This window comes from Hippoglossus hippoglossus, chromosome 4, assembly GCF_009819705.1.
Source record: "Hippoglossus hippoglossus isolate fHipHip1 chromosome 4, fHipHip1.pri, whole genome shotgun sequence".
Classification (NCBI taxonomy): domain Eukaryota; kingdom Metazoa; phylum Chordata; class Actinopteri; order Pleuronectiformes; family Pleuronectidae; genus Hippoglossus; species Hippoglossus hippoglossus.
In genome coordinates, this window is record NC_047154.1 from 11,127,149 (window position 1) to 11,248,906 (window position 121,758).

At 41.8% G+C, this 121,758-nt stretch overlaps 7 protein-coding genes across 14 annotated transcripts; 3 read left to right on the forward strand and 4 right to left on the reverse strand.

The window, feature by feature from the left end:
- Window positions 1-11,549: 11,549 nt before the first annotated feature.
- On the reverse strand, window positions 11,550-15,713 carry sec22bb (SEC22 homolog B, vesicle trafficking protein b). 2 transcript variants are annotated; one of them, XM_034582159.1, is made up of 6 exons: window positions 15,490-15,713; window positions 14,400-14,411; window positions 13,843-13,952; window positions 13,501-13,661; window positions 11,911-12,057; window positions 11,550-11,720 (listed from the first exon to the last, which is right to left on the reverse strand). In XM_034582159.1, the coding sequence occupies exons 1-6, from the start codon at window positions 15,562-15,564 to the stop codon at window positions 11,566-11,568; spliced, it is 660 nt and encodes a 219-aa protein (XP_034438050.1). In that variant the 5' UTR covers window positions 15,565-15,713; the 3' UTR covers window positions 11,550-11,565. The 2 variants fall into 2 exon arrangements, with proteins under 2 accessions (XP_034438050.1, XP_034438051.1); XM_034582160.1 differs by lacking the exon at window positions 14,400-14,411 and having other exon boundaries at window positions 15,490-15,710.
- A 4,814-nt stretch (window positions 15,714-20,527) lies between these two features.
- npl (N-acetylneuraminate pyruvate lyase (dihydrodipicolinate synthase)) lies at window positions 20,528-31,656 on the reverse strand. 4 transcript variants are annotated; one of them, XM_034582154.1, is made up of 12 exons: window positions 31,430-31,554; window positions 30,625-30,702; window positions 27,109-27,182; window positions 25,356-25,443; window positions 25,179-25,236; window positions 24,402-24,477; window positions 22,644-22,736; window positions 22,396-22,541; window positions 22,039-22,085; window positions 21,856-21,940; window positions 21,716-21,755; window positions 20,528-21,614 (listed from the first exon to the last, which is right to left on the reverse strand). In XM_034582154.1, exons 2-12 carry the CDS (start codon window positions 30,693-30,695, stop codon window positions 21,469-21,471), a joined length of 924 nt encoding a protein of 307 aa, XP_034438045.1. In that variant the 5' UTR covers window positions 30,696-30,702; window positions 31,430-31,554; the 3' UTR covers window positions 20,528-21,468. The 4 variants fall into 4 exon arrangements, with proteins under 4 accessions (XP_034438045.1, XP_034438044.1, XP_034438049.1 ...); XM_034582153.1 differs by lacking the exon at window positions 30,625-30,702 and having other exon boundaries at window positions 31,430-31,656; XM_034582158.1 differs by lacking the exon at window positions 27,109-27,182 and having other exon boundaries at window positions 31,430-31,489.
- A 2,294-nt stretch (window positions 31,657-33,950) lies between these two features.
- On the forward strand, window positions 33,951-47,723 carry edem3 (ER degradation enhancer, mannosidase alpha-like 3). Of its 4 annotated transcripts, none has more exons than XM_034582150.1 (21): window positions 34,253-35,553; window positions 35,646-35,691; window positions 36,179-36,279; window positions 36,446-36,485; window positions 36,753-36,865; window positions 36,976-37,129; window positions 37,734-37,868; window positions 39,088-39,193; window positions 39,458-39,555; window positions 40,204-40,329; window positions 40,418-40,501; window positions 40,746-40,829; window positions 41,104-41,228; window positions 41,409-41,574; window positions 41,673-41,818; window positions 41,941-42,085; window positions 42,790-42,981; window positions 43,270-43,435; window positions 44,427-44,612; window positions 45,023-45,072; window positions 46,508-47,723. In XM_034582150.1, the coding sequence occupies exons 1-21, from the start codon at window positions 35,465-35,467 to the stop codon at window positions 46,844-46,846; spliced, it is 2,691 nt and encodes an 896-aa protein (XP_034438041.1). In that variant the 5' UTR covers window positions 34,253-35,464; the 3' UTR covers window positions 46,847-47,723. The 4 variants fall into 4 exon arrangements, with proteins under 4 accessions (XP_034438042.1, XP_034438041.1, XP_034438040.1 ...); XM_034582149.1 differs by having other exon boundaries at window positions 45,023-45,070; window positions 46,488-47,723; XM_034582151.1 differs by lacking the exon at window positions 45,023-45,072 and having other exon boundaries at window positions 33,951-35,553; window positions 46,488-47,720.
- An 831-nt stretch (window positions 47,724-48,554) lies between these two features.
- Window positions 48,555-76,271, forward strand: zgc:92140 (uncharacterized protein LOC447854 homolog). The gene is made up of 6 exons (XM_034583326.1): window positions 48,555-48,777; window positions 63,304-63,433; window positions 71,475-71,560; window positions 73,541-73,608; window positions 74,293-74,353; window positions 76,112-76,271. The coding sequence occupies exons 2-6, from the start codon at window positions 63,343-63,345 to the stop codon at window positions 76,157-76,159; spliced, it is 354 nt and encodes a 117-aa protein (XP_034439217.1). The 5' UTR covers window positions 48,555-48,777; window positions 63,304-63,342; the 3' UTR covers window positions 76,160-76,271.
- Window positions 76,272-82,512: 6,241 nt separating this feature from the next.
- LOC117760559 (axonemal dynein light intermediate polypeptide 1-like) lies at window positions 82,513-84,388 on the reverse strand. Its single transcript, XM_034583682.1, has 6 exons — window positions 84,335-84,388; window positions 83,698-83,807; window positions 83,356-83,510; window positions 83,043-83,221; window positions 82,657-82,821; window positions 82,513-82,563 (listed from the first exon to the last, which is right to left on the reverse strand). Exons 1-6 carry the CDS (start codon window positions 84,386-84,388, stop codon window positions 82,513-82,515), a joined length of 714 nt encoding a protein of 237 aa, XP_034439573.1.
- A 1,218-nt stretch (window positions 84,389-85,606) lies between these two features.
- LOC117760102 (33 kDa inner dynein arm light chain, axonemal-like) lies at window positions 85,607-94,264 on the reverse strand. The gene is made up of 6 exons (XM_034582871.1): window positions 94,069-94,264; window positions 86,945-87,063; window positions 86,609-86,772; window positions 86,267-86,445; window positions 85,981-86,145; window positions 85,607-85,887 (listed from the first exon to the last, which is right to left on the reverse strand). The coding sequence occupies exons 1-6, from the start codon at window positions 94,129-94,131 to the stop codon at window positions 85,840-85,842; spliced, it is 738 nt and encodes a 245-aa protein (XP_034438762.1). The 5' UTR covers window positions 94,132-94,264; the 3' UTR covers window positions 85,607-85,839.
- Window positions 93,435-119,093, forward strand: colgalt2 (collagen beta(1-O)galactosyltransferase 2). Its single transcript, XM_034582853.1, has 12 exons — window positions 93,435-93,735; window positions 109,045-109,155; window positions 109,241-109,358; window positions 109,972-110,106; window positions 110,200-110,404; window positions 111,433-111,552; window positions 111,926-111,999; window positions 112,692-112,798; window positions 113,256-113,388; window positions 114,421-114,548; window positions 115,119-115,325; window positions 117,988-119,093. The coding sequence occupies exons 1-12, from the start codon at window positions 93,509-93,511 to the stop codon at window positions 118,259-118,261; spliced, it is 1,839 nt and encodes a 612-aa protein (XP_034438744.1). The 5' UTR covers window positions 93,435-93,508; the 3' UTR covers window positions 118,262-119,093.
- Window positions 119,094-121,758: the final 2,665 nt, after the last annotated feature.

Here is a 121,758-nt window from a genome sequence, read left to right on the forward strand (position 1 = left end):
TTCACTCATGGATGTTTTTGTCATGTTACAGACTCACAAAGAAAAGCAAAGGCCACACACAGGCGAGTAGATCACTGTGAGATTGATGCTGTTAGGTTAGTAGACACTTTCTCAGCTCAACGTCTGCAAAGTTAAAGGTTTTATTAGCTATTAATTTGGTCTTTGGGAGTCATATATTCTTTTTTTTAACGACGTTGCAGAAACATTGCAACTGTCCTAAAGTTAAAAACTTATAATGATCATCAATGACAAACATGACAATAGATAGATGCCTTAGAATTTAATTGTTTTCTTTTTTTTCATCAGACCTAAAATGATTGGTAATGTAAGCCAATAGTCATACGATCAATCAACTGCAATTCGGCAATTGATTAATGTTATTTTCATGCAAAAATGCAAAAAGAAAATTCCATATCCTAAAATGTGAGTAAAAAAAGTATCTGCTTTCTTTCTTTTTATACAATTGCATCTTTAATATTGTTTAAGTAAAAGTGTTGTTTTAAAAAAAAACAAGACATTTGAAAATGTCTTTTTTTCTTTTGTTTAATGTATTTTTTTTAATGACATGTCATATGATTAATCCAAAGCATCTCCAGTCATCTCACAGGTTAAATTTACTGCTCAGGTTGTCAGTACCATAATGAAACTTTTTTGTAGGCTCGAAGGAATGTAAATACTTTTTGGATCACATGATTGTATTTTTTTTTACTAGTGGAGAAACCTTTCCCTCATGCAACAGACAGACACACTCACACCAGCTTAATAAATAGTTATTGACCCCACTAATCCCAGACTAATTATCCCATATCAGCCTGAATGATCCTGATGTAAATCACAGGCTTATCACAATAACAAGCCCACGTCTCATCCCAGTGATTTGTTTGTCTTTACACCCTGTTAGAGAAACACTGCAGAGACTCCTGCTGCTGCGACTGGCCCTCTGTCCTCCATTCAACCCTGCTGAAAGGCTCGAAACAAGACCCCCCCCCCCCCCAGGGGTCCACACTGACAATTCTTTGTTGCTGCGGCCAATGTCAAGCTCTTGCTCTCCATGTGTGTGTGGTTGGATGTCAGGTGCTGGCACGACAACAAACGGCATCCAGGCATTTGGTCAGATGCTGTTTTTGTTGATGAACCCCGTCTCGTGTTTGCTTTTTTTACATTATCCATCACCAAAGCATATGAATTCATTCGCACAGATGGCAAAGACATTGCTCAAGTAAGCCAATAGTTAATCACATCAGAGGATCACTTTGTCTGCAGCACTGTTTTCCTGATGATGTCACTCCAGATGTGGGCGTCCATGGTTTGGGAGAGAAGGGCTGAGAGAGGGTGTGGATCTGCCTCGTGAGCATAAAACACTGATTAGTTCCTCCCTACCATGGCGCTGATGAAAGACCTTCACCACAGAAGTCTGACACAGTTTCAAAGAGGAGAAATAAAGCGTCTTTGGGAAAGCTCAATATCTTCGGTGCTTTAAATCCCTTTGAACCACTGTTTTAGTAAATGCATCAACAACCTCCGACCTCAAATCTCCTGTGAGAGATGACACTCAACCCTCCGGCTTATCAGGGAACAAAAGCAGATTAGATAATTACACTTTTGCTGCGTATTAAAATCCCATTTAAATGTATTTCATTAGCCGGGAAAACTGCAGGAACAAGTACAAAACAATGGGCGTGTCATGAGGTTTTTACAACCACTGCATGAATATTGTTTTTATGTTGAATTCCAGGTATAACGTGCAACAGAAAAAGTCATAAAAAGGCGGCCTGGATCACAGCCATGGGCCCGGCAGGAGAGCCGCTTTCATCAACGTTGGGGCTCTTCACACCGATTTGGAGCTCATCAGTCAGGGTGACTCCAGCTGTTGGCCTGTAGATTTATACCACAGGACACGGTGTTCAGGGGGCAGACACAGAATGACTGATTGCAGGCGAGGACGCGCCTGAGAGAGTACGAGTGTGTGTGTTCATGTGCACTCCTCTTAACCATAAACACGCCATCTTCCCCCAACGTGATAGCCATGGGAAACCGAATCAGGGCCTGTCATTCAAGAAGAACGGCACCCGGCCTTTACGTTCTAAGATGGCAGGCAGGAGAGTCAGTATGAAGAGTGTATATATGATTCCTTTCTATATTTAGTAGTGGCAGGGATTGATTCACCTCTCATTGCCCGGCTGTGGCAGCTGACTCGGTTGCATAAACAGTTGTACATAACTGAGACATGTCTCGTTCATTGGATCTGGGGCGCTTCTATATGCTCAAATGCAGTATATTAGTATTCCACTGTAGCAAACAGCACTGGTAAACGTTTGTGCGTGACAGATCAGGTTTAGTTAACACAAGTGTTGAACAGCAGGGGTTTTGTGCCGGCTTTGCTGAGATAAACGTTCATGCGGGAGCAATGGGTGTGAAGTTCTGACGCCATCTGTGTGCCCATCAAGACTTCTGCACATGTTGTGTGTTGATCCATAATCTATTGAATGTTGCCTTTGCCGTGTAAGCAGATCTAGTTGAGCAGAAGGCTACAGGGGGTATATTTAGGGTTGATTATCACCTCCTCCTCGCTGACCTGCCTCGACTGCTGCAAACCGAGCACTCCTCTTAGACAGCTTTACATACATTTGTGTAATGTGTGGCCCCTTCGGTAATAGGCTAAAAGACCATGATTATATTTAGGAGCAAAGGTTTGAGCAAAGGGGCGGAAGGCGACGTTCTGCTCTGCAGGTCTCTCTCTGTTAACAAGTGGCGTTCGAAAGAGCATATCAGATCAACTCAGTTTCACATCTGCGTGACGTCGTCTGGCCACTAGAGTGGGGTCATCAAGATGAGAAGCAACATGGTGTCTGATTTACAGAGAGATGCTGAGTTGACACAAGGGTTAGGGTTAATCACAGTAAATTATTTTCCTGTGTGAACTTGAGGTTATATGAGACAAATGTCAACATCGGGGCAGATAATGCGCAAAACATTTAAGAAAGCACACAGATCAGCACTAAATCTGTGTAATCATTTACTTGGTCAGACGTGGGACGGTGTCTAAGGAAAATAAAACCTGTGCAAGTTAAGATAAATAGCCTCGCGGAATAGCCATAGATAAAAAGTGTAATTTCATAGTGTAATCTAAGATTATGCCGAGGTTGTCATCTGAAGTCGTAACTATTTGATTGATTCTCGAGATGATGAAACACTTTGAAAAAACCCCATCACGTAGCCAACAGCGTCATGTTGCAGACAGCATGCAAATCAAGGGAAAAAAAACACCATATCCAGAAAATCTCATTAGTTGTTTATGTCCTGTGGCTTTGAAAACAGAATACATGTTACACCAGTGAAGCACACGAGAACCTTGTGTGACCAAGTGTTGTGTCGGAGATCTCAGCCAAGGGGTCCCTGTTCAGCACAAGGGGGGAGTTGGCAGGGAGGTGAGGAAACAGGTGATGAGGGAAAGGTGTGAGGAGGTGGAGGAAGGAGAGAGGGAGGGAAAGCATTTATGTAAACACGTCCTGTAAGGTGACCTGGGGCTGTGGAAGGGCCAGGTGGACAGGAATGTGCTGTTGTGTGTGGATGGGATCCTCCCTTGAGCGCCCCGGCCTGCCCACCGTCACCCCACACTAGCGGGCTATTTATATTGCACTGTGGGAAAATGACAGGCCGAGCTGTGTCATCTGGGTTCTGCATGGTTTATAATGCCCTACCATAACCCCTACACAAACACACACGCACACACATGCATGACACCAACAGGGTTCCAAACTCCCTTAGTCACAAACAACTTCAGGATAAACTACAGTATGAAAATGACGAGGAAACAGTTTTGGGACACTTCAATTTTAACATGAACACATGCACTCACGGACACACACATGGGGGGCATTATTCATATGTGCAGAATTGTTCCTCTGTCCTCTTAAACTGTCCCTCTGAGATGAACATTGAATATTGTCTGCTGCATACGCAAATAGGGAAAACAACAAAAATGAAAAAATAAAATATTCTATATTTAAACAGCACTATTCAAGTCTTGGTGACCACTTAAAGCGCTTTGCCGTACAGTTTATTTGCCGTTTGACGTTTTTTTCACCCGTCCACACACACATTCATGCAGTGCATCCAACCTAACCTCTGAACGAATAAGCCAGTCACCTCCCACCCCAAGGTCGTCTGAATCTTTCTCCCATACATTAACACACACAGGGATGCACATTTCAGCACAGACGTATGCACACACTTGTGCACGCACCAGCGCCAAAAAATAAACATGCAAAAATACTGACACGCACATTTGGACCCTCTTCCATCATGCCCAGGGGTCCCTGAGGCCCGAGGGTGCAGGAGGTCAAACTAATCCTCCACAGTCCGTGATGTTTACCACGCAGGCGGGTTGAGAACACAAGGGACAGGATAGAGAGGAGAACTGATAGTAAAACAGGAATAAAACATAATATTTAGGTTGAGGCTATGATTCATTCGGTTTTTTTCTGTCATGAAATAATATATAAACACACCTACCAAACAAAGATGCTACGCAAATCACAGATAGGTTCATCACAGTATAAAACGTGGCAATGCAAGGACAAAATTAAGTTATGTGATAGAAGGAAACAAGCTGTAACACTAACATATAATATGTTAAACTGACTTATGACGCAGAATAAAAGCACTAAGGGTTAACGTGACTTACTTCCATAGTTTTCACAGAAGTATCTAATTACATTCTGAGTATTTGATATCAACAACATCAACGTGAGTCATTTTTTCTGCATTTTCTTCATGCTCAAGTCGTAACGTGTGCGGGCCGTGTTTTTCTGCGTGTTTAAATCACATGCTGAAAGTTATAGAGTGTAAAGTGAGTGTGCCCGGGCGTATCTTTCCAGGGTTACGTGTATCATAAATTCACAAGCCGCCAAAAGACAGGCATGGCTGGAATTCACACTTCAGCCCTCACTTTCTCACAGGCTCTGTGCAGCATTGTGTGTGTGTGTGTGTGTGTGTGTGTGTGTGTGTGTGTGTGTGTGTGTGTGTGTGTGTGTGTGTGTGTGTGTGTGTGTGTGTGTGTGTGTGTGTGTGTGTGTGTGTGTGTGTGTGTGTGTCAGACACTATGAATAAATCAACAATGCTATCTGTTTGAAGAAATGTAGAAACAAATGAGAAAACCGGGCACTGGCTCACGGCTGTGAACACAGCATCTCTTTACTATTGTGACATACATTTATGTGTGTGAACGTCTGTTGTTCCTCCTCTCTGTTGCTTACCCTCACATTTCTCTCTTCCCACTCTATATCCGTTTTTTGTTTAGGGCATATTCTTACACATCTGACGGACACTTCTAGAACACAGCACAAGATGTGGGTAAATATGTGGTGCTGGGAAAAAAAGGTAATTTATTGCAAGGGTTTTACGACAGAGTTAAAGGTCTGCTCTTTTTTTTTTAATACACTCAACATTATGGCAGTAAGGTGTGAGGGGTCATCATTGGACAGTGATAAAGAATACACAGAGTGCAGAGCAGGTCTTGGGCTGTGGAACCGACTCTGTGCCCCTGTGAGAAGTTCCCTGTTCCCAGGACCCGGTGTGTACGTTCGGGGGGGCAATAACTCATCAGGTCCCTTGACTTCCTCTTTCGGCCTTCTGCGTTTTATGGCCCTCTCCGCTGCCATACAGCTGCTGTCTCCACAGCTTCCCTGTTCTCTGATTGGAGGAGACGGGAGTTTGATGGAAGAGGATGAAAGGGAAGGGACCAGGAAGCAGCTGGGATGAGGTGGGAAGCTGCTGTGATATGGGATGGAGCGAGTTTTTATCATAGTAATTACAGATGACTTGATTCCCTGGTGGTCCATATCTCTCTGCATCTTCCCACAACACGTGTGATGTGTGGCGTACAGTGGGAAACAGGGTGTTCCAGCCAAGTTACCATTTAGTTTTTACTTTGTTGTTAATAATTTATTTCTGCATGGAATTTTACTTTTAAAACCATGCTCTTTAAAATCTACAAGGAAGGACATTGTTTAAATGGTGTTTCTTTACTGCTGCCTACTAGGAGTTTACAGTAAATTATAATTGCACCATGGTAATAACAAGTTCACTTTACACAGTACAAACCACTCTAGAGAGATGTCAGTCTGTCCATTACTTTGAAAAATCTCGAAAGTCACTTGGTATAAACGTTCATGTTTCCCTGGGGATGAATTATAATAATTTTGTTTATGTCCTGCTGGTTTCATATTGTGCAATCTGCAATTCAACATTTTTGCTCAATGCACTCCAATCACGAGTCAGCCTCTATCACAACCTTTCACCCCATGTTTATGGCCTCACATAACTAAATACAACCAAACAAAAACTGAACACATGGACAAACATCAGAGGGATAAAACATCCGAGGGATAAGAACTACCAGAAATGAAAGAAACCATCTTTGAGTAAAATTGTATTTGACATCTGCTTTGACTTTTTAGTTTGTCTCACGTCCCATTCCACTAACATGGAGGAGGTGGGTTTATGACCTGCATTGCAGCCGGCCAGGTGGCAATCAAGGCGATTTTGGCTTCACTTTGGAAGAGCCGTCATGTCGTCCATCTTTAAGCACAGTCTGTGCTCTAACACTGTGGATAAACACAACCCCACAGAGGAGCTGTCATCTAGTCTCTTTTTGTGTTTGGTTACCCAATGAAACAAGTCAGATGGGTTGTTGTTTAAAAAAAAAGTGAACACTCTACAGCTCTACAGATATATGCATTTTACTACAATCCCGAATTCTTACCTTGGCCAGGAATCCACGTTCTTTAACATTGCATTTTTGAGATTTTCACAGGGAGAATTTCCCATGGAATAATTCTTAGATCTGGATAATAAAATCCGACATATTCCGGAGATGGATATCAATGAATATGTGAAATCTGGTACAGCTTGAGGGGACAGTTGAGGTATCTGCTCTACTTAGTACTATTCTAGCTTTTAGCAGAATTGAAAATTATTGCTTTCTGGAAATAAACGAGAGAATGGCTGTGCAGATGGTGACAAGATAATTTCTATAGTTATGCAGTTGCTGCTGTGGATTTGACAGATATATATGTGCACAGACACAGAAAAGATTATGAAAGAGTGTTAACTCTGATCACAACTGAGGCCAAACTCACAAATACCCACTTCCCTTGAGAGGTGAAAAGGTTAGGCTGTGCCCTGTGGTTGGTTTGTGATGTGCCAGCCATTGCTGCGTCTCTGGGGTTTTTGTCTGTGACATTTCCTGTGCGGAGGTGGGTTTATGACCTGCATTGCAGCCGGCCAGGTGGCAATCAAGGCGATTTTGGCTTCACTTTGGAAGAGCCGTCATGTCGTCCATCTTTAAGCACAGTCTGTGCTCTAACACTGTGGATAAACACAACCCCACAGAGGAGCTGTCATCTAGTCTCTTTTTGTGTTTGGTTACCCAATGAAACAAGTCAGATGGGTTGTTGTTTAAAAAAACACTCTACAGCTCTGAATGTTGTAAGTACGTCACATTGTGCAACCAATAACACATTTCAGATGGTTTGAGGATAAAACAAGTTGGGTTGAAGTTAACTGTGATCTCACCCAAACCCAGTGTTTTTTAGGATGTTGTGTAAAATAGTGTGGGGGATTTTCCCCTCCTGTTTTGTCACCGCCAGAGGTTGAGGTCTGCTCTCGCTCCAGGGAATAGATGGAGTTGTGAGTGTGCAGCAGGCCATCCGCCTCTAACATCTTCAGTGTGACCTTCCATTAATAATGTCATATCTGTGAGCTTCAGTGGGCCTGGGGCACACGGAGCAAGAATGAATTAGTTTTTGCAGCCGAGCGTGCAATCTGTCTGCAAGTCTGTTTCCCCTCAGGTGCTGAAACACAACTGAAGCTCTTTCACTGCGTCTGGAACCGCACGCTCGACTGTTCCAGTGATTTTGAGACGGAGTGGCTGCAGATCAAGGTTGAGGTCACGTTGTTTTAATGTCCTGTTTCTTTAAGATTGCACAAGTCTCAGGAGGAGTCTAGATGTGGGTGGACGGTCTTGTTGTTGCGTCTGTGTCTTTGACAGGAAATTTAATCAAGATAGGGTAATGTGAGTTGGCAGGAGGACACATCACAGGTTTTGTTTTTGAAAATAGATACAGTACATGTGTCGAAGGCACTACTCTACCAGTGTCAGAGTATGTGTAAGTGTGTGTGTGTGTGTGTGTTTAAATCAGTCTATGTGTGTTTAGTACATGCGCCGTATTCCTGACCCCTGATCACATAAAGTATTTTAATCCAATCAGCTTCGTTTTCACATGACTGTCACACACTCGCTGCTGCTATGGCAACCCCGCAGAGGAAGGAGAGAAAGTGCTGGAGCGCGAGAGAGGGGTTCGTTGTCCTCTCTTTAATCACTGTGACATTTGCACACATACAAACACGAACACACACAACTCACACATAACCCTTATGGATTTTACACTTATATGTAGGTGACACACTATCTTCATATTTAAAAAAATAAAAGTGTATATTTCTAACTTTACAAAAACACAGAGATAGAAAAGTCAAAAAGTCACGGAAAAGGATGAGAAGTCACAACTAAAATTAGCTTTAAATATCAATTGTAGTAAAATCATGAGAAATACACAACTGGTAATTCAAACGTTCTTAAGTTTTGTCTCGAAAGTCAAGATTTCAGAGAGGACTTTTTTTTACTTCAAATTTTCCATGGTCAGCATAATCAGATGTAAAGAATTTAACCCTGAAATGAAATTCTAAATTATAGATATATGCATTTTACTACAATCCCGGATTCTTACCTTGGCCAGGAATCCACGTTCTTTAACATTGCATTTTTGAGATTTTCACAGGGAGAATTTCCCATGGAATAATTCTTAGATCTGGATAATAAAATCCGACATATTCCGGAGATGGATATCAATGAATATGTGAAATCTGGTACAGCTTGAGGGGACAGTTGAGGTATCTGCTCTACTTAGTACTATTCTAGCTTTTAGCAGAATTGAAAATTATTGCTTTCTGGAAATAAACGAGAGAATGGCTGTGCAGATGGTGACAAGATAATTTCTATAGATTTGACAGATATATATGTGCACAGACACAGAAAAGATTATGAAAGAGTGTTAACTCTGATCACAACTGAGGCCAAACTCACAAATACCCACTTCCCTTGAGAGGTGAAAAGGTTAGGCTGTGCCCTGTGGTTGGTTTGTGACGTGCCAGCCATTGCTGCGTCTCTGGGGTTTTTGTCTGTGACATTTCCTGTTCTGCTTCAAGTTGAAGTGTCAGGCTGCTGCTGTTTCTGCTTACAGTGCTCGTCATTCTTACATTTACTGAATGTGTCGGAAACCTGCATCAGCAGCACTGTGTTTTTTTCTTACCTTTGACATGGAGCTCAGTTAACATGAGGTCACTGTCAGCAGCTGAAGTTTCCTGGTAGGGAGAGTCTGGGCCTCACTTTTCAGCAGTGTGCACAGCATGCCATCTTCTGGTCATTGATGGTACAAATATACACAAATGCTATTAAAATAAAGTATTAAAAAGTATTTTTAAATCAGTGTTGATATATTATTAATATATATATATATAAAAAAATATTTAGTGCTTATACAAAAACAGTTGTGTTTCTGAAAAAGGAGTAAATATATGGAATAATTATGATAAATAAAAATGTGTAGCTCACTTTACAGGTTTAAAAACAAATGCAAAACAGAATGTTTGTAGTCACATTTTTTTTAACTTTGTTTATTTCGGATTGATTTAATTGATTTTAGGGCCTAATTGGGATGCCATTCACATTCTTCTGGGTTTGAAGGGTAGGCATGATAAACATTTTCTTTTCTACTTTATTTATTTATTTGATATGATTTTTTGTAACAAAACCTTTGTTTATCCCTTGTATTATATTATATATAATACCTTTTATTTAAATTATATTATCCTAAATATTTAATACCACTATAATTCAAACACCATAACTATCTGTCTGTCTGCTGTGCGCACACACACACACACAACTGCTCAACTCTTATCATATTACAATAATCCTTTGTATCCTTTGTCCTGTCTGTATCTACTATGACTTTTTCTCTCCGTCTTTTTTTGTCACATATTTTCTACATATGTCTTCCACTGATTGACAAATTATATTATACCTGTATAATGAAACCACACTTAAATAACCTTGTGTTTCAATCAATAGATAATCTATGCATCTCAAGAGTTTGAGAAGAGGATCACATGAACTGGTGGCAATTCTTCCTGATTGTTTATGACCGAGTCAACAATGAGAATCTTATACAACTTTAAAATCACTTAAACTCAAGTTCATCTAACAAATGATTTTATTCATGGATAACAGACATAACAGAAAAAGTGAAGGTGTCCGTTCCAGCAGAGAGGAAACAGCAGTTTCAACACCCCCTCAGCCTGAAACCCCTTTAAAATCGAGTGGAGAGACGTGTGTAAACTTCATACAAAATAAAAGGACCCAACCAGACAGCAAATACATTTTTCCTTTTTTATGTCTGGTTACAGAAAGGTGCAGATCGACAGTCACGATGTAAGGGAACGTAAAGGGAGTGTGGTCACATACTGTGGACACAGGGTTCAGGGTGATCTGGGTAGGGACTCTGTGAAAATGACTGGAGCGGGGGAGGTGGGGGCTGAATGTTATATTTCACTCTTTAAAAAGAGCAACACCTCCACAGGATTATCTTTGGGTCCCCTCTGTGTCCATATGAGACAGGCATCTTAATGATCCACCGTGACACACACACACTAAACCATCATCTCCACCTACTTTATCCTTCTTTTAAAACAAAATCAATCAACTTACAAGGGAAGCCTGGAATATACATTTGTGCTGATTAAAACTTAAATGACCCTCCCCTGCTAACCAAATAACTCCTCTCACTTTACAAATAAACAGAAAACCTCACTCTCCTCCTTTTCTTAGCAACATCATTACCTTCCCCCCCCCACTAATAATGTTCGTACAGTCCTTATAGACACGGGTGAAATAGCTTTTGCAAGGCTTATACAGCATTTCTAATTAAGTCTATTTAACTTTTTGTATGTTGTCACTGGGCCTATTAAACTAACCGAGGATTTTGATTTCCAAATATCTGTATCTATAGCACATACTATATGTTATAGTACATATATTACTACTATGATATCCATGTTAAGAAATGGGTAAACCCATTTGTTTTGCTCAGGATAAAAACAATGTGGGTTGTTGTTTTCTCTTCACTGTATTATTAGGCAGTACACATGGTTTAATCAGTCACTCCTGGTACAGTACAGCTTTGGAATCTCACAAAACAATTTCCTTCGTTCCTGCACACAAACTCAATATAATTATGAATAATACAACTATGTATTATGAGATTATGTATATTCAGGTCACACATCCATGGACATGCGAGAAGAGGATGGATGAGGGTAGGTCTGTAAAGTCTTATTAAGAGCAGGGATCCTGTTTTTAGGCAAAGGTGACGGATTTTCTTAGCGTCTGGAGAAACTTCAACACCTCCTTCCGTCCTCTTCTTTAATTTCTCTTTCGTTCTCTCAGAGCCACCAGAAGCGTACATAGACGATGAGCATGATGAAAAAGACACCACCGGCCGCCAGCTTGGCATAGGTGGAGCGGGTGTTCAGGTACTTGGCGTCGCTCCTGTACTTCTTCGACAGGGAGGACAGGTTGCTGGCCTTGGAGTCGAGGGCTGCGTGGAGGAGAAAGCGGAGGAAAAGGATGAGGAGGAGGACAAAACAAAAAACAAAAGAGGAAAGACAAGAGTGAGAAAGGAAGGCGGGAGAGACACAGATAAGAACAAATAAAGAAACATACAAGCTTGTAGTTTCCAGTGTGAGAACAAACACGATGCGTCAGTTTAAGCCGAAGGGAAAACTCACCAGAGAGAGCCTCTCCTCTCTGCAGCACCTCCTCTATGTTCGCCACCATGATCCGCTGTACGTCCTGGAGCTCTGTGTTGATGTTGCCCAGATTCCTTCTCGCTCGACTGTCAATGTACGACTTCTTGGTTTTTTGGATGTACGTGTCTGATGAGGAAAAGCAGTTGAGGGCAGTGTAATGTGGTTTTTGCCACATTAGTTGTGAATAGGGCCCCTTCCACTAGTCATAAAACCAACAAACATAATAATAATAATAATAATAATAATAACCTAAATTTGTATAGCTCCTTTCAAGGGACACAAAGACGCTTTACATGTTTAAGGACATATTGAAGCTGACAGAGACAAAAATAAGAGCAGATTATTTGGCCTTTGTCTGCAATGGGGAATGGGGAATGGGGAATGGATACAATCAGCATTCACTCCCTGGTCAAATGACTCAGCAGAAGACAGGTTTTTCCGATCAGCAATGATGGAAACAAGACACCATGCAGAGTGCACTTAGTGGCAAGAGAGTGAGGTGAGGGTTTCTGTTTTCATTGCTTTTGTGACTGACTCACCGTTGGGGGGAAAAAAACCTTTTTTAGCAGATTTAACTTGGTTTAAAATACCTGCTTATACCTGCTAATTTTGGTGTAAAAGAGGTAAAACTGTTGACTCTTAGTTCCACTTTAACGGTGGACCGTTACATCTGTATGTCTGCATGTCTGAGAATGCTGATGAATTTTCTTTTCTGATAAACGTTTGTAGTGACATAATGACCACAGAACCACTTAATGCAGAGGGCGAGTTTGCTTCTTATGATTTCCGGTGTTGTGAGGGATCATCAGGGGATCATGATGCGTAACAGAGTGCTGAAAGTTTAAATGTAAATTTTTTGCAGTTGAGACAAAAAACTGGCCTCAAGACTCTGCAGTCATTTGACAAAACGTTGACATAAAAGTGATGCAGTGGTGAGTCAGAGAATTTTTGCCAATAGCAACAATAGTAGCGGAGAAGCTGAATCTCCAGCAGGTCTCTGTGGTAATGTGATTCCCAGGTTTTGAGGAAGAAGAAAGCATTGAATAAAAAAGAGGATACCTCTGGTTCTGCTGCATCAATTTTGATGCTTTATTTTAAATTGTCCATTCTGACAATAATAAGGTAATAAAGGTTACTACAGTGTGATGCTAAATCAACGGCGTTCTCTTTTTAGCAGGTCAGTCATACGCTAGATATAGTTTTTCCTTAATGGTGATATAATATTCACAGTTTCTGCTATTAGTTAACGTTATTAAGAGTTTTAACGCAGTTTTTTATGTAACCTGAGATGAAAATAATGCACACAATGTGCTATCAAGATTTTAAATTCATGTTTGTGCACAGGAAGAGAAAAAGTGGTCTGAGGATAGTGTTGACTGTTGATTTTTTTTACCCTAACACAACATGTATGCAACTACACTTATTTTGCCCCATGTTAGCTGACACCAGGTCATTTGAATCAAACAAGTTGAGATATCTAAATCCATAATTAACAGGACTACAGATCAGGTATTGATTTGACACCAGCAATGTGACCAAAAGTGCAACATACATCATTTTTGTTCTTACCAAATTCGATGAAGGAGTACGGCCGGGACACTGTGGGAACCTTCTTTCCATGTTGCTCATGAAACTCTGCCTGCAGGTCTTCTATGTAAGCAAAGGCCAGCTTCTTGGGGAAACTGGCTTCACAAAGCACAAGGTAGCAAACGCCTTTCTCTATAAAATAGCTGCAGGAAGGAACGAAGTAGAACACACACACACACAAGGTGCCATTTGTCATCTTGGATCTTAACTGTGACATAACAACTTCAAAACTATCTAGAAACCATTGCTGGGAAACCAGAGGTGTGTTGTTTGGATTTATTTTTCTGAACATGTCCTCCTCTTTTCCCACGACTTCATACTCACTGAAATGCCATGGCACCAGCCTCTAAAGTGCAGCGTGTGGGACTCTGGTCATTGAGCTTCCTGAAGAGCTGCTTAGCTTGACTCTGATACTGCTGGAGGTCCCGACCCAACTAAACAGAGAAAAAGAGCGATGACAGTCAGCACACATTTCACTCACATCTCACGCAGAAAATAAAAAGGGCAAGAAACCGACTTTTGTTAGCCTCGATGGGCAGGTCGAGTGACCAGGAGAGATATTAACTACAGGAATTTAAAATGTGGTGACCAGACAGACAAAAATCATTCTATTTTACATGACAGTGTCACTTTCTTGCCCTGTAATGTGTTGAAAATAAATACTGGGTAAAGACTCATTGTTGTGATGCTACATCTGAGACTGAAGGCATCAAATAGCCACTCCAACTTATGGTGAATTCTTTATATTCAGCATTTATCTTGGGTATGGGTACATTTTTGGGTGTCATCCCCTCTGCCGAATAACAGATTCTTCCCTGCAACATTTGTAGCATCACACAAAAATGCATGAAGTTGAAGCACAGAGCAGAGAAACTACGAACCTTTTCACTTCCCTTTTTGAAAGCAAAAAAAGAGAGTGAGGGGAAAAAGGTTAGACTTTTGAAAAGTCATGCGCAATAAATACCAATAAGGGTCAATAAAAACATTGGAACAAGTTACAAATGGCATCCATTTGAACATTTTACATGTTTCCATGTTAAAACATTAATCGGTGTCCACCATTCAGTGGATTAACCCTTGCAGCCCCATTTTCTTTTTGCAAAAGCTACAGCCGGCATCTCATTTGATGTGTCTTAAAAAGTCTTAATCACATGAACCATAAAATCACAAAGGATAAATATATATATATATGCAATATAGATGTCTTTTAAAGGACCATTATGTAGGATTTAGTGACATCTGGCGGTGAGGTTGTGTATTGCAATGTGTCTGTGATTAGCTACTGTTGGCTAATCAATTAATCAATATATCAAACTTTGCACACTATTATCAGCCGATTTATTAGTGTGGTTCTAATAGAGATAGTATCAATAAAAGTAGATAAAATACAAGTACAAAAACATATGGGAATTATAGCATTTGTATATGTTCAACCTAAGAAACATCTAAATAGACTAATGCACCTGAAACCTGGAGATAATCCTTTGTGGCCTTCTGTGTTTTTGCCTCAATCTATTGAACGCGTCTCAATGTGGACTGAAGGATTATCTGTAATTTCTAAGACTTGAATATTACCGAGTTTAGACTCAGCAAGAAGCTTGAAATGTCCACACGAGCTGTAAGATGCTCAGAGGGTTTGGATCAGCGAGTGTTCGGCGTCCAGGTGGAAACCGGGATCTCTGAGGAATGACTCAGTGTCACTGTGTAAACAGAAGTAGTCGGGCTCTGTGTGCAGACAGGCCTCCTCCACTTATCACCTCCACTCAGGGATCTCATTAAAGTTTCATACAGCAGCCCCTGGTCGAGACCTGGAGTCCACATCTGGAGTCCCCCCACCCCCCCCGGCTCAGCTGCGCACTGTTAGCTAACGTGTCACTGTACCATTTGTACATGAGTTGTGAGGCGTTTTACAGCTGGAGCCTGAACACTGACGCTAGAGTGACACAAAACAACAGCAGACAGCGATCGAACCTGCTCGTCCTCCTGCATGGAGGCGGCCAGCGGCAGACCGTCCGCCAGCCGGGCGATCATCGTCAGCAGAACCATGTCTCCGCCGTCCTCTGGTGTTCCTCCGCCGGCCGGTGAAAGGGCTGCAGGTGCCTGACTGGACCCGGAGCTGACGAGCTGGAAACTGACAACAGCGCAGGACTGACGCGCTGAGCTGGCCGGAAACGCTAGAGCTTTGTTGTGCCACTGCTGAAGGCGTCCGTGCTGCTGTCAGAAGGAACCAAAGGCGACCACAAATTGAATTCCGTCTCAGCTTCGTGTTTATGTAGTGACGATGATTTTCCTAAATCTATAATCTTCTTCGTTAGTTTCTTCGCCCCCCCCCCCCCATCGTGTTTACGCGTCATCATTTTCAAGTAAAGTCAATTTTATTCATATAGCACATTACATGTGACAAGCAGAGACGCATTATGCTTCAAGATAATCAGCAAAAATAAACTACAAACAAATTAGACGACTGAACACACGACATGACATTTATGACATGAAGATGCAAATAAATAAATGAATGAAAGGGAGTAAAAACATGACAAAAAATATGCGATGAAAATATAAAATATGCAGACACATCAAACAAAAAATAAATGAGTAAACAAATATTTGAATGAAAGGGAATAAAAAAATAATTACAAAAGTAAACATACGAGATGAATATATGAGAAAACGTAAAATAACAAATAAATAACAAATAAATTATTTGAATAAAAGTTAATTTAAAAAACAAACGAAACAACTAAACATATAATATGAATATACAAGGAACAGTCGAACTAAATAAGTGAAGAATAAAATAAATAAAGTGAATAGAAAATACATGGCTTGGCTAAACATATGAGATGGAAAGTAAAAAACTCAAAAACAAAAAATAAATATGTAAGAAATTAAAGAAATAAAAGCAAATTTAAATGACAAAACTTACCATATAAGATAAATATATATATATATATATATATATATATATATATATATATAATACGAGGACAGATACAAATAATTATGTAGAAACACAAACACATAAACACATATACATACACATAAAAGAGGATTCAAACTTGACAAGACTAAACATATAACATGAAAACGTATTGATAAAAATGAGGAATCATAGGACAAAATTAAAAATTAACAAAAATTTTAAAATGCCAATTAATTTCAAATAAGTGAAAGATAATAAAAGCAAATACGATAAAAGATAAAAACAAATAAGACAAAATAGAATCAAAGGTTAAAAGAATATATAACAAAAACTTCTTGTAAAGCCAGTGGGTGCTTTTACTGTGAAAATTAAGCCAAGCTGATCTGAGTCGTTACATAAGCCATTCTCCATTCTCTTCTTATTGCAGAGAGCGGTGTCATTATTGCGCCACGAAACAATGTATGTCCTTTGCACCGTGGAGCAACCAAAGACCAAGATGAGCCAGTGAGTTAATCTGATAGTGATAGCTCTGACTTGCAGGCATTAGGCGGCAGCATTGTTCACACCGAGGCAACAGGGGGCAGCATTGTTCAAATTGAAGCAGTGCAGTGAACTGAAAATGGGAATGTGGAATTTAAGACTTACCTGCATCATAAATGTCGAATATTACATACAAAATTTATTTTTTATCTCATGAGAGTAAAGATCAAGTCGAGGCATCACCCAGGATTTATCATTAAGTTCTTCTATGGTACACTTGATAACGATATGATTCAAAAACAGATTTTGTAGAATGGCACTCAATAGAGCGCGACCTTTGCCGAGGCCCAACAGTCCCCTTAAATTCAACCAAGCTGCACCAAATTACACACACTCATAGATACCAGCCCCGTAAATATGCCAGATTTTTCTTACAGTTACATCCATGGTTAACCAATGAAAATGTACAAAAAATGCCCAATCTTGCAATGTTAAAGAATGTCATGATCTAAACCAAAATGTTAATGGTTAATGATTCTACCCTAACAAGACCACATTCTACCCTACCAAGACCACATGCTACCCTACCAAGACCACATTCTTCTTTTAAGTTTTATGGTGTTCTGTCTAGTTGTCTTGCATAATCTTGCTTCGAAACTAAATGACTGCAGTAGAGTTTACAGGTACAAATACCAGTCTGAATCAACTCAGGATGGAAAGAGGAATTTGCCAACTCCTCTCAACACACCCCCACACACACACACACACATAAACACAGGGTTCGCCCTGGGCAGTGTCCTTTCAACCATCTTGTACATCTCGTACACTGACGACTGCAGAAACCCAACCAGGAAGACATATTCTGAAGTTTGCAGATGACACGGTCACAGTGTCCCTGTTACAGGGGAAGGACACAGCACCTGGCCCAGTGGTGGACGATGGGATAACTTTTTTTAATTAAATGTCAGTAAAACCAAAGACGTGCATAGATTTTAGAAGGAAGTCATATCCAGCAAATCAAACTGCTATCAATGGAGAGGTTGTGTCCAGAGTCATAAGTACCGGAGTTTTGTTATCGAAAACAAACAACTCAATAGTATAGTCTGTCCTCACCTTCGGCTTTATCACCTGGTTTGGTAATCTCTGTTTTGGGGACAAGTTGCAACACATCAATCGGGTCACCTGTAAGATCTTTGGTGTTAAGTTACCGGACCTGTTTCTCACCTAAGAGAGCTACAGCTCAGGCTCGAGACATCTTACAGTGTCCTCAACATCCTCTCTTTGCTGAATTTGAGCTACTGCCCTCAGATTATAAATCCAAATCCAACAGGTTAAACATTTTTTTATTTTTATAACAACTATAACTGTTGTTATTTGATGTAATGATGTATTTAAATGTTTTTCTTTATTGTGTCCGAGTCTATGTGCCTGTGTTTCCTGTGAGTTTATTTTTGTTGTGGTTTTTTTGTGTTGCAAAACAAATTTCCCCTTGAGGACAATAAAGTTGAAGTTGAACACACACACGCGCGCGCACGCGCACACACGCGCACACACACGCACACACGCACGCACACACACACACACGCACGCACGCACGCACGCACACACGCACGCACACGCACACGCACACACACGCACGCACACATCCTGAAACCACAGTGAAAATCTTCTTCTCCTCCAAACTCCATGGTGAGATGAGTAATGGAGGGATGCAGAGAGAAAGAAAGGAGACTCCAGATGGTGAAACAGTTCACCAGACCCCCAACGACCTCTGAGCCTTGTGACTTGTGATAATAGAGTGAGTCAGGTGGTGTGTCCACAGGGAGTCACTATCACAGGCTGCAGCCCCGACACCACAGGCCCAAGCCAAGTGACCCCTGGCTGCTTAAAGATCATGGCGGCAAGACATGGTGTGAGCTGAAGAGCAGACGTGTAAATCTCATCACTGGATATTTGATAGAAAATCTGTTCAAGGTGTCAAATTTTGTTTGTGCTTGCACTATTGACCAAGTTCAATTCAATTCACATTATTTTTAATATGTGATGTGCAGTGCAAGGAATGTTAAGATATTAGAAAAAAATTTGATTAACAAAGACATAAAACAATAATGAAAAGACTGATTTCATTTATGTTAATAAAATATACACAATAATATAGAAACTAATAAATTACAAAAAAATACAGCTCTGACAATCACACTTGACGTAGAGAAGTATTATTAGGAAAAAAAGTCAAAGTACTTGATGTGCGTAAGGGGCTCCTGTGACTGAAATCTTTTAACCCAAGCTTTAAAATCTCAAAATCTTTTTAGCCCAGGTTTTGATTAGGTATGGTTTATTTATTTTATTGTGTTAACAACTGTTTTAGTTCTTGACTCTGTGGGTAACATTTTCATAAGTTGACTATTTCTGTGTCATTTAATCACCATTCGGTCGGTAGTGTTCTCTGCAAACTGTGTCCTCGTGGTCATCATCACATCTTGTTTCCTCTCCCTGACTGGAAACACAGCTTCCACTTGTAGCTTCATAGAAACACGGCAGCGACACAGCCACTGAAGTCAACTGAGGACGATGCAAACACCTGAAATAGCATGAAGGAGATGAACCTGATAGTACTTGTTACTATGACTATTAACAACAACAACACAGGTAATATGTTGTTCTGATGCAAGCGACATTGAAGAAAAACACACCTTCAGGGTAGAACCTGACTTTACCACTATGAATGCCATGCTTTGCCTTTCTGAGCACGGTTCTTTTGAATCCAAATGTACTATTATAGAAATTTCCAGGACCTCATCATGAAAGATGGGTTTAACTGGGGATGAGTTAACACGTGCAACATGAAATGGAGGTGAAGCAGTTACAGCTGCTGAATACATAGATGCTGGTTAGGTCGACTTCAGTGGGTCATCTGCGAATAAACTGGCTAATTGTGAGGGGTGAAGCAATAGCTGCATTTCTACCTATCCCAAATCTAAACCTAACCTTAACCTCTATTTATCCTTAACCTGAGCCTAAACTTAACCTCAACCTAAATCTTTACTTAACCTTACCCTAAACCTAACCTAATCCTAACCTTAGACTATCCAAACCCTGACCCCTAACCCATTAAATCCTAACCTGACTTTAACATAAATCTATACTTAACCTAGCCTAAACCAAACCTTACCCTAAACCTATCTTTAACCTAATTCTTACCTTAACCTCTCCTAACCTTGACCCCTAACTCCCTACCCTAACCCCCTCAACTATTCAATCATAACCTAATCGTGTCCTAAACCTAATTTAAACCTATCCTTAACCTAATCATATCCCTTAAATTAAACCTAAACTTAACTTAAACCTAACCATAATCTTATCTTTCATACATGTGTTCACCTTCAAATTTAATGATTTACGTCAGACTTACTTTTAGTCCACATAAGGAAGACTAGTACCCACAATGTGACACGGTAAACAGATTTAGGTCCCAACAACATGAGTAATACTTGGACCACACACAGACGCACAAGCCACATGTACTAACCTGCATGTTTGAGCAGGTCTCAGACATTCCTTGGCCTTGTGATATTATCATTCAAGAATGAGTCATGACTCAGTGTGTACAAACAAACAGATCAGTGTATTTAACAGTTGCTCATTTGTGATGATTTCTCATAATACAAAGCAAAGCATCTACATGGAACACATTTCCCTTTAGAGAGTATACATTTAATAACAAACAAACAAGGGCTGAATCTCATTTATCAGCATTTGACGCTCCTTTGTAACTACTTATATTTATTTAGTCTCTGTTTGGAGTGTCAGACAGTTAATATATGAAACCAGGTTTATTGTGTATAAATGCTCCTTCTGTCTCCCTCAGCCTCCCCCTGATGAGGTCAACTCACGTTCGGGGGTTCCCATAACTGGGATTTTCAAGGCAAAAAAAAGTTTTCAACAAAAGGCTGCTTTGTGTGCTTAAATTCCCAAAATGAGATTCAGCGATATAGCACAGTACTGGAAAATAATACTGGTAATTTGTGACAGTCCTGGGTTCCATAAATTTCCCCAGGTAATGGAAGTTAGTTTTACTTCAAACCATGATCAATGATAAATGCTGTAATTACAGTACTTGTTAATCGAGAAGAAGTTTCCCAATCAAAAGAAAAATTACTCTTGAAAAAGGTATTGTCAACAGAGAATGCCCATAAAATAGTATAGGAGAAATAGGAGAATATTCAAAGAAGGACAAAAGTCCCATGAATGTTTTTTTATCGCAGCAGTAAAGTGTATATTATATATATATAAGTTTCAGGACCTTTAGAAGCTGTTAATTGTTGTATAATTCATAGATAATTTTGGATTGATTACAAATATACCCAACCCTGAATTGTTTTTTATTCTCACTGTGCTCCTAGAATTATTTGCATAGCACCACTTAAGTACAGCATTTAGCTGATGTAACGGAAAGGTTTGTAGCAAAGTGTGAACGTCTAATTCAGAGTTTCAGCTTTTGGACAGACGGTGAGGTGACAGCGGGATTTACAGGGTCAATCAACAAATCAGTATTTAGGGAAAAGACTGTGATATTTCTGCACAATGGACAGGGCTAGGCTAGGAAGACAAGGCATCACGGGGATTCGAGGAGGCCCCAGACACAGGCCTGACACCTCGATCATCAGCTGCTTGTTCACTCCCAGGTCGAAACCTGTCAATCACAATGAAGCAGCTTCAGTATACGTCCAAGAGCATTTGTGCAGTGTTATACTAAGTAACAAAAACATCATGATACACACAACCATCACTCACCAAGTTTCTTGGCATAACTGAGAAGCTCTTGCATCTTGAACTGTTCATGGAAAGGAAACAAAGATGTCAGACATCAACAAAGTCAATGTAAAAAATGTCAAATGAGAGGTTGTGACCAGCGACAGGGTGATGGATGGTACCTGTATTGTTCTTGCTTGGACAAGGTCGCCTTTCTCAAATGCTGCCATGAGCTCATTGACATGGCATCCCATGTAGTTATACGTGCTGTGGACAGAGATATTAATAAGAAGTTATATGTAAACAACTGGCACAGAGCGTGAAAGGATACAAAGCGTTGTGCAAATACCAGATCACAAACTGACCTGCCAACAGCTCCGTGTGCTCCCATAGCCAGGGCTGCAAGCAGTTGCTGTGGAATAATTAGATATAAATTATTTTATTTGGCTCTTGGTTAGAGTCAGTACAACATAGTTTTAGGGCCATATTAAAAGAATTGGAGATTTTGAGAATAAAGAGGTAATTGAATTAGAAAAAAGTCATAATAGGTATTATAACTCCTATAGAATTTCACGTAGCCAAAAATTATGACTTAATTCTTGAAAAATGCCAACTTTGTTCTCAAAATCTCCGTTTTTTCTTTTTCATTTAAGTGGCCCTAATACTCTGTCGTGGCGTCATAAAACTTCATTATAAACGAATTCAGCACAAAGCAGACTGACCTCGTCCACACCGTAGAGGCATGACCAGTGGGGCTGACTGTAGCTGACACACTGGCCAAAGTCCATCAGGTCACTGCCAGAGAACTTGACTCCACTGAAGGAGGGAATGAGTTCCTCGATACCTTCCAACACATCCCTCCCCAGCACTGAAACAAACAGACCATGTCCCAGTCAGTGAGGAGGCCGTCGGTCAAAACCTTTCACAAGCTTTTCACCAGAAAGCAAAATGAGTCATCAGTAGCACTGACCATCAACACCGGTGACAGATGGAATATGATAGTAATAGACAGGCATGGTTGGAGCAACTGAAGAGACTTCATGGAGAAACGTCCTCAGTACATCTGGAGCAAGGTGAGAAGGAACAAATACATCATAAAAAGCATTAAAAGTCAAAATGTTGTAAGTGCTTCCTGCAAAGGCATTTTAACAGTTAAAAAAGAGACCATCTTTCTGTAATAGGATTGAGGCGACTCTATAGCATCAAACTGAACTTTGTCGACTGTAAGAATTGGAGATGAAAATGTGTTTGTTACAAGTTGAGTTTAGATCTATAAGATTCTGTAAAGAAGTCTGGTCAGGTATTTCATTTTAGAGAGAAACAAACATCCACCGTCTCAGAGAATATTAAAGGGGTTTAAGTCAATGGTGTGTGTTCATTTAATGTTACTACAAAATAGGATCATATTAGGTCTGCACCCGTTTTCTCTAATTACCTCAGCCTAGGAGGTTATATCTCCATCCCTGTTTGTTGGTTTGTTTGTCAGCAGGTTTTGACATTTTCACAGATTTACCACGTTGATGGAAAAAAAGATCAGGCATATCGACAGGACTGATATCTGCTTGGTGCAGCTTAATAGAATTCTAGTTTAACCCTGAGGATATTCTCTGTTGTGTGTAAATTACTTTTAATATATTCTGCATGTGAATTTGCTTCTGTAGCAAGTTTTGCATTGATATATTCACCACAGGCCCTTAGTGTACATGCACAGATGACAGGTTGATCTCTGTTCATGATATTGTTTATCCGAGGGAAGAATAACTGAAGGTTTACTGTTAATAATCTCGTCACTATCACACTTACTGACCAAAATGTTGTTTTAGTGTTTATTTTATTGTTGTTTATTGTTAATTATAATGTACACTGCAGCTTCTCAATTCATTTCAGGGTTCAGGACTTCTATCAGCAGAAGGTCCTCAGAAGAGCCCGGAACACCATCAGAGATCCCACACACCCCCAGCCCCTCTTCACACTCCTTCCATCTGGCAGACGGTATAGGAGTGTGAAATGCAGGACCTCAAGGCTCAAGGAAAGTTTCTACCCCCAGGCCATAAGACTGACTAACATCTCCAAGCCACTGCCCCTGCCACCCTCCACACATAACCAACAAGGACTTAATGCAACTTTCTGCACATTGAACATTATGCACCTTGTTGTCTTTTTGGTATTCGTACAGGAGAAAATATATATCAAAAGATCAAAAGTACACAGGGCTGTGCTTTTGTGTGTGTGCGGGTTGGGCAAATGCGTCATACTGGACAAGTACCAGCAGGGGAGTGGCAGTCTTACTGAACAAACACCTCCACATCTACCAACTCTTAGAATAGAATGACACAAGGGACTTGACATTACTGACATCTGCTAAACCCAACAATGAATGATTACACATTGAATTCACACACACGAGGTATAATCCAGAAATGATTATTTCTTCATATCACACAGTATTGTCTCAAACTGTGTCATGAACTATAGGAAGCATCAAAATATCGTACTTTAATATTAGTCAAACAACACCATGCCCAATATAAAATGCTGTGGTAGATTTATTCAGCTAAAGAAAAAAAAAAACGATGGTCATGAAAAAAAGTGCAGTGGAGGTTTCTTGGATTATACAGTGCTGTCGTGTGAATACAATAAGTAAATGGTGGGACACGTTTGCAACACATTTGTGTATATGACCTTTCAGCCTAAATCATGAACATTTTCCTGTTTTCCCACAACGTACCTGCAGTTCTGGGTTTGAAGAAAGAGGGGGAAATGATTGCTATCCCATCAGCCCTGATCTGTGCAGCGTGACGAGTCTGGAGATGAACAAGAAGTGGAAGAGACATGAAATTTCCTCCATGGCATATACAATACCAACATTAGCCTTCTAGCACCTCTTAGGTTCATTGACCAACACATTATTTCTTGTTTGTTAAATCTAAAAGAATTTGGGATTCAAATCATACCATTTTACATTAGCTAGGCAAAAGCCAATGAAGAGGCAGAGTAATTTGTATACCAACAGAATAAAAGACCACAGAGCAACAAGATGTATTTATGGTTTATTCATAGGGTTCACATCTGACATGCTGTCTCTTTAATATTCTATCACTCTAGGTGTTTTTTTTATACATGTATACACTTGGACATGCTTTTATAACTAACTTACATTAAATGTGATGAAAACTAAATATCAACAAAACTTTTTTTTATTTGTTGATTTTTGTTTAACTGCAGTGCATCTACTTATTGAAACACAAAAAACTGTGTTTCAGAGCGGAGGATTATTCTTTAATCCTGGTTAAGGTAAAGCTATAAACTTGAAAACTAGCCTCATTTGGAGCGATACATTTCATTGTTAATAATAGACCTATATAATTACGCTCTATGAAACAGAAGTTCTTAGAAATAAGTCTGATTTACTATAATAAGCCTGGTTTATACCTAGTGATCTTGATTTATGAAGAACACATTATTTTTAGTCATGTGTCATTTTGATGTCTACATTACAACTCACCAGTTCTTGGGAATCTTTCAGACTCATGCAGCCAACATGCACAATCACCTGATCTATTCTGTGGAGACATGCGAGCACATGTACGAAAAAGGAATTTCACAATCAGCTTTACTTGGCCCTGCATTATTTTGCAGATATGGACAAATGTCCTGATGAAGAGGCCGTGTGATGACTTACTTGCCCTTGGCTTTTAGACACCACTCTTCAGCCAGGATCTTCCTCTCTGCAACACTGAGAGACATGCTCTCTCCGGTGGTGCCATTGACTGTAAACAAGCAAAGTCTTGTCTTATTTACTCATAGAAGTTTCAACATCACAAAAGCATAAAGTAAACTTTCTTTAAGGAAAAATAAAAGAAGACAAAAATCTGACCTGAATCTGCCTCTAATGAATCAGCACTCACAAAATAAAATTCTAGATTAAAGTAATACATAATCAATAAGAACAAGAGAGATAAAGCAAAGCAAAATACATGCATGTGCATGTTGTATATAGAAATAAGATGATAACCTAACCTACATATCCAAGCTTAGCCTACCTGGTCCCACCAGACCTTCAGGGAAGGAAAAGGTTTGGCCAAAATGGATGAAACCACCAGGCCTGAGTGTGCAATATTTACCAGGACAAAACAATTTCAAGTGGAATGAGCAGTGATGCAGACAATGACAGTGAGATTAGAAAGAACATATAAGACATGATGAGGGACAGAGAGAAACACAATCATCCTCTGCTGGTCACAAAGACAGGTCTTACAGGAAGGAATACGTGTTAGTACGAGGAGACAACTGGTCATAGAGTTTGAGCAGGGTGTGAAATTAACATTGGAACAGATTGATTACAAACAGACCTCGAGACAAAACAATATAATCCTGTTTGGCAAGAAAGGTCAGATAAAGCTGTGTTAGCGGAGGAGCAACACGCTACTATGAACAAAGGTGAGGTCAACATATCATAACAATGTTTTTTTATATATATATAATTTAATGAAAGTAAAAAATTATACGGACTGCAGCAATATTTTCTAATAACAGCTAAACTGAGTTTGGTATATTAACTAGTTAAATGTGAAGGTACCCTGTGCATTTTTTTGACCACTGGTGGCCCTATAGAGCTGCATTTGTTGATGTGGTGCCTGGTTGAATTTCTTTGGTAAAGCACACAACGTACTGCCACACAACACTGGCAATCAACAAGGAGTCACACAACTACCCATGATGTCTGTCAGATTTATCAGCTAATAATTTAATAATTACTGGTTTTGGCTTGAAAGTAAAATTTTAACTATTGCTGCTTTTAGATTTTAAAGAGATATTAAACCAAATATCTTTGGGTTTTGGACCCTTGGTCGGAGAAAACACGATATCTAATTAAGTAACTTTGGACCCTGGGGTAATATTGTAAAACTTTCAATTGAGATTCACTTATTCACCATTAACTAGTTGCTTACTATCATGCGTATAACAACAACATAATTATTCACTATCAATGAGCAGTAATTATTAGGTTAAAGTAAGCCTTTGTATAATGCAAAACATCAGACAAGCTGTGCTGCAGAATCATGTTTGTATCTCTTTCCTCCTCGAAAGGAAATGTGAATTAAATTTATTTATTTTTCAGAAAATGACTTCACAGGTACATTTATTACTATAGATTTTTTAAATAATTGCTGGTACAGTACGTGGAATCCAAAAGTACCAAAGTAACTAACTGACCAAGGTTTGGTATTTCCAACCTAAACTGACTATCCAACACTGCCTGTCACTAAATTTGTTCTTCTCTACCTAAAAATACAGGTTAATATGGTCGAAAGAGGGACAACACATGAACTATGTCTACAAACCAACAAGGCAAAACATGCGATATGAGGGATTCAGGTGGGAACACAGACAATGACAAGTATAAAAAAAAAAGAATCCACATGTAAACTTACCAAACAAGTTTTTTACACCTTGCTTCTCTTTCAAGTAGTCAATATAAGGTCCAATCTCTGATAGGTTGACTTCACTGTTTTGGGAAAATGTAAAAAATATAGGCCCACACATTTGGCAAAAAGAATACCAAACATGCTATAGTGCTCCAGATCTACACTGTAACAAATTGCTGTAGTTTCTACAGTAACATTTTACAGTAACTTCTTGTTCTGTCGTTGTACAATTTTTCCACAATAACACATTGTAAAATTACAGTTGTATTCTGACTGTAGATGGTGCATGTTACAGTTAAATACTGTTGATATCGATTGCGTTGCACGAGGCGGTTTGAAAGGGGACCTTGACATGAGAGCATGGGAGCAGAGGAGCAACAGCCGTGTCCAGCCACTACATAATAACTAAGTTGAATGTAAATTGCCTACAAAATTAATATGGGCTTCAACTTTGTTGGGATGTCATTGTAATAACATTGTTGAGATCTTAATTAAACCAATGCTATTGTTTTCAGTTACTAAAGTGACAACTTACTAAAGTGAATGACTTAAAGTGAATCAATGACATTTGAAATTGAAAAGCTAGTATGCAACCCTGCCAGGATGCTTTTTTATTTGAGGAGCAGTTAAGCTCAGTAACATCGCGCTAAAACTAGCATGCTAACGCTAGCGCGCTAAAACTAGCATGCTAACGCTAGCGCGCTAGCTGGGTGAAATGGGATTGGGCCTAAATTGAACAGTCAGTGACTGCAATTTTCCATTATTGTAGCTAAGTCGTGTTTTGAACATAGGGACATTTGGCATTCATCTTGTCTACTTTATGGTGGGGAGGCAGTTGGTTGTGGAACTTGCTGATTTGTAGTCCAGGGCTCAAACTACATGTGTGTTAAGCAAGAAGATCTCCTTGATTATTGTCCATTAATGGTGTACAAGCTGAATGGCACATCAGTGATTATATTTCACCACTCCCTCCCAGATATATACTGACATGTCAGTACTGGGGGAGGACATCAGACAAGCTGTGTTGGTGGTATTACCCAGCCTAACAGAGGGCAAACTACAGTCCCAAGCATCGGAGTGGAATCCAGATCTGACCTGCAGTTCATCAAAGAGGAGGATCTCCCTGCCAACATCACACCTATCCAGTGTCGGAGGCTTCTCAATGCTTGGCAAACCGAAGGTATGTCTTAGATTAATGTTTATAAAGCACTTAAAACAGAAAAGCTCATTTCATAAAATTAAAAGCTGTATATTGTGATCCACTATGCATGTTAATATGCATGTTAATTTGCTAATTTATGTAGGCTAATGAATGCACAACAAATTATTTTACTGAAGGTTTTGGTTTTCATTTTTTGTATTAGGGATGACCTGCGGTTTTTCCCACCGATCACTGATCATCTGTGAGCCAAGTCGGCTGATTTGCAATACCGTTTTTTTGTTTTGTTCTAGCAGGTATAACTTTTGCAAGCAGATGTAAGTTTGAAATTATTATACATTGAAGCTTTTGAAAATTATATTGGTATGATCTTGTTACCCTCAACAGTTAAGCTATTTTTTTTAATGTATTTTTTCTTGTAGGTGTTAGCAACAGCAGCTGACGTCTAGTAATTCAGTGATAGGAATAGTTGATTTTTTGTCTTAAGGGTTAGGCTTACCAACCAGCACTGACGTCGTTGCATGGACATAACCCTGGGCATAGAGTCCTTCAATTGAAGATCTCATGACTAGCCCAACAACAGTGGCAGCAAACTGGGACAACTACCAAACAACATTTTAAACCACAACAAACATGCCAAAAATATGTTTAGTAATCCACAACAGAATATATATTAACTGAATATTTAATGATTTTTCCTACCCATTTTATGGTGCCCTCAGACCACTCCTTACTTTGGAACAATTTTGTTTGTTACTGAATGGCAGTATTACTACACACTGGAGCCACAAAAGGCTCCAGTGTGTATCCAGGCTGTGTTTCACAAACAAAATAGTTCCAATACAATGAGTGGTATAGGAGCACCGTGAAGCAGCAAAATACGCTAAATATAGTTCTGTTGTGAATACTAAAAATGTTACTTCGGTATGTTTTGCGATGCGATTGTTGTCCTTGCAAGCTGGTCAGGAAATCTCAAACCAGAGGACCTGCTGCCTGAGGTTATGTTGATGCAACTATATCACTGCTGGTCAGCTCATGCAATCTTGTGAAGTTTTGCTTTTCATATTAAATGGGCAAGTGATTATCTTGTCTTGAACAACCTGATGGATTCGGCTCCCTCTTTTAAGAGGAGCTGCCGGCGCAGTTTTTTCATGAAGTTTCTTTTCGTGTGATTTTGTGATTTCAGATGTTTCGTTGGAATCAATCCAACCAAAGGCACCAAGACGGCAAAGCTGGTCAGCCAAAGAAGTGGGAAGGTGCGTGAAAACAAGAACAACTCTGTCAGTCCTCGTGTCTCTTCTCTCCTCAAGAGATTAATGGACTTTGAATGGCTTTGAGTGTAAGTCAAACATAAAGAATGAGGACTGTTCTCCTCCTCACTATGTGACTGGACATTGTTCTTCTCTTAACATTTTATTAGTATTTACATCTTTGGCTGATATATTAAGATTTCCAAACACACTGAATAAAGGTCATCTTTTTTAGCTAGTTAGCTAAAAGTTAAATTATACCAAAAATTTATACATTTCTACCTCAGGTCCTGGTTTCAGATTGGGCCTTTAAGCCGAGTATGTTCTCTGGTCAATGTGAATTCCACTGGGTGGCCAGTGTCCAAAGATATATAATTTACGTTTAAGAGCTTTTCTGAAAAAAAGAACACCATGTACTTAAAACGTTGTTAAACTGTATTGAGTATCAATAAAAGTTTTATTTTGTTGCAGCTCTGGCTCCGTTTTTATTTAACAGGTGAAGAGACTTTAGTGCAATGTAGATGAATTTTGGATAAACAGTATGCATGGTCTCATTCAAAATACCTCACAATATGCATAATTTGCAAAACTGCTAATGTAAAAATAAATAAAAATAAACTAAAAGAATTGTACAACATCATATTGTATTTTGAAGTATTAACAGCTATTTATTGGCAACTTTAGTTGCCAGGTGACTTCTGTAATTTGAATAGAATACAAGGTAATGTTGTAAACTAGATTACAAATAATTGCGGTTTTCTGTAAAAACAAACAAACAAGAAACTGTTGTAATTTATATACAACAAAAAACTGTAAAAGGTATCCTGTTATATACTGTAATTCTTTTTACAGTAATTAACAGTAATTTTACAGTACTTTATTGGCAACTTTTTTGCCAGGTATTTACTGTTAATTCTACAGTCAATTCTTTACAGTGTACTGGAATGTATTGCGGCTACAGTTTTCAAATGTCTTCACACTCACTCCTCACTTAGAATTTGTTTTTACAGGGGAACTGACTCAGAGAACACTTTCACACTAAATACATCAGTCAAAGCTGGATTTCTGGAAAAACAGCAGACAAAGGGGAAGTGGTGTTTAACGGCTGCTTACCCTTGAGCGGTGAATGGAGTGAATGTAGCTGCAACAAGTCCTGTCAGCTTTTTGTCCGCGACTGGAGCCATGACTCACCTAACAACACGAACATTAAATGTTATACACCAGTAAACAAAACATCTGGATGAAACTTGCAGAGGAGGATTTCATCGGCAGCACATGTACAGACAGTGTTGCAGACCCCTGTTTAGACCCCTGCTGTTTGAAGGATGAATATTGAGTTCTGTGGACAATCAGCCACAGACAGCACACTTCCCTTATAACCGGACACATCTGTGGCGCTAGACAATAAGTGGTCATCTGTGCAATTATCAGCATCTGGACATGTCCCATATTTTGATGTGGGTGGATGATCTCAACAAAGCAGAATATTTGAAACACACTTAAGAATAACATTTGTAAGAAATAAGACTTGGGAAAAGTCTGAAGTGACTAGAAGTGCTACTTGAGAAACAAAGACAGGAAGAAAGACAGGGAGAGGAAAGTCAGAAAGAAAGTCAGGTAGAAAGAAGGACAGACAGACACATAGATAGATAGATAACAGACAGACACATAGATAGATAGATAGAAAGAGAGACAGATAGACAGAGATATATTTCTCAGTCCTGTGTGAACATTTAAAGTCGGACTAACCTGACAGTAAAAGACAAACTTGCAGCACTGTTGCACCATGTACCTACAGGCTACACGGTCAGTTAACACGAACAGACGTGTGGAGTTACATCGACCGACCAATAAAGCGGAAATTTAAATAAACCGTCGACAACGATTAAACAAATGTACAATGTGAGCGACATCTTACCTGAGAGACGACTTTTCCTTCCGTGGGCTCAGGACATCAATGTTTTTACTTTGGGGGAAGTTGCATGTTACTGGTTTTAACTGGAGACAAGGATTTGTTGATGTCCTCGTCATGTGAAAACATCTGAAGAGTCAAGTGATGCCGCAATGCTTCATGGGAAATGTAGTCAATTGTTTAAAAAAGCACGAAAATGAGCCGATATAAAAATGCAATTCCTCTAGTTAAGAATAAGGAAGTAACCAACTCACTTCTGAACACATAGACTGTGTTTCCTATGGATTTGCAGCATGTTTGGAGGTTTAAATGAGTTTATCTGACAATGTGCTGACCAAACAACAACATGGAGGTTATGCTTGTAACCATTGTTCCCTGAGGGAGGGAATCGAGTTACAGTACTTCAGTGATTCTCAAACTGTGAGGCGCGCCCCACCTGTGGGGCGCGGAGGCATAACAGGTGGGGCTCGCGACCGGGTGGGGGGGAATGTGAGGCGGAACTAATGTTCTGACGTTCGCATCTCTGAGGTGGAACAGTAAAACAAATCGTTCTTTGGCCGTAGCCAGGGGTCGGCAGCCCGCGGCTCTGCAGCCACCTCTGCAGTGGCTCCCTGTACAGTGGTGTGCATGTTGTTAAGACTCAAATCTATGTTTTTCTTTGTGTGTGTGTCTGTGAAGATGGCAATGAAACTGAACTCTAAACAAATGCAGTATGTTAGACAGGGGTGGGGGCAGTTTGGGCTGAATATGTGGAGAATGTGTGGCCTTCACATAGTGACTTTTAGTAGCCGTTGCTGGCTGGTTTTAATCTTGAAGTTGGTTAGTGTGTGTGCATATTTTTCGCGAACGGGGAACTTTACGAATCAGTTTTCATATGTTGAACGTGAACGTGAGGGAACGTCACGTTAATTTGTTAAATCATCATCGTATCAGGCCAGCATGAAAAAGCGGGCGAATGTGTTTATGTGTGTGTGTGTGTGTGTGTGTGTGTGTGTGTGTGCGCTCCCAGACCGCCCCCACTCACACACTTTATTTTTTCTCTATTTTTTGAAAAAGCGACAAATGTCACAAAAAGTTGTTTGAAAAAGTTTTTTTATTTGCACATCAGAAATTCCTGAAAGTAATGTGAATTTAATGTTCATGTGTATGTTATGTAAATACACATGTTAAACTTGGCCCATTTTGTCATCATTTTGTTGGGGCAGGGGAGCGGGTGGGGCATGAAAAATATTCTAGCTCCAAAGTGGGGCATGACAGAAAAAGTTTGAGAACCACTGCAGTACTTCCATAGATAGTATAAAAAGATGGACGACATCTCTCCACTTCCTACCACTATCAAGAAATGAAGCCAAAATACGAGGGGTGCCATCTTGCTCTTTTGGAGTCTGCAAAGTAGCGATTGGAGGTGGGCTGGGGGTGCCACAGTAACATCCCCACCAAAGCAGACACTCGACCGATCGTGAGTTAGTCTCAGCTGTCAATCATGACATTTCCCTTGTTTTTATAGCATCAAAGATACACAATGGAGAGTAGTTAAACAGGTAGACAGTCTGGTACATCTGCGCCAGAGCGGACACCAACAAAAAAGATATCTAGTGTGTTTTGAAAACAGTAATTAACATTGAGCTGCCACCACAGGAGAATCTTTACACATCACTGAATGTGAGAGGACGGTTAAATAACATCATATAACACACCACACAACCTGATAACCTCTTTAAACTCCTCCCATCAGAGAAGTGCTGATTCATTCACACACGTATACACACACACGCGCGCACACACACGCACACACACACACACACACATACACACACACACACACACACACACACACACACACACACACACAGTTAACTTGACTGCCATCATGGGCAGGTATAAATATGAATTTAATACTGTCAATTTATGAACCGATCTGTCACTTTAATCCGCAGGTTGTGTGCAATATTTTTGCTCCTTTAACAAATATTTTGCTGCTGAATAGTTTGTTACTTTGTTAGTTTTTGTTGAATCAAACTTTTATCTTTACTGTCAAATGTACTTTACACTAATTACACAAAGAGTTTGTACTTTTATTATACTATCCAATAATGTATGCCTTATCCTTTAATTCTAATATTTAATACTTTACGCCCTATCAATTTCTTTGTAAATGTTTTTAGTGAGTCTAAAACACTTATGCACCACTGGAAATTACGCAATTGCAATAACGTTTGGTAAAAAAAGTTATTTCATCTTGAATTGTATTATTTACAAATGACTAAAGCTGCCATCATTGTTGTCAGTAACTTAAAAAGAAAATTGACGGAAAGCAGAACTTTTATTTTAAATGATATGTAACTCTGCATATTAATTACATCATTGACTTTGATGGCTGAAATAATAAACATAGGATTTGTTAATGTTGTATCACTTGAAAACAAATATAGTCTCAAAGTTGTTTTTCATAATAGATTTAATTTTGTTATTCACTACAAATGCAATGGCTTGGCTTCGCTAAAGACGCTGAATGGTATTTTTCCGAGCTTTCAGAGCCACCATGAAAGGCAACACTGGGGAGAATGCGCGGGACTGTTGTGTGCAGGGATTTTGTTTCTCCACGTGTATTCCTTCAGGCAACTCTTCCGCCTGGTTGTGTCTACACTTCTAAAGCCATAAAACAACAGTTTATTCTTAGAATTATATTAAATGTGCCTAATAAACAGCTTTCACTGCGGTTTGAGTTAAATCTGCGCATCTCAACGAAGCACAGGTTGTTTGATTATCAGCCTGCTAAGAAAATGATGCCTGACAAGCAAAACCTAGGGCGTCTTTGCTCCTCCAAACAGGAAGCGGATGTTGTGGACGTTTTCATCGGGACATCCGGAGTATCGCACTTGCTAGCTCGGCTAAACTACAGTTTACGGTTAAAATATTCTCTCCACACCCAAAGGACAGCGGAGACCGACCGAACAGGCCCGCGGCTCCACGATGGACGTAGTTTTTGTTGATTTGTGTTGTGTTGTCGGTCTGTCCGCGGAAGCCAGCTCGGCTAGTTAGCACAGCTAGCTAACTGGCTGATTACAAGTGCGGCTCTTGGCTGATTATGTGACGGAAGAAAACAATTCAAAGGAGGAAATCTTGAACTTTATTTCTAAAAGACAAAGGGGATACAACAGGAGCTGGAATGACCCGGAGGCTATAAGAGCTGTTAGCTGGACTTTTGGGTTTAATCTGCTGTAGACTGTAGATGAAGTAAACGACCCGAGGACCGGGCTCGTAAACAAATAAGACAAGGGAAGATAACACGGCGCTGCTCGCTTTGTTGGTTTGAACAACTAGTCTTAAAAGATGACGCTGTGTCTTGAATGCTGCTACGTTTTAATTTCCCCGATGACTGTCTAACAATCGCTGACAATACGGTCACTGTCATTTTCATACTCCGATCGCTGGATTCATGTTCACTAAACGGGTTTGCTCAGTGACGTGATGTTTGTGATGTTGGTCTTTGGCATGTCAACGTGTCACACAACGTGTCCCGTGTCGGCATAGGTCCGGGTTAGAGCGTGGCAAAGTAAACAGGTGTGACCGAGCAACCTGCTGGGAGTAGGACTGGGAACAACCTTGCACTTCGAGATAAGGTCAACATCAGTGACACTGTATTTTCTGGTCACTTTAAATAACATTCCTGCAAAGTTATTTCATAGCAATTGCGTGTGTAAGTGCACAGATTGTGCCACGGAGCTCCACTGATGTATACAAACACTCATCGGTCACAGTCCTGTTGCAGGTGACTGCAGAGAGAGAGAGACACAGATGGAGAGTAAGTGGCGAGGTTTCTACTTGAGTAAAAAACTAGGATTTATTTCAGATGCTGTATATTACTACTGAAGATGATGTATAACTCAAATGGGAGGCAGTAGGTTTACGTTTCTTCGTTGTCTTCGTTATTTGGTGCTGTTTGGTTAGGGCCGTGGTAATGACTAGATATTTGCTCAGTGACTGACTAACTGAGAGCCAAGCTGTTGTTGAGTGCTGTGGTCTTTCCCATCCACCACGATGGCGCCTGTACTGTTCCTCCTGATGCTGAGTGGAGCGTTGTGCAGCCTCGGACAGGCCATGTCCCGAGAGGAGAAGCTCAGGCTGAGGTGAGCTCAGAAAAACTTACAGCACTTTTGGAAATTAATTTGAGGAAAAACAATATGCTGACTGGTGTGTGTCTTCTGTCTCTTCACTAAAGGAACCAAGTGGTTGAGATGTTTGACCATGCATATCAGAATTACATGGTAAGTTCTTCAAAGAAAGAAAGAATTCCATACTTTGGTATTTGTTCTGCTGCCTAACCTAATTCAGGACAAATCTTGGACTGATTTATCTGTTGGTCGATATGAGCCTTTCACAGACATATCACTATCAGCGTGTGTTTGCCGATAATAAACAATACAGAGCAGATTTGCATTTATGTTTACATTTTACATAGAAATGGGTATATTACTTAAATTTAAGTACCATATACTTGATTATATTTGTGTTTTCTTTGTATTTATATCATGTTATATCTGGTAAAAGAGTAACTGTGGTGCAATGAAGAAAAATTGCTGATGTTTTAATGACACTCAATAAGTATTAAATGCGGCTTCGAAACTCCTTTCATGTCTCATATCGTGTGTATTTTAAGATGAATGAGGACTAATCAGACTGAGCTGAACACCTAGAGAAAAGAACTGAAGGTCCGATCAAGGCATTAAAAGCATGTTTGTTTGTGTTTGCCAGGACCACGCCTACCCAGCGGATGAGCTGATGCCTCTGACGTGTAGAGGAAGAGTACGAGGGCTTGAGCCCAGTCGAGGTGACGTAGACGACGCTCTGGGAAAGTGAGTACCGTACTGCACCAGCTCTATGTTTTTTCTTACTCCCAATAGTCGGGGAAGGTGGAGGCAGATTGCACTAATACATGCTGAATAACATTCATTCAGTTACAAATGTTTTAAGCATTTTCTTAAGCACCTTTGGTTAATAATTATTTTCTGTATATTTTAGGTTCTCTCTGACCCTCATAGATACTCTGGATACTCTGGTGGTGAGTATATAGTTTATTTGATTCTATATACAGTGAAGTAATGACGTACATTATATGGAAGAAAATCTTTAAATTTTTAATGATAGTGATATTATGTCTGCGAGAAATATAAATGTCACTGGTTAAAAATTAACAAGTTCCTTGGTTAAACATTTGATCATAAATTATTCTGAACATAATCCATTGTACTTTCTTCCACTTTTAGACTGTGAATAGGTTTATAATTCAGCCTAATTTTTATAATCATGTACTGTTTGTCATTGCCAGCTTCTAAATAAGACGACCGAGTTCGAGGTTGCAGTGAGGAGAGTCTTAAAAGATGTGAGGCTGGATAACGACATTGTGGTGTCGGTTTTTGAAACCAACATTCGAGTCCTCGGGTGAGATTGAAGTGAACTATCAACACATAATGACTGTTAGGAAATACACCACATAATTTACAGCAAAACGGAAGACAGAAGACATCAGTGGATTGTGTTATTGTGTCCAGTGGTCTATTAGGAGGACACTCCATGGCTGTGATGCTGAAGGAGGGAGGTCAGCACATGCAGTGGTACCAGGATGAGCTCTTATATATGGCCAAAGACATTGGTCTCCGACTGCTGCCGGCGTTCAACACCAGCAGTGGCCTGCCTTACCCCCGGGTGAGTCAGACCCACACACTAAATACACAGACTGATTCAGCTTGTTAAGGCCAGAAACAAATGCAAACATACTGCAAACCTTATAAAATGGGTTGTTTTATCAAGAATTTTATACATACAGGGCTTGTGTGTTATTTAGGTTCATGTTTTAAAATATGTAATGGATATGAATATAGTTTATTTTATAGGGTATTATTTCATGACAATGATTGTTCTGCTTGGAAGTGAAAACATTGACATTTGTGGTATTGACTTAGTAAGAAGATTCAATTTATCATGGATCCATTTCTGGACTCGGTCAAAGTCTGTATGTTGAAAAAAGTAGAAACAATATTTGGTTTAATTAAAGTAAATTTATATAATATCTATATATTTATAATTTATAAAATTTGAGTCAATACTCGCTCTCTGAGGGTGGTAATGTGACTAGTGGACATTTACAAACGCCGCCGGCATTTTTTCAGATCATTGCTACAAATTTACAATCTCTGCTCCACTGCTCTGCACGCAGATGGCTGATCAGTTTTCACACAGAATCCTTGTCAAAACAAATGTGTCTCCTAAAATAGGATATTTTTTAAATGTTTTTTTTCCCGCTCGACAGGTAAACTTGAGATATGGTGTCAGTGGTCCTGCGTCGAGAACGGGCACAGAAACGGACACTTGCACCGCGTGTGCAGGAACCATCATCCTGGAGTTTGCTGCCTTAAGTCGCTTCACTGGGGATCCTGTGTTTGAGGTATTACAGTTTCATCAGATAATGATCAAGCCCTCTCATACCCACATTAATATGTTGTAATTTATGTATTTCACTTATTACTTACTTATTTTAAATCTCTTTATATCGACTTGAATGGTGCACTGATATGAGTAACACAATGGAAATATCAACAATCACAATGTTGGTTTACCTCATTAAACTTCAATGGAAACAGATCTTTGCTGATGTTCAAATAAGTGTATATATTTATATACATGCATATATTATAATCTCTTGGCACCGCTGTCAAAGAGCTATTAGCTGTTTTAATTATTAGAATGCTTTAGAGAGACCCGTATCAGCTCTGACCTGCCACACCTCACAAATGGCTCATCTTTCTTTATGTGTCATCCAGGTTACACTTTGGGATTTTATTGTTTCTCCATGCTGACGACAGCCGTGGCAGTAGGCTTTGTGATTTCAGGTTATCCATCTTTCCATCTCATTCTCGTGAACATGATATCTCACGAATGCCTGGGGGGGTGGGGGGGATTTCTTCATTATTTGCACAAACACTCACTTGGACTCAGGGATGAAAACCGTACTCATGTACAGTACTCAGCGTAACACACTAGTGAAAACATCACAGGGATTATTATATATTAAATTTCTGCCAATAGATCACTTTCACCTAAATCTTACACACTGGACCTTTTTAAGCACAGATTTGAAATTGCTGCTCGTCACAGTTTCTTATTCTCTTCATATTTGTTTTCATTTCTCTTGTCCTTTATCATCCCTTTACTCTTGGGATCTTCAGGAATCGCTGAAAAATAAATGTTCCCTTGCTTTTCATGCATTTCTTATACGCTAGAGTTAGTAGTTACTCGAACAGACAAATTCAATTCAACCACCAATAATCATATTCACATCATGGTTTTCCTATGAGACTTGTCAAAATGCCTTCTGAAATAAAGGCCTCTTAATTTAAATCTCCTGAGGTGGAATAGAATAAACTATTTTTGGCTGTTTAAAAAAGTTAGAGCTTTGTTTTATCCTTGTGAATTTGATTCAAGCCAATATAATGAAAACTTGATCTATTAGTGAAAAAGTTCATTCTTTTTCCCAGCGTTACCATATTAGAGCCTGGGATTGCTGAGCAAGCACATAGTCAATCACTGTAATCACTACAACAGTGGACATTTACTGCAGAAAGACTTTTACTTTTAATCAATAGTGCACTTTCCCTCTCACACAGACCCATGCCAGGAGAGCTATGGACTTTCTGTGGGAGAAGAGACAGAGGAACAGCAATCTGGTGGGAACCACCATCAACATCCATTCTGGAGAGTGGGTCCGAAGAGGTGAGAGAAGAGAAGGAGTTGGAAGAGAGAGGAAGAATGACATGAGTGATTGACAGTTTGGAGGAGGGTGTGAATAAAGAACAGGGTTAAAGAAACAAGAGATAAGCCCCGATGAGGGGAAAGTGAAAATTAAGAACACAGCTATGAGTCTTTGGGTCTCAAGAGACGATTTGACTACAAGGAGTGGGATAATGAAAACCGAACATTAGTTTGTCATGTGATTTCTCTCGTCTTATGAGGTAAAGTATGATTGTGTGTCTCCAGACAGTGGAGTCGGAGCAGGAATTGACTCATACTATGAATACCTACTAAAGGCCTACATCCTCCTGGGAGATGACATGTTTCTGGAGCGGTTCAATATCGTAAGGACACACAAACACACACACACACACACACACACAGTTGAAAGAGTTATTTGATACCTCTCTGTGCATAATAGCATTTTGTCACAGGGGCATTTTCCATTTGTGCATTTCAGGGTTCTGTGTAGTTCCACACCTCACACATTTGAACATAAGCATTTACAGGGTCATCATTTTTTGGGGTCTAAATAAAATAGGCTTACATTCCGTTGTAATGTGATTGGTCAACCACTTAAAGTGTGTTGGAAATGCCATGCCCCTTAACTAGAGGCCTCCTGATCAAGTGTAAACAATGGCTACGGTAACAAAGGTGTTGTCTCGTCGAGCCAAACAAGCAGCTGGGTGATCATGTTGCATTTTACTTGGTGAGGTTGATGCTTCACCAAAACTGGCCATGAATGCAAACCGGTCGATTAACAGTGTTCAGGAGACATTTTTATTTGTGTAAAAGAAGGACTCCCTTTGTTGCAGACTTCAGCCTTTGTAACCTTTACATTAACAAACAGCAACATGACACTAAATGAAAGGGAAAAACCTGAAAAACATAGTATAGGCACTTGAAGATATTGCCTTTTCAAAACCTTACTCAGGTGACATTTTCTCAGCCTGTTTTAAAACCTCATCAATCTTTTTATTTCTCTTATTCAGCACTATGCATCTATAATGAAGTACATCAGCCAGCCTCCTCTGCTGCTGGACGTCCATATTCACAAACCTCTGCTTCCCGCTCGCACCTGGATGGACTCTCTGCTCGCCTTCTTCCCTGGACTGCAGGTTAAGACTGGATCCTGTGAAGTGATGATTGTACTGTACCCTTTGAGTTCTGTGTCTATTTCACATCACATAACTGTGTGTGTCCCAGGTGTTGAAAGGAGACATCCGTCCTGCTATCGAGACCCACGAGATGTTGTACCAAGTCACCAAGAAGCACAACTTCCTCCCAGAGGTAATCTGTCTCTCTGTATAGCTAACTACAAACAAAACACCTACATATCATGTTCTACCCGCTCGACAATAAACAACCTGGTGTCATTGAAGTAGAGTCAAATGACGAATTGGCTTAAACTGGTTCATAGGAAACCAACCTCCATTTTACATGACACTGCTGCATTTCCCGTTGCTCTGTCTGTTCTAGTTACAACGTTTGGGTTGGTGTCCTGACCCCTTCGTCCTTCTCCGTTTGTCCCCAGGCCTTCACAACTGATTTCAGGGTACACTGGGCCCAACATCCCCTGAGGCCGGAGTTTGCAGAGAGCACCTATTTTCTTTACAAGGTAATTTATCAAGGAAGCTCGACGTACTGCAGGCGTGCTCTTTTCATTGCCACAGTCCAGAGGTAAAGGTCTTTCATGCACCAGTTTATGTTAAATGTTCTCAACTTAATGATTGACCTTGAGTTTCTTTGCCTACACTCTCAAGGGGCATCAGGACTGTAAATACATCTTGTTTTAGGAATGAAAAGTCTTGCACCTGAAAAGATTTTACTCCTTTTATAGTTGTTGTACTATCCTCTGTAATGACCACATTACCGTCTCCTCGTTCTCCAAGGCCACAGGCGACCCCTACTACCTGGAGGCAGGTCGCACCATCCTGGACAACCTCAATCGCTTCGCCCGTGTTCCCTGCGGCTTCGCTGCCATGAAGGACGTGCGCACTGGAAGCCACGAGGACCGGTGAGAATATAAACACTCTATACCATAATTTACATACCATGAGATTATAGTATGTGAAGCATTGAACTGATAACAACTATTACTGAATTTCTTAGGCTAATATTGATATTTAAGAGTATAAAATCTGTTTCCTATTATGGCATTTAAAGATGTACGTCATACAGAACCTCTTTTTCTCAGAATGGACTCGTTCTTCCTCGCTGAGATGTTCAAATACCTGTTCCTCCTGTTTGCTGAAGTGGAGGACATACCCTTTGACGTGGAGGACTACATCTTTACAACCGAGGCCCACCTGCTTCCTCTGTCTCTCTCTGCAGCCCCTCACTCTTCCTCCTCAAACAGAACGGTAATCGACTCTATCCAGTTATAATTTCAAAGGAATAAAGATCTGAAAGTAATAATACAATTCGCTTTAACAATATCTTTCATATGCTCATACTTCAGTCACAGGAGGAGCTGGATGATTCTAACTTTGATTGGACCTGCCCGAACACCCGCCTCTTGTTTCCTGACCCCGCCTACCCTCGTAACCTGAGAGAACCAATCCGTACTGCTGTGGACAAGAGCTGCCCCCGTCCTGCTCCTTACCGGTAAGTGCATAAATACAAGTTAAACCAGGACATGTATTTGCACTTATTATATAACTATTTATTATATAACTTGTCCAACTTTTATAACTTCCTTGTCCATTTCCTCCTCACCCTCCTTTCAGGGAGCCCGGTATGGGCCGTCCTCCCCTGAGGGCTCAGGACTTCATGGCAAACAACCCTGAACACTTGGAGTTGCTGAGGCGCATGGGCGTCAGTCTCATCCACCTGAAAGATGGCAGGGTTCAACTGGTCCAACACGCTACACAGGTACAACAATGTAGCACCAAGGACAAACATGTGTAATAACATGTAATTACAGTATCATTAGTTTAAAGCCAGCCAATCCTTAAATATGTAAAATATTGCGAAACACTCATCTCTTAAAATGTATTATATCTGTGGAGCTTAAGTAGAAAAAAACTACCTTTTAAAATGTGAAGATAGTTATTTTCAAAAAGTGGGACACATTTTGAAAAACACATTTCCCAAGATATATCTGCAAATAGGCTAGAGAGATGATCTAAAGCTTATATTGATCAGAAAATGATTTCCCATCACTTGATAACCATATGATATAATTTTATAAATGATGCCCTGATGTCACAGTGAAGTCAGAAAATATTGTCATGCATAGTTCAAAAATTAATATGCATATGCATGTAGGGCTATAGACACAATCATACAAGAAATTCATGATCATATGGTTAGAATGCACTGTTGCAATCAGTAAGATAAGAGACCAATCATTCATTATCATATGGTATATACAACGTCATGGTGATGTTATTATAAAATACATCATTACAATACTTTTAAATTACTTATTACTGCTGCTTTTCATTTAGATGTGTCTATAGCCCTATAGGTACTGTGGCAGACGTATTCCAGTGTACCTCCCAACCTTTAAAACCATGGTATTCCTTCTGTCCTGAATTTAAAGTGATCTCTCTCTTTGTCTTGCCCACTCCTAGGCAGTGAGCGCAGTAGCGGCAGAGGACGGCGTGCGCTTCATGCAGGAAATGATGGAGCTGTCCAGCCAGCAGCAGAAAGAGCAGCTGCCTCCCAGAGCCATTCAGATCGTCTCACATCCGTTCTCTGGCAGGGTCGTGCTGACCGCCGGCCCAGCGCAGTTTGGCACAGACCTGTCCAAAAGTTCCACAGGGGTGAGTGGGATTTGTAGCTCCACTAAGCTGCCAGGTTTCAAATGGGCACTTGACTTGTCCTCCAGTTGGCTTTTCCTAAGAGCGCCACTTAGTTATCTTGTGTTTTGAATAGGGAACTTCCTCTTGCAGAATATATTCCTAATTCCAACAGAAGAAACGTTGACTTCTCTGTTTCAGCACCAGAAGAGATCATGTAGTATCTGACTGCAGGAGTGCACACAGCATAATTACGTACTGTTTGTTCCTTCACTCTGAACAATAATTCTGCCTCTTTGCTCCTGTGTGCAGGTGCGAGGCTTTGTGATTGTGGCTGAACCCTACAGCGGCTGCACTGAGATCACAAACGCTGAGTACGTCCAGGGCCACATCGCTATTCTCCAGAGGGGTCAGTGCATGTTTGCAGAGAAGGCCCGACACATCCAGAAGGCCGGCGCCATCGGAGGCATCGTCGTCGGTGAGTGCAAGCAGCTAACGACACAAGATGGAAGATGACTACTCAGTGACTAGATTAGCGCTCAATAATTGGATTATCTTGAAGACAGACTGTCGAAGGGTTCTGCACATTGCATGATGACATAATAATAATAATAAGGCAGAGCTTCTTTCGCATTAAAGTAACAGATTAACTAACAAAAGATAAAATAACAGATACCATATTTTCAATGAATCTTTTATTCTGAATAGTGAATAATGACCAACTTGGATATGTCTTCAAATTCTCTGTTTTGTCTAAAAAACAATCCCAAACCTGTACATCCATCCACTCATTGTCTTCCGTGTATCTCCGGAAAAAGTAAGACATTCCATAGCAACGCTTTTCAGCTCTTCCTTATCCCAAGGCGTTCCCAGGCCAGATGGGATATGTAATCTCTGTAGCGAGTTCTATATTTACCCAGGGGCGCCCAGTAGGCAGCCTAACTAGATGCCCGAACCATCTCAACTGTCCCCTTTCAACATGAAGGAGCAGTGGTTCAACTCGGAGTTTCCTCCGGTCGTCTCAACTCCTCGCCCTATCCCTAAGGCTGAGCCCAGCCCCAAACAGAGAAAATGAATTTCGGCCACTTGTATTTGTGATCTTGTTCTCTCAGCGAGGTTACCCAATTTCATTGTCGCCGTTTCATCAGGGTGTTCTGAAACGTTTTATTTCTGGCCCCTCCCTGGGACGACTTTGCCTTGGGAGGCTCTACCAGGGGCGAATGGCCCAAACAACACAGCTCCCAGGCTCACCGGGACAAACAAACAAACCCCTCCAAAAAAACTAAACAAGAAATTCTTTCAGCAGAGAAGCTGGGAACAGTAAAAGTACCACATCTATCATTGTTAATGGAGTGAATTATTGAATTGTTGATCTATATCATTGTCAGTTAATTGTCTGTCTGTCGATTAAGTGACTAATTATATCTCTCTTTCCCATCGTTTGCTCCCTTTCTCTTCTCTTCTCCCAGATGACAACGAGGGCAGCAGCAGTGACACGGCTCCCCTCTTTCAGATGGCCGGGGACGGCCGCAACACAGATGACGTCACGATGCCTCTCCTCTTCCTCTTCCACAAGGAGGGCAACATCCTGTTGGAGGCGCTGAAGGAGTACAGGGAGGTGGAAGTGCTGATGAGCGACAAAGCCAGAGACCGAGGTGTGACATCACTCCCTCATATGCCTTCCTAATGGCTTGAGCTCTTTCTATTTCTATTCTTCTTATCTCTCTAGTTAAGATTGATCACATCGGTGTAGTAATAGCTCCTCACTGACTGCGCCCCATTATGTGGTCGGCTTTATAAAATAAAGATGAGCTGTAGGGATTCAGGCATTATTTGAAGTCTCTGAAATCGTGACTCATTTCAGAGCCGTCCACCAGCTGTGGGTCTAATTGTGCATGGTGGAGATTTACACCCTTATCAATATCACATCGCCGTTCTTTTCTTTCGTTTCCCCATTTTGCCAAATCCCCCTGTACCCTGTGGTGAAGTGTAACAGTGCCTTTCCTCTCCTCTCTTTCTTGGTGTCTCCTCTGTTTACTTAACCCTCACCCATTCGGAAAAGCAGCAGCCATATTTAAAGGTAAACCTGGTCCTGGCAGTGTTGTTGAGGGCAGTAAGTATTCTCTTCTTTTCCTTCTTTCTTTGTCTGTTACCCACATTCTGCACGTTTTACTCTCCCTTGAGTTAATCTCAATTTTCCCTATTATATTTAAATGCTTTAATTTCCCCACCTCTCTTCTCCTCACTATGTTCTCAATCCACAGGGCTCTGTTTGTGTAAGATGGGGAAGTTTAGTGCAGTCATACAGTATTTGTTAATTTCCCCGTCAGAGTTTAGGACATGACAGGTCTCTTACTTATATACTCATACTTATCTTTGCTCTACGTTTACTTTAAAAAAATATTCATCTGTATTTGATGTCAGAAATGGCAAACTTTTAGAACTAATGGTAATAAGCATATAGAGATGATTGCTGTGAGAGGTTAATGCCCTATCTCACCATGTCAAAGCACTGATAACCATTAATAATCTCATCTGTAACGGCCCACCAAATTCTAAATTGTCCTGTCACAATTTCATAATGAACCAAAAAACATTTTACACTTCTCATAATAAAATAAGAGATCTCTAACATGGGGTTTTACTCCATTGCTGCATTGTATTACTGTGTACAGCACTAGTTGCAGCACTATTTGCCGCGTGCGCGCTCTTGCCATCACTCTCGTGCTATCGTCCATGAAGTTGTAACCAACCATGCAGACAGTCAGACCTTATAGTTTTAGCTGCAGTAGTGTGCGCACCCGCAAGTGGAATGTATGGCATTTCTCTATTTCACAAAAGAACTTGTCTTTCACTTTCAAGTCTGTGAACCAGTTACTCAGAATTTGTTTTGGCTGAGAGTGACGTTCGTCGGCATGCATGTGCGTCAAATGAATTGTTTGGGAAAACGCTGCAGAGAAGTGAAACGAAATGTGGCTTCATGCAACCTAACTTAACCAGACAAATAAAAGGAAGTCAAAGACGGCTGTAGCTGCATTAAGGATTAGTTTTCTTACTTACTTTTACAAACCATAACAGATTGACAAGTTGTCTTTTTTTTAACCAGATCCCTGCAAATTCATAGAACAGATTTTTGTTCAGACTCCTTTTCTGTGTTGACTCTGTTTGGTTGTGCAGCTGTGTGAGAGAGGCTCAGTCCTGTGGGAAACATGACTCACCATCAGCATCATGCTGTTATGGTTGACAACCTCTTGATGAAAACCGTTCTATTTTGGACTCAGAATGACTACAGGAGGCATGTTGTATAGATTACAGACTGAACAGGAGGGAAAGAGGTGTGTGTGTGTGTGTGTGTGTGTGTGTGTGTGTGTGTGTGTGTGTGTGTGTGTGTGTGTGTGTGTGTGTGTGTGTGTGTGTGTGTGTGTGTGTGTGTGTGTGTGTGTGTGTGTGTGTGTGTGTGTGTGTGTGTCCTGGCACATCTTCTTGTATAGAGCTCAGAGTTCAGTAACTCGCCCCTGCTTCCTTTTCAGGTGTGGATGTGCAAGAAGCAGAGGAGGACTGTCTTACTGAGGCAACAACGCCCACCTCATTCGAATCCACCACTCAAACACAAACGAGCACGGTGGAGCTGGACGAATCTGTTTCACAGGAGGAGGTTCCTCCATCACAAGAAACAAGTCAAGCAGAGGAAGTTATTCCAACGGAAGCGGAAGTTAGTCCCACCGAGGTGGCGGCTGATTCGGCTCAGCCCAAAGAGGAGAGAGACTCTGACAAGAGAGACGAGGCTGAAGGCCACACAGACTCGAGCAGCCAGTCGGTGGACGAACTGCTGGCTGATTGGCGGGAAGACTTGGAGGCTTTCCAGCAGATGGAGAAGGATGAGCTCTGACAGTCGTCGGGCTGCCGTACCCTGTGACTGAAGGACCTCCTGAAGGGAGTGCATCGTCACCCCAGCCTCAGTCTGATGAACTCTAAATAACTGTGTCTTCTCTTGCCCTCTGTGGACGGTACCTCGTGCCAAGGCAGCGCACACTCTGTAATTCTGGACCATAACAAAGTTCTTTTTAGCCTGGTAGATGATGGATGAGAGGCCAGGGTTCTTACCTCACATTCTCATGCAGTTCCTGTTCAACCTGTCATAACAAAACCTAGCGAATGACATGGATCAGACTGTGTCCAAATTACTTCTCACATTGATGGCCTCTATGCATTTCTGACTCCTTTTGCTCAAATGAATGCTGGTCCAACAACTGTGCTCTTGACTAATTAGTCCATCGACCAATTCTATTTTAACGTGATGATTAATTGTGATGATGCATTAACTGTTCTCATGGTCTTGGGCCTAATCATTTGTATTAATGTGAGTTGATTCATGTGGGAATCTGTGACATCAAATCAGCTGCAGGATGGTTTTTTTCATGGCTTTATGGTAGACAAACTCAACACCAAATCTCTCTCACTGGAGCAACATAAAGTCATCTGTCGGTGTAAATATGTATTTGTCAAGATGTGTCGATTGAAACGATGTAGTGCTGTTCGCTCAGGTTCTGGTTCTTCTCAACCAACAAACTCTGGACCACATGCGGTGTAGCAGACACACCCTCAGCAGCACGGTGGGATGGATTACACACCCACGGGCCGCCACAGGGGGTCGCTATGTGATCTGTCTGTCATGCTGTTCCTGCTGGCTGACTGGAAGGAGCAGGAATAAGACAATATATGAACATGGTGAAATTCAATAAAAATCAAGAGTGTGAAATGAGGAAGACAGTGGATTTTTTTTTCCTGGAAGACCCTTTTCCGATATTGAAAGTAAAAAAGATGAAAGTTTAATCAAAATTCTGAGATTATGAAATCGAAATTATGAGACAGTAAATCGAAATTACGGGATACTAAGTCATTCAAGTCGAGTTAGAAAGTCATTATTTTTAGATACTAAGTCATTATTTTAAATTGGTACGTAATTTTAATTATGTGAGTCATTTTTATTTACCAGGACATTTTGATTTAGTTAGTCACTATTATGGTTTAGTGAGTCATTACTTTGATTTACCAAGACATTGAGTAAGTAAGTCGTTATTTTGACATAGTGAGATATTATTTTGTGTCATATTTAATGATACTGTTATTTGGAAATATTTAGTCATTGTTTTGTGATATTGAGCCATTGATTTGAGATGGTTTCACATTATAATGACCTACAGGGGTTTATAACAAATTTGCAGAAATGTGCTTCTATATTTTTACTGTATTAAAGGTAGAAAATATCTTCAGCAAAATGCACCTAAAATATCAACAGTAAAACTACTTGTTAGACATAAAATACTTCTATTTATCACATATATAATTGAATAAGTTTCACAATATATAAATTATTGTGGAATGTATGGAGTTGAAATAAGAAAAAACATTAAATTCAAATAGTGTACAATACTACCCACTCCTGGATTTTATGTTGGAAAATATGATTTGTTGTTTATGGATTTCCATCAGATGTTTCACTGTAAACACTAAAAGTGGTGGATCAAAGGACGGATCATTCACTTTGATTGGTGTTACCAAAATAAGGGCTCGGCTCCGGCAGTGATTGGTGGGTTTTCTGGATGTTTGGTCTGGGGCAGCACTCTTCGCCAAGATGGCTGCACGATCGCGGCAGCGCGCAGTAGTGGCGTCCTGGTGAAATGACGCACGCCGCGGTTTACGTTCACTCCTCCACGCTCGGAGCTCTCTCTCCATAACGCAGATCCCGCCCGACACACAGCCGGAAGACGGACCGGCTGTCCTCCCCTCCAGTGGACCGAGCGGAACCGGTTCATCTGAGTAAGTACCGAGCCCGAGTCACTCGTTCGCCGCGTCCCGGAGGTGGAGACCCCGCTCCGGCTCCCTTCTCTCTCTCTCCCAGCTCCTGTCTTTTGTTGTTGTTTCCTGACTGAGCCGTGATAACCCGGCGCTTCCCTTCCTGCAGCTCCGCCGCCGCCGCCGCAGCAGCAGGAGCGGCTACAACAGCCCGACGGCTCCTCCTGCTCCTGCTGCTGCTGGAGGTGGGGTGGGGGGGCTCGCTAACGCTGCTTTATCTCATCATTTCAACCACACCGGGCGCTCAAAGGACACAGACGTGTCTCATTGTGAGTGTGTGTGACTGTGCTCGGCTCATTTTCAAATAGTCTCCACATCCTGGTTGGCTGTGGCTCCCTGCCTGTCTGCCTGCCCGCCTGCCCGTCCCGCCGCTCCCTGTGTGCCCGCTCCTCGGAGGCCCTTTGGGGGGTTTTAATGGAGAAACTCTCAGAAGAAGGAAGAGAAACCTGGGGCCGGCTGAAGCTGTACAGACCGTTAACCTTTTGTGGAAATGAAACTCTGTGTACACACTCTCTGAGACCGTTTGCAGTCCCCCTCGCTGCCCACAACTCTGCCTCCCCCTGTGGGAAACAAAGCGCCCAGTGTGTCCCTGTAGCGCAGCTGGACACAGCTGTTGAGCCTTGGCTGCAGCTCCCAGCCCCAGGACCAGGACCAGGACCAGGACCCGGGGGGCTGCTGCTGCTGCTGCTGCACAGCCTCTGTATGTGCCCACAGATCCTCCAGCAGGATGGGAATAGCCACCACACATCACCAGTAGCCTTCTGGAGCATTAAAAAACTGCTTATTATCTTTTTATGTCTGCCTCAGAGGGAGGACACATGCCGCTACAGGGCTGGGCCACAAAGGCCAAAACATGTTATCAAGATAAAAGAAATTCATATCGGCCGTTATCGATAACTATCACAATGACTGTCAGATGTCAGAAGACTGGTTTTCCTTAGTGAAGGTGGAGGTTTTAAACTTCTTTATTCCAGAGAATGATTGTCCAGTCTACAACCGATTACCAGCAGACCCCCCCCCCCTGCTTGATATCGATCATTATAATGATAATGATAATGTCACATAATAATTTCTTTCAACCTAAAAGACAGATTTTTGCATCTGAGTGAAGGTTTCGGTTTTAAACTTCCTTATTTCAGAGAATGGCCAATCCTTCAGAAACAACAAAACATTTTACAAATCTGTTTGAGAATAAAGAAACTATACAGTAGTTTCCCCCCCCAAGTCTTTCAGTCTATTTAGATTACGCAAAAACTACTGGACAAGTTACCACAAAACTTGGTGGAAGTAATGGGTCAGGAATGAACCCATTAAAAGTTAGTTGGGATCCAGGAAATCATTTCATCACTTTCTTCATCATTGCAAGTTTTTGGGCATTTTCACAAATTTCCTCAGGAATAATATCGTGTGTTCATGGAACTTGGTGGAAAAACAAGTTAGATATATTTAGAGGACTGATTTCTAGGAGTGTGTGCAATTTGGTGCAGCTTGGATTGAATTGAAGGGGACTGTTGGGCCTTGGCGGCGGCATGCATTCTACTGAGTGCCATTTTGGTTGTTATTGTTTCAGCACGCAGCCCCTAGATGATGATTCTGCCGCTGGATAACATGAGGAAAGTCACCGCAGCCAGAACTAGACGTGAGATACAGGCTCATTTGCAGCTCAGCAGTTTAAACTCATCCTGTATCTCTTTCAATATCCTCCTTCCCCACTTCCTCAGACACTAGGGTACTTACTATATACCTTACTTAACGTGGATTTCCACATGCCACCCTATCTACCGCTGTGGGTTCATGCTGCCATATGGCCATTAGCTACTGTATATGTCCTCAAGTGATCAACACCAGGCCATTACATCCATTTGGCGGCTGTACGGCCCCCTGGTGTTAAGTAGGTTGTTGTGGCCAGTATTACAGTGCACAGCATCCTGTCACCAGCCGCTTCCATCAGGGTTTATATAGGTTACGATTCAGTACCAGCAATCCTGTGAGTGGATGTTGTGAGTCCCCCTCCCTGCTTGATTTATCTGTCTGTCTTCATCTCTCTGACTCTCCATCTGCCTCTCTCCCACCCTCCCACACTTGCTCATAGCAAATATGTGTGTGTGTGTGTGTGTGTGTGTGTGTGTGTGTGTGTGTGTGTGTGTGTGTGTGTGTGTGTGTGTGTGTGTGTGTGTGTGTGTGTGTGTGTGTGTGTGTGTGTGTGTGTGTGTGTGTGTGTGTGTGTGTGTGTGTGTGTGTGTGTGTGTGTGTTAGACCGCACGCTTATGAGTTGTTCCTCACATATGGCTCTTAGTTCCGGTAGCAAGCAGTCAAGACTGAAATGCAAAGAGTCTCACTCCTCCTCATTCGCTTCTCTTCCTGTCTGTCTCCCACTCCGAAGCAGGAGCATCTATTCTTAGTCCTCCTCCTCTTCCCCTCAATCACCATCACCATCATCCTCCCGCCCCATCCGTCCGGCCTGTCCACCTGTGGCCTCTCCACCTTGAGCTGATGAACGGGCGGTTCAGGTGATTGTCTAGCAGGCAGGGGGTTTGGGTCGTGATGCATTACCCGTGATGTCACCGTGTGAGGAGGTGGAGGGTTTCTATGGTTACCAGGATGTCTTGTCCGTCTCTTGTGCGTGGGCGTGGGAGGGAGTTCCCATCATGACAGCGTCTCACATCCAGGTTGGTTTTTTTCTGCGTGTGCTGAGTGTTCTCTTGATGGCAGAGCTCGGTGCTGTCAGGTGTGATGAGTCTGTATTGCGGTGCAGAAAGCACAAGGCCAGCACAACACGATCCCTCTGGGTTCCGTGTGTCTGTCAGTTTGACGGAGGGGCTCGCTGGCCGATCGGTTTCTTCCCCTCGCTGAATAATCAGGCAAAGCAGCAAATGATGCACCACAAAGCCTGAAAACTGTGCTTGTGTCGTGTGTGATATTTAGTTTGTGCACATTTTTGTTTGTGTTTGTATCAGTGGATCATGTCGCCTGTTTCTGCCCTTGCTCTTTCCTCACCTTCAGAGTCGGCAGGGGTCGGCCGAGCAGCCGACACGCACGCTGTGTGCGCTCGTGTCTGTCACATGATACAGCAGAGTCTCCCCGTGTCCCTGACTGTGTGTTTACACTGCAGTTTGTGTTCAGAGTCCGGTCAGGACGGAACGTGGAGACAGGGCCCAGTACTGATTTGGCTCGCCATTTAATTTTATTATCTTATCTGTGATTCTCACTTCTGTGCAGACTCTAAGTGCTGTGTGAATCTTTGCATGAATATTTCCCATCAGACAGAAGGCATCTGTTTCCCATCTCCCACCACAGATAACAGGGTCTCTGACAGGATCTCTGCAGGGCCCATTCATTCAGCAGGCAACCTTTGAATAAAAGTCCACTTATTTTATATGAAGACATGTGACAGTGGGAAAATCATGACCTTAATAAGTACTTCAGTCTTGGCATAAACGTAATGATGTTTGGGAATAGATCATTATTATATGTGCTATTTTGTATGTAACGTTTGTTCTTACCCGCTGCTTTTCTAAGTGGAATCAGACTTTTTCTGATCATAAAACATGACGTGTTCTTGCAGGAATTAAACCTGCACCTATAATGTGATACAATATATATAATATAATACATATTTTTAGACGATGGAATCAGCAGCTGTTTGGCATCTTTGTCTTTTAAATTAAAACAAACCATTTTTATACAAACAGTAAATATTCAACCAATTTATCAGATAATCTGCCGATCGTTTTAGTCATTTTGTTGTTTGCGAAAATCTCTGTTGTGCCAAAGTAATACATGTTGGACAAGCTTTTCTTTCGGTTGACACGTGAGCTCCTCTGTCAGCATCTAAAATATGCATTTATGATTTAAAAGATGAATATGAAGTGAAAAAGCATAGAAGAACTGCTATATATATATATGTGTCAGTCTTTCAAGCTGTTGAACTAAATTCATCACAGGACTAGAACAGCACTTAGAGAGCGCATACATCTGCCTAAGCTGATTGACCTTGTTTATCACCATATTGCATTTACATGTATTGACATCAGATACAAATACCCTTATCATAATTGTTTAAAAAAAACCTCCAAATAATGTTAAAGAAATCAAATCCAAATGTTAATGTCAGAAGGATCTGCTTCACCATCCAGGCTGACCAGTTTTCTGAGAGAAACCCTCTCAGGTGGTTTTGCCTACATTTGTCATGGTGATATGTGGTTAATAAAAGTTCAACCCTAATGCCTAGCATCATTACCGTCAGCTGATAATGAATTATAATAGCCTCACGTTGTGTGTCATTAGTCTCTCGGACAGCTGATTACAAACTGTTGAATGGTCCTCTGAGGGAAATGTTTCCTGGCTGTGGCACGTGTGTGTCGCTGTTCAGGATGAAAGACGAGGGGGAAAACACTGGTTTGCATCTGAAAGAACAGCATTGTGGGTAAATCACAGCAGCACCGTGGAGACATGAAACACGGGCTCAACTGTAGCTGGTCTGTGAAGAGCTGGGAACAGGACACACACACACGCAGACTCTCATCCGATCAGTTTGGCCATTTGTCCTGCAGCATGCTTGCTAGTTATGCACAAATTGATCATTATTTTTCTCCAGCTGTGATAGTTTCGTGACGCAGACAGAATTTGATGTGAAAACATAAACATGTTTAACATTGCGTGGCTGCTGTGTTGGAGTAGGTCCCGCTATATCAACCAGGTGCTGCTCACTGTTTGTAAATGTGGTGAACAAATAGTTACTCATTCATATTAAACTTTATAATAATAATCTGCATATCAGTCCCCTAAACATGCCTGATTGTTTTTTTTTTTTAGCAAGATCGATGAATTATTCTGAGAAATCAGTCAAAATGGTAAAAAGCAATTCAAAATGTTAAAGAAAGTGAAAAAATTCCTGGATCCGCACGAAATTGTAGTAGGTTCTTCCCTGACCAATAGCGCTTCTTTTCACCAAGTTTCGTGGTAATCTGCCCATTAGTTTTTGTGTCATCTTGCTCACAATCAAACAAACAAACCAACCAACAAGCAAACGAACAGGGGTGACAACAGATATAACAGATAGCAAATATCTGCAGACAAGTTTACACACACAAGTTTAAAAAGGTGTGTGTGTGTATGTGTACCAGCTTCAGGTCTATAGCTTGTTTTCGTGCCACTGGTTTGTTTGTGTGTTTCATGTCTGTGCAGGATGAAGTCATAATATCACTAAAGCATTTCTCCACATAATTACTTGCCCACTTTTCCTCTCTTTCTTCGGCCCCCGCTCCGCAGCCACCAGTCACCTCAGGCTCCGACCTGCCTTCACCTCAGTCACAACAGGGAGCTGCAGAACAGATTACTTTGTATGGGGGGGGAAGAAAACAGGCGTGACTACTTGCGTTTTTGCTCTTCCAGGGAATCCGTCTCGCTCGCGAGAAGTCGCTGATACGAACGCCAGTCGTTAATAGGCCTCAGAGGAGACATTTTATCCGGACGCCTCGTCTGTATTAGTGGAACAATCCATTTTTGTATGTTCTGGTTCTCCCTGCACCAAACTGAATCCCAATGCGGCTCAGATTTCAATTAGACTACCGTGCTGGCATCTGAGGTTAGACTACTAATGGCAATCTGAAATGTTTTTGCAATGCTCACCACTTTCTGCTTTGACTCCTTTGTTAATCTCTCCTGCTGTCTTCTCTGCAGACGTCTCACTTTCAGCTCAACTGTTTTTTATGGACCTGGAGAAACAGCGTAGGCCTCCTGCCAAAGTGTATGTTTGACACAACTTGTATGAAACCTGTTCTTGTTTCTCAGCACATGTCTTGGCTCTGTGCAGTGTGCCTCTCATTGTCAGTCAGATTGGCCACGGTTTCACCAAACAGAACAGTGGGGCACCTGTATTTACCCCAACCCCCCCCCCCCCCCCACTTGACCACTTCAGCCTTATTATGAGAAAGAGTCAGAAAGAGGAAACAGCAGACAGTGGGGGGGGGGGGGGGGAGATATAGAGTGGGGATGTACAGCAACGGCTCTCCACTCAGGAGAAGCCTTCTGCTGTCAGCCAGCCTGTGTGGGTTGGCACTGCTTCCCAGGCTTGTCAGACTGATGGAGTGCTTAAACTGGGACAAGAGGAGAGCTGCAGCATTTGCTGCGTGGTTAGAGCAAATACTACGGCGCGTTGGCCAAGGAGTTGTACTGAAGCCCTGCTGTGTCACTGGGAGAGGCAAAGACGCACTCCAACCCACTGCAGCTCACAGCACTGATTCCCCAGCCAAGTGTCGGGGGGAAGTTACTTCACATATGACATTTAGATTTTTGCTGTGCTGACAGCCAGCATAATAAGAAATGTGTTAGTCAGCAGGAAGTGTTTGCATTAGGGGTGTGTGATCAGCAGTGTAAGTAAGATGAAATAGATTTGTCTTATCGTTTTAATATCTCTGGGTCACTGATGGGCCCTTTTCCCAGATACAACGTCAACATGTCACAGTTGGAAAGGTGGTTGAATTTGGTTGTTTTGCAGTTTCAGGGTCCAAGTATTTTGCATGATGGCTCAGTGCCACAGTTGCAAATCATTGAGCAGGGCAGCAATTTGGCAATATTGTGATAAAGTACCTTGATGAAATGAACTATATCAACATGTGTAGTGAAATCCAACCTCTCACCTTCCCCCTCCCTCCCAGGGGAAAACATGTAGACCCCAATCTGCATGTTTTTGGGCCTGTGGGAAGAAGTACCGAGAGAAAACCCCCACAGACACAGGCAGGACATGCAAAGTCCACGTGGCTTTGAGGCGACAGTGTTGACCATTACACCACCGTGCCGCCCATGTATAAGGGCAACGACTACACGTTATAAACGAACCACGATAAAGCATTTGATCGATATCATTCAGTTCTATGATGCCCTCATTCCAAATTACAATGTCAGGTTGTGAATAAAGCAGGAAACCGATCAATGATCATAAACATTGCGCTTTTATGAAGTGTGTTACCAGATGGAAGCTTCTTTTGCTTTTCTCAGAAGCACTGACTCGCATACTCTGCATGACGGGATCAGCAGCAAGATTAATCTTTTTTTTTTGACAGACTCATCAATTGTAATGCATATAGGGAAATTGCAGAGAATTTTTTTTGACAGTCCGTTGATAAATAAAATACAAGATCATGATTTATTTTTTGCGGCAAATCCAAAAGAAATCAAGATGTCGTAAATATGTAAAAGTCTCCTGCTCATTGAAATGCAGTATTTTCTGCAGTGGGCTAGAACACTTGGTGAGAGCATGTGTGAGCATGTCGCTTAACCTTTGCAATGGTGTTCTGCAGTGATTTATAACAGAGGTAGGTCGCCTCGCCTCAGCTCAAAACTACCTTGTCTGTTATTATAAAGCAAATTGAATGAGTGTGACTGTAAAGCCTGTCATGCACTAAATTGATCATGAGATAAGATGTGTTAGGAAATGGCCGGCATACCATCTCAGCTGAGCATTTTTTTTCTCGGCGAGACCCTGCACTTGCTGACAGACTTAGTCACTGCAGATTAATGCAGAGCAGTGAAGACCAGCAGAGCAGCGCGATGAAGCAGAGGATGAATCTCTGCCGTGTCACAGGTGGGGAAACGCTGCGAGACCGGCCCCCGCAGCCCGGACTCTCCCTGAGGCACACCTGTTACAGTAGCCTTATTATAACAACTGATACACAAATAAGGAAATCAAATCCACACCAGAACATAACCTGCTACATGCCTCCCCGAAAAACCCTCCCTCCTATAGTCGTCTTCCTTCTCTCACTTTTGCTCAGCCAGTTTTTCAGGCTCTGCGGTCGCTTCTGCTGCCTCTGGCACAACCCTGTGTTTGAGGAACCCTCGCGCTGCACACTGCTCGGCCTGTCTCCACGCTGTGTGTTTATGCAAGCACGCACACTCACATCTCTCCCTGCGCGGTGCGTTTTTTTTTTTTTCAGTTGCTCCTTGGACAAACTGACTCGTAAAGGAGACTTATTCAGCAGGTCATGTCACACCTCCAGGTATGCAGGCATGGACAAGCCTCTGTGTTTGCCAAATCCTGTTCCTTTTTAAAGGGCTTGGGTACTTGCCATGTGTTATGGATGCCTCTTGGAGTGAGAGGTCTTTGTGCCCCTGAGGTTTATGCTATTATTTTTCATGTTTTTAAGATCGTTTATGGAGGGAAACATTGACGGGAGACTCACTGCTAAATGTGAAGCAAGTTGAGCAAGAGATGACGTAAGACTTGCTAGCTGACATCACAGTGTTATTTATATCTCTAAATTAGGCTACTACGTGGCTTTGGCGAATATGCCCCGAGATGAATGTTAAGCATCTGGAGCAAGTTGCATGGATTGTGAGGTGGTCGTGTGCCAGTCGGTATTAAGAACTCTTATCCCCTTCAGACATTAGCTGGTTCTCAGATCATGTTGGCTCAGCCTGTGTGCTTTGTGTGCTTTGTGTGTGTGTTTGACAGCAGGAGTGGAAGATAGTTGCTCGGTGCGAGGGTCTTGGCTGACTTGCCAGACTAAGCTTGTCCTATTGACACACTTTGTCTGCAGGGAGCTGGGAGCAGCACAGTCCAGCTTTCCTGTGGGTTAAACAAACACCAAGCAACGCCCCGCTGTGGTCTCGCATGTGGCACCGAGTGGCTCACTACTTACTCGGGCTGATTCCAGCTAACGTCTCCGATGCTAAAAGTGTCCGCACTGATCTCATTGTACAGTGGAACACATGCAAATGAACTTCGGCGCTTCCCAACATTTCTATGGTTTTAATAATTTGATATGAAGCGGTGTCTTCTTGGTGCATCGCTGAGTTGTTCAGTCACAAAGTAATGTTCCCCTCTGTGACTATTTCATTTGAAGATTGTCTTTTGAGGCCTTAGAGGTAAAAATGCAACTTCTTTTCTTTTATAACAAAAAACAACAAACCAAGATTTGAAAGCTGAACACAGTTTTTAGTTTCTTATTTTCTACTTCAGTAATCAATCATCTCGGGTCTCCTTGAGATTGTTAACTAGCCTTTTAGGGCATCTGTGAGGCAAACATTGCACATTCGAGACGACAAAATCCCAAACAAATCTGCACATGATTGGTCTTTGATTCAGATATGGTGCCAACATCAACAGCTCGCGTCCCTTATAAAAGCAAACCTCCCAAAGAAAGTCTCGGGTGAGGAATTCTGAGATTTCCTCAGAACTGTAAAGAGACTGTGTGCACTAATAAAAATAGACTGTTGCTGTGTCTGATTGTGACAAAGCCAGCCAGTTAGAACTCCTTGAATTTCAACACACAGCAGATTTCCATGTCCCTGCATCCTTTGCCCTGTCACAGGACACAGTTATTTATTCATAGGTATATTGTAGCTCATACATGTGTAGACCCCCAGTAATAGCAGCTTGGCTTACAGATTCACACAGTCTAGCATGATCCCTGCAAACAACAGCTTTGGGACGGCTGGGTCTATTTTTAGCATGCTCCTACTCACAATTTGATGTTTCAATACACGCAAATCAAAGCCCTTCAAACAGATGCTGCCCACACACTGGAGACCCTTTGGAAGTTAAAATCTATCAAGGCTGCTCCCTTTTCTCAATGCATTTGTTCCTTCAGTGGGTTTCAGAAGGGAGTCTCTCAGCTTCTGCTAATCTAATATTCACTTCAGAATTTACACTAATAGCCCAGAGTTAAAAGAGTTTTCACTGTTTCCGTCTCTGTGGCCTCTGTCTTTTTGGCTGTCTGCGCTTGTTCTCCCCTCTTTCCCTGTCTCAGTATCTCTCTCTGTGGCTTTTTTGTCTCCAGCTCACGGCACTTTGATACTCCTTGACAGGCAACACGCAGCCCCGCGGCACGGTTTCCGGGTATACACCTCATCTTCCCCGGCACAAAATCCTCATTTTTAGCGACCTGTCAAGAGACGGATTATGCTGGATGAGATTATTTTTTAAACTTCACTGCTAGTGTCTCTTTGAGACGATGTGACTGAAACTACATTGAGACCTTCATCCTGTGTGTGTGTGTGTGTGTGTGTGTGTGTGTGTGTGTGTGTGTGTGTGTGTGTGTGTGTGTGTGTGTGTGTGTGTGTGTGTGTGTGTGTGTGTGTGTGTGTGTGTGTGTGTGTGTGTGTGTGTGTGTGTGTGTGTGTGTGTGTGTGTGTGAATGTGTGTAAGTGAAATATAATTGAGTTGTTCCAGAGTGGTAGTCGCAGTAAGAGGTGTCCCAGGCTGCCTGCAGCAGACTGATAAGCTCCACCAGGTTTCTCAAACAGGCCACAGGTGAAACCACCGTGTGTGTTTTTGTGTGTGCATGTGCGTGCTTGTGTGCCTTGGTTCTGTCTCTCTAGGTGCAACCTCCGCTAACAATTTTAGGAATTCATGTGGAAGCTCAATTCTGGCTCCAGAGATGATTTTGCTTTACATTTATTGATTGATCAAAGAATAACCCAATAGTCCCCTCGATTCAATCAAGTTGCACCAAATTTCGCGGACTCATAGATATCAGTCCCCCTAAATGGGCCAAATGTTTGTCATCACAATTCATGCATTGTTACTGGGGAAATTTCCCAATGTTAAAAAAAAAGTGATTTAAAAGTTCCTGGAACTGCCCTCTGATCCGGATCCAGCCCGAACTTCAATGGGCTCTTTCTTGACACAGAAAAATCTGTTACGTAGATTTCACATTAAACAATCAAATCAACCAACCAACAAAGAAGTGGTCAGGGGTGAAGACGTAACTGTTATTGCAGTATGGAATGGGACAGTAAATTAATTTCACAAGATTGAATAGTAGCTCAAGTTTCAAATGAGAGTCTGAAGGGCGATATTATAATAATACCATGATGTCATGACATCTTGATTGGTTATTCTAAAGTCTCGGAACGTGTCACTAATGTTATTAGTTTCAAAAGGTCATGGGAGCTATACTATATGAGGTCATTTTCTGACATCATAATAACGCCATTCCTACCATATAATCATGAAGTATTTTTCTATTTATTTTAGCTCCAGGTTGTGTGTTCAATAGTCCTATTGAATGCTAAATTCATTTTGAACTTAACGCGATGTGATTTTCTGACTTGTGACTTCCTCCTGACGTCACCTGATGGGGAATATAAGCTTTAGATTGTCTCCCTACCTCTACTGTTGCTGAGATGTGTTGGAAAATGTGTTTTTCGGACCATGTATTTGTTGACCTTTGACCGTCAACACACCCTCAAGTTTGTTGACAATCTGTCCATGCACTGTTGAGTTATATTTTGCACACACACACACACACAGACACAGACAAATGAAAATACGGCTGTTCTGGCGTGCAGCGTGATAAAACATGACAGGCAGCCCTAACTCACCAAGTTAATTGCTGAGAACTGGGAACGTGTGCGTGACAGTGCTATAATGATGTCAGTCTGTGTGATCACCTGATTGTTTCTCACCCCTCTACATCTCTGTAGCAACTGTCTTCCAAAATATCAGCGATAACTCTTAATGCAATTGCTAATTAGCAATTAACGGCCAAATGACTGGAATTATCCTGGACTATCCAACCATAACCACATAAAATACGGTTGCATTGCCCGTACACACAGACGCGTAGTTGCACAGCCGCCACTCCCTGCACCCTGTACACCTGGTGCTTTGTGTTGTGTCCAGGGACATGGAGGCTGGTCGGCCGCAGCCCAAACACAGGAGTAAACACTGTGGACTTCAAACGCTCGCAGGAGGAGGGGCAGGCAGCGGCGCTCTTTTGAAGCTCGGCACTTGTCTGTCTTCCTTGCCTCTTTCCATCCCCACTGTTTTGCATCTTTTCCTTTTACCCCTATGTCCCCCTTCGTCTACTCCACCTGCTTCCCTCGCTGTCTTTGTTTTATCCGTCTCTTTCGTCATCAGTTTTTCTGCCTCTCCAGCCTTCTTCATCTGGCACTCGTCCTCCGCTCATGCACCAGATTATCCTTTTTGGAGATGGGGGAAGTCATTGGCTGCCTCTTTCTGTGTCTGTCTATTTTTTAAATTGGCAGCAGTCAGCTGGGCTCTGTCAGTGACAGCATATGGCATGTGTGAGTGACACGGAGACTGTCTATAGTGTAATGTGTGTGTGACAGTACGACCGCTTCGTCTTAGCTGTCCTGCTAGGTGGGAAGGTTTTACTTTTCTTTTCTGAATAATAATAATAATGACGTGTGAAATGTTCAGTATTTTATTCCTTCCCTCATGATGTGAAGCAACAGATGTTGGCTTTCAAGATGCTTCAACAAGGCCAACACATGGTTATATTTTAATATTTAAAATAGTTGTGGACAAAGGAATCAACAGCATTTTATTTTTTTTATATCAGAAATTCATGCAGTCACAAATTCTAATGGGAAAAGAGTTGCTTGTATAGAGCTCAACAGTGCGGTTCCGAGAGTAAATACTCAATTCATTCTAAGTAGAGCTTTTAATTATCAGCCATAATGTTATAACCCTCCCAGTTGGATTTACCACAAGCTATGAGATTGGGAAACAATGTTATATGATATCAACTGCATTTTGTGTTTTTATACGTGCAGGGAAGTACTACACCACCCACAATCCTCACATGTAACATGAAAATCATGTTGGCTATGCTCAGATTGGCTATGATCGGAAGTTGTTGGGAAGGGATAATTCGCAATGGTTTATGGGATGCATAGTTCCTTCTCACTTAAAATAACTATGTCACACTCCTTCACCTTTTATTCTGTTTTCCAACATTTGTTTGCTCCGAATCAAATGTTTAATGGTCACGATTCATCTCGTAGCTGCTCAGCCTGGTTCCAAACTTCTGAAGAATAAAGGGCAACTTAACCTTCAGAGCCAGAGCCGTTCTAACAGTGGGCTCTCACTGTTACACTCTATTGAATGCATTTAAGCATATTCATATTCATAATTCTGGTTTCACGGCCGGTGACTTTACTGCTTTGGCTCACTCTCATTCACCACATTTCCTGCCACAGCAGACAGCTGTTTTCAGCAACGCCACAAAAACCCATCTCAGTAAACTCTGCACTACCTGCTCAGAACACAGTTTAACATTTAGCAGCTAAAGAGATTAATATTAGTCGGAAGAGAGCAAAACAGATCAAAGAGTGCATGCTGGGCCGACAGTTCTCCAAATAAATGTCACCGTGCGTTGTGTCTGCTGGACGTCTAAATAAATAACCGTTTTCTCAGTTCTCCTCCACTTCAACTATATAAGGCGATAACATGTCAGAGTGGAGAGTTTACAGCTTTGTTTCATTCGCACCAGTTGCCATGAAATCAATTCGCAATGCTTTTTTCAATAATAAACACACAAAAACTGTTGTAGATCAGTGTGTGTATGTGTATTTATAATATAGTACATTATAGTGGCATGTGTCAGCAGAGATTCACACCCCAACAACAGTGAAACTCTTCTGTTTTGTTGCTGTGACAATGACCAAGATTTATAACAAATATCTGGCAACAAGCAGCCTTTGATATATGTCACAAATAACATGCACAAATCTGCTCCCTTCACTGGTTACCAGTGGCTGCCTGCATCTGTTTCAAAACATGAGTACTTGCGTACCGTGCTCTGAACGGCTCAAGTCCAGTCTACATCCAGGACATGGTCAAACGTTACACCCCAGCCCGTCCACGCCGCTCTGCATCTGCCAATCGGCTTGCTGCTCCCTCACTGCGCGCTAAACGCATCTTTTCCGACTACTTTTTCGATAAAAGAATAATAAATAAAAAGAAGTTGCACTTGTATGGCACTTACATGTAGCACTTTGTACTTACTTGATTCTTGTTGTTCTGGGTTTGTACCCTCATGGTTGAATGCACTTATTGTAAGTAGCTTTGGATAAAAGCGTCAGCTAAATGAGATGTAATATATACTGTTCTGTTTGTGTAGATGCTGTCAGCCGGCTATTGCAATATTTTGATGTTTAGAAATAAATACTTCAAATCAGGTCATGTTGTTTTTTTTACCCACTGAGCCGCCCTGCTGCTCCTGTTCTTCACGTACGATGACAGTGGTCAAGTTTAACCTTTTTAAAAGAACCTCAAAGTTCATGTAATAACCTGCAACATTTTCCTATGAATGCTCACTTCACTTTCTGTGTACCATGATGACTCGCGCTGTGTTTGTGGCTCTGAGCAGCAGGAGTGAGTGAGACACTTGTGTGAAGTGGAAAGAAATAATGTGTTGTAGGTTTCCTGCCTCGTAACTATATATACACGAAGGCCAGAATGTAGCTGAATGTATTTTTCGAAACAATAAGTGTTAAATTTAACACTGAAGTGTTTGCAGTGAGAAAACACTGCACAGTGTTTTACATCGACTGCTCCAGTTTGTTTAGAGTAAAGAGGACAGGGTTGGTTTGCGTCAGCGACTGTTGCTGAACAAACAGTGCAGAACTTTGAGGAACGATACCTATAAAGTACACTGTAAGAACAGAATAGCGGCGTGGTTCATTTTATTGTGTTTGTCGTGATTATAAAAGTTCTTCTCTCTGTCCTCGGCTCAGGTGAGAGTGCGATGAGGAGAGGCTTCAGAGTGTGAGGCCATGGGCTGCACCTCGGCCAAGCAGGTGTCGGCCGTGCCCAACGATGAGGAGGGACGCGGCAAGGCCTACAGCAATGGAGACCTCTTCACAGGTCTGTTCTCACACACACACACACACACACACACAGACAAACATACACACACAGGGACGTCAATAAAAGATTCACAGCTCCATTTCACTCAGTTAATTGCCCAGCGTTGATCCATTGCCCTGTCTGCCTTCACAATGTATTTTCTTCATTATAGCTCACTGTGTTTTAGTTCTCCTTTTCGAACAATAACTGTCACAAAGTAACACTGCAGTCAGTTTTATTATAGGGAGTGGAGAGTTGATGTAAGAGAGAGAGGAAGTAGCTGGTTAGTGAGGCTGCAGGGTTGTTACTCTCTCAGGTGTCTCCTTTACGTTCTACAAGTGAAATACATTTTTCTCCAAGATGGATTCTGTCATTTTAGGTAGTTCTTATCACACATTCTTATGGTAAGTTTAGTTTCAATTAGTTATTTGATGCTAGAAAAATGAATCTTTATATACAGTCTATGGATTTTACACATGAATTTTACCCTGTTTCCACATGCGATTCAGTAGTTTCAAACAAGTCAGAATATCTTGGCCTCTGTCGCTTTGATTTGAGCACATAAATGTGTCTCAGTATATGCAAGAGTAAATTGCATTTCTGGAGTACCCCTAGAAGAGTCTCGATTGTAGATGAAATAACAAGAAAGAAAAGAAGAAAGAAAAACATATTAAAGCTTGACAAAAACATAGTTTGATAGCTTTTCTGTAATTTTTGAATAGTTTTACCAGTTCAAGCCTCTAACTATTACTACTAAAAAAAAAAGGAACAACACTTCTGGACTCTGAAATCGAATATGCGAGCCACATAAGAGTGGGAACAAGTTGATTAGTCACTGGATTAACTGAACAGACAATCAATTGTTTGTCAATTCTCAATCAAAAATGCCAAGAATGCTCAAACTCTAGCTTCTTCACGTGGAGAATTTGCTACTTTTTTCAATTTTACATGCTTCTGAACAGAATATTTTAAAATCTTGGAAAAATAAATTTGTAAATTTGATGATGCCAGATTTGACTTTGGAATATTGTGTATAATTGGACCCATCCATTCATTTCAGGACGGGGTTGACCTGTGGACAGAGAACTGTGAATTTGAGCAAGACGTTATATGTGATGTAAATGACCAGAATCAATTCAAGGCAACGTAATAAACAGATTAATCGGCACCGACCGTTAGTTACAGTGCAGCTTTAATTATAGCAGCGGGCAGTTGTGCAGTGAGGGACGGGGCCGAAAGTGAACGCCTGAGTGAGAGAGAGATGATGGATGAGGGATTAACAGCGATTAAGAATTAGGAGCAACACTCTGGTATAACTGGTCACAGGCAGATGGATGTGGCAGATGACGATCCACAGGAGGTCCTCTCTCTCTCTCTCTCTTTTTCTCTCTCTCCATCATCCCTCCTTCCCTCTCACCCCTCTTCCCCCCTCTTCTTCACCATCTTGCCCTCTTTCTGTGACCTCTACTTGACTCGCTACTCTTTCTCTTCCCCTCGATTCTCCCTCCGACACGTCCCCGTCATCCTGCTCCCCCGCTACCCTCCCTGCTCTCAAGCCTCAGAACGAGGCAGGAGTCAGGAGGAGAGAGATGGGAGGAGGGGAGCGTGTTTCCTTGAGAGAGGAAGTGTGTTGACGCTGATTCTCTTCTCTTTTTCTCTCTCTCTCCTCAACTTCTCTGTCACGTTCGGATGGCCCCTTCCCTTCCCCTGCTCAAGGCCTCATTCTTCCCTTCCTCTTTCTCTCTCTCTCTATTTTGGGTCTCTACACCCTCGCCCCCCCTCTTCCTGCCTTCATCTCCCAGTGTCTCTTCTCTCCAGTCCTTTTCCTCTCTTCTCTTGCACATTAGGTCAGAACCTAATGTGCCCTTTCACCCCCCCTCCTCTTTTCGCCCTCTTTCTCCTCATCCTATCCCCCAGTCTTACTGTCAGTTTTGTAAATGGGGATCCAGAGTGGCGGTGGATGAGCTAGACTACTGTTTGAGTGTGTGTGTATATGTGTGTGTGTGTATGAGGAACTGGAAGACAAATGACCTGGATAGTCTGGATTAGAGTTATCCCAGGCCACAACCCCCAATAACACTGCCTTTCTTAACTCCCGTCTTCTTCTCTCTCTGATCTTCATCCACTCTTACGTTTTTTTCTTCCTCTTCCAGCCTTCTGACTCCAATCCACAGTGTTTCAGTCATCGTCACATACTGTGCAGTCATTCGTTCCCACTTAACTCGCTGCCCTTTCTAAACTCAGCTGAACTGGCTCACAACATCCGGTGTACTTTTCATGATCGAGGCAGAAAAGATTGGTTGGTTCTGGTCAGTCAGTCCGCCTACGCACATAAATGTACCCCCAGTAGACTTGGTCAGTGTGCGACCGAACAGTCAAATATGCATGTTTGTGTTTTCTGCGTATCAGTGTATTTAGTTGGACAGATATTCTTTTTGCTCTTGCTGATCCTCCAACAGATTGTCTGCCAGTCAGGCTGTCGTGTGTGTGTGTGTGTGTGTGTGTGTGTGTGTGTGTGTGTGTGTGTGTGTGTGTGTGTGTGTGTGTGTGTGTGTGTGTGTGTGTGTGTGTGTGTGTGTGTGTGTGTGTGTGTGTGTGTGTGTGTGTGTGTGTGTGTGTGTGTGTGTGTGTGTCCCAGATATTGTGGCTGCCTGCTCTGTCAGACTCCGGCCACTAACCCTAACCCCCCCTTTCTCCACCACCACCACCCCTCTCTCACACAATAACCGGAAAAGGCCGAGCTCCATTACACAAACACTGAAGGAAGAAGACGGAAAATAGCAACACACTCCATAACATTATGCTATTGATGTCGGCAATAATCACAGTCGGAGTGCTGAGTGTGTATACAACTGAGTTGTGTATACACGTTGGGGTGCATGGCACCCTAACATGTATACACAACACAGCAGGCTGCATATTTCAATGTTTGTTTTAGCAATTTTGCTTTTTGGGGGAGTTTAAGATTCCGTCTGTTGTTCTGACTGAACATGATGTCTCTCTTTCCCTGGGAAACTGTGAGAAAATAGCCTTAAATAAAGGCGACATGTTGACTAAGACACCTGTAAAAGGATTAATGGCTTTTATGTTTTTACTCTCAGGAAATAAAACAGGATTACTTCAAACTGATTGTTCCGTTTAGTTCCTCAAAGAAATGCTGACATTTCCTTGATGCTGAGCTTTGTTTTATCACATCACTGAATGGGCGCTTAGACCTTGCAAGTATTTTCGAATTCACGGTTGAGAAGTTGAAGAGAGCAGGTACATCCTTGAATGAAAGACACTTCCTCACTGCCTCTTTGTAGAACAAGAAGTCACAACAAATACAGCTTCTGAGTACAGTGTTTGTACCAAAACACACATACACGCACATACTTTGGCATAAACAGCACAGTGCACATTAATACAAGAACTGTGGCATGTTGCTGTGATCACAGAACATCAGATGAATCCGTCTCTGTGTCCGGGGCTTATAGGACTTGTTTCCCCACTCCACATAAACCAATATTTATTATGGGCTTTATCTTCCGCGGACAGTAAGAGAGGTCTCTTTACTGTTGGTGCAACAAAGTTCATGGAAAAGCTTGAGTCCTTAGATCTCTACCATTTCCACCATGACATGTGTTGCTTATTGAATCCATCACAAGTCCACAGATGGAACAGAGAGCCAGCATAGCGAATCCATGCAAACATTCTCCTCCATTCATGGCCTTGTCGTCATTACGAAGCAGACGTCAGCGGCACATAGACTGTGAACAGTTTAGTTTGGATTCTTCGTGGAGCCTCGCAAAACCTTCTTATTTCTGCAGATTTGTCCGCTGCACAGTCACGGTGGGAATCTCCTGTTCTTACTGTTCTCCCTCATCCCAAATATTTGCAGTTGGATTTGGATCTGGTGACGGAGGGTGCTGATGACTCATTGCCATGTTTATGAAAACATTCTGAGAATACTTTCCTTTTTTACACGGTGGATTATCATGGTGAAAGAAGCCATTAGAAGATGGTAAATTGTGGCCATAGAGAAATGCACGATATTGACAACAAGGTACTCAAGCGATGATTGACTTAGTGACCAAGAGCATATTTCACAATTAGCCGCCTGGGCTCTTGACACGAGGCACGTTGGATCCATAGATTCATTCTGTTCATGCAAAGATTCTGACTCTCCCATCTGTAGCCTCAGCAGAAACCCAGGTTCATGGGATCAGCCTCTGGTTTGTGTTCTTGGTCGACAGGAGTGAAACCTGAAGCGGTCTCTGCTTGAACCATCAACCTCGAGGTTCAATGTGTTGTTCATTCTGAGATGCGTCGCTTATCTGAGTTACCATAGCTTTTCTGTCACCTCCAGCCAGTCTGGTCCTTCTCCTCTGTCCTGTCTCATCAACAAGGTGTAGCCCCCCACACCTCGAATATTTCTGAGTAAAAGCTCCGGAGGACTGTTGTGTTGTGAGTGGATTTTCTTTGTTATACATGATAGTAAATTTAATTATTTTCAATTTTGGTCTGTTGCTTAAATAAAAACACATTTGAAGATGGTTGTGGAAAAATAGAAACAGGCATTGTCACTGCATTCTGACAGTTTACAGACGAAATAATAATTGAAAGAATACAAATCATTAGTTGTTGCCCAAGAAACCACAAAATGTGTGAATTATTTTGTAACATTAGACTAATGAGATGAATGTCACTACTTGGAGTTTGAGGGTTGATTTATATGTACATAATACATATGATTTAATATAATGTTTCCTTGGGAATGTATCTGATATAAAAGTGTTAATATTTGATCAGTAACTGCCGAGAAAGCCAGATGCTCTGTGTCTGATGGTTTTATTGGGTGACATACATCAGTTGGTTGTGGTCTGGTGTTTTCAGTGGGTCCATGATGAACTCACAGGAAGTCGACATCAATTTGAAACGGCTCAGTATCAGTATTTTCTCATTTGCTTCAGTAACAGACCGGATATTTCAGAAATTGCAATTTTGTCCCTTTATAGTTTTTCATCATTTTATTTCCACCAGTGAAAGGACATTCATTTCTGTTCGGAATAATATGCACAGTATTTACATTTTTCTTTTTTCCGATTTTTGCTTGGTGTGTGTGAGTTAGTGTTGACATTTGGTGTTCAGGTGTAAATGTCATGGCCAGGCTGGTGATGGCCTGGAGCCCGAGTGGCTGAGAGGGGAGGACACAGCAGGAAGGACAGAGTGACATAGCCACAGGACAGCCAGGCCGGCAGGAGCTGTGGGAGCGCACGCACGCACACACACACAAACACAAAGAAGGCTATGTAAATATGACTCACACCTATAAAAACACGGTACTTGCATAAAATGACTTACGTTCTGATTCAAAGACGCAGCTTTATCTGAAATAGAAAAACATCCGTGCACAGTGACTGACGGCACCTTAAGGTCAGTGCAGAGCTCTGGTCTCTAATCAGAGATGAGAAAGATGTCCACATCACAAAATCATGGCTTCTTAAAATACTTCTTCCCTCTCATCCTTCCTCTCTTTCTCTCTCTCCCTCCCAAAGCGATCCCAGTCGGTGTGACGAAACACCCTTGTCATTTCCTGTGACAATTACTGCCGCACACACACACACACACTACACACACAGCATGACCAGTTTTTGCTCCTATCTAAATTGAAGCGAGGTCTGTGATGTGATGAGTCTTGATCGGTGGAAGCTGGGTCACTTTGATCTGTCTATACTTGTCGCATTAAGCTAAGTGACGATCCTGTACCAGCAGCAGAACGTTCAGTCGGGCTGCAGCTCACCCAGGTTATAAAATTTAAAAGACATCTTTTTTTCTCAGATGTTGCTTGGAAATGTCCATTTAGATTTATTTGCAGTGCCCGTAGCAGTGGCTAACTTTACCAGATCCCATCCATTCGCATCCAGGATTCCGCCTAAAGCTGCAGATTGAGTAGCTTGAAATCCATGTGGATTGCCCCTGTGTCATGCAGAAGAGCAAAGGAAATGGCTCTTAATTCTGTCTCCTGCTGTAGCACCACATGTGCTGCATGTTTACCGAGCAAATCTAAGCTTGGGGAGCCTTATGAAACTGTGTGCTTTACCGCGTGCATGTGTGTCGGCATGTTCAGACAGGAGCTGCTTCGCTCCGACGCCTTTACATTCCTGAGACAAACGGTTCTAGAGTCCCTTCTTGTGTCTCTCAAATTATTACCAATCAGCAGCGTTTATCTGACAGTGAAGCCGTTATTAGGCTGAGCAGTGATGCACATGTCAGATGTCGAAACGCACATGATCGCTCCGATGCAAACAGACACAGGTGATCTCGGTGCTGGGTGGATTGCGTGCAAGGTAGCAGAGGGAGGGGTGAACACATGACAGACGTACTGTATGGATAGACAGACAGATGGCTGATAACATGAGGGCAAAATACAAAGTGTGCAGCAGATAAGGCCTGGAGTTGGGCGTTCATATGTGTTTGTCTGTGTATCAGCGTATCGGCTGCTACTTTATCAGTTACACGTACAACAGTCAGGGAGTTAGATGAAGTGCCAGTGACATTGTATTGTTCTGCTCAAGGTGAGGTGGGGTTTGCTCTGAAAGCTGCTCACGTAGGGTTATTAGAAATGATCTGATTTGTTGTGATGCCTCGGATTGAGCATGACTGGGGATTCCTCTTCATGTGTCGGGTCTTTCTAGGTTTTTTCTCCTTACGCTGTTTGTGTTGGCAAAAATTTGAATAAAGCTGTAATATATGACCTCATCCATGAACATGATTTGCGTCTGAGTCGCATGAGGTAGATTTTCATCGGCAATGGAGGCAAAGACAAAAACTCTCATGATCCCACGTGATTCCCACGAGCACATTTACTAAATAGTTATAAAGGAAATGATGAATGCAGAAATAATTAACCAAATACATAAATAAATGCAAAATGAAATAGTTTGGAATGAAATAGGCTATTTCTGTATCGCTACATCTATTTATTTATTTTTACAATAATTAATTTATGTATTTGACATATATTCATATACATTTATTTCTGTATTTCTACATGTATTTATTTATTCATTTCTACATTTATTTATTTCCTTATCTCTGTGTCTATATGTGAATAAGGAAATGCAGCCTTTTTTATTGCAAATTTTTATTTAACATGTCATTTACAATAATACAGATATTTCTATTTGCACTGGATGACAGGACCTATTGTCTATATCCCTGTGCCTTTTAGACGGACTATGACAAATGTAACATTTTCTAAGCATCTTTTTCTGATTATCTTTTTTGTTTTGTCCTTAACATTTGTTCTTTGGTGAGCTGATTGATTGGTTGTAGTTCTGATTATATATCGCTGCTTACCTTAGCCATTAGTTAAATTATAAAGGGTTTAATCAGTATTTAAATATGAGTAACCTCGAATTAGTGAGAGGTTTTATTTAGCCTGAATTTTTATCTTCAGCAGTGATTCCCAACGCACAGCTCTGGGCGGGGTGATGGTGCCGCGCAGTCTGGTGGAAGTGTTACCAGTCTCGCCGCCGCTGAGCTTGTCGTAACTGTCTAAGCTGTCCATGTAGCCGAGGAGCTGTTCAACTGATCTTTAATCCCCTTCAGCTTTCTCCCTCTTATCTTTCCCCCCTTTTCCCTTCTCCGGCTCCACTTGTTTGTCGTGTCCATGCAACATGTGCGCTTTCCTCTTGCCAGCTCTCTGCTGTCGCTCTCTCCTTTCGCAGATGAGCTGCTGAATGTAAAATGGAAAGGAAATGATACCTCAATACCTCAGCCACCATATCCACTTTCTAAAACACTGCGTCAGGTCTTGGGTATCGGATTACCTTGGACAAATTATAAATTGAATCGATGGAATCACTGGTCTTGATATAATGCAGTGAGCAGAGGAGAAGAAGAGAGGATTATGACATGGTTTAGTTATCTCAGCCTTTCACATCATATTGATCAGGATGCATGAAGAGAGTCTGGTCAGTGTCTCCTCTCTGTGAGACGCCTCATAGATACATGTCGCTCATTTCCCTCCTTCTCTGCCCCTTCTTTAATCATACCCCTCTTTCTCTCTCCTCAGATGAATACAAGATGAAAGGAGTGGAGGAGGTGAAGTACATGAGGGGAGAGGAAAACCGAGTGAATGCACGCAACCAGGAGAACCTGGTGAGACACACACGGACACGGACACACACACACACACACACACACACACACACACACACACACACACACACACACACACACACACACACACACACACACACACACACACACACACACACACACACACACACACACTGACAACCTGTCATTCACATCCAGACGCAGACCTTTTTTCTGACAGTTCATCAAGTCAAGCGAACAGGCTCGTGTCTGTGTCCAAAGGCCTCTTCCGTCAGCCTCGCCAGCCTCCACACACACTTATCGTCTCTTGCACAAGCGCAAATGCACACAAACACACAAGGAGTTGCCTCGCACGCAGGTAGAGACGACATGTTGGCGTGTGTGGAATGTGTGGGCTGATCGCTCGGTTGACCCCATCCTGCGAAAGCCTTCTGAATGGAGTGACAGTGGTGAGGTCATTTTGTGAGAACAACTTTGCAAATAACACGGCTGTTCAATCCTCCTGGCGAAATAACGTGAATAATTAAAGGGCTCAGGCCCATTCACCCTCCAAACCAAATGAAGTGACTGAAAGGTGTGGTGGTGTGAAGTGAGAGCTGGGTTGTTTGCTCAGTAAATCAGGTCTTTCAGCCTGGCCTCCTGGCGAAGTAGTGAAACAATAACCAGAGTACCTTTTTAGATCTTGATTAAGAAACAGAAGCAGTGCCACACAGCCACAACTTATATTACTAGAGCTCAGAAAACAGCCTCCTATCAAATACACAGCTTGACTTGGGTTATTAGCGTAGATGTCACAACAGAGTTTTCTGTCATCTGTTGTTGAAATGGTTGTTGCCTCGAGCGAGCGGGAGGGTTTGACGACTTCTAACACGCGACAAACGCAAAAATAAAAGAAAACAAATATCTCCCAGTGAAATCGCGGTGTCACACACGTAGAAGACACTGACGAAGATGTCAAGAGAGTTTCTGGTGATTAAAGCCGATACTGGTGTCTGTGTGTCGCCAAGAACATCACCTGATCTCTGCAGTGGAGTTAATGCGTCACTTCCTGCCTCTGCCTGCTGCACCCAGCTGCTCCACCTCTCGCCTGAATAAAACCTAGCCTAACCTTAAAGCCAACTTTCCAGATTTTACCCGCAGGCCCATGTGGTCAGACCAGAATGTGTTTCTTCACACTTGACTCTACTGTAGGTGTTTTCTTTCAAACAGGAACTCCTGCTCAGTGGCTGGTGAAAGATGCCGGTGACAGTATTTGCCGATTGATCGCTGCAAATGTTTTATTGTGGCAGGAAACAACACAAAGCCGGCAGCAGCTGTCACTTTACTTCCAAAAACAAAGTTCAAATGAATTGGACATGCCACGGTATTTGTTTTTCGAATAGAGCTAATTGTTTTCCGTTTGTCTTTGGTACCTCCTCCGCTGCCTCGCTTGGGTGGAGAGCTAACAGGGGAGCCCACAGATCGCATGGTACAAAGTGGACAAACAGCCTTACCTATCTTTGCTACTCTGCTGCTACGGTGAAGAACCCACAATACGTCCACAAGCTGCTTCTCAGACGCTTTGGTGCCATGATTGTTCGCTCAGGGCGGCTCTGCTCGCTAGCGTCCTCCATTTTCATAACAAAACAACGAAATTTACTGACAGCTCAAGAAAGATCGGCTACTTCAGACGGTCTGATGCGCTTCTTGACTGTATATTTTGAAATAGAACGAGTCATTAGAGTTCCAATATAAACTTTTTCCCCCACGATCGAATGGATGCTGGAGTTTTGAATAAAAAGTGACAGCCCTACAGCAACATAACATGGAAAGTGTGCAAGGTGACCAACCTTCATGTTTTATTAGACCTGAATACATTATATCTGTGTCTCGTGGCTGCAGTGCAGTGCCAGCTGGGCGAGGAGGTAATTTGATAATGCAGGCTCGAACGTGGCGCTCGGTGGTGTGGCTGTTCGCTGATATGAGCTGTTTGTTTTTTAACTGCTTTATCAGCTGATAATGGAAACTTGTGTGTTTCAGGAGAAGAGTAATGTACAGTACAGGGGCAAGCAGCAGAAGGAGCTCACTGGAGCAAACATCAAGTCGAAGTAAGTGGCCCTCAGCGGCCTGCACACTGTCACTGTCTGGAGGAAATGTATGCAAAATATCTGATCTATGGAGGATTCTGACGACTTAAGCTGCCCCGTGGTGCTCACAGAGTGGAGAAATTATATTTAAAATAAACCAACAGCAACATGCATGGTGGTTCTATTTCTATCTTCCAATAAGAAATCTGTGGCTGACCTGATCTTCTTAACTTGAATGTCTATAATGTTTTTATGTCCATTAAGATGCAACTTAAAATCAGTTAATATTACGTGTGAACTAAATGATATTTTGTTTTACTGTCTCTTGGCCTGATAAATCACCAGTTTTGCAGAATGGACCCCACTGCACATATGAATACAGTATATACTATATATATGTATGTGCTTGGTAGCTGGTGGGTGCTCAGTATTTAACCTCTGGATGAAGGATTGGGTTAATTCTTTATAAAATAATCATTTAAATTCCTCCTCAGCCTCACAGCCATGGATTTCTCACACTGCAGGCAGGATTGTGTGTACGTGTGTGTTTGCGCTGTGTGTGTGGGGGGTGTAATGGAAAATTCTCATGATGTATTTCTTGCCTCCCTTCTCCTCCTCCTCCTCCTCCTCTTCTCCAACATCCAACTTCCTCTCTCAACCTCCCCGTCGCCTCTCTCTGTCTCTCTTTCTCTCTTTCGCTCTCAGTATTCACACGTCAGAGAGCCAGCAGGAATTCTTCAGGATGCTGGATGAGAAGATTGAGAAGGTGAACAGTGTGTGTGGGGGGTTGTCTATAATATGAGTGTTTTCATGCACTTAAGGCTTTTTTTTGGGGGGGTCGGAGCATTTAAACGAAACAGCTGGGTCTTAAGATTTAAAGAGACAGGCTGTACAACAACAACAACATCCTCGAGTCTGCATTGTCACTCTGCTTTTGATCTCAACACTTTGCCCTACATGTGTGAGGGAGGGGGAGGAGGGGGGGGTCGCTGAACTTAATCCTGTTTGTCAGCCAGTTGAATTACTCATTACAATGAGTAAAGGCCGGTTTCAGCTTTTGGATCTGTACATATCTATGATCCATGTAATCTTTCAGTGCTGCCTTTAAAATGGCCTGTGTTGTAAGTGCAGTGGGGGGGAGACAATCCAGTTCCCTTTACTTGAGTGAATGCAGAAATATCTACATTATACAATATCTAGTCTAGTAAAAAAAGTCCTGCATCCAAAATCTGACTTAAACCTGCTACAAGAAGCTGTTAACTGGTTATGAATTGGTCTCATTTTAATATCGCTGCCTCTTTATGACCCACAACAGCCAAAGAGACAATCAGGGAGAAAATTGTCTTTTTGATGAGTGTATGAACGATACTAAAACAAAATTACAATTCTTCTCATAATATACAGCAACAAAAAGATACATTACCTCATCGCTCTGCATCGTGCACACAGCTGTGTGTCTTTTTTTCACTCCTTCCAAAACAAAAGCAGACGCCGGCCAGACCGAGGTTTTAACGTCAGGAGGCCATGGAAACACTACCGCTTTTGTCCACAGTGGCGCTAAAAGCAACATAAATGAAAAGTGCCTTGTAGGAGCTTTAAAGGTTCAGTGTGTAGAATTTAGGGACATCTAGTTGTGAAGTTGCATGTTGCAGCTGAAAACCTCTCACGTCACCTTCCTCTTCCAAACATGAAAGAGAACCTTCAGTTGTCATAAAAACTCAAAAGGTTTAGTTTTTACTGTAAAAAAAAACATGGCGGCCTCCATAGAGGGGACCTGCTCCAGATGTAAATATAAAGTATTCAAATATGTGGCATCTATTGCAGTTCTGTCCGTCCGGGACGGAGACCAAAAACGGATGGACACAAACATGACTATTTGACATCTACTTTATAAGGTCATACAAAGTATGTGCAGGTTGTGTTTGCAGCTCTGCCCAAAATGTGGCCAACACAGGTTCAATTAAAAGTACTTTAACCTAAAATCATCAGTAAAAGATACATTTAACTGTCTAATACATTTATATAAATGAAATGTGCAATGTTTTCATAAAAATGTAGCGAAATTTGAAAGGGATATTAAAAGGAAATATGTCAGTTAAGTTCCTCGGGATACTTAGGCTCCCTTATTTGCGCTCTCCACCACTGGTTTTTATTGCGTCGCCGTTACAGCCAGCATTATAAAACCGTATTTGTAGAGCGTAGAGTTTGACAGGCTGTTAGATGAGCTCTGGACAGGGGAGGAAAACAGTGGAGTTAACTCCTCATCATGACTAAAGAAACAAAACAACATAACTGCCCACCTGTCAGCACTTAGCTGCCTCATCCAGTGTTTTCTGTGCCAGTTCCTGCAAATAGACACAGGTTTGTTTAAACGTGATGGGAGTAACAGGTGCACGGGGGGGTTGTCTACAGTTCAGAGAGTCATTTAAAGTAGGTTATTACTGAACATACTTAACTGGAACAAATTGGATTTTAAAAACGAATTATGCACATCTCATATTCTCTCTTCTTCCTCTCTCTGCAGGGGCAAGACTACTGTTCGGAGGAGGAGGAGGAGGAAGATGGGACATAGCACAGAGGCCCCCAGAATTCACCCCCACAGAGAGCCACACTGTGTGTATGTGAGTGAGAGAGAGCGTGTGTGTATAAATGCATATGTGTGTCCATGAGAGTAAGAGAGATTTGAATCCGTGTTTTACCAGTAGGATTGATTGTGTGATGGTTTGAAGATATGGCAAAGATAGTATTTTAAGTGGGGGATACGTGAAAGAATGAAAGAAAGAGAGAGAGAATGGGATGAAGAGAGCTTTCTTCAGAGACTTCAACCCTCCTCTCTTAGCACCTTGTCACTGCAGGCCCCTGAGTGGACAGATGGAGGTGGCAGTGTGATGAGGGGACAGACAGAGGAAAGGAGGGAGAGATGGAGGAGGATGTGATGACGGATGGTCACACATGGTCCTGAACAGAGAGGACAAACTGACTTATTTCCTCCAGTAGGACAACAGCTCCTCGGCCCTACTTCTGTCCCTCTGTGTCTGTCCTTCTTGATCCTGAATATTGAGCCCCTGCATTTGGACAAAGGAACTCACAAATATGGAGACCAAGCGAGGACAAGTTGACTTGGTGTGAAGTACTGAGAGACACACAAGAGGAGAAGATGCTGAAGGGGCTACGTAAATTCACCAGGATCCTCACTGGACTTTTCCGGGCCTGCCGACCTACAGCCAGGCCGGCCACCAGGGACCGAGAGCAGGGGGGAGGGAGGGTGAAGGAAGGTGGAGAAGAAAAAGGGGTAAATTTTGGATATTTTAATAAAAGAGAGTAGGGAGAAAGCTGGTGATTTAGAAACTCTATACTCCTCCTGCCTTCTGAAGTCAAGGACCTTTTTTTAATTTTTTATTCTGTGCCACAGCAACTCATTCAGTTATTTTTCCCGTATTTTTTTTTTGTTGTCTTTTGGCTTCCTTCGTAGTGTATCATCGTCATCAACTTCAATATCTTCCTCACCACCACAGCAGGCAGACTGAGGCTGCATCATTCAGAGAATCCGTCTCAACCCAATCCGCCCTCATTTGTTAAACCATTACACAGCAGATCTTAACTGACGTGCACACACACCATGGAGTCTTTTTTTTGTACGTTTGTTAACACTCTCTCCATCACAACCACACAAATACACACACACAGTGTTGTATCCCTTTCATTTCACCAGAAGACAGTCGTGTGCATCGATTAGAGGTATTCTTAAAAACTCTATATCTGCTTCATTTCAGTGTTCACACACACAGACACATACACACTTAGGCCCTGATGCAGCGAACCGGGTGAGCTCTAGGTGAGGATGCGTGGTTGCCGTGGAGACACAGACCCGATCACGTTTTTTTATTTTTATTGATGTATCATCATCATGGATACTTCCTGTTGTATTATTTTGAATACTTTTTTTCTATTAAAAATAAAAACAGAAGCTCTTAAGGTGGATGTCATCTTTGTGTGTGTGTGCGTGTGTGTGCGTGCGAGGGAGAGAGAGCTGAGTAATCGGGTACCGTCATGCTGGCAGTGGACTGAGGAGTGTGAAGTCAGTCCTTTTCCTTGTGGTCATGATGCCTGAGGCCATGCAGTCACAGCAGATTCACTTAGAGCAGTGAGACTGTGTTCTGCCACCTGCTGGTACAATATCAGCCTGCATTTTACACATGACTGAAATTATAGCCTGTGCTCGGTTATGTAGGATTTTACTATAGTTTCAACAAACAAAATAGTAATTGGCAAAATTGGCAAACAAAAGTAAATATATGTGGATTGTGAAAGATGTATTCACAAAGGTAAACGAAGTCATTTAAAAAAATATTTTTTGGGAGATGGATGTCTCCAGGATATCGTGTCAAAATAATACAAATTTAGACCAGTAACTGTCGAGTCAAGTATCCTTCAAACTCAGCGGCTCAGGGGTGTTTTAAATAAGGAAAAGAGATGCATAACTTTCAAAGAACACAATAATAGATATCACTGATTCTGTACTTATCCCTCTTCTGTTTGTATATTAACCATCGTCCCAAAAAATACCTAAACCCCAAAAATGTTAATATAATTGAATCTTCAGTGAATAACAACTTTAGGGACCAGCTGGTGAAGTAGAGAAAACCAAAGATAATATTTTGTCAGGTGACGCAGCATAACTCCAAAAGTAAGGCTACTGCTGCTCTGTTGTGTCCGCTCACTATTCACCATATCAACTTTAGGCTATAAGCAGACAGCAGGTCAGTGGGGCTGCTGCCTCCAAGTGGCTTAAACCTCAGTTAGTGCAGGTTTGAAATAATAGACAAAGAAATGCTACACAAATAGATGGCGAAGAAATTATGTGGGCTGTTGTAAATTATAATCATATTAAAAACATCTCCCTTGATCAATGAAATGACTTTGACAATATCTTATCAGACACAGAAGGAAAACGTATTATTGTGCAGTTAATAGATGTCATTGGGATAATTATGGACAGTGATCATTTGTTCTTACAATGACTGATTGAGTTACAAGGATGATCACTCCATGGTCTGACTCTCCAGTATATTCTGGATCTTTTATCGCCGTACAACACTGTTCACTCTTTTAAATCCTCTGTCAGGGGCCTTTTAGCTGTTCCAGATTCTCGGCTAAAGACGAAAGGGGGACAGAGCTTTAGAAATACCAGCTCTGAGCCTCTGGAGCACCCTGCCTGAGGAAATGCAGCAGGCTGAGTCAGTAGATTCCTTTGAATCAAAGCTGAAAACTTACTTTTAACGTATCCAATCCCTGATTTGAACTAATTCTACTTTGTATTATTGTAATTGGTGGCCATGTTTCAAATTCTGTCACAACTGTAGAGTTTTTATATTGTTTTGTTTATTCTTTCATAACTAACCTTTTATCTGTTTTATGGGGTTTTTTTATGCATAGGGTAAGGGTCGGCTTTTGTATCTTTTATATTTATAAAGCACTATTATTATAATAACATAATGTTTGGTGTATATAAGTGTATAAAAACCCTGAGTTCTTATGTGATATGTGTTCATGCTCAGTGGTCTATTGTACACCCTGTGGCACTGGAAGCCATCATGCTTTGACTGAGTGTGAATGGTTAAGCTGATCACAACATTATGAAAGAAAAGTTCAGTAGCCTGGCTGCTTCTTTATTAGCTATGCCCAGCAGTCTCTAACTCAACACACACACACACACACACACACACACACACACACACTCCTTCATTGCCTAATATGAGTCACTCGCAGGGGGCACATAAGGTCACTATAAGCAGCCACTGTTCACATCAGCAGCCTTAAAGGGTCCCTGTGGACCAGGGCTCGCTGCAAGGCTCTCCCACACAGACATAAATGTGTGTCGGAGGCAGACGGCTGGAGAGAGAGGTGGGCACGGTAAGAGCGAGAAATTAAGACGAGGGAGTTTGAAAAGTGAGAATGTGGGAGGGAGTGAGTGAGGAAGAGACCGATGTTGCCCGTTAACCTCAGGCAGCAATATGGGCAAGAAAATGTTCTTTCCACCCTGGTGTAAGTACCAATAAAGAGAGCCCACTCCTCCCTGCTTTGTTTGTGTGTGTGTGTTTTACAGTTTTAGTGCATGTGTATAAGTGAAAAAGAGCGCAGTAATGTGAGAGTACGTATACTTGGCTGTAGTGTTATTCCCGTCCTAATTGTTACTTAAATCAGGGCCACATTCCCATTTTACTGAAAATGTTGGTTAATGGTGTGGAATTCACTGCAGTGTGTTCAGACATTACTTATGCAAAGACACCTTTTGCAGCCTCTGAAACATTAATGACGAGGGCTACGTTGTTCTTTAATGTTAATGTACACATTATAAAACCCACCTCAGCTCATGAGTGAGGGCAAAGCCCTATGGTTTTAATTTCCCTTGGCAGATTTGTTTATATTTTGATCATGACCCAGGTCTTAATACATTTTTTGTAACATTTACACAAGTTCTGTATTTTCTGACTTTTTAGGATGATCATATATTTACATATTACTGTGGCATAATCATTTTATGAGAAATATGTAGTGGTACTTTTGGCTCCATCATGGCAGAAATGTGCATGTGTGCATGCATGTGAGTAAGCAAGCGTGTGTGTGTGTGTTTGTGTGCGTGCGTGCTTATGATTTGCCCACAAAAAGAGTATGAGTCAACTCCAGGTCACCTCTGAGAGGCAGAAGGATGGATCCCTGCCTGGATGCTCAGCAGGCCCTTGCTCAGTGTCTTAACTCTATCCAGCAGTTCCTGGCTGCCTATAACACACTTTTGGGTAGTCCCCCTCCACAAACCCTAAACACATTCATTTAGAAATGTGACAGCACCAGACTCATGACCGACTTGCTCTCTGTCAGTGTGGAAAAGTCCACATTTCCCATCCATCGAGTACATACATTACCTATACTCCTGTGTCTCTTATGCCAGTCTCAGTCTGCCCTCTCTCCTCCCCATCCATTTGTATGTAAAGCCTCTCCCTGCAGAGCCATACTCTGGATTACCTTGTTGCAAAGCTCACATGAGGCGGAGGCGAAGGCTTGAGGAAGTTGGAATTAGATGCATTTGCATTCATGCCGCACACCCACAAGAAGTGACCTACTTAAATCCCAGGGAGCTAATTGTTCGGTGTAAACACACTATGTTTTATCCATGAACAATTATGCAACCGTCTGGACGAATCTTCTCAGTGTCCACAAGCACAAAATGTGACGGTTCAGCTTTATCACTGAAGAGACCAGCACAGTAGGAAGAGTGGGAATTGATAGCCACAGAGCCTGGTTGCTTTTTGGTTTGACCCTTGTATTATATGTTACTGCAGTCTGCCAAAGTCCCATTAGCTGAGCAAGCCGCCAGTGCCTGGAGCAGGAGTGGTGACCTGAGCTCAGTGGACCTGAGGAGACAGTGCAGCAGGAGCAGGAGATGTTCAGCATGGAACCAATTAAAAAAACTCAACCACCTGACAAGAGGATGAGCAGTTTCCCATCACTCTGTCTGGAATGGAGTTTCCCCGCAAACCAGACTGTGCATGTGATTTTGGGAAAAAAGGGAGAGAGACCTTCAAGGATAAGACAAGAGCACCATCTGCTGGCTCATCTGCTTTTCTCTTCTTAATATTAGATCCTGGTGATTCAAATTAGTTGTGAAGACCAAACATTCATTTAATGCACCTACACACACACACACACACACACACACACACACACGTGTTTGTATTTTTATCTTAGTGAAAACACTAGTTGGTATAATGTATTCCCAATCCTAGCCCCTTACCCTTACCTTAATCATTCAAACTAAATGCCTAACCCTTACCTAAACCTAATTCTAACCCGAACCCTAAAACCAAGTCTTAACCCTCAAACAGCCCATTGAAAGTGAGGACTGGTCAAAATGTCCTCACTTTCCAAAAATATCCTCACTCTGTAGGGTCTATGCTTAAAATGGTCCTCACAAAGATAGAAGTACACAAGCACACACACACGTCAGCAGCCTTACAAAGGAAAAATGTAATAGTATGTCTGATGGTTAATGTACAAAAGAAAAAAACTTAATTTGACACAAAATATAGTTTGAATGCCTGATTAATGTTTTATCCCATTTAATAATTTGAATGATCTTCACTGTCCTCTCAGTATTCATGCGCGTTTGCATCGCTACACCCGCTAGCATCCCCACTTCCGGTCGTGGACTTCCGGCTACAAACTTGGTGTAAATGATCTTGTTTCAAGTCAAATTTGAATGTTGGGGCTCACGCTCACTTGGATGACACCACACGAGCGTCTGAAGAAGGGGTCACCTTGGCTGAAACACTGTTTACCCCTGAGACTCCTAAAGTGTTTTGTGTATATGGTAAATAAATTATATTCAATACATAAATATATGGTTTAAATAAGCTACTGCCAGGAGGCCCACTTCTTGCCAGTCAAAAGGACGAGGACCTATGTTTTATATCTGCAAGAGAATGGCCTTGTGGGACATCCTACCAGGCCATGGCTCATTCTCTTAAGTTAGTATAGGTAGCAACATTATGTACATCTTTTATCTTGGTTCACTAGTAATAATAGTAGTAATTCTGATAATAAAGCTGATAACAAAATAGGGTAATAAAAATAATAAGACTAATTTCTTCATATAGGGGCTTTATCAATGCCATATACAGTTTAAATTGGTAAACAAAATGAGAGCAAAAAAGCGAAAATAAAAAATACCCATCAGACAAGAGGGTCAGATAGAGATACCTGAACCAGAATGAGGACACAGAGAGTGAGAGGAAAGCGTCCAGAGGTAGAGAGACATACAGAGACCCTAACCCAGTTCCCTCAGCAGTCTATGCATAGAGCAGCATAACTAAGGGATGGTTCAGGGTACAGGATCATTATGTGCTGGGAAATTACAACTTCAATGCTTTAGTCGTCTGGTAGTTGTTTCTTCTGTTTGCCGATCCCATGCAGCTGGATCTGAATAGAAAGACAAATGAGCTGATATTAATCTGACAGCGGACAACACAGGTCCTACTGATGCTTGATCTGAAGAACAGCAAGTTTTCTCACCTTAAGATCCTCACTGACTCTCTTGAGGGACTCTATCTCCCCTGTGAGCCTCTCGTTCTCCCACTCTTGCTTTTCGTTTGCGTTCCTTTCAATCTCGTCACATTTATCTTTCTGTTGTTCCAATTCCTCCCTGAGGTCTTGTATCTCATTCTCCATATCAGAAATCTGCATGAATTAAGAGAATAAGAGACATTTGTAGTTAATTTCCTGATGCACAAGTTTCCTGCCACCATTCTTTACACCTAACAGAAAAAACTGTCGATAATTGTAATCCACAGCTTTAACTGACTGGTAAATTAAATATCTCGATTGACATTGCAGTATTTCAGGTTTTGGGTCATAGTTTTTGTAAACATGACACATAACCACCAACTCAATGCCCTTACCCTTTTCTCCATGTCAACCTTGCCCTGCTCAGCCTGCAGGTATTTCCTCATGCCAGACGCCACACCGCTTTCATACAGTGTCTCGTAGGCAGCCAACGTCATTTGAATCTCATTTCTAATCTGCAACAGCAGCAGACCCCTCTCAGAACACGTGATGGTCACCTGTCGAATGAGCTCATCTTGGAAAAATTGATAAGAGTTAATATACAAAGAGTACATATATCTTATGCATCTCAAAACTAGCTATATATTATGTCCTTAAACTATTTATGCATCTTCCACTATTTTAACTACATCTCGGCATTCTGTTTACCTAAGCACTGGGAATAGAGCTCCCTGCGGAAAGGGCAGATGCCTCTTTCCTTGGCCTGCCTCTGCTTCAGCTTTGTGTCCAGGAGTTCCTGGAGGCGCATAACATCTAGTCTTGAAGCAGGAGCACTGGAGATGTTTTGCTTCTTCATAAATTCCCTGTAATAGCAGAGGTTCAGATAAATATCACAGTGGATTAAATCTGCTGAGAGATGTACTGTAGATAAGACATATGGTTACACTTCATTATCAGAGGGTCCATTATTTGTTTTGCATCCCAAGACGGCACTGTTTCAATAAATAACAAGAACAAAAAGAAAAGAAAAACGAATGGAAAAAGCTATACCAGGGAGGAGAGATTTCATTCAGGATATCCACAGTTGTCTTCCCAGTGTCCACAGTGTGGGTGGTTTGGGGTTGAGGAGGTTGTGGATCCTGGTTGAAGTTCACAGTCTGCTGAAAGGCATAGTATTACATGTGTTATATTGAATGCATTAGAATTTGAATACAAATAGCTGATACCTTTTTTATATCTTTATTTTTTTTCACTGTATGTATTTTCTTCATAGCTCATTCATACATCCACAACCAGCTTCAATCCCACTTGGGCAAAACTGTTCAGTCAGTGACAGACCAGTTCCACAGCCAAGCTTTGCCATGTTAAAGACAGTTGACCAGTCTGACACATGTTGTCAGGTTGATGTTGCCACACAGACAAATAAGTAACAGCTGCAATATCAGTGCTTGCACAAAGTGCACATAATAAGTGTGATTTTTTAAAAAGGAAAATGCAGCAAAAATCTTCACCTCTCAGCTTCATCAACTAATGATCTTTAGTTCCCACATCCTGTTTTACATATTACAGGTTTCCAAGACAGTTTCCATGTATTTCAGTTAATTCTGGAATTTAGGTTCACTTTCAACTTCCATTAAATTTCAACTTTAACTTTCCAAGTTTTGATTCTGCTGTTTGCTAAACTCACCGTATGATGGCTGGACAAGTCATCACGTTTGCTAGGACTCTTCCTTGTCTTCATCTTTCGCAACTTTCGTGTTCTTTCTGTATTTCCAAAATTTGTATTCTTGCTGAAAATGCACGGTGAATGCTGAAATGCTTTGTGGAATCAAAATGCTTCTTCTTCTTCTTTGAACGGTTTATTGATGGGTGGTAACCGTCGAGTTACAGAACCGCCATTTTATCCTTTTATCCTTTGATCCTTATACCCTTATACCCTTATATTCTTAATCTAATTGTGTCTTTTATCTTTGTGTTTTAGGAGAAGCATGGAGTGGAAGAACTGAGCTTGGAAATAGTGTTTACCATTGGAATAGGGAGTATGCTTCATTATCTGAGGGAGACATGGTTGGACATGAATGTAATATGGCCTAGATAACTCTGATTTTTGCTCTAACACAGTAGGTTGCTATGGGTTGGTTGCGTAGGTTGCCACTAGACCGAACGAAGAAGAAGCTGTCAAATATCAAGGGTAAAAGGAGATACTGTACTGAATGGGGAATAAGAAGAGGAAGTAGGATATTGAAACACACAGAGGATGGCAGTAATGCACCTTGACGTTGGTTGCCACCCGCCAATAAAGTATACGAATAAGAGGATGATTTTTTGACATTTCCATTAAAAAGGTAATTTTAATCTAACCCTAGGCAAGATTTAGTTAATGAGATATTTGAGACCTTGTACAGATTTCAAAATATGAATACTGTGATAAGTTTTATGTGGATACCGGCACACAGAGGGATATAGGGCAATGGAGGGGTGTATTTATTGGCTAAGAAGAAGAAGAAGAAGAAGTCATGGAAGAAGTCATGGACATTTCACGTAGTAAATCATAACTAACCCTAACCCTATAAAAACATTTATATTTTCTCACTCAGCTCCTCTTCTTTTTCACCGACTCATGTTTTTGCAGTTTAGGAAATTCCTTGTAGTGTCTTATTTTTCATACACACACAAACCCGTACTTTCTCATCACCCCCTAAATTAACTTAGATATATGATGAATAAATTATATTCTATACATAAATACATGGTTTAAATAAGCTACTTCTAGAAGGCACACTTCTTGCCAGTCAAAAGGACAAGGGCCAGTGTTTTACATCTACAGAGAATGGCATAGCAGGACATCCTAGGAAATGGCTGATCCTAAAATAATACGAATATTTAGAAGACAAATGTATTCACAAAGGGTTTTATTAATGCCATATACAGTTTAGATAGGTAAACAAAATGAGAGCAAAAAAGCAAATAAGTGAAAATAAAAAATTAAAATACCCATCAGACAAGAGGGTCAGATAGAGATACCTGAACCAGAATGAGGACACAGAGAGCGAGAGGAAAGAGTCTAGAGGTAGAGAGACATACAGAGACCCTAACCCAGTTCCCTCAGCAGTCTATGCATAGAGCAGCATAACTAAGGGATGGTTCAGGGTACAGGATCATTATGTGCTGGGAAATTACAACTTCAATGCTTTAGTCGTCTTGTAGTAGATTCTTCGGTTTGATCCCTTGCAGCTGGATCTGAATAGAAAGACAAATGAGCTGATGTTAATCTGACAGCGGACAACACAGGTCTTACTGATGCTTGATCTGAAGAACAGCAAATTTTCTCACCTTAAGTTGCTCATTGGCTCTCTTGAGGGACTCTATCTCCCCTGTGAGCCTCTCGTTCTCCACCTGTAGCTTTTGGTTTGCGTTCTTTTCAATCTCATCACATTTTGCTTTCGCTTTGTCCAATTCCTTCCTCAGGTTGTGTGACTCATTCTCCAGATCAGAAAGCTGCATGAATTAATAGAATAAGAGACATTTGTGTGTAATTTGCAGATGCACAATCAATGCTGTCAAGTTTTGTGTTTGTGTTTGTAAACATGACAAATAACAAACAACTCAATGCCCTTACCCTTTTCTCCATGTCACCCTTGCCCTGCTCAGCCTGCAGGAATTTCCTCATGCCAGAAGCAACACCGGTTTCATACAGTGTCTGGTAGGCAGAAAGTGATAATTCAATCTCATCTTTGAGCCGCGACAGCAGCAGACCCCTCTCATCACATTCGATGGTCACCTGTCGAATGAGCTCATCTTGGAAATATAAAAAATAAGGAGTTCAGTTTATGTTGCTGTGTGTGCATATGTGCCCAATAAATATACAAATCTAATGCATCTAAAATCTAGCTTTATATTATGTCCTTAAACTATTTATGCATCTTCCACCATTTTAACTACATTTCGGCATTCTGTCTACCTAAGCACTGGGAATAGAGCTCCCTGCGGAGAGGGCAGATGCCTGTTTCTTTGGCCTGCCTCTCCAGCAGCTTTGTGTTCAGGAGTTCCTGGAGGTGCACAACATCTAGTCGTGTAACAGTTGCACTGGAGACGTTTTGCTGTTGCTGCAGCAGCAAAAATTCCCTGCAAGATCAGAAGTTGAGATAAATTACACAGTGGATTAAACTTTCTCAGCAATGCACAGTAGATAAGATATAAAAGATGAGTCACACAATTACCCAAATTACGTGCAATGTTTTAATGAAAAACAAAAAAAAATAACCAAAGAAAATCTAATAGATGGAAAAAGCTATACCTGAGTGGAGAGATATCCCCACTTTCCTGCCTTGGAGCCTCTGTGGTTTTGGGTCTAGGATGTGCTGGAACAAGGTTGAAGTGCATTGGCTCCTGAGACCTCAGCTTTAAACTACTCCTCTGTAGTAAAAAGTACATAGTATTACATTTAGTATATTACATGCACTTAAAGGTACAGTGTGTAGAATTTAGTGACATCTAGTGGTGGAGTTGCATGTTGCAGCGGAATACCCCACACTTCAACCTCCCCTTCCAAACATGAAAGAGAACCTGTGGTAGCCTTCAGTTGTCATAAAAACTCAAAAGGTTTAGTTTGTCCAGTTTGGGCTACTGTAAAAAACATGGCAGCCTCAATAGAGAAAACCCGCTCCCGATGGAAAATAAAGTATTTCAATATAAAGGGCCCATTCTAGGGTCAAGAAAACAACAATTCTTACAATTTAGATGATTACGCACTAGTGAAAACTAGGATTATTTCATATTCAATTTCTTCCAACAGATCTCTATCACATGATTCTTCCTCTCCCACATCTTACATGTTGTCAAAGCTATATCTTTCAGTTAATTCTGGAATTAATGTTAACTTTCAACTTCCACAAAAGTGGAGCTTTCCAAGTTTTGATTCTGCTGTTCTCTAACAGTTAGAGTCTAACTCACCGTATGATGTCTGGACCCATGTCCAGGAGGAGGAGTCTTAACTGAATTCAATGTGTTCCCACAGAGCGGCATCTTTTGTGACTTTGATGTTCTTTCTGTATTTTAAAAATGCAGTTCTTGCTGAAAATGCTGTGTGAATGCTGAACGCTTTGTCGAATCAAGCTCGTTCTTCTCCTTCTTTGTTCAGTTTATTGGTGGATTATTAAGGGTGCATTGGGATCAAAGATCAAGGGAATTTGATTACATTAAAGATCACCGGAATTTGTTCTGATCAAAGGAATGTGATGCAGTCTTTCTGCAAAGATGTTCTCTGGCCACCCGCCGGCCGGTAGGCGGAGCAGAGTAGAAGAAGAGGATATAGTAGATGGCAATAATTCACCTGTTAGTAAACCCAACAAAGTAGAAGAAGTTTCTGCAAAGATCAAATAAATATTAGCAAAGTGCTTTACAGTATGACCCTTGATCAAGATAAAAACATTTCTTTTATATGTTATTATGAACCCTTATCTTAAGTTGCTGATTGGCTCACTTGAGGAACTGAATCTCGATCTTTGGGAACATTTGTTTGTAAGTTCCAGATGCATGATGAATTCTGTATGGTTTACTGCCACCATCCTTACTTCGTGGAGCAGTATAAAGTAGCCAGAGACATGTCATTAAGTCAGAAAAGCTAAATCCCTGCTGTACCGTTGTCAGTAACACCATCCTGGTTGTTCCCCTCAGTGTCTACTGATTTCTATATTCTGGAAAAAGTGCAAGGATGTAAAGGTTGTGGAAATATAGCAGTTTTGGTGGAGGATAGATTGCAAATATCATACAAGACAATTATTCCAGTATAGATGGATCCAAAGATCCTATTAGATCCTAGAACAGAGATATTAGCAATTACAACAGCACTACAGTGGATAGAAGAGTTACAAATTAGGACATTTTTTGTGTGTACAGATTCGTGCTCAGCATTAATGTCATTACAGTCATTTTCATCTAACAACAGACAAGATTTGGTTAATGAGATATTTGAGACTTAAATTTTTTTATATTGTGACTACTTTTATGTGGATACTGGCACACAGAGGGATAATGGACAGTGAAGGGGTGGATTTATTGGCTAAGCAAGCACTAAATCATGAAGAAGTCATGGACATTTCGCTAAGTAAATCGGAAGCAAAAACAATATTCAAAAGAAACATTATTAAAGGCAGCATAGCTGGGATATAACACAAAGCGAGACACCTTTATGCAGAAGAGCGGGAAGCGGTGTTGTTGTGAATGCGTCTGAGCTGAGAATCTCCTGCTGCGTTCGTGTGGGTAAGACAAACTCCAGAGAAAGTCCCGACCCAATTGTGTGGACATCTGTGACCACCAAACATAAAGCATTTCTTTCTTCACCTCCACCTGCCAGCACCTTGATTTCGTTGTCAGAAAAGTTGCGCTTCTTCTCGCTTGATGCCATGATTCGTAAAAATCACTGATCAGCAGGGTCATTAAACATTCATGAGGTGCTTTGCATTGACCATTTATGGTTGACTGTGGGCACAAAGAGGGCGGGATATGAGGCAGATCCATTTATGCACATTTCCAAGTGGACTGTAATTTATAGATATCAGATAATTTTGGGCATATTTTTGGCGTTTGGGTGCATGTACCGTTTTAGTATGAACCCTATGGACTGTTTTATAAATGAGGCCTTGTGTGTGTCCTTGTTTGAAATCCTATTCCCGCGGCGAGTCCCCTCAAGCTAGTGCGCTGGTGGGAGTGACAGTATCTAGCTGGTATGATAACTGAACAGGCAAGGGATTAGCTGGAGTGCTAAGACTTGACGCGGTTTATAGCAGGTTTTCACAAGCCAATCACGATTGTCGTGTTGAGATCGTGCTTCTGAGTGTTGCCTTGAGGTCCCCATCCACCCACACATTACTGTGAGTGTGTGCATGCTTGCAAGAGAATTCCCTCTGCTGAAATCACAGTGTAGCAAAAGCTTAACCAAACTGTTGTGTAAAATTACAATTTATGTGTTGTATCATAGTACGGTAGAGAAAACAACCTTTTTATAAAGAGCCACAATCATCTCTCTCTCTCTCTCTCTCTCTCTCTCTCTCTCTCTCTCTCTCTCTCTCTCTCTCTCAGACATCATTTTCTATTTATTCATTCTTCTTTTGAAGCATTTGACCCTGGTATTTAAAGCTAGAGTAGCAATTTAAGCTATGCTTTCTCTACTCTGTCTGCAACCACAGTTAAACAAACCAAAACGGCTGGCAGTTCTTAAAACATACATTTATCCCAAACACAACTAAAACAAATGATACAGTTCTGCTCTATCTGTCATCCATAGTCCGGTTAGAGAGACAAATGACTGCATGCCACCAAAATTACAAAGCAGAAGTTTTGCTACGTTAGGAAAGCGAGTGCATGAGCCATCTGAATAATGAATATGTATCGTACACTGAGTGAGTGCAGAAGCCTGAGACTGGGCCAGAACGCTGAGGCTGTTTTTTGAGATCTGACCAGAAAGTATAGAGTGAAACGACAAACACAAGACGAAGGTTATTGCTAAAGTTGAATTATTTATTTATACGCATTTTACCTTTTGCTTCAGTCTGTGTTTTAAACATTCACATTTTAGTTTGACCAGAATTTGGTCCCTAATGACGCTGAGCAAGTCACAACAGGGGCAGATTCCTCCAGTCAGCTGTGCACTGCGGATTATCCTGATCGCTGACCTGGACTGGCTCTATGCACGAGACTGCAGGTTAACAAACCTGCAGTTTGAGGAAGAGAGTGTGTGTGTGTGTTTGTGTATGTATGTCTGTACAGATATTTTTGTGAGGACCATTCTGAGCTAAGAACATACAGAGTGAGGACACTTTAAGAAAGTGAATATGTTCTGACCAGTTCTGACCCACTTTCAAAGGGCTGTTTGAGTAATGGTTGGGGTTCGGCATTTAGTTACGATGTACAAGTTTAGGGTGTGCGGCTGTGGAATGCATTATGCCAATGCGTGTCCTTACTTTGTGTGTGTGTGTGTGTGTGTGTGTGTGGGTGTGTGTGTGTGTGTGTGTGTGTGTTTGTGTGTGTGTTGGGGGGGGGGGGGGGTAAGCTTAACTGAATTTGGGGAAGCGCTAGAGGGAGCTAAAGATCATCATCACCAGACTGATTGAAAACACAACCAGGTGCGAGAGATCCTAGCTCCTCCTTAAATAAACAGAGCTGAGCCAAGACAGGGACACGAGTAAGCCAGCTTTGCTCGTCTGTCTGTCCCTAAACTGTATTTAAAAGAGGTTACTGCAGGGTTACTGTAATCACTGTACGACACAGTATAATATTATGATGGCATGTAGAGCATGGATGCCAACTTTTGGAACTGGAGGTTTTATATTTGCTAACAGCAACCTACATAGTTAGTAATGCAGCATTTTTTTATTTATTTTTTATGTCACTGGTGCAGTGCCCAGATGTCTATGTCTATGTCTATTTGCTTGGCCTGTGGTAATGCTCTCGAGCTCACCTCAGAATTATTCCCTATAATTAGTGAGCCCTCTTCAAACAGTTCTACAATATACTGTAGTATACTATAGTCTATGGTGCAGAGTGAAGTTAGAAAACTTTGTGTTCATCCTACCTGGTTTATCTGCGATGGGAATTTTATGGTCATGTAGTCTTTTTCATAGAATTATACTAAATTGGCTCATAAATAAGTATAATAATGATTTTAAATACACACACACTCTGACTGCTACAGAGCGTCTGTTTATTCAATGTATTTAATGTAGTGTATTGGATGTATCCAGAGTCCAAATCGTACCAAATTTGGCACTGCACTTATCCTCACTAACCCGTATCTCCAAGACCTAAACTTTTCATGAGTTCCGAAAAACACTGGTTTTCGACACATTTTTTAGATGGCAATGATGCAACACTTCTGGCCCACTTGCAACTGGTTTAAAATAGATGTGAGCCTTAAGTGGCCCACTTGTAAAATAGAAAATGTGGACCAAATATACCAAAACAAATGTGGGCCTTTTTTGGCAAACATGAACCTACCGTGACCAATGTGGTAAATAGTAAATATAGCCTGAATAGCACAAAATTAATTTGGGCCATCTTTGGCACCTTTGGTTGACACACTGTTTTGCTTTGGCTTACTTGTGGCCCAAATGTGGAAAACGGGAGCGGACTGCCTAAGTGCCATCCTTCCCCGGGGTATGTGGGCCGAATGACAGTGTGACATTGTGGGCTATATGTGTGCCAAATGTTGGTCAAAACAATTTTGCTTTGTGGGAGTGGAGTTTTAAATGATTTATTTATCTAAAGAACCAATAAAGGAATCTGATAAAAGTTCTGGAAAATTCAAATTTGGACATTTTCTTTGAACAATGTAGAATGTTTTCTCTGTATTATTAATTGACACTTTGGTACAGCACAACCTTTTGTGCAAAAATACAATGTGCCAACTATACTATTCATTCCTTCTGTGGGTAACTCCAACTTTGGGCGCGGACACTCACTGTCTTGTATGTTTGATCAAAATGATACATGGTGAAAGGTGAGGGATGAATATATACGTAAAGTTCTGTTCCTTTTTGTAAATCAGACTACCTTTCGCAGCTGTAACAAATTAAAGCTTTTGCAGCAGGCCTGCACATGTTTATAAAAAGAGTCACATTACAGGGGAAAGAAATTTTTAAAAGTGCAACAGTCTGTCTGGCTGATGTCAGAGCTGGTGACTTCATGGTCTCCGGCCTTTTGGTGCAGCATCCAAGAGGCTGTCAATCCCGAGGACGTAGGGGGAAAAAGGAAGCAACTTACTAAAAACTTTCAGGAGGGAGTGAAGGAGGATAAGCAGAGATGGACCAGCTAACATATATGATTCACTTCACAATTCACTTTTTTCACATTTACAGCGGCAGTCTTTGGTGAAACAAAGTACAATGAAGGCGATGAAATGTCTACATTTCGCCATTAAGGCCCTTTTCTGGGGTGCAGTCCTGGAATAAAAGAAGTCATCACAAAACAAAAATGTCGGAAAAAGATGATACTGAAATAGTCAATAGTGAGAATAAATTTATGTTTTTTCAAATTTTCTCATGAAGATGGATGTTGTATCTAGTCTTATTTAGATTCATTAATAATAATAATCATAATAATGATTATTATTATTTTTATCAGGTATATTGTTTATATTGTTGGGCTCTGTTTTTCACTCAGCTTTAGGATTCATTACTGTGACATACTCATCATTGTGAGTTGTATCCCAAGGATGGTTGGCCCTCGCTCTCTATTCGATGAGAAACATAATGGGTTTTGTTTATCTACTTGTTAAGTTATTGGTTTTTTACCACCTTACATTTCCTCACTGCAGGTTTTTAATGTGGACTCCCATCAAACACACTCAATTGACTAGATTACAATGCAGGTGCCAACTGTTCTTTCTGAGCTCGGAAAATCCAGTTTTCCAACATGGAACAATTTACAGAACAAACTTAAACTTAATTTGGGGCAATTCAAGTTTTTAATCTCACTGACAGCTCCAGCTGTTCTTGTTTTGGTCGATTGGTTTTTTTTTTATTGATTCATTTTCTTTAAATATATTATTCCCAAAGCTCATACTTTATTTCGCAATTTGGGAAATGTTACTGTTTCTTATTTGTGTTTTCTTCTGAATGAAAGAATTATTATTATTATGAGAAAATTCAGGTAGTCTGCTCAACACCACCAGCAGCGGCCAGCAGGGGTGTAGGAGGGTTAGAGAGGTAAAGGACGCCCTCCATCCCGCCTCCCCCCTCTATTACCTTGCCTCCTCTCTCCTCCTCCTCCTTCTCCCTCTCTCCCTCCCTCTCACCCGTGCACTCCCTCTCTGCGCTCCTCAACCGGGCTACGGGAGAATCGAAGCTGAATCGTGGAAACCAAGATGCGGGTGGTCGCGGCCGCGGGAGTCGGTGTGCTGTGGGCGCTGCTGGCCACTCTGGTGCCCGGCGGCGCGTCGGAGCTGGTGCAGGAGCAGGTCAAGGCCGAGTCCTCGCTGCTGAAGCCGAAGGTTATGATCGCCATCCTGGCTCGCAACGCGGAGCACAGCCTGCCGCACTACCTGGGCTGCATCGACAAGCTGGAGTACCCGAAGGAGCGCATAGCGATCTGGTGAGAGTGCGCACGGACATGTGCTGTGCAGCAGTGGCACAGTTCATTACTTTTGTCTGACTTGGTTCTTAGAGTAAAGTGAGCGTGTAGATACTGTTGTGCAAGTAAAAGTACTTTTTTTCCATCCTAAACTGACGGCTGTTTACCAGCCACTTGTTCTCATAGCAGATCTTTTTTTTGCGCAGTTTTTAAAAGGTGGGCAACAAGTTGTGCACGGTGGTCTGCAGTGGAGCGTGTTCTAATGAAAAGCAGCGTGTGTCCGCGTTTCATCATAATAACAGATCGTCAGCGTTGGAGACCTGTTGCTGCTGCTGCGTTTTACGATGCACTTACCTCGCGTGTCTGCCGGCATCCAAATTGCACACCGTGCGTAAAGATGAGAGAGCTGTTGTGCATGTTCGGGTTTTAGTCTGAACCCTTAATCACGGCTCCCTCCGCCTGATTCAGCACAAACCTGCGGAAACGGGCCTTTAAAACAGCAGGGCAGGCAGGTATATGGAAGGGTGGGGGTGCTCACACCAGGTATATTGGGTCCTGTAGGTGTGTTCGGTGCCACAGCAGCAGACCGGGATTATGCAAAGTCAGAGGGAGCCCTCCAGCTAAAGGGGATGAAAAGAAACACTGAGTTGGTTTGACAGCAGGGGGGTGGGGGTACATTCTTGAAAGTCATGTTTGAAATGTGTGTGCCTGCGTGTGCATGCTCGTTTTTGTTCCATTTTATAGGACTTTTTCCAGTATAAACAATGACTCAGGACCAGAAGACTTCATGGGAATGAAAGCGTGGTCCTAATGAGGCAAAAGGTCTGGGCTAAGATATACGAATTGTGGTCGGGTTAAGAGCAGGGTATCCCACTTTGTTGTCCACTAACCAAAAGGTTGGATATTCAAGCGCATGCTGAAGTTTCCTTTTGCAAGATAGTGAACCCCAATTTGCCCAAAATTGCTGTCCCAGCAGTGTATGACTTGTGCGATAGAGAAAGTGCTGCACAAAGATGCACAGAATGAATGAGTGTGTGAATGGCAAAGGAAAAAGTGTTATATAAATACTTTCCATTTACCTTGGATATAGTTTAGGCTGCCCACAGTGAATGGGAATCAATGCAGTGTCTTAACAAGGATAGCTATGTGTGTGATGTGCATGATGATCTGAGAGATTTCCGCCTATTTAGACTATTGCAGTGCAGATTAGACATGAAGAATGTGCGGTGGAGGACAGGACACACACCAGCCACACACACACACACACACACACACACACACACACACACACACACACACACACACACACACACACACACACACATCACACAGTGGTGGATGTACAGTATGTAAAGCTTTTCCCCGTCAGCGTCCAGCTCCCTGGCATCCGTTTGTTTTGATTCCCACCCTTCCCTTTGCAGAATGTCTTGATTCTGTTTGCAGAGTTATTGTCTGCTTCTAATCCAGAGACCCTCACCCAAACACACACACACTGTAGATAATCAATGTAGAGATGGGGCCCATCCCTCTGGAGCGCAGTGCCAGTGTGGCTGAGTGGCTTTATGAGTGGGTTTAACTAACAGAGGAAGGGCCCCATCAGTCAGGAGGGGCGTCTCTCTCTCTCTCTCTGCCCTGCAGTCAGTGCAAGTGAATGTAAAATCACAGTGTATATTTGAGGGAGGCCATGTATATATGTCACACAAATATGTTTGTGGTCACTAGCATAGAAATGTATCATTAAAGAACAAAGAAACTCACTTAAACACACACAGCATTGGGTCCTGCAACACATCAACTTCTAACATCGCTTTTTGGTTTTTATTTCAGTTGAAAAAGTCTGTCGTGTTCCTGCTTCTGTGGTCTTTTGTGTTAACCACACTCTCATCAACTACCATAAACTAAATGCTCATATTAATATCCTGGGCTATTTTGGCCATTTTTTAATGCTTTTTATTTAGCCTTTTTACATGACATTACAAACTATTGTCTATGTCATTGCTTATACGACCAAACAATTCATTTTTCACTTTGACATAGTCTATCAATATTGGACCCAAACACAGAGACATGATTACACAATTTGATTTTTTACTCACCATAACTCAAGCAGCTCTGAACCTCTTTTGTTTCTTTTTGTCATCATTACTTATCAACATGGAAGCCAACTGCTGCATTAATACCAAGTTATGATTCAGCTCTCACCAAAAGCATATATCCAAGTTAGAATATTGTATGTGTTACATGAGCACCAATTACTTATGACAAATACAGTTGGAAGATCCTCAGCTCATGACATATCTAATGGGGGATGGATGAGTAATGATGATTAAGGATGATTATATAAGCAAATCCAGTGACCCCTGTCTTCCCAATTAATTTAACATTACTGCTAATGAAAGATTAACTAATGGTGTTTCTGGTTTCTGGTGTTATTCGACAGTAGAAGGTTCTCATACGCTTGGAGAAAGATAAAAGGGAATGAGGGGAGGCGAGGGTCTCCAGCTGGACTCAAGCCAAAGACTTAGTGGTTTGGTGATACATTACTTCACTGGTAAAGCAGCCACATTGCTCCCTTTACTACCATCCATTCCCTCGTCTGCATAGATCATGAACTGAACAATGTAAAGTATGCAGGGAACTATCCCGCTTATACAGATGATACCTTCAGTGTGTGGCTGTGAGGCTCCTCTGTGTGTGTGGGGACACAATGTTCCTGACGTTCTCTTCTCTGGAGCCTCTGATTTAGAAAGAAGATGTTTTTCATCTTCATCTCTCCCACTCATTTCAATCATGCAGTCCAATGGAGAATGATGTAGGTGATCAAATATAATAAAAAGGGTTTTCTTCTCTTTATTGTTCTCCCATGGAAGACAGGGTTTTTTATTTTTTGTAATTTTTTTTTGAGACAGGAAGCTTAAGGCAACAAACAGCACTACGTTTTTCGTTTGAAAACACAAATTTCAAACGAAAACGTTATCCACAAAAGTGCTTTGGCTCTGAATCACTTTAAATCCACGTCCATACCAACAGGCATGGAAACGCGAGTCCACTTACGCACACTGGGCATGCGTATTCTGGTGTGAACAGGAAGACATGTGTTTCCCACTGGTCATAGGGATTGTCACAGATTGCTTGAATAACAGCTGGTCTCATACACATGTAAATAGTTGTCTCATTGTAAAATGCATAATTTGACTGTGCAACATGGTGTTAGCAAAAAAGACAGTGTCCACAACACCTGTAATTGATTATCCATCTTCAGCTCTTCACTAGTAGCCGAGGTTAATGCCGGTTGTTTTTTTCCGATGGGGGTCAGGCATATCTGTAGCTGACTTGATGCGTTTTCAAACAAAAATGTAGTAGTATGGATGTAGCTTTAGAGAATCAGAGGTGGAGTGTAACATAAAGAAATGTCATGGGGACGGACAGCCGGAGGATGTTCCGCAGTTAGCAGGTCCGAAACTGTTGCAGGGGCCAAAAGTTTCCAGTTTGAGGCTGTTCACAGGGTTAATCTGCCCTGATCAGCCGGGCCATGTCTCCTCCACCCTGTTTCTTCAGCTATGACTCGCACTGACAGATGGGATGGGCCAATAAAGATCAGTCTTTAGAAGTTTTCCCTCTGCAAGCGGGCATGGGTCTGACAGAGAGGTGGCAAATCAGTGACAAAGACTCTCACACTGCTGTTAAGGAAAGAAAGAATGCAGGGAATTGGAGAAAGAGGGGGGGATGGTCGGGCAAAGAGAAGGTGGTCAACAATGCTGGGAAAATTACCCACAGGGCATTTCGCACTTTGGTTAATCTGTTTTCCCACAGTAGCTTGACCAGAGCTGTTTTCCTCTTTACTGTTGTCCTGTTGCTCCATCCTACTCCAGCTGTCCTAACAGGACAACCATGGATTATACAGGACACTTGATATTGTCATGTGGAGAGCCTGATAAAACAGGTAGTGAAAGGAACCCTGGATTTAAGACATAGTGTGACTGACACGTGCAGTAGGTCCCAGTAGTTATTAGTCAGGAAAATATAGCCTGGTCATGGAGCAAGAGGGGTCTGGGTTGGAATCTTACTCACTCAGCTGGGGTCTTTATTTGTTGTTACTGTAGCTATATGTCGTTTGTATGAGTTTGAGTTTGTGCAGGTGTTAAGGTGTTTCTGTTTTCCTCTTCACCCCAAAGACATGCATACCAGATGGACGGGAGAACTTCGGTTGCTGGGTGAGAACACAAAGGGTGGTTGTCTGTCCAGGGCGTACAAAGCTACACTCAGCAACAAGTTAGCTTAGCTAGCATGAAGACTAGAAGGGGGAAATCATACAGACTGTATATAAAGGTATAATGGTTATGCAGTGGACTATGTAGTTATGGTTATTTAGTGCCTTGGCTGAGTAGCCCTAGAGTCTTGATGTCACTAAGAGGTTGCTAGGCAACCAGTTGAGGGTACAGTTAACAATAATTTCCCCCAAAAATGTAAATAGCTATACACAAATAAAAGTGTACATATACAGTGGAGAGCAACAGAAATATGGAGAAAGAGACAGGAACCAAGGTTACAGGGTTCACTATCAGTTTCATTAGTGGAGTCCTCATGACTGAAAGGATAAGTGCAGAATTGAATGGCTTTTATCGTTTGCCAATTGACAGTTGAGTTGTCCTCGGGAGTCCACTTACTAATGTTACTGCTCAGCTGCCTCAAAGGAAATGGAGGAGGATTTCATAAGCAGAGAACTTTGTGTTTCTCATGACATCTGTGGGACAATGCAGAGAAGCGTCTCTAAAATTTCATCCAGCCTGTTATCATTTTGCTTGTCCTGCAGCTCACCGCCTGCTGCTTATCGACTGCCAGCTGTGCTCCTGTGGGGAAACGCTTTCCCAGGTGCTGGGCCGGGAGTCGAGATGATTTGTAGACTTGCCAGAGACAGACTGAAGCCTGAGGAAGAGGACCTCTTCCCCTTTAGAACGTGTTTTCTCACTTTCATATACCATTTTTCATATTTAGTTCTTAATGAGAGAACCACTTATCCTTTATTTATGACTGTCACTGTACTTTATACGAACAAACAATAAGGTACTCATACCAGGAGTTTTGTGGTATGAGTTTTCTTAGTGTTTACTTTTACTCACTGCATTTCTTGACAGAATAATGTACAGCCACAAAGCAGCTGTATCCATTTTATGAATAGGACACCGTTAAAACCTGTTGCACCTAAGGCCTCAGTCATGATATGGCCATCTAATTATCTAGACTTTGGCAGGCCACCATATTCTCATTTGTCTCGCCACAGTTTCAAAATGAGTTAAAAATGTTGTTATAGTTAAAACACAAGAGATGCCTAGCTTGGTGTGTGCAGCGCTATTTGCAGTGCCGCATGCTCCCGCACTACGTCATGCCACCACATGGTTGCGATCTATGGCCCATAACGTTTTTACCATCCATGCATACTGGCTGACCTCACACTTTCAGCTGCAGTTGTGGTATGCAACAAAGTCGTTACTCTCACACAAGACCTCCGTTGTTTAGTCTGTGTACCTGTCACTCAGAATCTGTTGTGAGACTCATGAGTGTGAACTTCATGCGCATGCACGTGCACCCCTGTTACCGCCATAGATTTAATTAATTCTGTAGTATTTGCTGTATGACTTTGCCCTAATTTCAAATGAGAGAGTTAATATTTGAAGTCAGCGACAAACAACAAAAATAAACACACATCTCTTCAGCGCTCCTTTAAATGCTCCACCCCCAAATTCATGGAAGCGCATCGCCAAGTCTTTGACACAGAAATCCAGAGATTCTTATAGGGTGAGGAAGTGGAAAGCTAAACAGACCTAATAATACAAAATATCAGCCAACAAATGACATGCACACAAACACAGCATCCAAGAGTAAAAACCGACCGGTTACAGGTGCGAGTGCAACCGAGACCATATTCCAAAATTATTTACGCACGCACACATACTAAAACTAACCTCGTTGCATTTAACTCACTTTGATTCTTTCACCACTTCATATCTGGATGCAACTGCCTCTGTCATGGTCTGTTGTGTCTCGGCCATTCTGCGGTTGTGTTATACATTAGCGAAGTTGTTCTCAGTTGATGACTTTACTTTGTGTGTCTGTGTTCCAACACAACGTTGCATGTAGAGCAAAACAATTTACACCTGCTTCAGTGCAGAACAGCAGGGAATTGCCTTGCAGGGCGTGTGGCAGTACTTTTTGTTGATAAAATGTGAGACATCTGTGTCACATGTGTCTGCGTCTGAGTTCGCTGACATACAGTACATCTATTGCTCTGCATTTATGAAGGACTGTTATGTTTGGGGGAAATTTCGCAGGAAACAAAAACGACAAAAAAACAACAAATATGTGGAAAGGTTTTGGTTACAGGACAAAATTGCAAGGTCGTTAGAATACATGGGGAATAGTTGAACTTGTGTTCTTCATTATTTCTTTCATCTGACAGACAGATATGAAAATAGAACAAAGTGGCGAGAATCAAACATGAACTTATTGTCAGTTTTACAGCATTGGATAGTTGCCCTTTGCGTCTCACTGTGCCAGGTGCGTTACCTCGGAGCCCTTTCCCCTATAGGAGTCCACCAGGGAGGCCTAAGTTGTTCCTGGCTTTGTCACACAGGCCATTTTCCAGTGAATCCAAACGTATGGAATCAATTAAGAGGATGGGATAGGCTTTGTATATTATCTGGTACCGACAACATGTGTACTTGTGAATGATTAGTAGCATATGCTTTATCCTCATAGTGTGTGTCAATATGTATTAGATCACAGTATTCGAACTGTGTACTAAAATGTGTGGGTTTGATTAAGGATGTTCCAAGTATGAGTATAAAGGCACAAGCATGTGTGTTTCCTCTCACACAAGCTTGTATGTGTGTGTTAGATTGTTTGTGTGTGTTTCTTTGAATGCTATAACAAGGATAATGGGTGTTTGTTTCTGCTCTGCTACTCTGACTCAGGCCCGGTTTTCCATTCACTTTCCCAATGATCCCGTAAGACCCACAGCGAGTCAGAACCTCCATCTATTGAGTAACGGGCCACGATCATGTGTGTCCAATCAGTTTCTCCGAAGATGATCTGCACTCACATCCAGAGCATGGGAAACTGAATTCTTAAAAAATCTGTTCAGGTATTTTTAAACTCACTGAGGGAAGGAAAGGTGCTTGTTTAATGGGGTTTGACAGAGTGAAGTAATCTGCGCACACTTTGCAAGAACTTAGATAGCCATCTATTTTCTCACCCATTTGGAGTGTTCCACAAAATATTTGACATCACAGCTGCCAGCATCATTTTCAGACACGTCAACATGAGCTCAGTCTCACATGGCAGAACAGACAGAGCACATCTGGCAGCGTCCTATCCGCGCTCTGCTGTGAGAAGATGCAGAATCATCTGGAGTGAGTCCTGCCTTTGTCAGATGCTCTAAACATTTAAGAGACATTGTTTGTGTTGCTTACTAAATAAACACAGTTAAATGGTATATAAGGTGCCATTATTCCACATTAGTCTTCATTCAACACTCTCTGTGGCACTCTCTACTAAACCCGTTTGTTTTTAGTGAAGACACGAGTAAAGAAATCTAATAACCAGCTCAGAGTGGGATCACTGAAGACCTGGCCACTGTAGTTTTTTTAGCAAATATTTCCCAAACAGGATTAAACAATGGATTTGTTAGGGACTATTTCCAAACAGCTGGTGGTATGGTGAGCATTAACAGTAATGAGACGAGTGAAAATCAACGAAGCTGTGTTCAGAGATTAAAGTCATGTGAAAGACAAACTGGGGGAAATGCCCTAATACGGAGTTTGACTTTTACATATAAAGAATGCAGCAGGAGATTGTCCAGGTCAGACTCAACAACAGGAAAATTCAGCATTCAGGCCAGGGTTGGTGCCTGAGTGGAGTATGCAGGAGGCAGGATGTGACATTTAAATTCTGCTGTGGAGATCCTGTGTATTGCAGCACATAGACATGGCCAGCAACGCCAAAAGCTCTCAAATCTCAAGACGAAGTGGACACCTTCGTCCTCTACATGGACACCTTTTTTTCATCCTGAGATATTTTAATAATCTTTTTGAGTTTTGCGTCTGTCTGTCTGTCCGTCCCCGTCTCTCTCTCCCTCCCGTTGTTTCTGGACTTGGCCTGGACTGTGAATTCTTGCTTAGATGCCCCATGTGTTCCTGCACACTTCCAGCAGTATTGTCGGAGCTTGGCAGCAAAGCTCTGACAGAGTTGGCAAAAAACGGACACACGATGGCATCTTGGTACAATCACTTTCATCTGGAGAGAGAGGGAGACAGAGAGGGATGGAGGGATGAGTTGAGATCTGGAATGAGATTAGATAAAGTAGAGGCAGCAGTAAAGAGAGCGAGGGAAGAAGATCAAGAAACAGATCCACTGTTCATCTGTCAGGTGATGTGTTGAGAGCCATGTTTTCATGAACACTGGAGTATTCATTAAAAAGACCGGTGCTCATGTTCTCATATGGAAATATAATTTTAGCACCATCCATCTGTGTGTGTGTGTGTATGTATGTGTGTGTGTCATCAGATTCATGGCCTGACTACTGTGCTCTCTCTTCAATCCCTCCCTGTTTCTCATTTCCCGACATCTTTCTGTTCCTCCATCACTCCTTCCATATGTTTCTCAAGGTTTTTTGCTTGATTCCTCTCTCTGTTGCATTTACCTTATTCTCGTCTACAAACGTTTATTCTACAATTACTCTGAAATACTTTTCGCTACATAAAGCCACAAGTATACTGTATCTTTTTCCTATACAGTGACTGTGTGTCATGAATCTCCACTCATATCATTTTAGTTAGAGATGTTTCGATATCAGCATCGGAATAGCCGTCAATGCTGCAGAAAATACCGGGTTTGGCATCGGCAAGTACGCAAATCTATGTACCAATCCAGCGACGTCATTAAACATTTGAAAGGGTTTAACTTGAGTCAGGATCATACAACAATACATTTTTCTTGTTTGCAGGATCCCAATGATTAACTGCATATTAATACTGGACAGTTCTGAAGTAGAAAATTACACATCTCCAATGCAAATGTTCTGATGTAGAGGTCGGGGAGGTGAATAGAGCACAAGGTGACAGATTTCTCATCCTGTCTGCTGCTGACAGTCAACACTGGCTTTCTTTAATGTTTAAACAAGATGAATATCTTTGCCTGTTACACTTCAGTGCCAGCCCGCCAGCCTTGGCCACTTGTGTTGACCCTGAGAGTCATGAGGAATTTCAGTCAGGAGTCTCACCCGCCTCCTCCTCCCGCCCTCCCTCCTACTCCTCTTGTACCCTTTCCCCCTCCATCCCTCTGCCCATCTACCCCCTCCTCTTTCTCCTTTGCCCCGCTGGGCCAACCAGATATCTGCAGCCACGTCAGCCTGCAGACGTTATTACCAAGTCAACACACACTAGCGTAGTTATTATGTTTTAAAGGCATCTCTGCTCGGGTCTGAAAGAGGCATTCTTCCTTCTTAATTATATGCAGCACCCAGTCATTATTGGTAGTGATATGAGATAGTTTATTGAATCAACAGGCAGCTGACACTGGCCTGCTGGGGCCTTTCAGGCCTGTGTTCACCTTAAGGGCCAGTCTAAGAGACGGGCCTGTGTGTTTAAGGCCAGATGTCAGCCTCCAGTTAAGCGCCCTCTCGACACACTGTTATCTGAGACACTTTCTGTCGAGGATAAGCCGACCAGGTGGGAGAGAGGGAGGCAGAGAGAGTGGTGAAGTGGGTTTATAATCATGTTAGCTGATGGAGATGGATGTGGTATACCGCTCGACATCCGGAGACCCAACTAAAAAAGTTTCACAGCAAATTTGAAACTTTTATCAAATATACAGGCTAATAATAGTATTAATAATAATGTGACTTTTACTTTCAATAAAACTAGTGCAATTCCCGTTGTAAACCTGCCATGTCTGAAAACGGCTGAGCTGCTGTTATTTTTTCATACAGGTCTGTCGATCAACCACAATCTTCAATCTTCAGACCCATGTTTAAAACTTTTCAAAATAAAAGCTTGATGTAAAGCATTGCAGCAACAGAACAAAGATTGTGCTATTACTTTGAAGACAACTTGCCAAAATGATCCAAACTGCTACAGAGCCCTGGTCGCTTGTTTATTCACTTTTCAGTAATATTGAATGCACCACATGTCCAAGTTGCACCAAACTTGGCACTGCACTTTCCTGGACAGTTGAGAATACACATGCGTGACGCTGATAAGAGGAACAGTTTAGGACAGATGTGTTACACATACAGACAGATGTGTGTGGAATTAGTTGGTATTTGTAGGTAGATGTGATGCGGAAACATAAGCGTTTCTTAGATTGAAGAAAGGATTATCTGTCAATTTACTATAAGCTACACATTTTGTCATCCAAGTGTATTTTGGATGTTTCTGTTGTTTACCTGATCTGTAATGTCACTGGTAATATCTCATCCAGGTGCTACAGCACTGGATGAGGACTAGTGTAAAGTTCACATGTGTACGAGGAAAGATGGTCTCATGCACTTAGATTAGAGAACACAGGAAGAATAAATAGGCATCTCTTAAGCGATAGGGCGGAGGAGTGCTGGGGTGTGAAGGTGAGGCCTGAGCAAGCATGTGCTGTCCAGATGCTCATCATAAAGTCAGAAAGGGGGAGAGAAGGCCTAACCCTAGAGCTGCAGGCAGCAGAATAATGAGGCGGCAGTCTACTGTAAACTTCAACATTGGGATGAGGAGACGCAGCATGAGGCAAGACAGGAAGCGATGGAAAGGTTGGGAGGGACGAGGAGGGGGATATAAACCCAAGAGCTCAGATTACTGATCCACCTTTTTTGACTTTAGCTCCATCGCCGATAGGTAAAATCTTCACAATCCTTTACTTTAGGAGACATGAGCTTATTGCAGCTAAGCTATTTGACAGGATCTGAGAATGCTCCTTAAACTGGGCATTGGGGGTCTCCGGACAGTGTGTTTCAGCTGCAGGCTGAAGGCGGAGGAAATTGAGGAAACAGAGCGCATATGTGGCCTCCCGGAGGACAGATGTGACCAAAAATAAAGTGAGACGGAGAGGATATCCAAAAGTACAATGACTTTACTCCAGGGTGCTCTCATGTCTGTGCTTTGCCCGATCAAACATTGAGAAGACACATAAGCAAAAACCCTCCCTCTGTTTCACTCTATTTGCTTCACATATGCATGTATGATGGCTTCCCTGTGGTATACACCATAAAGTTTCACATTTCCAGAAGTCATAAGGAATGCAGAGATGTAATGCTGGTAATGGAAAATCCCACAGTGTGCTCAGAGTCCTGAGTGCTCAAGGAGGCTGGGCAATGGGAGGGGTGGAGTTGAAAGATGTGCTTGTGGAAAAACAAGAGCCGGTAAGCAACAGCGACACTAAAGAAGGTGCATCATCCTTATAAAGCACATTTTGTACTTTTATAACCCGGCAGAGGTTGTGATATGCTGTAAATATGCACAGTTGTGTTTTATCCACAACAGCTACAAAACACAACCAGAAGGACCAAGCCAGCACTTCCCATTTCTTCGTCAAATTCTGCAGCTTTATTGGAGTAATTGTTCCCACGTTTTCTTTCTCTATAATTCCTAAGAAATACACACACAAGTTTTCTTCTCTTTGTGGAAACCTTCAACCTTAACTGATCGATTACATCTGCCAAGAAGAGCCCATAAAAATGCACAAATTAAACCTGACGAGATTTAGATTTCTTCAGATTTTGTAACCTGGACAAAAGGAGTCATTATCATTTTAACGCGTTGTGTGTAAAATGAAGTCAGCCCCATTCTTTATATGGTTGAACGGTTTTAATGAGCCACGTGAGGATTTCAATTCCTAATTTTGGAACAATTTCACACATTTTCAGTTTATGTTTAGCAGTAAAATAAAGTGAAGTCAACAGATCCTCTTTTTTTCACTCTTCATCACACTCGCTCTTGCTGTCTCTTAGTGTGTGTTTGTTCACATTTGCCTCCATACATGGCACAGTTCCCACATGCTGTCCCGTGCATTGTTCTTCACTTCCCTCATTTTAAATCCCTGTCTGGAGCTGAGTCTGTGATTTGGAGATGACATGCAGGAACACATTTATGTCCCCCCGGCACTGTGCAGTTTAGTGGTTGCAGAAGCATGTAACTGTGTGTGCAGATGTGCTCATTACCAGCGAGTCAGGTGTTTGTGTGTTTCCAGCCCACGATAAAAATGGCATTTATGTACCAATAAGTTCTCAAACGTTGACACACACTCAAGAAGAGACATGCACATTTTTCAAAGTACCACTTGTGTTGGACGTAAATCACAATCAGCTGGTGTGAAACAAACATTCCCCCGGGACACAAAAATGTACGTCTATATGTTTTGTCACACACCTGCAAGTGTAGGCATGCACACACACACACAGGTTTGTGCAGGTATCCTTATTAGGACTTTGCATTGACTTTCATTGATTACGAACAGCCTAACCAAAACCATATCTTTCACCTTGGGTCCCCACGAGGCCCACTGGTCCTGGCAGGGTCAGTGTTTATACTGTACAAATGAAGACACAGACACACACATAAACACACACAATGAATTCCCTAGCCTCTTACCCAAATCCTAATAATAATGCTCAAACAGCTCTTTAAAAAAATGAGGACTTGCAAAATGTCCTCACTTCATAATCTTCTTTTATTAAGCACTGAAGGACCAAAATATATAGAATATCTCATCTACTGGTAGGTTATGAACCATCCAGACCCCTCAGGTCGTCTGGAACAGGTCTGCTTTCTGTCCCCAAAGTCAAAACTGAACATGGAGAAGCAGCATTCAGTTTCTGTGCTCCTCATGGTACAAGCTCCCAGAGATCTGCACATCTGCTGCAAATCTTAGTTCTTTTAGATCCATGCTGAACACGTCCCTGTTTGCCAAAGCGTTTTATTGAAGCAAATAATTACAGATTTCTTACTCTGCCCTGTTATTTGAACTCTTTTAATTTCTTGTAAATGCTTTTTTGTATTGTCTTTTGTTGCTTTTACAACTTGTCATGATGCTTTTTGTGTTTTATGTAAAGCAATAAACTTGCCTTGCCGCACTACGTAAGGTCTAGGCTCAAAATGGTCCTCACAAAGATGTCATTACAACAACACACACACTCATGCTTTTGAAAGTAGTGACAACTCCAACTGCTTCAGGCTCCTCCAGCTGCTGATTATCTCAGATACAGAATTTAATTGTCCGACTGAGATGATCGAAATTCCACACACGAGAGCGCTCTGCCTCTTTCTGACTCATCTTTGTGTGTAATGCAAGACGGTGCCTGTCTGTGTATTTGCCTGATGTTATAAGCATCTGCTTACCTGTATGTGTGTGTCTTTAAAAGAGAACAGGTGTTCCTGTATTGCTAAATCTGGGTAAATGATGAGAAACAACACTGTCATCTTCTGCTGAACGGTACTTACTGGAATTATCAGGACATTGCACAAGCGTGTGTGTTTGTGTATGAGTGTGTGATTCTATCTCTGACTCTAGCTAAAATTGGGTGTGATTTTGGAGAGAGTACAGCAAGGAATATTACAGCGAGCAGTGGAAAACTCCATCTTGCCAAGTGTGTGTGTGTGTTGTATGCACACATTCACGTACAGGGTTCTGCCGCACATTCTGTTGACCTTTCCTCCCTTAATGTTGATTTGACTGCAGAGAGAGGGAGAAACAGGTGATGTTCAGTTTTCTGATGCTCAAATGTACAGAAGTGAAGGCAAACCGTGATGCAGGGGCTTGATCACTGTTTTCATTTCTCTTGCACAATTTAATATATATATATGTGTACACACACACACACACACACACACACACACACACACACACACACACACACACAAACAGTAGGCACAGTGTCTTCTCTGAGTAACTCTGGGAGTGCAAATCTCTGAAGAAACAGCGAAGCCGAGTGCAAACCACAGGAGTGACTTAAGTGTGCTAAATTTTACACTGACATCATTTGCTTACAGTAATGGGTGTGTGTGTGTGTGTGTGTGTGTGTGTGTGTGTGTGTGTGTGTGTGTGTGTGTGTGTGTGTGTGTGTGTGTGTGTGTGTGTGTGTGTGTGTGTGTGTGTGTGTGTGTGTGTGTGTGTGTGTGTGTGTGTGTGTGTGTGTGTGTGTGTGTGTGTGTGTGTTGTCAGTTTGCCTTTGTAAAACTTTGGTGTCGAGATGTTTGCACCGAGCTTCCATATTCATCTGCGGCCTGTGTTGGTTTGATTGTTGAGAACGAGCATTGAATGACGTGTTCATCCCACACCCATGAGTGACAGCCCGTCTCTAAAGCAGGATTACTATGAGCTTGGTGTACCTTTTTTTTTTTTTAATTTCTTTTTTAGTTTTTACCCAGAGTGCCGCTGAGTAATGTCTGTCAGTGCTGTTATTTCAGACTTGCACGGCAGCAGTGCTGTTACGCTGTGAGGAAGCTCTGCAGCACTGAGGCTGCCTGTTGTAACATGAGACCGTAATTAGACAAATCTGGAAGGAGCCCGAGCGCCTTCCTCCATAACCCGCTGTCTGAGAGTCATGACTCAGTGTCGCAGCCTCTTTCACACAATTTTCTACTTTACGTTTCACTCTACTTCACATCCCCGTATTTTACCCAGAGGTTATTTTTTTGTATTTTTGTATTTTCTCTGACACTTATTTTGATTGAGAGGTAGGAAATTACGGTGGCCAAGACGTCTCACACCGCATTGACAGAAAACATGAATGCAAAAGCCAAACAATGGAAACAGGGTCACAATGGAAGTGAGCAACAACAGATGTTGACAATGAAAGTGAGCCGTCGGTTTTGAAAACCTGGCCGCCGCTTAGAATGTGATGCATGTTTAGTTTAGGCATTACGGTGCCGGTGCTTGGAACAGCCAAATCACCTGTTGTGTAACATCTCTAAACGACAAGCATCAAATTTAAAGCAAGACTGGTTTGTCCAGGTTTTTACAAATGACGGTTACTTGACCCAAACATCCATGACTTGACCATAGAAAGTAACTCACTTGACTGTCAACAGATATTGTTCACTTCTGTTGTGGTGCCTTTAGCATTTATGTGTTCTTTAGATGTGCTGTCTCGGCCACCGTAGGCGGTAGACAGAGAGGATGACATCCACAGACGGGCCAGATTTGAACCTTAGCTGCTGCAGGACGGCCTGTGAGACTTGTCTGTGTGGTAGTTTTAAGGATAGTAACCGTGGCTGTATACTTACAGGATGCATGGTCAGTGGTCTGCTTCATTTCAGTGACATCCTCTGTTGTCTGTGTCGTTTGTTCCAGGGCGGCAACAGACCATAATGGGGACAACACCACTGCCATGCTGAGAGAGTGGCTGAAGGGAGCCCAGAGTGTCTACCACTACGTGGAGTGGAGACCCATGGAGGAGCCCAAGTGAGTCCGAATAGGGTTTTTATCTGGATTTGTTCTGATAATCAGTGTTTCCTGAAAAAATGGCAATGACTTTTTTTTTAATCAGGTCCTACACAGACGAGTGGGGTCCGAAGCACTGGCCTCCCTCCAGGTTCAACCACGTGATGAAGCTGAGACAGGCGGCACTGAAGGCTGCCAGGGAAAGATGGGCCGACTATATACTGGTAAGACAATGACTGTGCAGCAGACACCAGTTTTTATCTGCTCCAGTCGGCGGGGATGGAAACATGACACGCTGGTGAACACATTCATTTCTTCTTAATTTTAGCAGTGTAGACACTGACGCTGCACCTTTTCCAGTTTCCAGTGTTATGACGCACATCCAACTTCTAAATGACCTGAAATCTTTCAGTCGCTGTTGAGTTTGAAAGAGGAACTGAAGAAAAAGCTATAAAAGTGTAACTACTGTAACTTTGCCACTGCAGTTTTTGCCTCTGTTGTGTGTTGTGTTTCCCGCTTCCCGCTGTCGAACATGAGTCATAAAAATAAGAGCAGAAAGGCAAACCCCTCTACTGGCAATTAGAAATTAGTCAATCGCCTGTAGCGGTTATACCAGAGTTAAAAAAAAAACTGCTAACTGAGTTGTAAAGGAGGTATAAGATGACAGATATGTTTTGAACTGAATTAGATTTTCATCACTCATACCTTCTTCATACTGCAAAAATAGTTATTGAATTTAAGTCACATTTATTGATATTTCTAATCTAAAAATGTAATTATTTTCCAATCCACAAGGCTCTCCTCTCCATTTACACTCAGCGCCTCTCTCCTCTGTAGTTCGTTGACAGTGACAACCTGCTGACGAACCCTCGTGTGCTCAACCTGATGATGGCCGAGAACCTGACTGTGGTGGCTCCCATGTTAGAGTCTCGCTCTCTCTACTCCAACTTCTGGTGCGGCATCACCCCACAGGTACAGTTTAGACTCTGACTCCTCCGCCTGTCCACGTGTCAGTTGGAGTTATCACCTCAGCATGGGACTCTTCTTCTCCCTCTTCTCCGTCAGGGTTACTACAAACGAACACAAGACTACCAGCCCATCAGGGAGTGGAAGCGACTCGGCTGCTTCGCCGTTCCCATGGTGCACAGCACCCTCCTTGTAGACCTGCGGCGTGAATCCAGCCGGGACCTGACCTTCTACCCCCCTCACCCAGATTACAGCTGGGCGTTCGATGATATCATGGTGTTTGCTTTCTCGGCACGTCAAGTGGGTCAGTTTGAAACCTCGCAACAAACTGCCAGATTTATGGCCGGGATGTGACTGTCTCACGACTTTAACAAAGTCAGTGGCTTCTCAAGTCATTAGTTGTCGATAGTGATCTGGTTTTAATCAGCGTGTTTGCTGCAGAATAAAACTGAAGGCTTTTGATTTGTTTATTGCACGTGTCAGATTCAGGCTGATCTATGTGTGTGACTGTGTATGTGGCTGTTTATTAGTGTGCAACATTGTGTGTGTCTGATGTGATTCATCATCTACTGGGAACAAACAGCATAATTAAACCCTCTTTCAAAGACCGCAGGAGTTTGGCAGCAGTAAAGTCTGCACTCTAACAGATATGCAAACTTCCACAAGTTTCTTGCAACTCACAATTGTGCATTCAATTTACTGCAATTACACAATATTTATGTAGAAACATCTGACTTGTTTTAGTTGAATGCATGAAAAATAAAATGCAAATTTTTCCAATCACTTTTTTATGGTTTAGTATATGGTGGCTAATGTTTTTCCAACATTGTACAATTTTGTTGTATTGATTCCCCCTACGTCTGCTACTGTTAGAATTCACTGTTATCATTTAAATGATACTTGTAGTGTTTTAAGTAAAGAGTTTGTATTAAACAAACCTAAAATAGCACTTCCTATGGTGAAGTCAAAAAAGAAACCTGAAAAATATAAAGTACAAATACTTGATTAGAAAATACAATTCCAGTAAATTGGACATGTCATTAGTTGAAGCACAAATCAAATAATGAACTGATATAATGTAACCCATTTAAATTTTCATGTGAAAATGTATATTTTGTATAATTGACATCACTGTTGCCATAGCAAACAGGAGTTAACTGGCTAACTATCAGTAAAGTTTTAATATGGTCTTCAGTTTTACAATTTTACAAGTTGTTGCTTCATTTACACATAAATATTTATTTACAAATGTACTCACTTATTTAATTTATTATTTTTAGTATTATTACTATTACTACATCAGCCAAACAACATTTTTTTGTGTGTTTCCAGGTGTGCAGATGTATGTGTGTAACAAAGAACACTACGGCTTTCTGCCCGTCCCGCTCAAGGCCCAGCAGAGTGTGGAGGAGGAAAGGGAGAGTTTCATACACACAATTACGGAAGCTTTGAGTAAGTACACACACAAACACACATGCACACACAAACACACACATGCACACAAACACTTCCCAGATGTCCAGACTTTACTATCAGTCACGCCTTGATGACTTTACCTCTCAGATCGTTTCTACGTCATCCTCGACCCGCCGTGATTGAGTCCTGTCTGCAGTCTTTGCTTAAACCTCCCCCCTCCTCCTTACTGTCTCTCCAACACCCCCTTCCCGTCTTCCTTCTCTCTTTTTCTCTCCCCCTTTGGCCTCTGTCCCTGCTCGTCTCTCTGCTCAGATTTTAAATATATCAAATAAACCAGTGCCACAAGAAACTCAGTCATTTTCTGATCCTGTTGTAACCTCTCGCCTCCTTCCTCACTCTCTGTGGACAGTTGAACACGACATTGAGACCTCAGAGCACTTGAAGTCTTCTCCATCGCCGCAGGACACGATGGGCTTTGATAACGTGAGTTGTGAGTTGTCTGGAGGAGCAGAAGCTCAGCAACGTCTGTGTCTCTGTGTATTTACTGTTTATAAGCATCTCACTTTTCTGTCCCAGTTTGCTTCATTTTATTATTGGACCATTGAGAACCGAACAGCGACGGACAAAACCAACTCTGTTTGCAATATTACTCAGTTTTTTCCTGTGCAATGTTAATATTAATGTGCAATATTACTATTCATTTGTAATATAATTTTTCATTATATTATGTTTAACAACCATTTGCAATATTCCACATTTCTTACTACTACTAATATGACTACTTACTGCCACTTTAGTTCAGTATCTGTTTATGGTCTCACGTAACTTACTTACTTTATTTTACTTATCTTATTTTCATTTCTATTGTAATTTCTATGAGGCAGTAGTTCTGCATTTACTCTGTATACACTTAATATTATTATTTTCACTTATAATACACTTTAGTCGTTTGTTTCAATTTTCACTATGTCTTATCTCATCTCATCTCATCTCTTTTAAGTTCATCCTTTGCCCTAGCCCTCCTTACTATCTATAATAAAAAAAATTATATCATGTGCTCTCTACATTTTGCACCTGACCGACTATGAATGAACTGTGCTGCAAATATTTTTTAATTCAGGTTTTAGAGCAAAGGAAATGATTATGTCTCCATTTTCCTCTGTGCGAATGTTTAGATTTTGCTGATCAACCTGAAGCGCCGGCTGGACAGAAGAACCAGGATGCTGAAATCCATGGCCTCGTTGGGTCTACATGCGACGCTGACTGACGCGGTGGATGGCAAGTAGGTCACAGGCACAGTGAGCTGAGGGCTGATTTAAAATCTCCTCACACTCTCTGTGGTAAAGTCATTTGAAGTTGAGTATATTCTGCACAACAACAGTGACATTCTCCTGCTCCTTTCTCCCCTGAGCGTCAGCTGAGATAATCTCTGTATTCTGAAATCTATACATGAGGAATCCAAACATCCTGTCTAAACAGAGATTTGGCGTTTGCAGTAATAATCTCCACTTACTCTCCCTTCTCAGATCTTACTTAAATCCACTGTTGAGAATGTCGTAATCCTTCTTCCGGCCTTATTTTGTCTGGCAGAATACGTTACTTGTCGCAGCCTGTCGAGCTTGACTTCCGTGTGCTTTGCTGTGAGGCTTTTTTTATGCCGATGATACGACTCTAGCTGTTTGACGGGTGGAGAGATAAATCAAATCCCCTCGTTACCACCTCTTCTCTGTGTCTGTAAGGGCTCTGAATACGTCCCAGCTGCAGGCCCTGGGGATAGAGATGCTGCCGGGCTACAAGGATCCTTACTCCGGTCGAGTCCTTACCAGAGGGGAGATCGGTTGCTTCCTCAGCCATCACTCTATATGGACACAGGTGAGGCGACGTGAAATCGAATGCAGTGCACGACGTGGGGAAGAAGCATCGTGCACTGAACAAGTTTGAACATTGAGGATCCAACCTGCTGATCCAGCTGGATTTTGCCAGCTCTGTGTTTACTGCTCTGGAGTTGACTCCGAAAATAAACTGAAACTGTCCAGTCAACAGAGACCCTTTGAACGTTTAACCAATCTGTTTCTTGTACACATAGTAGTGTTTATTGTGCTGAATATAATATAATGATCTGCCAAAATGTCCTGATATGATGTACAGAGCAGATAAATATAGTTACAATGCCCCACAGCAAGAAATAAAGAGGGCAAAAAAAGCATTAAAGGGCCTGATTGAAGGGAGCATATTTACGAATTAGGAATGATGAGATGAATGAGGAGCTATCATGTGATTAAATGAGAGACAAGAATTGCACTGAGTGGTGCACATACCTCCCTAATATCACACACTCATAGATATCAGTCCCCTTACACCTCTTTAACAGGTTATTTAAATTCCTGTAGACTCACTCAAAAAAGGAGTTTGCCTTTCAGTTTTTTCCCCCTGGTGACTCAAGCTCGATTTCATGAACACACCTACACCTGAGGAACTCTCTCACCCCGATGTCTTGCCAAAATAGCAAGTTCACTTGGGTGTGACGTTTTCATCAATGTTGATCAAAGCCGGAGCTGATAAAAACTTGTCTACTGCAAAGTAATTTATTCTGGGAGTGAATGCCGATTGCAGACAAAGCCAGATGCTTGTGGGCTTTTTTTTACTAGTGGAAAGGGGCCTTAAATGTGAGCAATGTATAAAAAAAGTTTAAGAAAATGTAATGGGTTCTTCCATGACCCCTACCACATCCTTCCACCAAGTTTGGTGGAAATCAATCCTTTAGTTTTTACATAATCTTGTTACAGGGATGAAAACATAACCTCCTATGCAGGATGAGCCAGGAAACTGGCAAAGTGAAGGAATGCAAAGCCAAAGGTGTTCAACTTTAATGTTAAAGGGAATGTTTGTCTTTGTGATCATCAGGTGATAGAGCGTGGCCTCCAGAAGGTTCTTGTTTTAGAGGACGACGTGAGGTTCGAGCCCTGGTTTAAACGACGGATACAGGCCTTAATGGAAAACATCGATAAATCCCAGCTGGACTGGGACCTCATGTAATCGCACTCACCTACACACACACTCGCACTCGGGCCACACTGGATACGTGAGCAACAACGCTTTTCATTATGGCGCCAATGTTTTCAGGTTAGATTTAGGTCGCTCTGATCTTCTAGACAGTCGGGATTTTATTTTCTGCGAATACTGCACGCAGTTCACAGCAAAACATACAGTTTCAATGTTTGTCTGTCGAATATGTCACATACTTAAACATTTACAACACTTCCTGCATCTTTTTCAAAATAAAAGCACTTCTGTTGACTGAATCCATAAATTTGTATCAACAAGGTTTTTATTCTTATTGCAGAACCGGAACATTCACGTCTTAATATCGTAGAGTCCTGGCATTTAGTTGAGGGCATAAGCTAAAAGGAAATCCAGTAGTCATACCAGAAACGCATGTAGCAGACACGCTGCCAGACGTAACATGTCAGCGGCCATCACGCTCTGCACAAGCACCCCGTGTGGCCCGGGCAACACAAACACACCCCAGTGCACCACGAGTTAGCACAAACCACAAACCTGTGTGAAGCCTCATCCACACACTCTTTCTGTCTCTCCTCCAGCTATGTGGGACGTAAGCGTATGCAGGTGCAGCAGCCGGAGCAGTCGGTGGACGGCATAAACAACCTGGTCAAGGCCGACTACTCCTACTGGACGCTCGGCTACGCGCTGTCTCAGCAAGGAGCCCGGAAGTTAATGGCTGTACAACCGTTAACCAAAATGCTGCCTGTGGATGAGTTCCTGCCAGTCATGTTCAACAAACACCCCAAGTCAGTGCTCTTCGATTTTAAATTACAGTGCTGCTTGCAAGTGAAGCACATGTGTTTTACTGAAGTTATGTAATGCATAAAACCACAAAGCTGCAGAAATAAGTCTCACTGCATTATGACCGTTCACAAATTTGGACACAAAGACACTTTTAGACGATCAGGTACATGAACAAACAGGCAAATATTTACGGAGGACCACAAATAGATGCTCGCAGGTGCATGGCCCTCTTACATAAGAAAATAGATCAGGTAATCCACAATTAGAATAAACATGAAAATGCAAAAAGAGAAAAGCTAAATTTAAAGTGCATGGTCAGAAAAATGTGTGTGTGCATGCACAAAAACAGACACAGGCAATGAACCAGTGCAGAAATATGAACGATTCTACTGTACAGTCATTATCTATACATAGACACAAACATACATGTTCGTGTACCCTTTGACTTTTTCGACTCTGGGACACTGTGTAGTTTCCTAGTTTGTGCTCTGGTGGTAGACCACAACCTCCATCCCATTCAAATCCGAGCTATGCTCCTTATTGGCCTCTTCTCCTCTTTCCCTCTCTCCTTCTCCCTGATTATGCCCCTTTTTCTTTAGTTTTTTTCCTGCGCCCCATCCCCCTCTTCTCCGCCGTCTTCTGAGCTCCTTCAGACACAGGGCATGGATTGTTCTCGGGGGTTCAGTGGGTGCAGAGCTTTGCACAGGACACACAATGGCTGCTTTTCTGTTTCTTTTTTACTCAGGGATTCCTGCAGTACCCCGCTGTCCTCCACCTCCACCTAATCTCTCCGTCCCATTTTTATCCTTTAACTCTGCCCCCACCATTTCCTCACTCTTATCTCATTCTTCATCTCTTTCTTTTTTTTTAAAACTCCTTTTGCAGTCCCTCTATCTCTCTTCACAGACCTCCATTTTTATTTTTTGCACACCTACTCCCTCTGTCACCCACCTCTCCTCCCCCTTCCGTCTCTCTCTCTCTCTCTCTTTGAGGAATTTGGGCCAGGGCAGCTCTTCCTGCTCGTTGGAGAACGGGGACAGGATTCCCATTGATAGAGGCTGGAGTGTGGGGGTGGGGTGGAGATGGACACTGTGCAAGTGTGTGTGTGTGTGTTACTATATAAATACATGGATATGTGTGTCCAGTGTGCATTGTATGGATTACTAGGTAAACAGTAAGTAGTAAATAGAAGTTGAGTTTGTTCAAAAATGAGAGAAAGTGGAAATATAGACACAAATGTGGAAATGTGGCTGGAAATATGTTTCATTTCTGGTTATTATGTCATTAATATTTGCATTTTGGCAGAAGTAGACTTAGCTCAGTTCCTTAACTCAGTAAAATGCTCCTTTCCTTCTCTCTTTTCTTTGTATTTGAGTTTGTCTTCTCTATAACGGACAAAAGAAACTCATCAGAGTAAACTCAGTAGGATGATTATGTGGAAGCTGAGTTGGGGGGGGGGGTCAGCGACTGGGACCACCAATAAAAGTGTACGTTTTCACCGTCCCAATGGAGCGCTAACAGACTTTAAACAGGCATTTGGAGGGCGGGGAGTTGACCTCTGTGGTGACCTCTGTCTGCAGAGTGTGACTTCTGCCGGGCTGACGTGTCCGAGTCCAAACAGCCGTCATTCCCCCCCGTGGCTCAGCTGCAGGCTGTCGGTGACACACTGATAGTGGAGTTCACTGCTGTTAACAGAGGGTAGTTTACACAGAGGGTAGTTTACACAGAGGGTAGTTTACACAGAGGGTAGTTTACACAATGAAGGTGTGGGTCTGATCTGATTCTGTTTTAGTAGAACAGAATATAGTGGGTGAGAACTGGTACTTCCATACTGACTTCTCTGAAGAGATGCAACTAACTATTTTTATCATAATCAATGAATCTGCCATTATTTCTTGATTAATTGATGGATGCAAAGTGAATTTTCTCGACCTCAAGTTGACATTTTAATGTATTTATTATTTTGTCAGGTGAACATTTGTCAGTTTTCTATCATGTATGAAGAAGAAAACCATCAGAAGCACACATTGTAGACGATGATTTCTGAAGTTACGGTCACTATTTCACTATTGAAATATGAAGAAGGAAACTGCACTGGTTGGCGGAGGCATACAACTGCATTGTGATAATCCTAAACTGTAATGAAAACAATCTTTGTTATGACAAATGCGGCTCCAGTCGAAGAGTTGTTCCTCTATTTGACATCCTGTTAGTTTGCTGTCTGTGTTGATATTAAATGAACACCAAAGTTTCCAGTTAACGGGATATGATGAGTCAGAAGTTATGGCATCATGTAAAGTAGTTAAGAAAAAACACTGACACAGACAGGGTGGGCTGGTAACTCCACTGTGTTGGTGACATCATATTTCTATTTAAATATTTATAAATAAAAAGTGAGAAGTTGTCAACCTCTCGCCAGTGAGTGAAGCTGCCTGTTCCCATCTATCCATCCCTTTTATTTTCATATATCAAAGAAAAATTACAACTTTTCACTGCAGTTTTGTCACTTTTCACTGCAGTCATTGTACACTAAATATCTTTGAGGTTCGAACCACAAAAGTCCCCTCATGGACATGAAGATGTAATTGAAAATTACAATAATCCTAATTTTCTGTTTCAACGCTTCTTCGTTTCACTCTCCCTCTCCCCCATAATCCTCCGCAGCACCGAGTACATGCTGCAGTTTGAGCCACGGGACCTGAAGGCCTTCTCCGTGGAGCCGCTGCTCATCTACCCCACCCACTACACCGGAGAGCCGGGCTACATCAGCGACACGGAGACCTCCACCATCTGGGACGACGAAGCTGTGTCCACGGACTGGGACCGGCAGCACGACCGCAAGACGGCACAGCAGGGCCGCATCCTCTCTGTGGCACAGAACAGCGTCAGCGGAGACTCGCCGCCTCCTGCCGCTCGAGCGTCACGTGACGAACTCTGATAGAGGCACTCACAGTAAAAGACTTGTGTTTATGAATAAGCCGTGTACACTGTGAAAGTCATGTGTACACACACTTGAAAAGACACTTGAACTACAAGCCGAGATTCTAACCATGCATTTACACACACACACACACACACACACACACAAACAGGTATCCAAACGGATGACAGAGAATTCAGATGTCAGTCTAATCTGCTGCCTGATGAGTGGACACTGAGGAGCAAAGGGAAGAGGACGAAGAGCAGCAGCTTATTCCTCATGTGCCTTCAAGCATGTGGAGTGTGGAGCTACAGCCTGAGAAAACTCAAGCAACACAATTCGCTGGACATGAAACATTCTCACAAATCAGTTTTACTATTGTTTCAAACAGATTGTGGTTATTTAAAAAAGAACGGATGTGTTTTTAATGGACAGCTGAGGAATAAAGGAATCTAAACACCGTCTGAAAACAGCTGTGGGTGTGAAGCTGTGTGTTTGTGCATGTGCGAGCGTGCACACAGACACAAATGTATGCATCTATCTGAACAACTGGAGATGTTCAGCGCAGCCTCTTCTTTCCAAGCAGCAGGCCAGTAATGGATGCAATTAGGGTCCAGTGTTACTGTTATTGCAGATTTCTCACCTTCACAGCAGGCTGGTCCTGCTGGTAGTCATTTCAGAGCAGCTGTCATACATTACATGTAGCCTGTAGGGTGTGTGTGTGATGTGCAGTTTCATCTACTTCCAATATTTCTTAAAAACTGGATTTTTGAATTTTTCATGTCCTCCACACAGGCTGTTTATTTCCCTTCAGTTGTGGTGCCGGGCAGAACCAATAAAACAAATTCTTTATTTCTGTGTTTTCACTCACTCCGCAGAAGGAACTGACACAGATGTCGCCCATCTTCTGACAGTCATTTGGATTATTACTGGATTATTGCAAAGATGAAAAGATCCCATGACATGACAGCAAAGCAACAAGAAGAAATGCACTGCGCCCTCTGTGGGACTAAAATAGAGGCTTCATTAAGTCCTGTATATTATTGTTTCCCTGACTGAATAGAAAACATAAACATCACCGCGACTGTTCCCACAACTTCCCTCTATGGAAGACAGAGTTTTTCCTTAAACCTCGTGGCCCCACACAATATGGCATTAAAACATGAAAGGAACCACAACCACCCAATAAATTTGGAGGTTTGAGCAGTTATCAAATGCTATGCGGTGGGTGCATGTTGGCTCCCACTGTTCACTGCTGAGTGAAAAACTGCTCAGTGTTTTATAGTTCCTGTCAGTGGAGGTGAGAAGGGAGTGGGAGGTGGGAAATAAAAGAGAGACACATGGATGGGTGAAGAGGAGTATCGGCCACAAAGAAAATCCGTTTGGATATTGAACAAAAAATCTCTTGTTTTCCTTCGGTGTCAGGTATTTCAGTTCTTTGACGAGATAGAGATGCAGTTATTTCTAATCCTGCTTCATTCAACACTGGAAGTTGTGTTTTCACCCCTGTACGTCTGTTTGTTTGTTTGTTTGTTTGTTTGTTTGTCGGCATGACTGACTTCTGAAATAGATATCCATGGATCTTGGTGGAAGGATGGGCCATCGGCCAAAAAATAACATATTCCATGGTTTGGAATTTAGTTTTTATCGCTTTCTTTTACTTTGCAAGAGAGAGTCTATTTTCACCAGATTCCCAGGTAATAACTTGTGGATCTTGATAAAAAAAAGCTGCCGTATTTAGAGGATTGATATCTATAAGTATGAGTGACGTGAATTTCATTTTGATTGTTGGGCCCTGGTGGAGGAATGTGGAGAAACCTTTGCCTCCTCAGGTATTGTCCCTTTTCAGTGCTGCAATACTAAGGAAGGATGCTGCGCTCTGCTGGTCATATGTGGAATGGCAACTAAACTCTTTGGGGGTTTATGAGGACTGTAAATAACACATCTCATATAATCTAAAATATCATGGTATAATTATTGACTAAAGGCCTTTATTAACCAAAGTAAATTATAGATTTTTTAAATATTTTACATGGTATGAAATGGAAATTAGATTCAGGCACTGAATAAAGTGCAGGTTCTCATTCTCTGTCCGTCGCTGACATAAACACACACTGCTACATAAAGGGATGTGAAGTGGGGACTGAAACCCTTTGTTCAGTAGCAAACACACACACACACACACACACATATATATAAATACACATGTACATTTCACATACACATATTGTACTTAACTGACCTCTTTCTCAAGTCACTTACTGTATGTTTTCTACACGATCACATCTACAGCTACAAAACAGGATTTTGGGGGCTAAACCTTCACTGTGGAAAATACTGTATGTGTTTTGTTGAATAAGACATAACTGAAAAGGGGGGAAAAAACAGTGGTACAGTGTGTTCACAGCTGCTGTGTGGATTTATCACACATACATATCTTCTCTTCCTCCTCCTCCTCCTCGTCTTCATTTACTATAACTGTTATGAAGAGAAGTGCTGTTAGTTCATGAAGGGATTCTGCTCTCAGGTAAGAGAAATATTACACCATCTAATACAAAATCATAATTTTCAGGGCTAAATGTCACTGAACTCCATGTTTACTGGAGAAATGGTTTTCTACCGGATAGTTGGTGATTAAATATTGACTTACATGATCTATATTAATAATAACTTAGCATAGGGAGTTGGCGAAGAACACTGCCTTTCTAAATACTTGACCTACATTTGTGCCACATGTGTGTCTATACGTGGAAACCCATGTCTCTATGCTTTTATGTTTCTATGATTTCGTGTATGCGGGTGGCATCGTGGTGCAGTGCATGTTCTCCCTGTAGCTTTCCTCTGGCTTCTCCTGAACTGCCCATGTGTGTGAATGGTTTGTCTCTAAATTGAGTTAAATTCATATAACCCACCACACTGCACCGGGTATCAGGTCTTTTTCTATTAAGTCATAGTCTGGTAATTGTTAACATGATGGTACTTGTTGGCTATTTCAATTACATTTCAAGCTACAAGCTGTACTAATAAAAATTGTATTATTGAAAGGAGCGTTTCAAGGAACTAAAGGACTTGGGATATACTGGGACTAAAATTCCAAATAGAAAAGAGAAGTGAAAAGAAACTGGGAACACTCAAATCACACATCAGATCTTGAGGAACAAATTATTCAAGTGGAAAATCTTTACTGATGTGCATTGTGAAATTTGTTGTTTGACTATATGAGCAGCCAATTGAGTTGTCACTTTGACATAGTACCAACAAATTGGACCCAATACACAAAAATCATGAAATCTGATATGGAAAATGATGAGAGGGTTAACTGATAATTTATTATTATTATTATTAGTGTGTCTATTATGCAGAGATAAAACATGTCAATTCATATTCATCAGAGGGAACTGTGTGAACTGTGTTACTGGGAAGGATTGCAATGTTTGGTAATGGTTTGTATAAAAAGTGATATTGTTGTGTAAGTGGATGAAATGAGTCAGTGGTGCAGTGCTGAGGAAACTGGT

Coding starts and splice junctions, on each gene's coding strand:
- edem3 (XM_034582149.1), top strand. CDS start 35,465: ATGGCGCCTGTACTGTTCCTCCTGATGCTGAGTGGAGCGTTGTGCAGC. Junction 36,486..36,752: donor ATACTCTGGATACTCTGGTG/GTGAGTATATAG, acceptor TGTCATTGCCAG/CTTCTAAATAAGACGACCGA. Junction 37,869..39,087: donor CTGGGGATCCTGTGTTTGAG/GTATTACAGTTT, acceptor CCTCTCACACAG/ACCCATGCCAGGAGAGCTAT.
- LOC117760559 (XM_034583682.1), bottom strand. CDS start 84,388: ATGAAGACAAGGAAGAGTCCTAGCAAACGTGATGACTTGTCCAGCCAT. Junction 83,808..84,334: donor ACTTGTCCAGCCATCATACG/GTGAGTTTAGCA, acceptor TATGCCTTTCAG/CAGACTGTGAACTTCAACCA. Junction 83,222..83,355: donor GCTCTATTCCCAGTGCTTAG/GTAAACAGAATG, acceptor AATTTTTCCAAG/ATGAGCTCATTCGACAGGTG.
- LOC117760102 (XM_034582871.1), bottom strand. CDS start 94,131: ATGCACAACAGCTCTCTCATCTTTACGCACGGTGTGCAATTTGGATGC. Junction 87,064..94,068: donor GATGCCGGCAGACACGCGAG/GTAAGTGCATCG, acceptor TTTTTACTACAG/AGGAGTAGTTTAAAGCTGAG. Junction 85,888..85,980: donor GAGCCAATGAGCAACTTAAG/GTGAGAAAATTT, acceptor CTTTCTATTCAG/ATCCAGCTGCAAGGGATCAA.
- npl (XM_034582153.1), bottom strand. CDS start 31,542: ATGACGAGGACATCAACAAATCCTTGTCTCCAGTTAAAACCAGTAACA. Junction 25,237..25,355: donor TGTCTAAAAGCCAAGGGCAA/GTAAGTCATCAC, acceptor ATGTCTCCACAG/AATAGATCAGGTGATTGTGC. Junction 22,737..24,401: donor CTTCAAACCCAGAACTGCAG/GTACGTTGTGGG, acceptor ACCTTGCTCCAG/ATGTACTGAGGACGTTTCTC.
- zgc:92140 (XM_034583326.1), top strand. CDS start 63,343: ATGGGCTGCACCTCGGCCAAGCAGGTGTCGGCCGTGCCCAACGATGAG. Junction 63,434..71,474: donor CAATGGAGACCTCTTCACAG/GTCTGTTCTCAC, acceptor CTCTCTCCTCAG/ATGAATACAAGATGAAAGGA. Junction 73,609..74,292: donor GGAGCAAACATCAAGTCGAA/GTAAGTGGCCCT, acceptor TTTCGCTCTCAG/TATTCACACGTCAGAGAGCC.
- sec22bb (XM_034582159.1), bottom strand. CDS start 15,564: ATGGTTCTGCTGACGATGATCGCCCGGCTGGCGGACGGTCTGCCGCTG. Junction 13,662..13,842: donor GCTGGTGCCATGGCATTTCA/GTGAGTATGAAG, acceptor TCCTTCCTGCAG/CTATTTTATAGAGAAAGGCG. Junction 11,721..11,910: donor GAGAGGAGAGGCTCTCTCTG/GTGAGTTTTCCC, acceptor TCCTCCACGCAG/CCCTCGACTCCAAGGCCAGC.
- colgalt2 (XM_034582853.1), top strand. CDS start 93,509: ATGCGGGTGGTCGCGGCCGCGGGAGTCGGTGTGCTGTGGGCGCTGCTG. Junction 109,156..109,240: donor AGACCCATGGAGGAGCCCAA/GTGAGTCCGAAT, acceptor TTTTTTAATCAG/GTCCTACACAGACGAGTGGG. Junction 112,799..113,255: donor ACTGACGCGGTGGATGGCAA/GTAGGTCACAGG, acceptor TGTGTCTGTAAG/GGCTCTGAATACGTCCCAGC.